This window comes from Manihot esculenta, chromosome 2 (assembly GCF_001659605.2).
Source record: "Manihot esculenta cultivar AM560-2 chromosome 2, M.esculenta_v8, whole genome shotgun sequence".
NCBI lineage: Eukaryota > Viridiplantae > Streptophyta > Magnoliopsida > Malpighiales > Euphorbiaceae > Manihot > Manihot esculenta.
In genome coordinates, this window is record NC_035162.2 from 15,040,115 (window position 1) to 15,160,195 (window position 120,081).

Sequence of the window (120,081 nt, forward strand, 5' to 3'; positions counted from 1 at the left end):
GATCAAAATGTGGCTTTGATGTAGATGATTGATCAGGAAAATCTGTATGAAATGGATTCTCATCACTATCATCGGGGAACTTCTCAATGTTTTTCTTGGTAAGCTCACTAATCCTGGCCTGTGCAAGACTAGCTGCTGAGCGTGCCGCTGCTGCTGCCCGTTCTGCAGTTTCTGCAGCAGCTTCAGCAGCAGCTAAAACATCCTGCAGATCTATTATGGCCTCACTTTTTGTCCTTGAGGTAGGAGGCAAGCTACTTGATCTTATTGAAAGGGGTGTAGGTGCCACTGATAGGGGAGAAATAAATGGCAGAAATTGTTTTTCTTCCTTGGCACCTACCATATAATCAGGCATTTCTTCCTTGGCAGCCCCTGGCTTTTCTTCAATGACATCCTCATTTTCTACATGAGGTCCCTGAGCTAGATTTTCATGGGTTGCATGGTGATTTGATGATTCAGTTTCAATGCTATGCTGTGCAGTCGCTGGAATAGGTTGCATTTCTGGTGCCGAGGCAGAAGTGGCACTTGGCCGTAAAGACACCTTAGGAACTTCAGGAAAATCTAGTTCTTCAAAATCAGAATCAGAATCAGGGTCCTTATCAAGGGAACGATCAGGAGCGGGGTTCAATGCTTCATCATGTCTCTCTTCTGGAAGGGGCAACTTAGACCCACTAACAAATTGTGTTGGGCCATTCTGACAAAATAAGGACAAATGTCAGGCAAGAATGAACACGAGAATCAGGGCTACAAGACATTATCACTTACCAACAAATCTTCATGTGTTTTTAAAAGCTCCGTCTCAGAGGCAGCTGGATCCCAATCTAATTCATGCTCTTCAGCAATTTCCTTCAGAAGTTTCAATTTCACTTCCGGTGATGGAGCACGAACAGAAAAGAGTTCTATCAACTGTAGCATTTTAATTAACAGGGAAAATGTTACAAGAAACATAAATGTCACTTTTATCGTAACTAATCCACAATACAACATGACAGATCATAAAACCTGGCGATTGACCCCACATTCTGGCCTAAGCTCGGTTGTAGCAGCTACAAATTCCTTTCCGTATTTGGAAGTAAATAGCATTTGAACCTGCACCAACTCTGGAAGATCGGCACATCTTGGTGCAGCAAAACAGATGCTAGATATTGCTTCTTTCAAGTCTAAAGGACACTCCCTGAAGTAAAATTTGACCATTCAGACATTCAATTTAAAAAAAATAAAAAGTGAAGTTTTTAACTTCAAGTTATAAGTTAAACAAATTAAGATACAGCTAGGCAACATATTGTGCAAGTCTCACAAGATATAATGTTAAGTGAACATGAAACTATAAGATTGATCCAAATGCATAACATATAAATAAAGATTCCTCCAGTTCCATATTTATTGAAGGCGCAAGGCACACTAAAACGTCATCTTGGAGGTGTGAAAGAATCATGTACTTATCAAATTTTTGTAAAATATTAAGAAATTATTACTCAACCTTTAGGGAAAAAAAATCACAGAAACTAATTCAATCTAAACAACTTGAAAAAAAAAATTGAGATCTGGCAGAGAGAAGAGGTGAGTGCCAGCAGGGAGAAAGAAAAGGAGGAAAAGAAAGCTGGGGGTGGGGCATCAGATGTTCTGGCAAAGGAGAGATAGATATTGCAAGGCACGTGCCTTAGGCACATGGCCTGCCTTTTTCAACTGGAGAACCAAGGCCTGCGCTTGGGGCATCTTGTGCCCAGTGCGCCTATGATAACTAGGCTTAGTCCTACTTCCTGAAGTGCATATGCAATGATTATTTTTCACCTTTCATTCTCTCTCATTTTCAATTTTCCGGTATATGGAGCTGGAACTGAACTAACAACCAAAACTATGCCTTGACCTCAAACTAGTTGGAGCTGGATATATGGATCCTTTTCCACTATTCAGCTTTGATAGACACCAAGTCCACATCAATGCTAAACTGAGCTAAAATAAAGGAAAATAATCCATATATCAGATGCAACATAGACTGGAATTCAGATTGAGTTGAGTTGTCTATGAAATGTATTTTCAAGTAAGCCTGTTCATTGAAAACAATAATGCAGCACTATCTCTATAAACGTTTGATTTCATGGTCACAACATGCAAGTTATGAGCCTCTCTTAACATGCAATTAAAGAGTTTCTTGTTTAGCACACGTCAATATCACTCCATTCTAGACCAAAAAAAAAAAAAAAATTAGAAATTTATACTACAAGACGTCATTGGTATCTTAATTGCATATCATACTAATCAAAACCTTTAATTCATTTATGAATTAAAATATTTTTAAAAATTGATGTGCTTGTTAAGTACCAGTTGCCTTTCATAACAAATCAATTCTTCAAATACAATGGGTCCTAAAACTTGGCATCCTTTTGTATCACATATCCAGACCATTTTCTATGAAAATAATCCTTCATGATCCTTCCTTATTTTTCCACGTTTGTTAGAATAAATCAAACAAATTTTACTACGAAAACCCAGATAGCTAAACATATATCCAATCTCTAGCCCACACTCGCTGAACCTAAAATTAGATAAACTTATAACCTTTGTGCTTCAACGATTGGAAGGCGCACAGAAATAAGCTCACAGAATAGCTCAAGGATCTCTTGAGCAGCCATCATGTTTTCTTCTCTTATTATATGCTCCACCTGAAATGGAGGGAAAAATCAATATGACCATAGACAAAACATTCTCTCCCCACATCAAAAGCCTCTCTAATTGAGAATGTTTTTCATATTAACAGCAAGAAAAGTTGAACAAACAACGATTTAAAGTAAAGTCAGCCATACCCGAATGCGAGCAGTAGCTTCTTGGCCAGTCTCAAGAAGCTTAGCAATATCTCTACGCATTTGCTTTATCTGAATCCCTCTCCTATTCCTCAGCAACTTTATACGTGGTATAGTCAACTTGAGCAGGGTTTTACTGCACACAAGCAATGCAATAGAAAGAGACAAACAAATCTTCAAATCACTAAACCCCAAAATAACTTATCATAACATTAGAAGATAAAAACAATATAAGCAAAACAATACACAGACTTGTCAAAGCTTCAGTTTACTGCCAAATAACAAATATAAAGTAATAAGCAGCGCATGCAATGCCTCATTGTTCATTCAAAAGCGCAAATTATCAAAGAATTTAACGATCATAAATTATGCAAACATATAATTTTTTCAGCAATTCCTTCAAAACAAAACGGAACCCAGAATCAATATTCAAAAACACACCCCTAGAAAACCAGAATCAAAATGATTAAGCAGTAGTCCCAAAAATAATTTAGAAAAAGATTATAAGCGAATTTAATCACCAGAAACGAACTAATTACCATTTCGCAGCTTTGAAGCCCTTGTTGAAGAAGGAATCAAGCATCGACATGACTGACTACTCACAATCAGATCAAAAAGCGGAAATAAAGCTCCAAATTACAAAACCAATATAAATTAAAAAGAAAAAAGAAAAAGAAAAACTCAAATTTTCTGCAATCAGAGGTGTTATTGGTTTTTATTGTGCTATATAAGAATGAAAATTTAAAACAAAAAATCGCAAATTATATTCTTGAATTCAAAAGTAGGAGATAATACAACGAAGAAAGATAAGATATTTTCAATTAATTTTTAAAAATAAATAAATAATAAAAACTAGCTGTAATGTTAGACGAGAGACGCGTAGTTATAAGCCATGCTCTGCGCCGCTGCTTCCTTACGATGGAAGGCTTCATTTTTTGTTAAAAAAAACAAAAGAATATTAATTAATTAATTTATAATTGGCTGTTTGGTTGATGTTGCTAAGGAAACGAGCTAACGCAGAGATTTCTCGGTGTGACTTGGATGTTGTGGGGCCAAAGCCAAACGCTGCATGGATGCCCTCTGTCGACACTGCACCGTCGGTCGACCTAAGCCCACATTCACCGGCTTGCAGGAAAAATTATAAATAACCGGTCATTTCATGTAACATAATCTAATGACACAATTATAGTAATGGACTATATTTATATATATTTATGTGTGGATCAAATATTTTATATATGCAAACCAACACAACCTTAGTCATTCTCTAGTTTTGAATTAGAGAGATTCTCTCTTTTTTTCTCTTTTATTCAAACAGCCTCTCATTTGTCTACCTAGAAAATGGATTTTTGTCTATGCAGAAAATGAATTTTTCCATCTCTAAGTGGTGTTTTTTTTTTTATCTTTTTATTTATTTTATAGAAAATTCAGTATTAAATTTTATGGGCTCTTTAGATCTATTATTCTGATTTTTTATTCTATTTTTTCTTGAGTTGACTTTATCTTCATACAGATTGATAGACCAATCAGGCGATCATCCACAGTTATTATAAAAATTAAGAAGTATTTAGACTAAGTGCTTACTGCTATTTTATTATTTGTCATTTACTGCAATTGTTTTTATTTAAATTACTTAGTCAATTAGTATTCAGCAAATCTTGGCAATAAAATCTCTTTAATGCCGATTGTGGCCAAGAGAATAGGATTAAGTTGTTTGCCCATTTCTTATTTAAATTACGTGTAGCAGCAGCATTTAGCATCAATGAAAAATATCAGAAACTTCTTATTCTCTTTTATTTACCTTGGCTTTGACTGGGACCTATCATTGGTATCAAAGCCATCATTCTTTTCCTTTTCACCTCTAAATGGCTACCAACAAGGAGCGAATTGAAAACGTGGAAGTTGGCATCGGTCAGCTCCAAGATCGCATGACAAAAATGGAAATGGGAATTGGTGATGAGCTGCAGCAACTCAAGGCAGCCATTACTAAACTCACTGAACCCACCCTCTCCAACAACGAAGCTGCCAGCAGCGCTAAAGATCAAGTTGGACCGGCCCGCAAACACCAAGATGAAACTAGAGATGGGGCAAAACCACTTTATTCAGCTAAAATAGCAAAACTGGAATTCCCGAAATATTCAGGAGACGATCCGACGGAGTGGTTTACCAGAGTAGGCCAGTTCTTTGAGTATCAAGGAACCCCCGATTCAGAAAAGGTTTCCTTGGCCTCGTACCACCTACGTGGAGAAGCTAATGAGTGGTGGCAGTGGCTTTGCAGAACGCATACTGAGGCAGGAAAAAGCATTTCGTGGGAAGTATTTTCTGAAGAATTGTGGTCTCGCTTCGGGCCCACCAACTGTGAAGATTTTGATGAGGCACTCTCCAAAATACGACAAACTGGTGATTTGCGAGATTATCAAAGGGAGTTTGAAAAATTGGGGAATAGAGTTCAAGGGTGGACGCAGAAGGCACTAGTCGGTACCTTTATGGGCGGTCTCAAATCCGAAATTGCTGACAGAATCAGAATTTTTAAGCCGAAAATACTAAAAGACGCCATAAGCTTAGCTCGAATGAAGGATGAGCAGTTGCTTCGTCAGAAAAAAGCAATTCGCCCATCTCTCCAGACGAGTTCTTACTCTCCAACAAAAAACAAGCCGACTACCCCAATAAAGCGATTGACATGGGACGAGATGAAGAAACGACGATCGCAATGTAATACCCGGCTAGACTCCGGTATTGGAATTCCTACCGTCCGGTGGAATCTCGGATGTCGGAAGCCTCTAGAAGGGTAAAATCATGTTTTCATGAAATGTTTTAATGTGTTTTATGTTTTAAGCATGAAACAAAATGAGTTTTTACATGAAAACAACCAAGGAGGAAAACCCAGGTTCGGCCGCCGAACATGCATGCGTTGTGGGTGTGCTTTAGGCCCCCGAAAGCATAAGTGAGGGAAGTCCAGGTTCGGCCGCCGAACCTCAAGTTCGGCCGCCAAACATGGCATGCATGCGGAGGCACATTCGGCCCCCGAACGTGGTCTGGCCAGCCACTATAAAAGGGTCCCTTAGCCGAAAACGGGCGAGCTTTTTCCCATTTTCGGCCAAGGTGAGCTCTCCGCCGTCCCTCACCAATCTTTGATGTTCTTCCTCTAAATCTTTCAAGATTTTCATTTGTTTTAACTTGGTTTTGAAGATTTAAGCTTTTGAGCAAAGTTTTGGAGCTTGGAGGTTCAAGAACCCAATCTCTCCCAACTCCGAGTTTTTGGTCGTCTCTCTCGATCTTCAAGAGGTAAGAGCCGATCTTAAGCTCGTTTCATGTTTTAAGTAAGTTTTAAGTAGATCTATGGGTTAGAATGCATGTTTAGGTTATAGTTATGTTTATGGGTATAAATGTGTGTTCTTGAACAATGTGGATGCTTGATGTGTTGTAGATGGGGTTTATGTTGTCTTGAGGCCCCTAGGAACATGTATGCTTGAGTTTGTGTGTTGTAGAATAGGTTTGATGCATGTTTGGAAGGTTTGGAGGCGAAATGTGCAAAAGGGAGCCAAGTTTCTGCCCTTTGGCAGAAACCAGGTTCGGCAGCCGAAGGATTTTCGGCCGCCGAACATGGCTGGGGAGGCAGCCTTTCGGCTGCCGAAGCTTGCCCCCGAAAGGAGACTTTCATCTCTGTCTGGCAGTTTCGGCCGCCGAAAGTGCCGCCGAACATGCATGAGTTTCGTCTCTGTCTGGGAGTTTCGGCCGCCGAAGGTGCCGCCGAACCTGCTTGACTTTCGGCTCTGGAGGGACTTTCGGCCGCCGAACCTGCCGCCGAAAGTGCCCTGTCCAGGCCTCCTTTGCATGTTTTTCTATGGTTGTTCCATGATGTTTTAGGGGGTTTTTGGGGAGTAGTTTATAATTATGTTCAGGTATGTTTGGTCCCTCATTTGAGTCCACCTGTGTAGGTTCGGACCCGAGGAACCGAGGACCCCAGCAGTGAGTCCAGCTGCTTCGGTGTTGTCAGAGTCAGCCAGAGGTGAGTAGAACTAAACTTAATCTTTTAAATTAAGAAATTAAATGTTTTTATCATGTTTCATGCATCATGATTATGCAATAGGATGATTGCATTAGTTTTCACGAATATGCCGCATTGCATCGATTGTTGTTGATGTGGGTGAATGTTGGATGACCCAATTAGTCCATGACAGGAAGACCAGGACCCCATTCTACGGCCTGGCACAGAGTAAGGAAAGACCAGGACCCCATTCTACGGCCTGGCACGGTAATGGGACTCGAAGACCAGGAGCCCAGAGGAGGCCCTGGGATAATGGTAAGTAATGTATGTATGACAGGAAGACCAGGACCCCATGCTACGGCCTGGCACAGAGTTAGCTTGGACTAATTGGTGACAAGTTCACCCAACCCTTATGTGAATTGTCTGTGTTATGATGCATCTCATTGGAGCATAGTGTTATTATGTTTTATAGTTCAACTCACTGGGCTTTTAGCTCACCCCTCTCCCTTTTACCCCCAGGCTTGCAGGTACAGGATAGAAGAGGAGGTCGGTTAGAGTAAAGCTTGTTTGTGTAATAGATAGAATGTGGACATGACAAATCGTAGTACGATGTAATGTAAAAGTACAGTATAGTTATGTAATGATGTTTATGGATATTAGAGGTGTGCTTGACCATAGAATGTTGTTATCCCTTTTAATACATGATCTTGGATATTTTATGTCATTTATGCAAACCAACTCAACATATGTTATGTCACTCATTTGGGGGCACTGATGAGATCCCACAGAGGGATCAATGTTTATGATTTATGTTATATACAGTGCATGCACAGGTTGAGTATGGTTGATGTATATGGAAAGAAAAGTTTTAATTTTTATGTATGTGGTTGATCATGTATGGGATTATACAGGTTTACAGGTTAGATGTCAGGCTTGCTACGGGTCCCGGCGGCCTTAAGCCGATCTGGATCCTAGCGCCGGTAGCGGTCCGATTTTCGGGTCGTTACAGCAAGGTCTATGTTTCAACTGTGATGAAAAGTTCACCCCAGGGCACAGGTGTTCCAAATCACAACTCCTCCTATTGGATGGTGGCTGTAGCTTGGACGAGGATGATGACAATGACATCGAAGCGGAAATTTCCTTACATGCCTTGACTGGATGGTCTTCTACAGGTACCATGAGGGTTGCAATTCATATTTATTCTGTTGAACTGATTGTTCTCATTGATAGTGGCTCCACTCATAATTTTATCAATGAGAAAATCACTGGGTTGCTCAAATTGCCAGTCAAACCAACAAAACTCTTCAATGTCAAGGTGGCTAATGGGACTCCCCTGCAGTGCACCGGCAAATTTACAAATATTCCCTTCTCTCTTCAAGGTATTCCATTTATAGCTATATTCTTTTCTCTTCCACTGATGGGTTTGAATGTTGTATTGGGAGTACAGTGGTTACAACAGCTGGGCACAGTTTCTTATAATTGGAAACATTTAACGATGGATTTCAATTGGAAAGGACAGCAATGGCATCTGCAGGGAATTCTCAGTCGACCAATTGAATCTCTCTCTCCCAAAGCAATGACAAAAGAGTTGAAGCAGAGCAGTGCCGTTTTTGCAATATGTGTGGAATCTTCTCCCACCTCTCTTCCTGAAGGCCTACATCCAGACATGTTACAATTATTAACTCAATTTTCAGACATATGCCAGAAACCAAATCAGCTACCACCACATCGAGAAATTGATCACCACATCAATCTCAAGGAGGGTGCTGATCCAGTGAATGTGCGCCCTTACAGATATGCTTATTTTCAAAAGGAAGAAATAGAGAAGCAAGTCCATGAAATGCTGAAATCAGGACTCATACAGCCTAGCACAAGTCCTTTTTCCTCACCAGTCTTGCTAGTTAAGAAGAAAGATGGTTCCTGGCAATTCTGTACGGATTATCGAGCTCTGAATCAAGTCACCGTTCGAGATCGGTTTCCTATTCCTACAGTGGAGGACATGTTGGATGAACTCTATGGTACGGCTTATTTTACTAAGCTTGATTTTATTGCAGGCTTCCATCAAGTTTGTGTACATCCTGCTGATATTCATAAAACGGCCTTCCGTACTCATAATGGCCATTATGAATATATGGTGATGCCCTTCGGCCTGTGTAATGCGCCATCCACCTTTCAGGCGCTCATGAACACTGTTTTTCGCCCTTACTTGCGAAAATTTGTGCTGGTGTTCTTCGACGATGTGCTCATATATAGTCCTACTTGGGCATCTCATCTGGAACATGTACAGCTGGCCTTTGAGTTGTTGCGGCAGCATCAGTTCTTTATTAAACTCAGCAAGTGTGCCTTCGGTCAAGAACAAATTGAGTATTTGGGGCATGTGGTGTCGAGAGCTGGTGTTCAAGTGGATAAATCCAAAATCAGCGCAATACAAGATTGGCCTCCACCAACGTCAGTCACTGAATTGCGTGGGTTTTTGGGACTTACTGGCTACTACAGAAAATTTGTGCAAAATTATGGTGTAATTGCCCAGCCATTGACAAACTTGTTGAAAAAAGGTCCTTTCTTTTGGACAGCAGAAGCAGAGACCTCTTTTCTATCCTTGAAAAAAGCAATGATTTCCACTCCTATATTGGCAATACCCAATTTCAGTGAGCCATTTTTTGTTACTACTGATGCTTCTAATATAGGTATTGGAGCAGTATTATCTCAGAGGGATCAACCAATTACTTTCATGAGTCGTGCTTTGGGGCCTTCGAAGCAATCATTGTCTACCTATGCTAAAGAGATGCTGGCCATCTTACAGGCTATACGCACATGGCGTCCTTATCTTCTTGACCGCAAATTCTTTATTCAGACAGACCATCGTAGCCTTAAATACATGGTTGAACAGCGGATTGTCACTCCTGAACAATAGAATTGGGTTTCAAAATTATTGGGCTATGATTACGAAATTATTTATAAATCGGGCAAGGAAAACAAAGTCGCAGATGCTTTATCTCGCGTCACTGGAAGTCCCAACCTAAATTCTCTTTTTTTGCCGCAGTCTTCTCTCTGGAGCCGAATTAAAGCCACTCTTTCTACAGATCCTTATATGCTTCGGATAGGACGACTGGCAACTGAACAACCTGGAAATCCTTACTCTTGGAAGAATGGATTATTATTTTATAAAAATCGTGTGGTGGTTCCCCCTAAATCCGATTTGCCTATTCTGCTTCTTCAAGAGTTCCACGACTCTCCCTGCGGCGGCCATTTAGGTGTTTTGCGCACTTTTAAAAGAATTTCACAACAGTTTTACTGGCCTTCTATGCGCACACAGATTCAGGCCTATGTCGCAGCTTGTTTTGTCTGCCAAAAGAATAAATCAGCAACCACTTCTCCAGCTGGTCTCCTTCAGCCGTTGCTAATTCCACATCAGGTTTGGGATGACATAGCCATGGATTTCATTGATAGGCTTCCTATGTCCTGTGGTAAGAATTCTATTCTAGTTGTCATCGACAGATTGAGTAAATATGCACATTTTCTGCCATTATCTCAATCATACTCTGCCAAAGTCATTGCTGAAGTATTTGTGGCTGGAATTGTCAAATATCATGGCTTGCCAAGATCAATTATCAGTGACCGGGACCCCATTTTTATGAGTCACTTTTGGCGAGAATTCTTTAAGCTTTCTGGAACACAGCTGAATATGAGCTCCTCTTATCATCCTCAAACGGATGGTCAATCGGAGGTCACTAACAGATGTTTGGAGCAATATCTACGTTGCTTTACCAGCCAACAACCATGCAAGTGGTGTTCTTTCTTACCATGGGCTAAATATTGGTATAATACAACTTATCACATCTCTATTGGAATGACCCCTTTCTTAGCTTTGTATGGCAGGAATCCTCCTATGGTTCCTCGATATGAATTGGGCTCTTCCTTGGTACATGAAGTGGATAATGCTTTAGCCACTAGAGATGAAATCTTACGTGACTTAAAGATTCATCTCTCAAGGTCTGTTCATCAAATGAAACAACTTGCAGACAAGAAACGCAGAGATATGGAATTCCATCCCGGAGATTTTATTTATCTTAAATTGCAGCCTTATCGGCAACAATCTGTGTCCAAACGTGCTTTTCAGAAGTTAGCCAGTCGTTTTTATGGCCCATTCCTGGTGGAAGAAAAAATTGGAAACTTGGCTTACCGATTACAGCTGCCTTCGGGTTCTAAGATTCACCCAGTTTTTCATGTGTCACTTTTAAAAAAACATATCGGCGATGCTGTTCCTATTTCTTCTGATTTTCCTCAACTTACTGATGATGGTTACTTTATTTTCGAGCCTGCTGAAGTTTTGGATACTAGGTGGGTTCGACTTGGCAACCGTCTCTCAGAAGAAAGTCTGGTTCGTTGGAAGCATTTGCCGCAGGAAGATGCGACTTGGGAATGTACTGCAGATTTGCAAGCCAGGTTTCCTACCTTGAACCTTGAGGACAAGGTTCCTGCCGATGGGGGAGGTACTGATAGACCAATCAGGCGATTATCCAGAGTTATTATAAAAAATAAGAAGTATTTAGACTAAGTGCTTGCTGCTATTTTATTATTTATCATTTACTGCAATTGTTTTTATTTAAATTACTTAGTCAATTAGTATTCAGCAAATCTTGGCAATAAAATCTCTTTAGTGCCGATTGTGGCCAAGAGAATAGGATTAAGTTGTTTGCCCATTTCTTATTTAAATTACGTGTAGCAGCAGCATTTAGCATCAATGAAAAATATCAAAAACTTCTTATTCTCTTTTATTTACCTTGGCTTTGACTGGGACCTATCACAGATGGTGAGAATTCTGTGTATAGTTTTATTATCTAGGAGCCACTAGTGTTTGTGATAAGAAAATGGGATGATTGCTCTGTTGTTTATTACGAGATAGACTCTTGGTGTTTTTCTTATCATTTACTGCTATAATCGAAATGGAGGGTTCTCTTTTTATGAGTGTGTACCGCTTGTGAACATTTCTGGTGGTGTTCCTTCAACTATCTAATCTCTCAAAAAATGACAATATTAAAGGGCTTTGCTTGTTGTTGTTCGCTTTTCCTCTAGCTCGTATCAATTGGCCTATACTCGAAATTCTCCTTATTTTGGCTTTCTTGAAGTCTGCCATTAAGAATCATTTTAAAATTAGTTTAGTTTGATGGTTCTCTAACATCATTGATGGTGTCTTCGATACTATTGTAGAGTAGAGATGTCAGGTTACCTAAAGACAGGTCGGATCTTGTCCAATGCATCACATTCTGAAATATATAGTTAGAAATAGCGATACCATTAGATTCAAGTTAAGCCCTTTCACAATTAAAGCAAATGGCATTAGGGGTAATTTACTCCAAGCCACCTGCTTGGCACACAACTTACCTATAGATAAAGCATTAAAAGTCATACGTAGAGTTTTTTTTGCATTGCATGTAGAATTAAATATATTGAGATAAAGTTAAAGTAAAAATAACTTGTAATAATATTTTAATATTTTCAAGTCCTAATAACCAAACCATAGAAAGTTCAAATAAAGAAAACGGACGTACCTAAAAATAAAATAAACAATGTGATGAGTGAGTTAGAAGTAAGTCACTTTCGAGAGATACTTAGAACTTTTCCGGTGTACTAGTTTGAGATGCTTATTAAATTCAACGTACTTACCTATATGAAATGAACTTATAAAAGCTAAAATCATAATTTTAGCAGGTCAATATTTGAATATTAAAAGTTTAAAAACTAAATTGAAATATGTTATAAAGTTTTAGCTAAAAGTATAAATATGGAAAGTTAAAAAGTGAAATCTAATCCTAACCATTGAAATAAAGTGAAGACACATCTTAGCCATCTATTTGTCTTCCAAATACACCTAATAAGAACGACTAAGCAAAAAAGAAGACTTCATGTTCTTCCATTAGATGTATTGGTTGAACCTTACACCCAAATAAAGGCCAAAACTTGCTTTCTTCCTTCCTTCCAAAATTCCACGCTTTCTCCATGAAATTTGATGGCTCTTTCCATCCAAATCAATCTTAAGTTTAAGAGCAAGTAGAATAGCCATAAAAGAGCAGAAGGTAAAAGGGAAAGCTCAGGTGTTTGAAGAAGTAAGAAGAGAAATGGTGTTTTAAAGAAGATTGAGTTAGGATAATATGAAATTTCATACACTTATTCACTTTTATCAATATCCTAACCTGTGTAATATATAGAAAACACATTTATAATTATACTCTTATTTATCATTTGATGACACATGATCGATTAATTTATCAAGTATTTCAAAATAATAATATCTCTCATTCTTCCATGGTTACCATTATGTCTATATGTTTAGTCTTTTTTGATACATACATGATTACATTATTTCAATTTGCATAACTTTACAACCATCTCTACTTAATATGTACATGCAAAATATAATTGTATAAGGACTTAGAGATTGAACAACTAGCTATGACATTAGCTTTGATCTCTGATATTGATCTTTGGTCACTTCTACAGTGAGTAATTTGTCTACAACCTGCATAATGTAAAAACCAACACGTTGGGCTTATATCCAGTGAGTGATTGCAAACAAATAAAAATATAGAGTAAGTATATTCATGAATACACATATTTAATAAAGATAATTATAAGCATGTAAGATGCATTTAATATAAAACATAGCATACTATATTAGAATTCTAATATTAAGTATAACTACTAGTGTGCAACTTGTGCATATTAAGAATTCTCTCAGAATCAGTAAGCAATTGTCTTTTACCATATTTGTATATGTCATGTCCATAGTAAGTTATCATGGTCAAATATATGCATTAGATACAAATATGTCAACATATATTGTGAAATTCATAAAATCAAGTATTAAGTATTAATTAAATTCTCAACTTTCATAAACACATAGCATGATTAACTAAGTAGATAAAGAATTATAACAATAAGCATAGGGTGCCAAACCGTAGGCTCAAATATTAAAATAGTGATAGCAAGGCTATATGTCGTGCCTATGAGATACTCAATATATAACCTCAAATATAGATCAAGAAACAGTAATGATACTGTAAATTCATTATATGTATATGGTGTATCATACCCTTAAGTTAACCTCGAGTCCTATTGAGTTGATTAGGGGCCAAGTATATTTAATTTTAATATATCATCTTATGCAAGTAAGTCATTTGATGCCATTTCACATCATTTTCCAAATATAAGTATAAAGTATCATAGATAACAACATTACAAATTCATATCCAAAAGTGCACAGTTCCATAGACTTGACATTCTAATTAGTACATAAAATAAATCTAGCTTTTGCATTTCAAGTTATCAATAAGTATAGAAAGACAAGTTTTATTTACTTGACACATAAAAAGTTTGATCAGCAAGTAAGAATGTGCGAAAAATAAGCATGTCAAGCAAGTACGTGCATAATTTCTACCGATTAAAAAAGTATGTCAATTTTTATGCATTCTAGTTCAAGAGAAGTTGCTTCTGCCAAACTTTTGCACCAAATTTTCAGGTACATTTGTGTATAGAATTGTATTTAGATTTCTTCATAAAAAATATATATTTATATCTTAACTTTCTAACAAGGTATAATTCATGCGATTTTGATCATCTTAGCTCAAGTTATAAATTTTTCTTTGCAAGCTGCAAGTATTGAACCAGTCCATTCTAGATTTCTAGTTTTTAAACTCTTCAAAGATTAGATTGTTCACACAAATGCATACGAATTAATTTTTTTGCATCCTTATATAAAGTTTTACCCTTATTTCTCATGGTTAATTTGACATTAATCTTACCTCATTTCATTGAGTATATAATTATTTATGACTATTGTGGATGTACTTGCTTTACATCAGTTTTAATTTTACTCAAATATCGTATCAACTTAAGTTCATAACTATAATTTGGTCTCTTCATTAAAGTTTTAGCATTATGTCTTAACTTTTCTTTGGTTCATACTAGGCCTCATTTGGATAATTACACTTCAAGGTACGGATCACATATCATAAGTTGCTTAAATAGTTCTTCAATTTGCCAAGTTAAGTTTCACACTTCTATGTCTCCTAAACATATTTCAACTCACTCAATCGTCTTTGGAATATGCATACAACACTTCTATATATTCAAAATTGTATTTTCAGTAATCAAATTCAAACTCTAACAAAGTATAAACATAAGAAATTTTAAAAAAAATAGAAAATCAAATAAATACCGAACTTTTTTCACTTAAGTTTTTCAAGAGCTTAGCTTGCACTTTTTTTAAACCTTTTCTTTGCCTTTATCCCTTGAACCATCCTCCTCTTTATAGATTTGATCTTACAAAGATTAAGTAAAACCAAATTTCAATTTTAATTTATATTAAAAAGTAAATAAGTGTATGAAATTTGTTGTTATCCTAACCCAATCTTCCTTAAAATACCATTTCTCTTCTTACCTCTATAAATACCTAAGCTTTCCCTTTTATCTTCTTTTCCTTTATGGCTATTCTACTCGCATTTCAAGTTAGGAATTGATTTGGATGGTCAAAGCTATTCATTTTATGGAGAAAACAGTGAAATTTTGGAAAAATGAAGAAAACAAGTTTTGGCTTTTTCTTTTTTTTATATAAGGTTCGGCCAATACAAGTAATGGAAGAAAATGAAGTCATCTTTTAGCTTATTCATTCTTATTAGGTTTATTTGAAAGACAAATAGATAGCTAGGATGTGTCTTCACTTTACTTCAATGATTAGGATTATATTTCACTTTTTAACTTTCCATATTTACACTTTTAGCTATTAAAATTTATAACATATTTCAATTTAGTTTTTAAACTTTTAATATTCATAAATTGATCTACTGCAATTATGTTTTTAACCTTTAGAAATTCATTTTATATAGATAAGCATGTCAGATTTGATAAGCACCTCAAGCTAGTACGGTGAAAAACCCCTAAGCACCTCACAAAAGTAATTTGCTTCCAACTCGTATTTCATGCTGTTTACTTTACTTTTAGATATATTCATCTTTTTATTTGAGATTTTTATGATTTAATTATTAGAATTTAAAAATATTAAAATATTATTACAGGTAATTTTCACTTCAGCTTTATTTCAATATGTTTAACTCTATATGGAATGCAAAAAAACTTCAAAGCACAACTGTTCTGTAAGTGAATTGTGTATCGAGCAGTTCAAAATAAGCTAACACCTCCTTTAAGTAGTTCAAAGTAAGCCGATACATCTGCTAATACCACTTGTCCTAATTATGAAAGGGTTTAACTTAGACTTAATGGTATCGCTATACAACATAATTTAAAGGCTTATCGGACATTATTGCAAATTCATATTTATATGTTTCACTTTTTTTTTCTTTTGCTAATAAACTCAAAATTAAGATAACTATTCAATTTCAATAAATTAACATTAAATTACAATATATCTTTTAAAATTTTATTTAATTATTAAAATAATTTAAAGAAATTAAAATATAAATACAAATTTGCATAAATGTTTATCAATTTTATTTAGAAAAAATCACATTTTAATTTCTTCTAAGATATGATATTATTAATATATTTATATTTAAATTTTAATTTCATTAAAATTAAATATTTATCCGTAAACAATATCGTTAATGAAAAGAAAAATGATTTTTCATCTTTCCTCTTAATATATTTTCTCTCTTTGTTCTTTTTCCTAATCGGTTGAAGCAATACATAATCAATTATAATTTATAATTCCATTACAATTACAGGGGACAAACTATAATTTAATATTGCATAACAATCCATTACAAGAACCAAAGATCTAATAAAAGGAGTTCCTATTTAGGGTTAAAGAGATAATTAAAATCTTAAATTCAATCTCCATAAATAAATAAAATTACAAATATTATAATTTTTCTTTCTATCAACTCAATAGTAAAAGATTTTTTTGACCTTACTCGGCACCTATTGCAGAAGCAAAAATAGCACTTACAGGGAAAGTAAAAATAGAATTAGTAAAATCATAAAATTTTAAAATTTTTCTTAATTACTATAATTATATATTCAATTCTCTAATTTTATTTAATCAATTCAAGTATCAACATAAATAAATTACCATACAACAATTATATTTAAAAAAAAAAGTTTATTAGCCAACATAAAGAAAATTATACATTAACTATCCTAAAAAAAAATTAAAATTCTACCTTTTATAATGCAGATCTAATTTTCGCTCCGTTGAATTTAGTTCTCCAAAAGTAGAGACTCTAATCCACGTATACAAACCGATCTCGACATGATACACCACCTATGAATAAAATTTTTCATTTTCAAATTTCCTTAAATGCTGAAAATAGGAGAATGAGATTTTTCTCATAGACAAGGAATGAATTGGTAGGTTAGCATTTAACTCTTACAACAATAGAAATAAAATAATTTTTCTCTCAATTAAAAATAAGAAAATGAAGAGGAAGAAGATTATTGATAAGGGTATATTTGAAATTAAATTTTAGTATCTTTCTTTTGACCATTCTTACATCAATAATTTAATAGAATTATTGGACGAAAAAATTTTAGATTTTAACGGAAGTAAAACTTATAAACTAAAACGTTTGATTTTAAAAATTATAGACAAATCTATTAATTATATACTAAAAAGTTACTTGCCTGTTTATCTGGCAGGCTTTTATTAGCCTAGTCTAAATGAGGAGAATATTCGAATAATAGACGGTTACAATTATTGATTCAAAATATTGCTGATTTGGGTTAGTTAACTCAAAGAAAATTTTAAAGTTCCACAAGATTAACATATTCACCTTATTTGATGGATATTTTATTAAAATTTTATAGGAATCATATAGACGCGAGTTATGAAAAGTGGATTTCCGAGTGAGAAGGTAATTTAAACCAATCAAGAGCAACGCTTTCAATTAAAATTCAATTTGCTTCTTGAGATATTAGGCTTGTTAATTTTTTAATCAAGTTAACATATGAACTTGTAAATTACTTCCAATAATAAATTGTTTCTTTTACAATATGAAATTCTTTATTTTATAACATGAACTTGTAATCCAATTCTTTTATTGTACAATACTAAGAGTTACCTGTAAAGCAAGAAAAATTGATACATCAACCCTTCCCAGCTCCAACAAATTTGGTCACCTTACAACAAAAAGACAGAGAAAAAAACACATTTGATAGGATCTGCAATCAAGGAGCATAGGAGGAGGAAACTAGGCTGAGCAGCATAACAATGTCAGGGTAAGTAGCAGCAACATCACAAAGAGACACAAATCATGAATCAAATATGTATTTTGCAGGCTAGTTTAACAACAAGGTTGCACAATCCCTGACCTTTTATCTAAAAATTCTTACAATTCAAAGATCAGAAATTGATGTAAATTGCTTCTGATATTTACTTCAAACCAACATCAATCTATACCCATCTACCTTCTCACTGATACATATTTCTGAATCAATAAAGTATTTATATATTAGCAAAAGCTATTAGTTCAATCTCAACATGCATTAATAAAGAATTGCAAAAATTACATCAAAATCAAACAACATCAAGCTGGGCAGCAATTTCATCCAACTGCTTCTTCACACTCATATCAATCAGCTTAGAACCCCCGCTCCCAAATCTTACAGTGAACCCAGCAACCAAGCTAGGATCAAGTACAGTCTTAATCCTCACGTTCTTAGCTCCAGTGAGTTTCTGAACTTGCTTTGCTATCTGGGCTAAGTGCTGTGACTCCAACTTCACAACAGAAGTCACAACCGCAAGCTCTGTATCCGTTAAACTATTGTACACCAACTCGAATTCCTTCACAATATCTTTCATCAAGTCAATGCGCTTGGCATCAACCAAAATGTTCAAGAAATTTGCGGTGTGGGGCTGGAGTCCCGACGACTCCACAATTTCGTCAAGCAGTTGGCGTTTCTTCTCGGTATCGATTGTTGGGTTGGAGAAAAAGTCGAACACTTGGGGGTCCGAAAAGAGCTTCTCGACTTTTTCCACGTCAGCGGAGGTCGCTTCCAGGGTGTTGTTCCCCTTGGCAACGTCAGCCAGGGCTGTGGCATAACTAGCAGCGGCAGTAGCTGACATTTTCGCTCCCGTAGCACCCCCACCGCCGCCGCCGCGGGCACGGGAGGTGGATGTTAGGTTGATAGATGGGAAAGAGGCGGAGAAAGAGAGGTTGATGGGTCTTTGAGACGAGACGGCTCCTGAGACTCGTGCAGCCGGTGGTATTTTGGACTGAAGGGAAACTGGGGTGTTCAGAAGAGCGGCCATTGCTGGTGGCGAAGAGAGGAGGAGGTGTGGATTGAAAGAGCGTGGTCTGCTATGGTGGAGAAGGGGACTTTTTGATAGGATTGGGCGGAGGAGGAAGTGTGGTTTATCTTGTTGTTGAACCTTAGCCAATCAAGGAGGAGATAAGGAATTTGACCAATAGTTCCTGGCCTCCTTGTAGGTCCGGCCAGGGGATTGTTTGAACCGTGAACTAGATCGGTGTCGGTTCAATTCGAATTCAAGATTAAACCGGGTTAATGGTTTAACGGTCTAGATTGATTCTGAGACGGCTACTAAATGGGCCGGTTAAAGGCTCTTTCAGCCAGTCAGCCCAGCCCTTGAACTGAACTTTACCGTTGAAACATAGGGATGGAGATAGGTGGGTTTTCTTGAATATCCATTATTTTACAAGCAAAAAGTTTAAATAAATATTTATAAAATTATGTATGATTTTAATTTTCATTAAAATAAATATTCACTTCCTTTTTTTAATTTTCTTATTCTAAATAATAAAATTATTAAAAAAATTAATCGAATAAAATTTATATATATGTTGACAATAAATAGTAGATTTCAGCTATTAATTATATATAAAATGAATGAAAATATTTTTTTATTTAAAATTTATTTTGTCCTATAATTAATATTTTCTTAAAATGACGTCAAAAATATTCAATTTATATATATTACATAATAGTAAATTGATTTTAGTAATTGACGTCTTGATATTTGGATAAAACTTAAAAGAAAAAAAAATTATTGACGGAATAAATATATCCAATCATGAGCTTGCGCGTTTATATATGTCAGAAACCCTGGAAAAACCCTTGCAGAAGCAGGCGGACAGAGAATGAATACTCCAAGTTCAATCCACGACGAAGATGATCATGATGACGGCGAGGTTTTCCTCGACGACGCTGATATCATCCACGAAGTTACCGTCGACGACGAAGGTTCTCTCTCTTTTGTTCTGTCTACACATTTTCACATCCATTACTATACCATTTGCTGTTTACAATACATCAATTGCTTTTTTTTTTCCTTGGTACAGATCTTCCCGACGCGGACGATGATGGTGGCTCTGATGATGAAATTGGAGGTATGCAATTTATTATTTTCTTCATTTCAATTTCACAATTTAATATTCCTTGCTCATGCTGCACAATCTGGGTAGTAATAATTAAATAGTTGTTTTCTTTTTGGTATGTTCAGAGGGACCTGATGAGTCTATGCACATATTCACTGGTCATACTGGTAAGTTTGTGGAACTTTTATATCTATTCTGTTAAAGGATTCCTTTTTCTTTTGTTTCTGCATCTGCTCTCTGTAGTAAATTGAATTTTTTTAACATTTTAATTTGAAGATGAGAAATTTTTTGAAATTGTTTATATGGGCAAAGCTCAACTCAAATGCTTGACATGTTCATAAGTTATTTCTTAACCAAGAAGAAAGACTATAACCAAATTTAATAATCACAGCTTAGCCTGCAAGGGAATTTTTTCCTCGATGTTGAGATTGGAAAGTGGACTTAGAGTTAGGGTTATCGGTATTATTGAATGGCACATATTTTAATTTTCTTTGATTTGATTTTTGTATAATTTCATTATGGAAATGGTGTATGATATAGATTCAACTTTCATGCATTATAAGTATTCTCGCTTCCCTTCTCTGCACAGGTGAACTCTATACAGTTGCCTGCAGTCCGACAGATCCTACATTAGTGGCAACTGGAGGCCAGGATGACAAGGGGTTTCTTTGGAAAATTGGTCTGGGAGATTGGGCTTCCGAACTCCAAGGTATATAATTTTTTTTTTTTTTTGCCTCAACAATGCCTTTAATTTAGTCTATATTACTTTCTTCCTCTCATTGCTGTAATACAGAATGTGTAAATAGTGTAAAGTATCATGCAGGATGCATCTTAATCATTTTGAAATTTTTGTACAGGTCATACTGATTCTGTATCTAGTTTAGCCTTTAGTGTTGATGGACAATTACTTGCATCTGGGGGGATGGATGGAGTTGTCCAAATTTGGGATGCTTCATCAGGAAACTTTAAATATAAATTTGAAAATCCTGGAGGGGAAATTGAGGTGAAATTATCAACTGAACTTGGTGGCACTGTTGTCTAACCTAATTATTTTGAAATATAAATTGAGTATCAACTATATGGTCTCTCAGTGGGTCAGATGGCATCCAAGAGGGCATCTTATCTTGGCTGGTTCTGAAGACTCTAATGCCTGGATGTGGAATGCTGATAAAGGTGTCTTTCTTAATATGTTCTCTGGACATGGTAGTAGGGTGACTTGTGGTGATTTTACCCCTGATGGTACAATACTTCTTCTTCTGTTTTTTTACTTATCTGTTCTTATTGTTGATGTTACTGCTAGCTGTAATTTCTTTTTAGCTTAAATTTGGTCAATTCCTCTTGAACTTATTTGCCTTCTACTGCTTGCTTAAGGCAAAACAATCTGCACTGGATCTGATGATGCAACATTGAGGATATGGAATCCAAGGAGTGGAGAAAATGTGCATGTTGTGAGAGGTATCACCTTCCTTTTAGCTTAAATATGTTTTCTGTTTTTTGTTTTTGCCTTTCATATTCTTAATAAAATCATGTCATGGAGATGTGCGTATAATCAAATCTGAGCTCACATGTAAACAAAAACCATTGTTCAACTATTCATTCTTAAATATCTTGCACAGTAGGTTAACATTCTTTTTCTGTACTCATAAGCTTCTTGAACTTAATAAATTCTCCTTTTGTGATAGTTCTGTTGATTTATAGGAAATGCATGTCATAATAATAGATTTAACTTGCTTTATTGGGGTTTTATTCTGAGGCCTGATGTTAATGTTTCTGCTGTTTAGGCCATCCATATCACAGTGCAGGACTTACATGCTTGGCGCTGAGTTCAGATTCTACTCTTGCCATTACTGGTTCACAGGACAATTCTGTCCATGTTGTGAATATAATAACTGGGAAGGTTTGTTATTTTGATGCATTTATTATCTTTTTGGTTTCTTTTATTTTACTTCTGTTGATTTTATATATGTGATGAGGTTACATGTGATGAGTATTTTATTATGGCCATTGCCTTGGGTTCCTATCTTCTAGGTTTTACTCCTTTTGGTGTTTTCATTCCTTTTAAGCTTTGCTTCTGTTTGATTACTCTGTTGTAAATTCTTTTCCAACTGTTAAACTGTTAAAGTGGGAATGTAATGATAAAATAAAAATACAGATTAATTTGCATGATATGAGTTGTGTGGTCAGAGTTGACGGCACTTTGTGCCTTTAGGTTCTTCCATAGTTACCTAATTTGCTTGCCCTCTCCCCTTTCCAATGCTACCACGATGTGGGATGGACACTCCCAGATGCAGTATGGTGGAGTTCCAAAATTCTTCGGTATGAGATCTTATTCTCTGAAACAGGGGTCTCGGTTCTTGATTTTGATATGCTTTTGGAAGTGGTTTTCCATGGAAGAGCAGTGGAGAAACAGCACCCATAAAGAGAAGAAAGAAAGAGGAAAAAAGATTACAAATAACAAGAGGAAGAAAGCCATCCTAGAGAGGAGGAAAAAGAAGCAACACAGAGTGCCAGGGGTCTTTGATTTGTCTTTTAATCCTTAAGTGTGATAAGGTGTCTTTGGGACAGGAAGTATATTTATGGTTTGGTGCCTTTGGAAGAGTGTATATGATTAGGGAAAGTGGAGAGCTATTATGGGATTAAGGCATTCAAATTTAGTTAAATTTTAAAGGAATTAGTTTTCAGTTGTTAATTTACTGAAATTGTTGCATTTTTTAGAACTTTATGGTCTATAAGATGTAAAATGATTCATTTATATTTAGTTGGGTACTTTGGTGCAATATTCTTCTTAGGTGTAAAATTTATGTCATAAAAGCTTCATGAATAATGTTCCAAACAAGTATAATTCACATATAAAGTGTAATTCGTGTATTGTGATCTAAATTGGTATACCAACTAAGCTTACACCCTATGTCCCCGATATCTAGGTAAGTGGCATACCATGTCCCCATACTAAGGGGAACCACATTCCTGGTAATTATGGTTCTTCGTGAAAAGTTTGTCTGAACTGCAAGGATCTAGCTGGTGATGTAGGCTAAAGACAGCACACGATTTAAATATGTCAGCCATTCGTGGGCTGTCGTGTATGATTGTCTAGGTTTTTTCCCTTTCAACATTCTAGTTTAGCAACTATGAGCTTTTGGGATAGCATGATTCTTCTGAAGATATGAGCATGTAAATTTTTAATGTTTCCAAGTTGGTTCTATCACTGTTTGGTTGATTTCCTGTTTTATATTTATTTGAGGCTTCTTGTCATGTTTGAATGTATTATATGGATGCAGTGTTTGCTTCATAATAAACTCAAATAAATCATAGGGGTAAAATTGCTGCTTGCAGCTTGTTTGACTTCATAATTTGATAAATTTGGTGGGATGATCATCTATTACAAACCTTTAATAAATTTGTTTGATTTATTAACAGGTAGTCAGTTCTTTGGTTTCTCACTCAGATTCAGTGGAATGTGTTGGCTTTGCACCAAGGTAGAGTCCAAAACTTGTATCACTTTGTTTTGTGTGCGTGTGTCAGTTTGCGTGTGCACATGGGAAGAGTAAATTATGAAGTGAAAAAATTGGTCTGCACTCTGCTGAAATGATTATTCCCTACTGTTAGCAAATATTATGTGCAGCCAGAAAATCTTCCTTAAGTTACCCCACCTGTGACATTTAGATTTGAATGTCACCCAGGGTTTTGTTGTTTTCATGACAAGTCAGCTATTGTGTATTTGAGTTTATCTGTGTACTTATAGTTTATCATTAAGCTTTGGTAACTTGGTAATTGTAGAACTGATCAAGTTTTATGCAGTTTGAATTAGATGTAAGCTTTTGTCAACTCATTACTATAAAGAGGTGATTTCTGTTGTTTTTTAGTTTCAACCATCTTTGATTCAACCGTAGTTGGTCCATGTAAGGGACATCAACCCTTTCTAGCCATAAGTTAGGGCTATCTACCCTTTCTAGCCATAAGTTAGGGCTATCTTATTTTATCAGCTCCTTCAGTGTAATTTAAAGTGGTATCTTAAACAATAATATTGTTTCTGGATTTTTGTTGAATTGTTAATAATAATCTTATTTATGGCAGTTCCCCTTGGGCTGCAACGGGAAGCTTGGATCACAAGCTTATCATTTGGGATCTACAGCATTCATCACCTCGCTCCATTTGTGATCATGAGGTTTGTTTTATTCTCTTTATGATCTGAAAAACTAAGGGCCTATATATAAATGGTTGGTCTTGCCCAAGAAACATAAGAAGACAAAGGACTATGCACGAGTACAGATCTTTCACATTATAGAAGAAAAGAAAGATGAATGACCACGAACCATACAGAATCTTTCTAAAAGATTTACCTGTCTTTTTTTGGACAGGATGGAGTTGCATGCTTGACATGGCTTGGCACATCTAAATACTTAGCTACAGGATGTTTGGATGGAAAAATAAGAGTATGGGATAGCCTCTCTGGTGACTGCATAAGAACTTTCAGTGGCCACGCAGGTGCCATTCAATCTCTCTCTGCTTCTGCTAATCTGGATTTCCTTGTTTCAGCTTCTATTGATGGAACCGCAAGAGTGTTTGAGATTTCTGAGTTTCGGTAAGCAGTGTTGTTAAATACATGAGATGGAATTCGAATCTCACTACTGTTATAAATTGCCATTTTTATGTACTGGGAAAGAAATTATTGCAATATATGCAGTATTCGATGAGATGAGTGTTATTTGCATCTTATATATGTAGGACTAGACCTCAGACTTTTGTTTTAGCCACCATCCTACTAACCGATGCTTGTATGGTGGATTTAGTGCTTTTGTGGCAAATTTCTACCAGTAACTTTCTTACATTTAAAAAGAGAGGGTTGCCTTTTTGTTATGTAGTTTTGGTCCAACAGTCTCCAACGGTTCCCCGAAAATCAGGATAACAGATGTCAAACATAATTCACAGACGGATAACTGTATAAATGGATTTTATGTCTGTTTTTGCAAATTCGTTTGTATCTATTTAATTTTACAAATAGAGTACAAGATTGTTTGTGAATCTGTTCGTGTTCATTTAATTTTGCAAACTGTTTGTACATCCATGTGCAAATATGTGTCCATTTAATTTTACGAATGATTACATCTTTATTTATAAATTTATTTGTGTCAATTTAATTATATAAATGGATTATACCTCTATTGCATTGTGACGATACAGAACATTCCACTTTCTCTTTGCATTAGGGTTTTGCGTCCCTCTCTTCCTGGCCTCATAGATCCAAGAGTACTAATGTAAAAATATCTTGACAACCTAATATCTCCCTTAGAAAAGACAAAGAAACTTAAACTTGGAAGGCATGCATATTCTTGACAAAGGCTTCACAGGTGAGCTGGGTTACGAGGAGAAAATGGGTATGTATTATGGAATTGTTTGCATGGACAGGTTCCTATATTGCAGTTTTCAATAATTAAATCTTACTCTTCCTCATAAATGGGTTGGTAGTATTCACCTTCTGCTGACACTTGTGTAAAATATAGAAATGAATTTGGGCGTTTTGCAAAATAAAGTGAAAAAAATAATATATTTTTAAAATCTTGGTTTGCGAAAAAATATTTCTTAGAGTGAATTAGGGCTCTATCGAACTAGCTCTTCCGCACTTATAAAAATGCGGTAAAGAGCCGTTAGACCAAAATTAAAATTTTTTTAAATAAAAAAAATTATACCGCACATTTGAATGCTGTAGAATTATATTTAAATTTATTTTAAAAAATTAAAATTCTACTGTAAATAAAATTATATTTAAATTTATTTTAAAAAATTAAAATTTTACCGCAAATTAAAATTGCGATAGAATGTATCAATTTTTCAATTTACGTATCACCGCACTACTTTTAGGTTTGTTTAATTTGTTTAATATATATTATATTAATTTTATTTATTTATTTATATATGAAATTTATAAATAATTATAAAAATTATATTAATATTAATTATTTAATATAATTAAAATTTAATATAATAATGATCATATATAAATTTATTTTAATAATTAAAATTATATATAATATTATAATTATATTTATTTAAATAATATCATAATTATATTTATTTTAAAAATAATATCATATATTTTATATTTATTTATAAAATTTATTATTTTTATTAGAATTATATTTTATATTTATTTATTAGAATTATATTTGTACAGTATATATCGGGCAGCAGTATTTCATTTTTGCATCTGATGACCATCGCATTATACTGAAACACAATATTTGATACAAGTGGTGATCGCCGGCCATATAGAACTTGATATTCAATAAACGAAGGGGACATCAATGTAGTACGGGAGATTATGCACATCAATTTGGTGTGGACTACAATGAAACTTTTTCTCCTATTTTAAGGCAAGACATTATTAGAGTCATTCTAGCCCTGCTCAAAAGTGTTGAAAAGTTTTTCAGCTAGATGTAAAATCAGCATTTCTCAATGTAGTTCTTGAAGAGGAGATATACATCGAGCAGCCACAGGGTTCATTGTCAAAGGACACGAAGATCAGGTGTAAAAGCTAAAAAAGGCCTTATATGGGCTAAAAGCTCCAAGAGCATAATATTCGGGTTTATATTCGGGTTTTTGGCACCCCATGTTCCAAGTGGTTCAAACGCTTAAAGCGGTCAAAGAGGCGCGGTATATTATTTTTATTTTTATTACATTCTATAATTTTAATTATTTATATGTATTTTTTTAAATTTTTATGATTCTTAAATATTTTATTTATTTATTTATAAATATAAAATATAATTCTAATAAAAATAATAAATTCTATAAATAAATATAAAATATATAATATTATTTTTAAAATAAATATAATTATGATATTATATTTAAATAAATATAATTATAATGTTATATATATATAATTTTAATTATTAAAATAAATTTATATATGATCATTATTATATTAAATTTTAATTATATTAAATAATTAATATTAATATAATTTTTATAATTATTTATAAATTTCATAAATTTCATAAATAAAATTAATATAATATATATTAAATAAATTAAACAAACCCTACTAATACGTTTAAAGTGCGGTATTACATAAATTAAGAAATTGATATATTCTCGGTAGAATTTTAATTTTTTAAAATAAATTTAAATATAATTCTACAGCACGAAGTGCGGTAAAAAATTTTTTATTTAAAAAAATTTTAATTTTAATTCAACGGTTTTTTACCACATTTTATAAGTGTGGAAGAGCCCTGATTCACCCTGATCCGGAAAATATTTTTCTGCAAATCAAGATTTAAGAAATATATTATTTTTTTCACTTTATTTTGCAAAAAGCCCAATGAATTAGTGTACTCATGCTTGAAAATAATGAAATAAAAACAGAGCTTTTATGTTGTGTTGATTGTACCAGCGTTAGAGAAAAATGGGAACAGCTTAGGGTCCAACAAAAAAAAAAAGCCAAAGAGAGAAAATTACAGATCTTGCAAATGTTGATAAAAGGTGAAGGTGGTAGGACTCTCGTTTTGGATCTTTTAACTTCCTTACGATATCATTACTAGTTACACAAGACTCTTTTATACCTTTCATCATTTGGCCTTCTCCTAATCGGTGAAAAGAGTTGGCAGAGCTATGCCTTTCACTTAAACCTTGATGACTGAAGCGAGCTAAATCGATTTTCATTAATATTTCCGAAATAGTCAAAGCTCTTCTTCTTCAGATCTACATGCTACAGCAGTAGAAAGAAACGACTGAAAGTCCCTGGAAGATTTTGTGGTTTGTATGAAGGTTCTTTTGATCAAAGTGATTTACCACTTGCAATATTGATTGCAAGATATTCATAAGAAGAATCAACATGCATTTAGAACCACCCATTTGTATGCTTTAACAATGATTTCCCGTTAGTGTCTGTTGCCCTTCCAAGAAGAGAATTCATGTTTGATAATCAGAAAATATATTATTAGAAGAAATTACGAATCCAAAAGAATTATCCTAATAAATAATAATCATCCAAAACAATGATGTCCGACAAATTTCATTAAAGAACAATTAAAATTAAAAATAAAAACTTGTATGCACCTTTTTTCCTCTAAGATAAAACTTGCAGGCACTTTGATTTGGATTTTTTTGTACAACTTTTGGTATCTCCATGATAATTTTCTGTATCAAAATTAAATTTTAAAAATACACTTTCTTACATTTGGAGAAAAAAAAAAAAAAAAGGAAGCTTGAATCCTCATCATAAGATCATGGATTGTTGAATTAATTTCAATCATCTTCACGTAATATTACTCATCTGTATTTAATATTAATAATTTCTCATGTAAAAATAGCAATAAATGACTTTTGACCATAGACTGTAATCTTAATGCTAAAAAAGCACATACTTGCAGTAGATATGTAAAATTCATTGATACCATAAATAAAACTCATTACCAGTGAATGTCCCAAAAACTTGAATTCATCGAAGACTAACTCTTTGCCTAGAAACAAGGCCATATCCCACGCAACAAAGAATCCTAGAGAGACTAAACTGTTGCAAGATAATGCCAAGGTCCCTAAAATATCAAACACCACAAAGTCTACCAATATCAGTATGCATCTTGCAGTGATAACTACCTGCAAGATGTTCCCAAGGCAAATATCTCTTAAAGAAATGAGCATCACAGAGTCTACCAATTTCACTTTTAGCGTCTGCCTATATCAGTTCTGCAATCTGCAGTTTAGATCATTTCAGCTAAGAACCAGTATTCCTTTGAAAATAAAAAGCTTCTCTACCTTTCATATTTGGCAAAAGTTCTTAAGAGATGGGAATATTCACATTATTAATACTTGAGCACATAGCAATATCACATTATCATGCTTCGACTAACACAACATTGCGCAATCTTTGTAATGCATATAATCAGTTAAAACTTAAAAGTTTAAACAAAACAGGCAGCAAGAGTAATGTAAGTTAATATATGTGAAACTCATGTTAGAAACGCAATATGAATATGATTCATTGATGTAAATTAAGAATTATTAAAGGGAAACAGTTCGTTTGTAAAGTACTTCATCATCACTCTCATCTTCCTCATCTGACATAACCTCAAAACCTGGTAGTTCTAACTTCCCTCCCATACAGAATGATGGACCCTGATTTTCTGATTCGATATAATCACCTTGCAATCTTTCCTCAAATCTCTGGTCGCTACAGTTGAGGAACCAATTCAATGAACACCTGATTCCCTTGCTTTGCAGCCTCTGGTATCTTGGCTTGATTCTGGATTCCAGGCTATATGTAAAATATTCAGGGAAATCCACAAGTTCATTGATGGGCCTCCCCATTTCACTCTTGAAAAAGTAAAAGCTGTTCTTCATGAGTGGTACTCGCAATGCAACTAACTGCGGACATTTTACAACCATCTTTGCTACATCCTCAGATGGTATTCCTCGCCCTAAAAGAAACTCTACTGGTTTCATGATCACATGCTGGTTAAGGCTCGTAATCTGTGGCATCTTTTCTATTACTTGTGCAAACCCATCAGGATCAATCTTGAGCTTCAAGTTGAAGAAATACTGCTGTGAAGATAGCTTAGCTTTTAAAGGCAATCCAAGAATCTGAGGGTACTGTGCAATAACTGAAGGTAGTGATTCCCTTCTTACACCAAAACTTATTAAACAATCCACATTTGGCTTAATTGTTTCTTCAAGATCATATCCAAGAACGTATGCTCGCTTCTCCAGCATCCTAGCCACTATTTTCTTTGGCAAACCCAACTCAACCAAAAAGTCAACAAATGGCTTAATTGTAGTCCCTACTCTCATCCCTAAAAAGTATGGAAATTGTGTCACCATTGGCCCAATATCTCTAGGATTAACACCAATGCTTACGAGATAAGCCACAGAAGTACTCATTGTTCCTTCAAGCTTAAAGCCAAGAAGCTCAGGATATTTTTGCAGGACATACCCAAGATCCTGTTTCTCCACGTCTAACCCACGAAGAAACTTAACAACCGGCATAAGCTCAACAACAACACTTGCATGCAACACTTGTGGATAATTCTTAACAAACTCCCCCATTTTAGACCTACTAATGCCATTCTTTTCTAAGTACCCTAACACAGGTATGATGTTTTTCCGGACACTGCATCCTAGCATTAAAGGGTACGCATTAAAATCATCAATGGTTAATCCCAACTTCTGCAAGAACTCAACACGCTCCTTCATCACCTGAACAGTTGACGGCAGTTCTAAGTCTTCCAATTCATCAGGAATTATTCCCAAAGACTTAAGGTAATCACATATTATAACACGATTAACCAGCTTTTCTCTCTTCCCTTGGACAACACCCCAAGTGACCGAAGGCATCTCATACTCGGGGAACTTAGACTGTGTTGAAAATGAGGTACCAAACACTAAAACCCTAAAAGGGCTATCTAATTGAGGGTTTTCGTGACATGGGTCTCGTGGGGTTTTGATTAACAACGATGCTGAAGTGGGTTTTGCACAAAACCGTTGAGGAGCAATAGGATTGGTGAATAACGTTAAAAATTTTCTTCTTCTAAGCAAGTACAAGCTCATCTCTTTAACAAAAATGGAATCCAACTTAAAGATGGACAAAGAGAGGGGAAAAGTGAACTGAATTTAATGAACGAATTTGAAGATTTTGGTATTCAACGGAAGTGGAAGACCAGGATTACCTCATTTTTGCAGTGCGAGGAGCGAACATAGTGCCTGAGCCTGAGGTGTGAAGTGAGAATTCGCCGCCGGCTGGTGGTACGTTGCACTTGGAAGTGAAGTTTTGGGCTCGGGCATCGGAGTGTTTATGTTCTTTCTCCTGAAACCTAAGAGGCGGTTCAAGGCCTCTGTATAGAAGTGGACATGGCTCGCAGCCCAATAGCCAACATGAAGCTTTGTTCTGAAAACTTAAGGAACTATTTGTATTCTTTTTATTATTATTATTATTATTATTTTCCATTGAAAAAACGATATGTATATAATTAAAATTTATTTTTATTTTTTAATTTGAAATATAAAAACAAATTATTGTAGTAACTAACTTGATCATTTATGATCAGATGCATCACTGAAAAATTTTAAATTCGAACTCGTTTAAAATTAATTAAATTTTTTTATATAAAAATTAAATTTCAATTTATTTAATTAAATTTATTTTATTTTATTTTTATATATCAATAAAAAAACAAGTATTATATAGTGACGATAAGTATGTACTTCAAAGTTTGTTAATTTAATTGAATATTAAATTTAACCGTAATGAAACTCATTTTTAGTATAAAGAAATTTATTATAGCTATATTATAAAATTAATTAATATTACGTACTTAATTTAGTTTCAAATATATATGATTTTACAGCAAGGAGAAAGAGAAGAATGAGGAATGAAAGTATATTCAATGGGGTCGAGCTTGCCGGAGCGGTGTCATGGCCGTGGAGGATGGTAATGGTGAACTTTAAGTGTGTCATTGGAGAGTCTTGCCCTCTTGTGCTTGTGTAAAGGAAAATACTACCATATCCCTTCAATTTAATGCATATGTTTGTCCTTGAAGGGTATTTTGGAGATTATGTTGGTAACTAGGTTATCTTTCCTTTTTTTTGTTGGAAAATAAAAGTGATCTATTAAAAAGGTTCAAGCTCACAAGCATACATATTACCGTCCAAATTAAAGCTTTTGAAGCCGAAAGCTTCTAAATATCATGCCTATAACCTATGGCCATGCACAGAAAACCTAAAGTTAGTTGAATTAAGGATTATCGTCGCCTGCATCACAGCCGCAGCCTTTTCTGATCCGCTGTCTCTCCTGAAAGGAGATCAAACCATCTCCAGATTTCAGCTAAAATATAATAACATAGAATACAAAGGGAGTAAAGCCTAGATGAAAATAAAACAACTCCAAACCTCAACAAGATGGAAAGTTCAGAAATATATATCCCAAATGTCTCACCACCTTCTTTATTGTATACAAATAAACTGATAAAGTGACAAAGAAATCCATCATATAGAAAACAAGTCAAAATTGAGTCCCTGGATATACATAATCAAAGCTTAGTAAATGGAGATCATCATGGCCAAGAGAAAAACCAGCAATAGTAGAAACCTTAAGAGTCACTATTGATAGTGTAAAATCCTGATATAAGCCTCCTGTAGGTTTTAAAACAAACCTCAGAACAGAACAAAATAAAACTGTGTTTACTGGTTTTCTTGGGAAGAAAATACAAAGCAAATGATGGAACCCAAAGAGATTATTTTTTGATGGAAAAAGAAAACTCACTTTATTCAACGTGATATACCTCTTAAATAGACAGATTAACTTGACTAATTCAAGTGAAAAATAAAAAACTACACTAAGATTGATCCTAACTTCATGTCATGTCCCTGTATTTTTTATTGCTGTTGTAACCGAATTTAGGTTGAAGTGGACACGTTCTTGGACTGATCTTCAGGCGTGATCTCAGCCTCTCTTTGATGAGATTACATGCAACTCTCTTCCTTAATCTTGTCGCAATGTCTTTACGTTCTTAATTCCAATCATGATGCGCCGCTTCTCGAATTTATCCCATGACAATGGTTTTGTCAGAATGTCTGCACATTGCTCCTCCGTCTTCACATATTCGACTTCGATATCACCATTTTGAACGCAATCTCTTAGGAAATGATACTTGACATCAATGTGTTTACTCCGGCTGTGATGCACCCGATTCTTCGTGAGAGCTATGGCGGATCGGTTGTCGATTCTCAACAGGGTTTTCTTGTCTTGTTGACCTCTCAGCTCACTAAGAAATCTTTCAATCCAGACACCTTGACACGCTCCTGCAGTTGCTGCAACATATTCAGCTTCACACGAAGATAATGCCACGACTTTTTGCTTTTGTGAGAACCACGTAATAGGATTGCTTCCAAGGAAGTAAATTACTCCCGACGTGCTCTTACGATCATCAATGTCCCCTGCCAAATCGCTGTCACAATAGCCAATCAGTCTCAGCTCTTTTCTTTCTTCTTTGACATACCTGCAACCGTAGTTTAAGATTCCTTTGATGTATCTCAGTATTTGTTTTACAGCCCCCAGGTGTTTTGACGTCAAAGACTCCATGAACCGACTTACAATGCCAACAGAGTAAGCTAAATCAGGCCGAGTGCTCACTAAGTACCCCAAGCTCCTGATAGTACTCTTGTATAGCGTAGCATTAACTAAAGGACTTTCATCTTTCTTGCTCAGCTTTGTTCTTGAATCCATCGGGACACGACAAGTTTTGCAGTCCATCATGCCGAACTTTCCAAGTGTCTTTTCTGCATACCCAGCTTGACCGAAAGTAATATACTCGGACCCTTGAGAGACTTCAATCCCTAGATAGTAACTTAAGAGCTCGAGATCACTCATTTCAAAAATGCTCTACATCTGATCCTTTAACCTCTTCACTTCCTCTGGTTCTGATCCCATCACGATTAGGTCATCTACATAGACGCCAACAACTAGTGTACTCTTTCCTAATTGTTTCTTATACATAGCATGTTCAAGAATGCATATGTCGAAACCAAGTTGCTGGAGACACTAATCAAGCTTCGAGTTCCAAACTCTTAGAGCTTGTCTCAAACCATACAGAGCCTTATTTAACTTTAAGACTTTGTTCTCCTGACCTTTCTCAACAAATCCGATCGGTTGTAGCACATAAACCTCCTCCTCTAACTCTCCATTCGAGAATGCAGATTTCACGTCCAAATTATGTACTTTTCACCCTTCTTGTGTCATAATTGCTAGGAGCAATCTTATTGTTTCTAAACGTGCAACAGGGGCAAAGACCTTGTCAAAGTCCAAGCCTTTCTTCTGAATATAGCCTTTCACCACTAATCTTGCCTTGTGTTTGATTATCTCACCTTCTGGATTTTTCTTCAGCTTGAAAACCCATTTCAACCCGATGGCTCTATGCTTCTCTAGTAGGTCAACTAATTCCCAGGTGCCATTTCGCCTTATGGCATCTATTTCCTCAACCATGGCCTGTCTCCAGTTTTCATTCCCTACAGCTTCCTCATAGGACACTGGTTCTTCTACTGACAGAAAAGTATAAACTCATGTCTGGCTCTACCTCATGAGTTGTGTCATAGATATCTTGCAGATATCGAAATCTTCTTGGTCTCATGGGGCTGTCCTCTTCTGTTTCAGTTGCTCGTGATGCAGTTTGAGTGTTCCCATGATTTTCACTTGCAAGGGAATGAGGTGTACTTGGTGACTGCATAGCGTTCTCCCGTTCTGCATTGCGTGAATAGGTGATTGTCAAGGAATTATCTACCCTGTGTCCTAAGCTCATCTTCTGATTCTCCCAGTTCCAACTTTCTCCTTCTTTAAACACCACATCACGGCTTATGATTATTTGGTTTGTCTTTGAATTTACAAGCCTGTAAGCCTTAGAACCCGGTTCATAGCCAAGCATGACTAACTTAATTCTTCTATTATCTAGCTTTTTGAGATGTGTACCAGCAATCTTTGCATATGCAGTGCACCCAAAAATACGTAAATGATGCACTTCCGATGGCTTCCCGTACCATGCTTGATGAGAAGTCATTCCCTTGACACTCTCGGTGACTGAATGATTCAAAATGTATACTGTAATTCGAGCTACTTCACCCCAATAGGCTGCTGGTACGTTCTTACTGCTTAGTAGACACCTGATCATCTCTACCACAGTTTGATTTTTTCTCTCAACAACACCATTTTGTTGAGGTGAGTACAGGGCAGTAAGTTGTTGTGCTATACCATGCTTTTCACATAATTTATTAAATTCATTTGAAGTGAACTCTCCTCCTCAATCCGTTCTAAAGCTTTTAATCCTTCTTTCAGATTGGACCTCTATCTCCATTTTCACCTTCTTAAAGGCTTCTAATACTTCACCTTTGTTTTTCAGCATTTATATCCACATGAACCTACTGTAATCATCAACTAGTAGCAGGAAATATATGTTCCCACCGTGTGTTGTTGGAGAGATTGGCCCGCATATGTCTCCGTGTATAAGTTCCAAAGATTTGTCAACTCGGTATTTTGATGTTTTTGGGAACTTCATGCGATGTTGCTTGCTGATTAAACACCCATCGCATACTTGATTCACCTGATCAAGTTTTGGTAGTCCCATAACCAGGTTCTCTTATGTGAGTTTCTTCAATGCAGAGAAATTCAAATGACCATAACGGGCATGCCAGAGCCAAGCTTCTTCTGTTATGCTTGTCATCGGGCATACGGGATGAACTTGTTTCATCTTCATTGACTACAACCTGTTTAATGCTCTTGGAATCTTTGCTATCACCTTCCCTTTGACATCATAAACTCGCAGGTATCCTCCTTCAACTATGATTTTTGCCCCAGATTCATCCAGCTGATCAAGGCTTATGATGTTGCTCTTTAACTTGGGGATGTAATACACATTTGTTATGGTAAGATGTGTTCGATAATCTAGATATTACTACAACCCAAACACGCAACGAAAAAAATAAAAATCTCTTATTTCCTTCCCGGGATCCATGTGCTTCGTTTAATTCGAAAGGAAAGATAAGCTACTAACCTGTTAGACTTCGACGAAAAGATACAATCTCGGACTCAAGGTGCTACTTTTCAACGAACACCCGCTATGGTATCCACACAAACGTCTTTTATCCTTCAAGAGTGCTAGCTCTTTCAAAGATGGATAAGCTATGTGCTTTTCCAATCTGCAGCTCAAAACGAATTCTCTAAAAAAAACCGTCAACCCCCACAATTCGCAGCAGGAGTTATATATGTTTCAAGTCTTTTAGTTTTCTCACACTTTTTTTCGTAAAATAGTTGTGTGCATGACCCACTATCACAATCCAACAGATACTCAAATATCTTACGTGATAGTTTGTTTTGATAAGGAAAACCGAAGAATCTTTTATCTATAACCGTTATAGATAGACTGCAGATCTTTTTAAATATTATTATCTCATAATAATAAGGGAAAATTACTTTTTATATAGTCCCCGAAATTTAACATAATTAACATTTTTGTCCCTCTATTTTGACGACCCAACACTTAAGTCTCTCACTTTCTCTTCCATCCGAATTTGTAGTCTTTCTGTCAAAAATAGCCGTTTGGTCAAAGAGTCAAAAGTGAGAGGTGAAAATTTTTACCAAAAATACCCTTAATGAAATTGTTAAAACCTTTTTTAAGGTGAAATCCCTCCATCCTTCTTCTCTCTCGTATCTTCTCTATTTCTTTCCTCCATCCTTCTTCTCTATTTCTTCCATCCATCCTTCTTCTCCCTCATATCTTCTTTATTTCTTTTATCCTCTCCGCGCATCTCTCTTTCTTCTCCTTCCTCTCAATCCTCCCCTCTCTCTTCTTTTCTCTTCATTTTTCCAACTTCCTTTACATACCCCACATTTTCAAAGCTCCTCTCTACCTCAACCTTCAGTGTCAAGAGTTTCTGCTGAAAAGCTTTTACTTTGCGAAAGAGTTTCTATTTTGCGATGGTGAATCATCAACATGTGCTTTATTTCAATGCGATGATGAAGAGTCAGTATCAGAGACTGTTGTTTGATCATCAGCAACAACAACATCTTCATCATTAGACAATGTCAACTGTTGGAAATGGCGTTGGTGGAGGGTCTAGAGTGATTCAGACTCATCCTCCGTCGTTGATTTGAACCAACGTGAGATCAACCCACCACGGAGATCTCTTGATTTCAATCTCAATCTACCTCCGAAACCAGAAATCGTCTAATGTTCTTTTGATTTTTGGCAGGAGATGAGCCCATGCCCATCCATTTTCAATAATTCTTTTTAATTTTCTCTTTGAATTTTTTTTCCTATTTTTCTCATATAAGAATTAAATTAGACTAGAAAAAGAAAATCCAAAAAAGCAAGAGCTTTTTCATTGTATATGTAGTGGCTGATCTCCTTTTTTGCAACAGAGTCTCATCATATTGTTGATAACTAGTTACTGTATCAATTTTCTTTCCCGTAAATGCAATTTTAATCAATAAAATGGTCAAATTTTGTACACAAGCTCCAGGACTATCAGTTGAAATTATGCATTATGATCCAAAAGCTGTTGGAGTTGATGCAAAGAAAGTTTTTTCTTTGGAAAAAGAAATTGAGAAAATGCGAGGGAGAGGAAGGATGGAGGGATTTCACGTTGAAATGAGTTTTAATAATTTAAGGGCATTTTTGAAAAAAAAATCTCGCCTCTCACATTTGACTATTTGACTAAACGGCTATTTTTGATGGAAGGACTACGAATTCGGACAGAAGAGAAAGTGAGGGACTTAAGTGTTGGATTGTCAAAATAGAAGGACAGACGTGTTAATTACGTTAAACTTCAGGGACTAAAAAGTAATTTTCTCTAATAATAATTAATATTAACAATAACATCTTTATTATTATTAATTATACTAATGGGCTTTTAGCCCATTAATATAGCACATCAACAACGTTCTTTTGTGTGTGACCCAATAGGCTCATATTAATTGGCAATAGGCCCAATCCCACAAGACCCATAAATCATAAGTGGCCTCTAGCAATACATTATGACTACTCAATTAATATGAGGATCGATAGTCCGATAAAACCTAATAAATAGAACATGTATTAATCACTTTGTCACACGATATCTAGTTTGAACATAAGTCATGGTCAATGTTAAACTTATAATGTTCAAACTTATGATTTCTCGATCTCTAAGTAGACTGATAAAATCAAATGATATTGATCACACTATCAATTCATTTGAGCACGGCCATGCATTTCTCAGTCTCACTTATCGAGGGGCCCAGAAGATATCTCTCTCAAAGAGAGGGACAAATTCTATCTTTTTTGTTCAATATCCTCTATATAATTTCTATTATGCTCAATCATAACTTTTATGATTGTCTGATTAAAGATAATGTTTGGTTATGTCAAAACATAACAGTCATTATGTTGCAAACTATGACAATCTCAAGTCAAAGGATTAAGAGATAACTACTTTGAGATTCACTTATGATAATAACCCATGTAGTGATCTCAATGCGGGTCCATCCAATACTTTGTTCTCTAACAAGTATTTATGATCATTGAATTATATCAACATATACATAATCATCTCATGATTATCAATCAATAATCATAATAGTTATATTTTATTATTATCAACATAATAATAAGTAACCAGAGATGTTAATCATTATTATGTAACATGCAAACAAATAATAATGATAATAAAAACTTCTTTTATTAATAACCAAAACGACATACAAAAAGGTCCAAGATAATGGCCTACGGCAAATACACTAACAAAATGCTTCCCATTCTTACACTGAAATACCACTGATCATCTGCCTTTAACTTCTATAACTGAGCCATCTCCAAAGCGTACTCTTCCTTGTACTCTTTTATCTAAGCTTGTGAGGGCTGAGCTGTTTTCTGTCATATGATTACTTGTCCCGGTATCATAGTACCAGGTCCTGCCTTCTGGCTCGGCTTTAGCTGATCCGAGACTTGGAACAAGTCCCTCTTCACTCAATAGCACTTTGTCTTCATCCATTTCAACTGAATGGACTAGCTCGCATGTCTCCATCATGAGCAATGTTGGTTCCTCATCGACTTGTTCTACGAGATGGGCTCTCTCGTCCTTTTTCTTCTTTGATTTGCAGTCAGATGCAAAGTGACCATAATCATTACAATTATAGCACCTTACTTTGTTAATATCAAACTTCTGGTGTTGGTTTCCATCTCTGTCATAGCCTCTGCCTCCTTCAGATTTACTTCGACCTCTGCCAGAGCCATTTCCATGACCTCTGCCACGTCCTTGTCCACAACCACGACCTCGGTATCCCACTTGATCTTTTGATCGTTTTTCATATATGCCTGAAGTTTCACCACGTGCTTTCCATTCTCCATGCGTGAGTAAGACATGTTCATCACCTTTGAGATCTCGACCTCTTAGCCGTTCTTCGTGAGCTTTCAATGAACCAGTGACTTCTTTGATAGTCTTTGTTGTGAGGTCGTTGAATTCTTCGATTGTCGAGGCTAATTGGATGTATTTTGGAGATACTGTTCGGAGCATCTTCTTGACAACATACACTCGTCAACGGTCTCTCCTAGTCCCCGCAATTTGTTCACAATGGTGGATATCCTGCTAGTGAAATCATCTACAGATTCATTATCCTCCATGCGTAAACCTTCGAGCTCCCATCTGAGTGCCTATGCTCTGACTTCTTTTACTCGGGCTGCACCGAGATTCATCATTTTCAGCTCGTCCCAAGCTTCCTTTGCGGACTTCTTGGCTCCTAATTGCAGTAGTGTCTCCTCACTAATGCCTTGGAATATAGCGGCTAGTGCCATTCGATCCATTCGTGGATCAACAGGGTCTTCAGATTCCACAGCATCCCATACACCTTGAGCCTACATGTATACCTCCATTTTGATTGCCCACACTGAGTAATTCGTCTTTGTTAACAGAGGGTACTACAGTGAAATACTTCCTTCTCTTGTTGGCAATCTCATTTTGGTGTCCACATTTTGATTTCCACTGTCATCTCTAATGGCGCTTGTGGATGAATCATTACTTGACATATTTTTGGCATACAAGAGTGCTCTAGGTTGTGATACCAATTGTAGGTTTTAAAATAAACCTCAGAACAGAGCAAAACAAAACTGTGTTTGCTAGTTTCCTTGGGGAGAAAACACAAAGCAAAGGATGGAGCCTAGAGAGATTATTTTTTGATGAAAAAGAACACCCACTTTATTCAACGTGATACACCTCTTAAATAGAAAGATTAACTTGACTAATTCAAGTGAAAAATAAAAAACTACACTAAGGTTGATCCTAACTTTGCCATGTCCCTGCATTTTCAGTTGCTGCTGTAACCGAATTTAGGTTGAAGTAGACACGTTCTTGGGCTGATCTTCAGGCGTGATCTCCGCCTCTCTTTGATGAGATTACATGCAACAACTCCGAGATATACCTATCTCTAAAGAACACACTTCTTTTATAGATTTATAAAACATCATCTAAAGTTTTTGACAATCTCTCACAGATGGTTGAATAAACATAAGCGATTGCCTTACTCTGTGCATGCAAAAAGTTAAAACTAAAAAAAAAAATAGAGCAAGTGAAAGAAAAGAAAGAACAACAGATTTAATCAAACCCTCAATATATCCACTGGATCTACTGAAAAAATAAAAGAAAAAAATTTGTCGGAAGTAAAGGAGGAGATACCACTCTTTTAAGTAGGTAAAAGGAGGAAGCCCCTTTACTTGGACGAAAGGAAAATAATTGAGATGACAATAGATAGGGACCCAGCTCCCAGAAGGAAAAAAAAAAAAAAAAAAAAAAACCCTAAGAATGAGATATTCTCTCTTTAGTTTGAAACTAGAGAGAGTTGATCCTTTACAAACATATACATACATATTCACATTATATATAATTATTTATGTGCATATACAGTTATTTATAAAAATAATTTATATATGAAAAATATTTTATGGTAAATTTAAAAAATTAATTTTCCATTCTTTAATTATAATTCAACAAATAAAAACTTAATAAATATATATATATATATATATATATAGTATTAATAAAATATTGATAAAATCTTGAAAATGACTTTATCTTTTAAAAAAAGTTATTTTTTAAAAAAATTAATTTTTTTCTTGAAAATATTTTTTTATCAAATTTTGATAAGTAATCTAAACATCAAAAAATTAAAAAAGAAAAATTACTTTATTGAAAATAATTTTCGTAAATCAAACGGAGGCCTAAAAGAGGAAATGTTTGTAAATAGCAGAATGAAAATCAACATTTCAAATTAATTTTACACATTGAATGGTTAAGCTTCTATTGTCATCACCGCGGTGGCGGTCTTAGTGAGCATCAACATTTTTGGCTTAATGTATTGGGATGGCATTGGGTATTATTATTACGGCGGTATATTTCAGTATTTATAAAAATTTAATTAATTTTTTTAAATAAAAAATTTAATAAATCAGTTTTTGATAAAAATTAATTTGAATCCAACTGTTTTAATTTAATTAGATTAGATTTAATTTTTTAAATATTTTTTTTTTATTTTTTATACTTTATTTTTATTATTTTAAAATTTAATTAAAATATTTCAATTTTAATTATAATTTAATCTATTTAAATTATAAAAATAATAATAGTATTATTAATTGGTTTGATTTGATTTTATTAATTTTTCTAAATAAAATCAAACTGGAATAATAAAAATTTTTTAAAATAAAAATTAAACTGAATTTTTAAATTAATTCAATTTGATTGATTTTTTCGATTATGCTCGCTTTTAAATATTTATTTTAATTTATGATTTTATTTAAATATTTTTTTGTCAAAATTACAATTAAAGTTGGAATAATTTAACTTGTAGATGAGTATTTTACAAAACATGATCCAATATTATTTTTTTTAAAAAAAAGTATTCATAAATGCATAGTTCAAGTTTAATACCGTTAATTGATCAACTAATTTTCAAATTCTTGTAATTTTTTTTATTTTTCAAAATAAATCAGTTCAAATTTCAAACATTTAGATAAAAATTACAAATTAACATAAATATTTAGCTTTTTTTCCAATTAATTTATTATTAGTATTACTATTACAATTATTATTATTAGAAACAAATAAAAGTGAAAATTTCATCCATAAAAATTTAACTAAAAAGGTTTTTCTAATATCTGTATAAAATTGTAAGTTAATGAAAATAATAAAAGGCATATTTAGAATAAGCATTCGATTGGTTTATTTTAAAATTAAACCGAATAAATTGAAAATAAAATTGAATCAATTTTGAGTAGAAAGATTTGAATTTAGCTGATACGATTCAATCGATTCAGTTTATTTTGATCAGTTAATTTTTTTAATAAATTTTTTTTTATACTTTATTTTTAATATTTTAAAAATTAATTAAAATATTTTAATTTTAATTATAATATAATCTCTTTATATTATTAAAAATAATATATTATTATCACCGATCGATTTAATTTATTTTTTTAATTGAAATCAAATTAAATTAAAATTATTAAAAAATTTAGAATTTAAAATTATATTAAATTAAAATAAATACAAATTTTAATTTAATTGAATCAATTTTTTTTATTTAAATCAAATACTGAACATACTTTTTATTCCATTTACAGGGAGCTTTAAGTTTTTTAAACGTTACATTTGTCTTTTTTTTCCTTTTTATATCCACAGCAATTATCTCTTTTTGTCCAGTTCTTTTACATTTTTTCAAAAAAAAAAAAATCAATCATTTACTTGTCTTTTTCATTTTCTATTTTTAGGAGAAATGCAATACGATTGTTCAGAGTGTGTTTCAAATAAAGTAGATATTACTATAAAAGGCAATTAAATCATTAATTTGCACCATTATCAAGAAAAATGATTTTATGCCACTATAGGTATTTTTTTCAATTAATTTTTTTTAAAATGAAATATCGAAAATTATGAAAATAAAATTTAAAATTTTTAAAATTTATTTAAATACATTTATCATTGCCTATAAATATAAATTATATATAATTATAATTATTTAATAATTTTATAATCACTTTTTATTTTTTAATATTATTTAACGATTAAATTTATTGTTTTAATAATTTTATGCTATAAATTTAATCTTTATTATTTATATATTACTCAAAATTTAAATTTTTATTAATAATAAATTAAATTAAATAATAAAATTATTATTTAAAAAATTAATTTCAATTATAAAATCACCGTTCACTTATAAATTTAAATATATAGAAATTTTAAATTTTTATTAACATTTAAATAATAAAATTATTATCTACTTAAATTTTAATTATATATTTGTAACTAATTAGATAAATATAGATCACATAATATATATTTATATTAAAATTTTTAAATGTTAAAGTTTATTAAATTTAATAAATTATGTTTAGTATAATAAGTAATTTAGTTTTATTAAATTTAAAATTAATAATATTAAAAACTAAATTCACTTGTATAATATTATAAATATTTTTTACTCTAAATAAAGGTTATAATAAAAAATTGCTATGAATATTAAATAAATTAATTTTATAATTATTAAATATTATATATTATAAAATAAAATATATAAAATTTACAGTAATTATTAATTGTAATTACATTAATATTTATATTATTTTTAATTTAATTATAAAAGTTACTTTTTAATCGATATAATACGAAGAGAACTTAATTAGAGGTTAAAAATATTATCTATTTTGGTTAAATCACAAATGATCATGATCATTATACACATTTTTTTTCAATATTAAAAAAAATTGAATTTCATATAAATTATAATAAAATTATAAATTAAAGTAAAATTTATTTCTCATAAATAAAAATATTATATTTATATTCGTATATATTTTGTAATACAAAAATTACAATTTAATTGATCAACAATTATTGTAATAATTTAATATATTTTTTAAAAATAAAACTAATGATTATATTAATAAAATTTTATCAAATAAAGAGATATATCATTCCAACTAGAGATCATTACGTCTAATAAATTCTCTAATCAAAGCATGAGCTACTAATTATAATAGTATCATGACGAACTCATCTAATAGAAATATCAGAATCTAATAAAAATTTACAATCATTCAAGATCAAATTCCTGTATAAAATAATTTTGGCAAATATACTTCTCAAATGCCTGTCTAAACCTCTGTATAAGATAATTTGACAAAAATACTCCTCATTTTTTCTCATCGAACATAAATCATTAAAATCTCCCCAATAAAAATTTTAATATTTTATTTAAATATTTTTAAATTTAAATCATCTAATTTTTTTTATAGGAAAGAAAGATGTCTTTGAACTTTTTTAATACATTTATTATTTAAAATATACGAAATTAATAGCATCAATTGATAAATCCCCTGGGCTAGATGGTTTCAATCCTGGTTTTTTCCAGCAGTATTGGGATATTATAGGAGATGATGTATCTAGTTTTTGCATTGAGTGTCTGCATTACGGGTCTATTCCTCTGAAGTTGAATGAGACAGCTTTAGTTTTGATTCCAAAGAAGTTTGTGCCTGAGCGAATGAGCGACTTGTGTCCTATAGCCCTCTGCAATGTGGTCTATAAGATCATCACTAAGATGATAGTTAATCGGCTTAAGTCCCTTCTGCCCACCATCATCTCGGAGAGTCAGAGTGCTTTTATTGCTGGTCGAAGTATTCAGGATAATATAATCTTAGCTTTTGAGGCCTTGCATGGTTTTAAAGTGCATCAAAGGAAAAAAGAGTTTTCTGGGGCCCTCAAAATGGATATCAGCAAGGCCTATGATAGACTTGAGTGGGGTTTCATTCGGGATATGCTTCTTCGGCTGGGTTTTGCGCAGCAATGGGTTGCTTTGCTGTTCTCTTGTATCTCCACTGTTCGTTATTGGATCCTGCATGATAGCAAGGAGTTAGGCCCTATTGTTCCTACAAGGGGATTGAGGCAAGGAGACCCCTTATCGCCGTACTTGTTTATTCTTTGTGCTGAGGGGCTTTCCCGTCTCTTGCAAAATTGTATAAGCAGTGGAAGCCTTCATGGGTATAGGGTTTCTCGGGGTGGCCCGCAGATTTCTCACCTTTTTTTCGCAGATGATAGCTTGATCTTCTTCCGAGCAAGTGTCCAGGAGGCTTTGGAACTCAAGCGTATCCTTCGCATGTATGAAAATGCATCTGGACAGGTGATAAACCTTTAGAAATCATCTATCTCCTTTAGTAGGTACACTCCTGTGGCTCTTCGGGACTCTGTATGCTTAGTACTTCAGGTTGAGGAGAAACCAGATTTTGGTAATTATTTAGGACTTCCTTCTCATGTTGGGAATAATAAGAGGGAAGTGTTTAGTTTTGTTAAGGATAGATTGTGGAAAAGGCTGAATTCTTGGAAGCATCGGGCACTGTCTCAAGCAGGTAAGGAGGTTCTCTTGAAAACAGTCCTCCAAGCTTTGCCAAACTATGTGATGAGCTTATTTTTACTTCCTCGGACTCTTTGTGATGAACTGCAACGCATGATGACTAGATATTAGTGGGTAAGGGGGCGGATCAAAATCGGGGTATTCATTGGCTGGGTTGGCACAGAATGGCAAAGCACAAATCTGATGGCGGGCTAGGTTTCAAAATTCTTCATAAGTTTAACTTGGATGCTTGGGAAGCAGGGCTAGCACATTATCAACAGGCCTCAGTCCTTAGTGGCTCGTGTCCTTAAGGCCCGCTATTTTTCGACACAATCTTTCTTTGAAGCTCCTTTGGGAAGTAATCCTAGTTTTTTGTGGCGCAGCATATGGGAAACTCGGGGTCTGATTCGAGCTGGGGCTTACTGGAGGATTGGGAATGGTCAGTCAATTTCAGTCTAGGGGCAACCCTGGTTGAGAGAGCTGCCTGAGTCCCTGGTTTCCACAACCCCTCCTTTGAACTGTGCTAGAGTTGTTGTTTCAGATCTCATAATTAACCACAGATGGAACGAGAGTTTAATTGCACAGATGTTCAACGAAAGAGATAGAAGTTGTATTTTGAACATCCCTCTTAGTCTTTCATCGTGTTCTGATACATGGTGCTGGAAATTCGAGTCCAAAGGTCACTATTCGGTTAAGAGTGCATATAGGTTCCTGGTTGATGGCTTTCAACATAGGGAAGGGAGCGAGATATGAAAAAGGTTCTGGAAAGCTAAAGTTCCTCCAAAAGTGCTCAATTTCTGCTGGCGGGCTCTAGTTAATGTTGTCCCTTGCCTCTCGTCACTTCAGTCCAAGAGAGTCCCAATTGATCCTTCATGCCCGTTGTGTCATGTAGCCCCTGAGAATGTCTTGCATATTCTGATTCAGTGCCCTTTTGCCCGCAGCTGCTGGTTAAGCTCGCCGTTGGGTTGGCCTGCGCCTTCTGCATCTTCTTTAAATGAGTGGTTTTCTTTAACCTTCTCTTATGCTTCTGTGGAAAATGCCTCCCTTATGCTAATGATCTTATGGGCTTTGTGGCAAAATAGGAACAATGTTGTATGGAAGGGCCAGGGTCAGACTGGAGTGGTGTATTCTTCATGGCTTTGAATTTTTTGCAGCAATGGAAAGCAGCCCGGGTCGTGTCCTCAGTAAGCACCATTGTCGACCCGGCTCGCCCGATCTGGTCTCCTCCGCCGCACGGTTGGATCAAGGCGAACATTGACGCCTCTTTAAGCTTGCAGCGAGATTCGGTAGGTTTCGGTTGTGTAATCCGGAAGGATGATGGGAGTTTTGTGGCTGTTAGAGCAGGCTCTTTTTATAGCCAGATGGATGCAAAGTGTGCTGAAACTATAGCATTCCAGGAAGTATTGAGTTGGATTAAAGAGTGTGGATGGGATCGAGTTCTTTTCGAATTGGATGCTCAGGTACTTGTGATGTCAGTTAATTGTATTTTGTTAGATGATTTACCGTCTTTTGGCCTTTTGGTTCAAGATTATAAACTGCTTCTATTTAGTTATGAGGAAGCAAAGTGTGTTTTTGTTCATAGATCTGCGAATGATGTCGCTCATGTCTAGTAACATCGGAATTTGGATTGATATTCCTCCTCCTCATATTATTTCTTTGTTCTCTTTGAATTAATAAAGTTTTCTTATTATTTTAAATATATATATATATATATCCGTAATAAATAATAGAATTAAAATAATTAAGATTATAAAATTTTTCTTTTAAATATTTAGATAATAATAAAATTAAAATTACTATTATTTAAAATTAAAATAATCACTTTACTATTTTTTAATCATTATTTTGTTTGATGATTATTTCACATATTTTATAATTTTAATTTTTTAAATTTAAATTTATTATCTAATATTTTAATATTATGATAATTTTTTTATATTTTTAAATAATATTTAAGTTTGTTATTGTAGTAATCGTATCTAAAAATTTTAATTTTTTAATTATAATATATATGAATAAAACTATAAATTTAATTATAAATATGTTAAAAATAGAGTTAATGATAAAAAAAAATCATATATATTTTTTAAAAATTTTTAGAATTATACTCTATAAACTGTAAACTTCATCTGTTATTTCAAATGTATAATTACTTCTGTAGTTAGCATTTAACAAAATTATCACAAATTTTATGATATAATTAATAAAAATTTAAAAAGTCAAGATATAATTATAATTTTTTTATTATTTTACTTAAAATTAAAATTTACAATATTAAAATTTATATTATTATTATAATATTTTTTTAATTTTATCCATAATTTAGATATACTATTTATTATTAATTTAATTTTAAATTGATATACCTTCTATTTTTTTTTAAATCTACTCTAAATATTATTATAATTTAAAAATACATAATTAATGATATAATTAAAAATTTAAAAATATAGTTAACTATATAAAATAACGGATTTAATTAAATTATTTTTTAAAAAATAACGGATTTAAACCGAGCGGTGGCTAATTAATTTCTACCGACTTAGAGCTGTTCTTGGAATTTGAGTTAATTTTGAGCCCATTTGAAACCCTGGCTTCCCTGTTTTTTTATGTCAATATTACCCATGTTGATAATTATTAATTCCAATTAAAGACTTCAATTTGATTTTAGGTTGAGTTTTCTTCCTTTGAATATTATATTTCTTAGGATTCCTTTTTAGACTTTTTGGGCATTAATCCTATATTACAACGGATATATAAAAAAAATATATTATTAATTAATACCAATTTGATAATAAAATAAATTATTCTTTGTTTTTTCAACTAGGGTTTCCATTTGGGAAATGGAAAGGTTGCTAAGAGTAGGGATCGGCATTCGGTCGGTTTGGTTTAAACCGAACCGAACCGAATAAATCAAAAATCAAAATTTTAGTATTTATAAAAATCGAACCGAACCGATTTTGATCAGAAACCGAATCGAATCGAACCGGTCTGATTCGGTTCGATTCGGTTCGATTTAATCGGTTTCGATTTTTAATAATTTTTTTTATTTTTTACACTTTATTTTTAATATTTTAAAATTTAATTAAAATATTTTAATTTTAATATAATTTAATTTCTCTATATTATTAAAAAAACATATTATTATCACTAATCAGTTCGGTTCGGTTTTTTCTAATTAAAATCAAACCGAATTGAAATAACCAAAATTTCTAAAATTAAAAATCGAACCGAACTAAAATGTATAAAAAACTGAATTAAAATTTTAAATCAGTTCGGTTTGGTCGATTTTTTCGATTTGAACCGAATTCTACTCACCCAAAACCCATATAACCTTCTTATGTGGGAGCCACCATTTCACGAAATAGACCAGAAAGTTGGTAACTGTAATTCAAGTCAATGGAGACGGAATTTCATCTCTGACTTCAAGGTTTTTTTTTTTTAACCAAAATTTAGAATTGACCTAATAGAATATGAAATTTTTAAATTTATTTAAATATATTTATTTAAATTTATTCATATAATTTCTGGGTTAAATACTAATTCAATCGAATTCCCATTATTTTTTGATTTTTTAAAAATATTATAAAAAATATATAATTAAAATAATAACTAATCTGTAACTAACTTATGTTTTCAATGTTGCAAGTTTTTAATGATTTAATTTGATTTTTGCTGTCTCTAATGAAAAACATGGGCAATCTATAATTATCTTTAAAAAAGAATGTCATGATAAAAGCATAATTTTTTTTTTAAAAAAGTTAAATAATATTATCAAAATAAAAAAGACATCAAAAATTATAAAATAAATAGAAAAATACTCATTCATGATAATTTTTATCCATTTTTATTTTTTTATTAATCTAAAATTATTATCTATTTTTTATTATTATAATAACATATAAATTATTATAATTTATTTAATTTTATCTTATTTTTAAAAAAATATCTAAAAACATCTCTTAATATTCAATAAAATTTAATACTTTTAAAATAAATATAATTAAAAAGAGATATTTACTATTTAATTTCTGAGTATTATTACTATAAATAAGTTAAATTCTATATTTTCAAAAATCTATTAAAATATTTTTATTTTTTCTATTCGTTAATAAAATACTTATTCCATATCTATTTCTATAGTAAAAAATTAAATAATCCTTTTTTCTCCGCCTTATCCTCCTTTCTTTAATTTTTTTTCTATAAGAACTAGGTGTTTATTATTATTATTATTATTAAGAGGAGAAAAGTCGATTTTTATTCATTAAAATAAAAAATAAAATTTTTTTAATAGATTTTAAAAAAATAAAGATATTTTAATAGATTTTTAAAAATATAAAAAATTAATTTGTTAATAATAATAATATTGAGAGATTAAATATGAAATTTTATTTAAGAGTAAAATTAAATTTTAAAATTTTTTTTAAATTTTTTATATATTTTTAACGAAAAAAAAAAGAATGAAAGTATTATTTCATTAACGAAAAAAAATGTTTAATATATTTTTAAAAAATTCAGAAATTGATTTGTAAATAACAACAATATTCAAGAATTAAATAATACTAAAAATTAAATAATAAAATTTTCTTAAAAAATTGATAAAAGATATTATATTTTAAAATGCAGGAAATCAAAGCAAGAATGGCATAATTAATCTTCATGATTAGAAACTAAAAAAATAAAAATAATTAGCATGCGGACCAATTTCAGAAATTAAATTTTGGAACAATCCATACATCTATGGAAGCTGAATGAGAAGTTTTTGTCCTTTGCATCAAATGGAGGGAATTTTTGAATTGAACTTAGCAGTTGGCTGTGCTTCATTATTAATTTATGGTTAGATTTTGTACAATTTACTATTTTAATTTTAATAAATAATTTATTAAAAAATATATTATAATATATAATAAAAATAAATTTTTTAATAATAATTTTAAATTATTATTAAATTATTATTCTAGTAGTATTAAAATTATAATTGTAAATATTGAGTTTTTTTTTTAAATGTATAGATTTTTTTATGTGAGATTTAAATTTTTTTTTTGGATTGAGAATCGAGAGATTGAGAGAATAAAATCTGAAATCTCTTAAATTTATTCAAATATACTTACTATCAGATTAAGCATTTGAGTGCAGGAAGATTTGAATTTATCAATAGCAATCTTACTTTCTCAATATTAAAAGTCATTGGTTTTGTTAATTAAATAATAATTAGAGAATTCTAATTTGAAATAGCTTTAAAATTTATATCATAAAATTAAGATTTGTTAATTTTATGAAATAATTTAATGTAGTAGTTAAAGTGTAAAAATTGATAGATTCGATTCAAATTAAAAAAATTGATTATATTTTTATTTTATTTAATTTAATTTTAATTAAAAAATAAATAATATCAAATTAAATTCACTAGTGAGATTTTTTTTATCAATTATCTATTAATAAATGATATTATATATATTTTATAATTTTCTATTAATGTATTAAAACTCAAAAGAAGAAAGTGGGAAAACAATTAGAAACTTTCTCCATTGGTGTAACTTTAGTCAAATTTTAGAGCCATTTTGTGGGCCCTTTTGATTTGACTAATTAGAAATGCCATCTTAAAGTGGAACACAATATCTAAAAAAATATATTAATTTTTTTAAAAAAAATTAAAAGGAATTTTTTAATTTAGCACTTTAATTTTGTTAATTAAACTATTTATTCATTTAATTTTATTTTCACCACACACTTAAGTTTTTTATTAATTTTTATAATTTAAAATAATTACTATTTAATCTTTAAATATTAAAATTATTTTTTCTATTTTATCTCAAATGAAAAAAGAGTGGTTAAGAGTATATTAATTGATAAGATTGTAATTTATTGTAAAATTGAGGGATAAAAAGATAAATAATTGTAATATCTAGTCATTAAAATTTGATTATTTTCAACTATTAATAGAAAAATGAAAAAAAACTTAAGTGTATGATAAAAGAATATAATTAAAAGGATTAAATAATTTAATATTTAAAATAAAATATAGTGTCGTCTTAAAAAATCTCTTTCACTATTTTATTTTTATTTAATTTGTTGGAATTTTTTTAATTAAAAAAAGGAATTTTAGTTTGAAATTTAAGTGAAAATTACTATTGAGGATCCCCATTATTGCTTTACGTTTAATACACGGACCCAGTAATGATCTCTACTCTCTATCCAATCACCGACCGCCGAATCATAGTCACAAAATGTTTCCTTCACTCCACGGAACAAGGGTATTTTGGGTACTTTAATATTATTTTCAATCAAAGATCAGCCCTCTTCTTGCCACGTGGATTGCTACCTCAACATTGCTCCAATGATCGTATGTGCACCTCCAATAATGGCCCTCTTACCCATTCATGTTCTCACATGTGGCATTAGAAGATTAATTTGACAGGTGGATTTATGCGAGTGGTTGAACTACAAAGGCATGGGCTGCAGTAGATTGTACTATTTCTATTTCACGATATCTATTTTTTAAAATTTATATATTGTTTTATAATATCTATCATTTAAAATTTAAAATTTTTAAAATAAAAAATTATTATTTTCAATTTTGAAAATATTAAATAATTTAAAATAATAAAAATTTTTCAAAATTATAATTATTATGGGATGTACGTAATAATTATTTTTTATACGAGTAATTTTTATTTATTTTTTATTAGAAAGATAATTAAACCTCGTAAATGGGCCTATCACATGTCATTACCAAAGTCATAATAGACAAGCCGTCTTTTGAACCAACACAATTGTCATTGCTTTGCTAAACTGCCCCTATGCTTCATTGTATTTTTCTTATTGCACCCTTTTCAAATGTAAATGGAAAAATTACTTTGTAGTCCCTGAGGTTTAACGTAATTAACACTTTTGTCCCTCTATTTTGGCGACCCAACACTTAAGTCCCTCACTTTCTTTTCTGTCCAAATTCGTAGTCCTCCCGTCCAAAATAGCCGTTTGGGACACGTGAATTGACAAAATTAACCATCTTCTTCTTCTTCTTCTTCCTACTCTTTCTGTAGCAGCTTCTTCTTCTTCTTCTTCCTCCCCTTTCTTTAACTTCTTCTTCTTTTTCTTCTTCTTCTTTTTCTTCTTTTTCTTCTGGAATTTCACATTGAAAGAAGGGTATTTTTGGAAAAAAATTATCACATCTCACATTTGACTCTTTGACCAAACGGTTTAAATGGACGGAAGGACTACGAATTTGGACGGAAGAGAAAGTGAGAGACTTAAGTGTTGGGTCGCCAAAATAGAATGACAGAAGTATTAATTACGTTAAACCTCAGGGATTACAAAGTAATTTTTCCAATATAAATTTATATATTTAATATTCACTCCATTTTATCATTTTTATTTATATATTTTTAATTATTTTAAAATTATTATTTATTTTTTTAATTATAATAATATATAAATAAATTATTATAATTTTATTTTGTTTTTTAATAATCTCTTAAAATATCAGTCAATATTTAATAACTCTTCCATTTTATGAATATTAATGAGTCTTAGTTTTTTATAATTTTATTTTATTTTTATTAAACGCAATAATTATTTCTACAATTCACTAAATTACGAAAAAATTTGTTTCAATTTATATGATTTAATTCCTTTACTAAAAATAGTATAAAAACCTTAAATATCCTATAAAATGGACAAATATAGTAGTTAATATAGTTATAATAATAAATTTTACTTTAGTCCTTGATAAATATAATAATTAAATATTTAATTCTTTATAAATTTCAAAACGATAACATTTTAATTCTTTTTATATGAAACTAATAAATCGATTTCAAAAACAATTACAAATTTCTAACAACACTCACATTAATTTGAATAAAATTACTAATTTGATCTAAAAATATTTTTTATTTTAAGAATTAATTTGAATAAAATTACATTTTGTAATATTTGCTAGTCACTCCCTCAAATTTTTTTTATTAATTTGGAAGTTTTTTTACAATAAGTTTGCTTTATGATTTTAATACTTTATTAAATATTTTCCTTCTAAATTTATCATTCAAAGTATTAATTAGATTCATATTATTCATATGGTAAGATAATTTTTTTATATTTATTTTTATTAAAAATTTAATTTATTTTTTATTTTTTTATTTGTATATAAAATCTTAAACCACTGATGATTAGAAAAAAGATAAGAGTATTTAATTAAGTATTAAATACTCCTTAGATATTTGTGCTTCCTAAATTAATGCCTTTAATTAATCCTAAAATTTTGAAATGAAAGCTGTCATTGGTGCATGGATGCATATATTATCAGCCAAGATGCAAATCACCTATTTTTAATTAATTAATTAATTAATTATGGTTAAAAAAATAAATAATTAATTAATTCAATGAAGACAAAACAGATAAGATTCATAAATATAAATATGCATAAGGGCATAATAGCAAAATCTTTAAAAAATCCATAAATCCAGCTCGGGCCGTAGTTATACTGTATAAATATCCCTTTCACATGTTTAAAAAATAAAAATTCCAAATTTAAAAATAAATAATAATTATTTTTTTAAAAAAAGATTATTTTACAGTGTGGAACTAGGTGTTAGTGGAGCCTACTTTATAACCTTTCATCCCATTTCTTGGCTTGAGGCTTCTCTCTCCTTCTCCATTCTTCCCTCTACTTACTGTCATTAAGACTTCAAAAAAATGATTTTTTTGCTTATACGGATCAAAAAAATTTGAAAAAAAGCAGAGATTTCTTAGTTCTGCAATGTTACTTTTGTTAATGAAAGATTGAGATTTGATGGGTAGGTAGCAATTTGCTTAGCCCAATCAAAAATATCAAATCTTTGTTGCTTTGGATTGCTTTTACAGTAAGTCATATTCTTTTCTTTACTTAATTAGTTCTTGATTTTGTTATTGGGGCTATTCTTTTTATTTTGACTTTTTAAGCTTAAAAAATTGGTAACTTGTGTTTGAAATCTCGGCTTTCTGATGGATGATCATTATACTTATCAGGAATATTTATCTATTGGCCATTTTGGAGTTTACAAGATTGATTTGCTGAGGTTTACCCAAGTTGTGGATCAGTGTTGGCTATTTAAATATTTTAGATTTGTTTTCTTGTCTGTTGCTTTGGGTTTGAAATTAATTGGATTTTCTTTGGACTTTTTCTTGAGTTTTTCTTGACTTGTTGATTGATTCGAGATTTGGGTATTGTTTCTTCTGTGTTTAATTTGTTGTTGTTTTTTTTATTGATCTTGATATTTGCAAGATGGGTATTCAAACTCAATTGGTATTGAAGATTCTGGGCTAATTCCACTGTTTCTATAAAACTCACTTTTTAAATTATTGTTGTTGTTATTATTATTTCGGGGAACTTTCTTCCTGTACTTTCTGTTCAATTGATCATGGTCGACAATGATTTTTTCTTTTTTAATCGCTGGGGTTGGAGAATCTAACGAAATAAACACCTTATGCTGGAACTTTCCAACTGTTTGATAAACAAATTAACCATAAGTGATCAATAATGAATTCAAGGGTAATGCTGTTTGTTTAACGTTAAATCTGGGTTTACCATGTGATTATTATCTTTCCTTCTCTTCATTTCCCTTTCCAGTGTGTTATATTTGAGAAGTTTTTCTCATATAAAACTGAAATTTGGATGAAGTGATCGTTGTTCGGTTGCTGTTTGTTTTCAGTGAAGTAATTGATAGTTGCTGTCTTTATTTTGGGATCTGTTTTTACATATCAAATGGGTAGAAAAACGAAATTATGTTATTTTAACTTGTGAATTTCTTTTTTTTTTTTCGTCTTAATTTTCTTAAAATTCTGAGGCTTAATAATATCTAACATGTTGAACTTTTGAATTCCGAAGTGGATAGAAATGTGGATGAGGAAACATTATTCATTTTTTCGTTTCTAAATTTTGGTATTATTTGCACCCTGGAAGTATCTTATGGCAGAGTAACATTAATTGGCATGTTCATTAATGAATTGATCTCCGTGCTTGAACCAAACAGGTGATCTAGAGCAAGTTGCTTTACAGTTTTCTGCTTTGGATGTATAGCATGTGTCACTATTGTGGTGCGCAACTACCAAAATCAGAGGATGAAAAGAGAAAACCAGTTAATGCAAATTCTTTAAAATTAAATGGTGATGGGCACAATTGGTCTTGTAGATTTTGTCGGGAGAAGCAAGAACAAGGATATCTAAAGGGGGATGGTTGGAGTCTTGCATCACCAATGATCAGTCCAACAACTTCATTGTCTAGTACTGACAGATCTGTCTCAAGCTGCAGTAAATTTCTGCCTCTTGTAATTCATCAATTATATATATATATATATAATATTAGATTAATGGCTTTGTAATGTGTAGTTATGTTCTTATGCTTTGTTTTTCTCCTTGTTCAGGTGATTTGTCAGTTGATATAAACTCATATGACCGGTATGCATCAGACCATTGAATTGTGGGTCTGAATAGATTTCTGTTGGGTTCTTTTATGTAGTAACTAAAATTTCTTCCATTCATGTTGTTAGGGGGAGTCATGAGGAAGGTGGACTACACAGAGTTCAGGAGGATGTAAGTTTTGGGCTCAGTGGCCAACTGCATAAACCAAGATTGGAAGCTCCAGTAAATGGATTACACAGATCATATGAAATGACAGAAAACAATTTGGTGGAAAGCCATAATGGTAGAGACAGGGAGATTGTGAGAGACATTGATATAATGCAAACTGCTAACGGACAAGAAACACAAGAACCAAAAGATAATTCCTTGCAGAATCCTGTTGAATCCTTTGATGAAGGAAGTGGGGCTTCCTGTTCTGGTGGTGATGAAATCAATGCCCAGGTTTGGGACCCTCCAGAAGCAGAGGACCCAGAAGATGACCTGGAGGATAGTGTGGCTCGTAATGATGATGATGATGATGAATGTGGTGATGGCACAAAATGGGGCAAGCCAAGTTCTTTGAGTTGCTGCAGGGATGAAGAGAGTGGGAGCTTCAGGTTCAAAGAAGACAAACAAAAAACAATGGAGGAGGTTGCAAATGGGAAGTTTAAGGCCATTGTCAGACAACTTCTTAAGAATGCAAATGTTGCCACTATGGTGAAAGATTTTGAAAGTTGGGTGGATATAGTTAGCGTTTTATCATGGGAAGCTGCTTCATTTTTGAAGCCTGATGCAATTGATGGAAAAAGAATGGATCCAGATGGCTATGTGAAAGTGAAATGCATTGCAACAGGCTCTCGTAATGAAAGGTGATCCCTTTGTTACATTATCTTCCCAAGATTAGTTTTGTTCTTGTTAATGAAACACACGTGCCTTCACCCTTTTGGCACAAATTCTGTTGCTTGAGGAAGATGAACTTGTCTTTTTCTTTTCAAAGTAAAAACTCTAATGCAGCTTTTAGTTTTTGAAATCTGTTTCACTTTTCAGTAATATTCTTTTTCCTATTATTTGCAATCTACACCTTTACTGAAAGGTGGATATAAGAATCTATGTCATTTGGCGTTGATAGTTGCATTATACTGTATATAAATCGGAAAAAATGATAAAATCATAACACAATTATCAAAGAAAGGTATACATTTCTATATTAGTAGAAATTGATGCTTTATTTTATACAGTTTTTAAACCTGGAAATTATTTCTTATATTTGGGTTCTTCACTTTTTGTAGTCAACTAGTCAAGGGCTTAGTCTTCAAAAAGCGCGCTGCTCACAAGCACATGCCAACTAATTACAAGAATCCAAGGTTGTTGCTAATCCGGGGAGTGCTTGGTCAGTCTTCAAGTGGGTTATCATCATTTAAATCAATGGATCTGGTATGTTGATCAGAATCCTGTAGTCTTCATCATGGAATTGAACTGCTACTTCTGATCATTTGCTTTTGAAAACAGGAAAAGGACAATCTGAAATCACTTATGGACATGATAGAAATGTGCCATCCAAATGTGGTTTTAGTAGAAAAGTCTGTCTCTCGTGATCTCCAAGAGTCGATACTTGCAAAGGGAATCACATTAGTTTATGATATGAAGCTCCATCGCCTAGAAAGAGTTGCTCGTTGTACTGGTTCACCAATTTTATCATCTGAGACTTTGGCGGGTCAAAAGTTAAAGCAATGTGATTCCTTTCATATTGAAAAGTTTGTGGAGGAACATGCTGGGTTAGGTGAAGGGGGAAAGAAACCAAGTAAGACATTGATGTTCATTGAGGGTTGTCCTACACGTCTGGGTTGCACAGTGAGTATGGGAGAACTTTGTATCTTCATTTTCTTTATGTAATTCTAGGTAGCAGAGTGTTCTCAATTGCACGTGCACACATGGGCATCATCCGCATCGTCACATAAATGCTCATGCCTGTATATGGAGATGAAAATGCATGTTCGACGTGCTTGCCCTTTTTGTAAACTTTCATTCTGGCATGGGTAGTTGAATATGTATATATTTGCTTAATTTTTAGAGATACTTCATCCGTAGTTGAGTAAAAAAGGATTATGCTGCATTCTGTTGCTCTGGTCTGTATACATTTTGGTTTTCGGTTGCATCTGAAGTATTATTGCTTTCTTGGCCCCAGAAAGAGGACTCTCTCTTTTTTTTTTTTTCTAAAATAATTAAATATTAAGCTGTTATTACCTCATGCTTTCCAAAATAACAGCTCACAAGAAAATGGAAAGTTTGGCCTGAAACAGAATAGGATGAAGGAAAAAAAAATGTGTATAACTGTTCTGTTTTTCAAGATTTTATTTTTGGAAAAGGGATGTGCATCACTTCATCTCTAACTGGCTGTAAAATGTAATCTGATCTTGCAGATTTTGTTGAAAGGAAGTAATAGTGACGAATTGAAGGGGATCAAATATGTGGTGCAGATTGCAGTCATCATGGCATATCATTTAATTCTCGAGACTTCATTTCTTTTTGACTGGAAAAAAATGTTGTCAGCTGTTATGTTACCTGGGGCAAGGGATCACTACTCATCTGTTTTAGAAAATGCAGATTCAAGAATTTCTTCTCCAAAGGAGTCTGTTGCTGAAACTGGGCCCGTTACTGTTGATATTCCCATTTCTAATGGATACCACGTGGAAGATTCCCACAATTTAGACATGGGATTAGTAGGAAATTCCATGTCTTATGTACCATACAATCCTGTAATTTTTTCTGGGTTCTCATCTCTTTCAGCCTCTCTTAAGAAAGTTATAGGGGACAGTTTCCCTCTTGCCTCCTCTACGCCATATCAGTCCCTCGCTAGTTACTTTGGTTTGAATGGAAAAGAAGCTAATGATCAAAGTATAGAAGAGGTTCCGGTTATTGAAACTTTGGAAGCTTCCAACCATTGTGATATGGAATCTAAGGATGGTTTGGATGAAGTGAAACCACTTGATGATGGAGAACGTCAGTCATTGAGTTGTTCTAAACCTGTTGACGGAGGAAATGATGTTGATGTTGACAATAAATACCGAGGTCAGAATAAGGATGATGTCAATGTTGTGTCTGATTCTCAAAGTATTTTGGTTTTGATATCAAGCCGGAATGCTTTAAGAGGGACTATATGTGAGCAAAGCCATTTTTCTCATATCATGTTCTACAGGCATTTTGACTTTCCTCTTGGCAAGTTTCTTTGGGATAATTTACTCAATCAGGTTATTCACATCTTCATTTATTAGGCAATATTATATTTATAATTTATTTAGTTCTTTCTTCAGGATAATTTGATCAATCAGGTTTCTCATTTCTGCATTCATTAGGTAGTAGTATATTTATGTAGTTATTTCTTTGGGATAATTTACTCAATTCAGGTTTTCAACATCTCAATTTATTAGGGCATAGTATATTTTATCTGATTATTACTTTACATGTGGTTTTAGAGTGCTCAAAATATTTTGGGGTCTTACTACATATACGCATTTGGGAACAAACAGTTCTTACTATCTTTTAATTGTTGAAGATTAATCTTGTGATCTTTTAGAGACATGATCTATGCTTTTTGTTTAATAGATTTTGATTGCACTATTTGAAGTTTCCTTTCATCAAAATCTGCTGCTTCCTGCAGAGATGCCAGTGCACCACTTGTGGTGAATTGCCAGAAGCTCACTTCTACTATTATGCACACCACAATAAGCAGCTTACAATACGAGTTAAACGGCTTTTGAAGCCTTTGCCTGGAGAAGCAGAAGGAAAACTTTGGATGTGGAGCCGCTGTGGTAAATGTAAACATCAGAATGGAGTAAGCAAATGTACAAAAAGAGTCTTGATTTCCACTGCTGCACGTTGTCTGTCTTTTGGAAAATTCTTGGAGCTCAGCTTTTCTCAGCACACTTCATTTGGTAGATCTGCCTGTGGCCATTCTCTGGAGAGAGACTTCCTATACTTCTTTGGGTATTGATTATAAGATCATCTCCTCCCTTTTTGAGCTTCCTTTCATTGTGCCAATGTTGTACTTACAAACTTACATAGAGTGCATGCACAAAAAATTTTGCTTAAAAAAATAATTTTAGGAACTAAAATTATCCAAAACTAGCATCAGGGACCAAATATATGTAGTTCTACAAATTCAAAAAGAAAGTCATGTGGTAGTTTAGCTAAAAAAGTCATGTGGTAGTTTAGCTTAAAAGAATTTTGAGGAATATTTTCAATAGAAAAATACTAAGAATTAGAATTAACGAGTCTGAATTTTTCTTTACAGTTAAAAAAACATGTTTGGCAATATAATATATAGAAGGTGGAAAGGATGTTGATGAATTACTATCCTGATCTCTACTGTAGTTTAAATTATTATTACAATATACTATTATAATTTTCATTTGTTTTGTTATTTCAATTATTCTCCCATATATTCTGGCTTTCTTCCATGTTCTGATGTAAAATCAGGGCCAAAAAAAGGACTAAGGGATTTACTTTTAATTTGAGGATAATATTAGGTTTTGAGTATTTACAGTTTTCTAACTAGAAAATATAATTAAGGGGGGTCAATTGGTCCAAAAATCATAAGGTGGTTTTTGCCACTGTTCCTGGTACGCAGTAACACAGATTAGCAAGGAACATTGTGCATGCATGATACTTGGATGCATGTATAATTAGTTCTTTTGAGAGAAATTTGGGCACATTCTTTTTAATCCAGAAATGTTGTGTTCTAGTTTTTGTCTCTTTATTCATGGCACTTTCACATTTTGCAGATTGGGCCAACTGGCAGCAATGTTCAAATACTCTCCAGTTACAACTTACACTGTGTCTCTTCCACCTCAGAAGCTGGAGTTCAGCCATTCAATTAGATATGAAGGGCTCATGAGAGAATTTGAAAATGTACTTGGCTTCTCTGGTTATACATGCTTCCTTAATTTGTTATTGTGCTCAATTCCCTCCTGTTAAGAATGATCTTCCTTTTATGGCGAATTTGAAATTATATTGAAATGAAATTTATATAAGTTCTTCCGTTTTCTGAAGGTGTATACGAAGGGGAGATTACTTTTTAGTGGTATTACAGACACTTTGAACAAGTTAAGATCTCAATTTGAAGGCTCTAATCTTAACCTTCGAGGGCCATCAAAAGAATTCTCTGATATTGAAGACATGCTAAAGCAGGAAATTTATGAGTTCGAGGTTTGTTCTTTTTCAATAAACGTTTCATTTACCTTGAGAGAAATATCCAAGTTGCCTTTTCTATGTGTGGATTTTGTAGTTGGTGATTATTGTTGATCAAAATTTGTCTAGTGCCTTATAAATAAATACAGCACCAAAAACTCTCACTAGGGTAGGTAGGTTTCCACTTGAGTATACCTGAATTTGCCACACTCTGATGCTCTAATATTTTGTTTGTGATTGAGGAACTCTTTTTATTTTCTCCTAAATTTAAGTGATTTTTTTCTTAGAATTGCTTGGTCACAGATTTGACTTGCATATTTCTTTCAAAGATCAAATGCAATCAGAACTACTTTTCATTTTATGCTCACTACTACAATCTGTTTGTTTGTCTGCATAACATGGGGAAAAAACCAGGCTACCGTTAACAACGCTTTTGATAAGAATGGGAATACAAATAAGGATAATTACCAGTTCCTTAGCATAAACCGATTGTTATGGGAACTTCTTCTGGAATCATGGGTTTGGGAACAGCGGCTGCACTCACTACTCTCACCTGATCATTCTTTGGTTCGTGCTGGTGCTATTGAGAAAACAGTGGACAACCAAGTGAAGTCAAATATGGGTGGCGCCACTCATGAAAGAAATGAAGGGGATGAAACTGTTCTGGAAAACAGTAGTCATGAGTCGAAAGATATGTTGGGTAATTCTGTTGAAGCAAATGGATTTATAATAAAAGAAAATTCACTTGATGGTGCTCGTGCTGAAGATCATCTACCTAGCTCATCTCCTCCTACTGAAGATGTTGAGAGGTCAAACATGGATGATTTACACCAGGCGGAAAATATAGCTTTGTCCAGGGACTTAGAAGTGGAAAGGACCATTCCAATTGCCTCGGATGTTGGAAACAGTAACTCTGTAATTGATTCAGATGAATCTAGAAAGGGTACATCTCTGCACTCAGTAGTATCCAGTTTAGAAAACTCTAACGGATGGTTCTGGATGCCATTTTCAGAAATCCGACAGATTTACATGGAGGATCTTGAGAGAGGTTTCATGCCTAAATTTCAGTCAGTTAGTAGCTATGTACAGGAACACATATCTGTAGCCTACAAACTAATCAGTGAGGAAGGACCACGGCTGCACATCCCTCTTGGACCTGATAATTATATTGTGAGAGACTATGATGGTGAACTATCTAGCATAATTGCTTGTGCTCTGGCAGTTCTGAAAGACGCACCTCTTTCATTGGAGTTCTTTAGTGACGATGGTCAGAAAGAGGGTGGGATCTCTGCTAAATCAACTGATAGCTTATATATCTCATCTGTATTTCCCAACAAAGTTTCCTCACATTGGTCTTCAAATAGTTCTTCTGATTCAGATTCTTTCCAGCCTACATTAAGTGTTTCTCCAGAAGAGTCACGCTTGTCCAGCTTTGATGGGTTCAATTTGTTGGAGTCTCTGATTCCTCCTGAGAATGTTAGCCCCGAAGTCTCACTTGGGATTACGAAGTCACTTGGAAAGGGTAAATATTCAGTAATATGTTTATATGCAAAACAGTTCCGTGATCTTCGGAGTTGTTGCTGCCGATCTGAGGTAGATTATATTGCTTCTCTTAGCCGCTGTAGAAACTGGGATGCTAAAGGTGGAAAGAGCAAATCCTTTTTCGCTAAAACACTTGATGAGAGGTTCATTATTAAGGAAATCAAGAAGACAGAATTCGAGTCATTTGTTAAGTTTGCTCCTGATTACTTCAAGTACATGAAGGAGTCATTTGAGTTGGGGAACCAAACTTGTCTAGCTAAAGTGCTTGGGATCTATCAGGTTTGTCATTTTGATAATTCATAGCCTTGTTATTTCGTTTTCCTTAAAGCCTAATGTTTCAATATAATTTTGTAGGTGATCATTAGACAGACAAAAAATGGGAAAGAGATGAGGCATGATCTGATGGTCATGGAGAATCTTTCCTTCGGTCGAAATATTACTCGTCAATATGATCTTAAAGGTGCTCTGTATGCTAGATACAATTCAGCTGGTGATGGTTTGGGAGATGTTCTATTAGATCAAAACTTCGTCAACGATATGAATTCCTCTCCACTATATGTTAGTAATAAAGCAAAGCGCCTTCTGCAACGCGCAGTTTGGAATGACACGACTTTCCTTAATGTGAGTGTCTCCTTGCTTCTTTCTACGAATTTGTCTATAAAATCCATCTTCAAGTTCGAAGCATGTTATTTAAAAATCATTAAATAGCAGATTATATATTGAACATTTTTTAATCAACATTGCTTCTTTCCCTTTTCATTGTATATATTGAATATTAATAATGAAGTAAAGAAAAAGTTGATGTTACTCTATTATTCATTGCATCACAGGAAAGGAAAAGCTTTCTCTCAAGAATGCATTTGATTCCTGTCTTTCTTTCTTGAGCTGATAATTAAATTATGTTGCTGCTGCTGTGTTTTGGCTGATAGATTTCTCGTTTATCCTTGCAGTCGATCAATGTAATGGATTATTCTTTACTTGTTGGGGTAGACACCGAGCGACGAGAACTTGTATGTGGGATAATTGATTATCTTAGGCAGTATACCTGGGACAAGCAACTGGAAACGTGGGTGAAATCTTCCCTTGTTGTTCCGAAGAATGTGTTGCCGACGGTCATCTCTCCAAAAGAGTACAAGAAGAGGTTCAGAAAGTTTATGTCTAAACATTTCATGTGTGTTCCAGACGACTGGTGCTTGCAGAGATCCTGCGACGCTTGTCAACTTTGCGGCGTCAGTGAAACTGGTTCTTCTCAAACAAAGCCTCAAAGCAAGGATGATTAAATGGGTTTTTCTTTTTCTTCAGTAGTTGATGTTTGCATGGTGCATGATTTTTACTGTAAATAGAACTGCGTTATAGTTCTAATTATATAGTTAGGCCCCATTATTTAGCGATTTTTAGCAGATTTATGGGGATAGTTTTGCACGTTTAGGCCTGTGTTTGATCAGCCTGAAATGCTTGTGAATTTTGTAAATCACATTGAGAAAGTGTAGAGAGCCGCCAACTGGCTATTTATATCGACCAAAATATGCAGCTACTTTATAATATTGGACTTGGTTTCTTCTGATCCTTACTGCCTGTTCACTCCTGTCAATTAGGGTAATTTTCTGAAAAGTAAAAGAAAAAATTGTGTGCATGTGTTGATTTTCTTCATGGGATTTTTTTCTTAAATTTAATTAAGACTTGGATAATAATTTCCTCAAGTTTTTCTTTGTATAAAAAACTCATTTTCATGTTTTTTCCTTATTTTTAATTAAAAAAAAAAAGAAACAAAGAATTATATTTCCCAAACCCTTGATGACTGGAGTATCGTACAAACATCAAATAAAAATTTTACGGCTATAAGAACTTTTCTCACAAATACATAGCTTATAAAGAAACTTTCCTACTAAGTTTAGTATAATCCAGTGGTGAAGCATCAAAAACTCAATCTGGCTGAGTCAGTTACGAGTCCTCAAATCCCCCATTGTCGTATGTAACTTTTAAGTGGAAAAAACATGTTGAAATTAATAAATAATAATAACAAAAGTGGGAAAAGCATACTCATTTCTCCGATACAAAGCAAATGCAAATATTCACCAACTTCCTTGGGCAAAAGGTAAGAATTGCTTGCCTCTCCCCACTTCAACAAGGAATCTCTCCTTACACGCCCTTTATAACTTCCTCTTCCACAGCAAATTTCTTCTGCACACAAGCTACTAATCGGAGATGGACAATACTAACAGGCAAGACCTCATTGAAAGGTCCGAGGATAGTGATGATTATTACTATCTCAAAGATGATGATCCTGATGAATCCTATTACCTATATTTAGTCAATGCAATCCTCAGTGGCACTGCTAGGCTTAATGTTCTCTTGCCAACTGCTACAATCCTTGCTTTCACCATTTTTGCTCCTCTTCTAACCAATGACGGCCAATGCACTCGTTTGAACCGCTGGCTGATGGGCATGTTCTGGGCTCTTCTGGCAGCCTCCTGTGTCTTTTTTACATTCACGGATAGCTTCCGAACATCAAGCAGTAGGTTGTTCTATGGGGTGGCAACATTCAGAGGGATATGGACTTTCAATGGAGGAAGGAAGAAACCAAACGTACCTTCAGATTATAGGTTGAGATGGGCTGATCTCTTTCATGCATCACTTTCCTTGATTGCATTTCTGGCTTTTGCTGGTTTACATACTGATGTTGTGAGATGCTACTATCCAGCAATGCCCAGGAAGGTGATCAACATTGTTCCTTTAATTACTGGGTTTGTGATTAGTGGTCTGTTTGTTTTGTTTCCCTCCAAGAGAAGAGGGATCGGATACCCTTTCTTGCTGCAGAGGAATGCTTTCTACTCTAGATAAGTTATGTTTTTCCTGCCACAAATCCAAGAAGACAATGCATATACAATTTTTTTTTTCAAATATTTCCTATAGAACGTAAGATGAAACTAATCACGCATATTTTATATGATAGAAAATGAATACATATCATTGCATGCCATCGACATGCAATTTCATTCTGAAAATTTTGAGGAAGAGTGAGGGAGATGAAGAATGTGCAAAATTTTTCAGTTCTGTGCACTACTGATAATCCCTCAACCATTGTTATTAAGGGCCTTAAAATTGCTGTAAAATGAGGAGAAGACATAGAAGATGTGAATAAAATAGTGATACAATATGAAATTGATTGGCTTTCTGAAACAACAAATTGTGTACAAAACTATAGCAATAAAAGGGAAATTTAAAATAATTGAAGAAAATGTGTTACTGATTCAGGTACAATGGCATCGCAAGGGAATTGATACACCTGCTGGTTTTCTCTTCTCTCTAACAATCGTTTCCTTAATCATGGGCAATTTTTGCTGGACCTTTTTCCATATGTGATTCACTGCACCATCTGGAGGAATTGGTCCAATACCACCAGGATGGCCATTATCATATATGAACAATGGCTGAACCTTGGCCATTTTTTGGCGATATTCATTCCTCTGCTTTTCAGAAATGCTTTTAAGATGATTCACAAGCCAACTTGGTTTTAAGGCATCATTAACTGCCACGAAAACTGAGAATTCAGAGTAATCCACCATCCCCTCGAATGGGAGTTCAATGTTGTCACTGACAATAACAGGTATACAGAGACTTTGGATTGCATCAAACAGACGACAAGAGGTGGGGGTGTCCCCAGCTGGGTGCAAACAGAACTCTGATGTTCTCATCCCTCTAATTGATTGCTCTCTCCCAGTGGCATTGGGAAAGCCTTCTTCCATAATAACCCCAGGCTCATTAACCAACAAGTCCCACATATTTTCTCGTACTACACCTCCCTGTTGACAGAAGGGGAAAAAATCTAACTACAATAAACACATAATGAAACAAAAACGGAATGCATTTAAATGTTTTTATTATTGTGAGATGAAAACTATTCTCCCATAGGTTTATCTTTGAGCTTAGAAACAGAGCTCTTATTGCCCCTTAATAGCAACACGCCATAATTACCCCAAATTATACAAAATAGAGTATGACAAAAAAACGAAGCTTTTTAAATGTTATATTGACAGGGATATCTTTCATAATGAGGTTCAGGGAGTCCAATCAGCAATGCTAAAATTGCAGCAGCAACTAAGTCACAGAACATGAAGTAAAAGTGGCATTTTGGATTAAACTAATTCAAAAGACAAGGGAGATTGTGATTCACCTTCACAAGAGGATGATAACTCAAATTTAATTTCCATTGATTTAGTATGAAAACTGCCCTGTTACTCAGAGTATATTGCGGAAAAGGGGAGGGGGACGAAAACATGGTGAACAGAATCCATATCTAAAAGATAGAATCATAAATATGAATGCAATTACAAATAATACCCCAAAAGTAAGATATTCACTATGGTGTTACTATGCTAGAAGACCCTAAAATAGCAACTGCAACTGCAAACACATAAGAGAATCACAACAGATCAAACTAAATTCCAAGGGAAGAAAAATTATATCATATTCTTGAACAAGAAAAAATATATTCTATATATATATATATATATATATATATATATATAATATGCTGCTAATCTCTAAAAGGATTTAGGAAATAGATACTGACCCGGTGCCTATGCTTGGCTCCTTTAAAATAAAGTAGCGTCTTGCGTCTCTCATTCTCTGCTAAGTGCAATCTAGGAAGCAAATGTGTGTATGGAACAATTATATCTTTCAGCAATGAAACCTGAGTGTGTTGTATCATATTTGAAGAACTACCATTGGATGATTTCGAGTCAAGCCTATACCATCCACCAAAATCCACCACTAGAAGAATCGAAGGTGCTATCTCAGCTCTCACATGCCACATTGCAACTGGGTCTGCCAAAGAATGCTTCAAGGTTTAAGATAACCTGACAATCCAGATGCTAAATCATAAGCTGCTAAAGTATGCAGAACATTTTACTTTTGTTGCTTATCAACAAAGAAGTGATAGCATCAGTGAATATGTTATTAACGAATTCAGACAGCACAGGCATACGTGAGGCATGGGAAAAAAAGCCATAAACGTCACCAAGCTTGATATGAGGCTCATTTTAGGTAGCAAACCTTCAATATTTCAGACCACTTTTCCAGTTGTAATGCTGAATCCACAAATTAACAAGCTTAGTTTATAATCTCACTAATCAATTACATTGAGTAGAAAAAGAAAAACATAAAGAGAAAGCAAGCTCACTGCTAAATTATACAATAAAAAGACACTATCATATACAATTATGATATCCCATAGATCAGAAATCCTTGTAGAAGTTTTAACAGGAAGATCCTTGCAAGCTCACTTCTAAATGTAGATATATTATTCATACAAAAATCAAACACCAAAATGGACTAAATTAAGAACACAAAAAATACCATGAAACAGGCAAACCTGTTTCATTCAATACAATGATCATAACACCCACAATCACCATAGTTTTAAAGATCTAAAAGCACTAAATAAAGTTAATTGCAATCTTACAGCAATGGCCATGATTGTATTAGATTTGAACAAACTAAAAGCATCAGCTACAATTGCTTCAAACTCGTTAAGCAACAAAGATCCAATTGGAAATTTAAAAAAAAAAAAAACAGCTGAAGATCAAATCAATGCTAAAAATAAATTCAAGAAAGGAAACTCAACTTAACAAAGCGATTAAAAGCATTACCTGTGAGAACAAAAACATGATCTCTACCGCCAGAACGCTTCCAGGCATCGGAATTCTTCACAAGCTCAATCACCTCCTTCTGCCTTTTGTAATCCTCATTGCCTTCCTTCCTCCGAAACGTACCCTTCCCTCTCCCAAGCTCCATCTCCGCACTCAGTGTCGCGAAAAAAGGTACAAAAACGACATCGGCCTGATCAACATCAACTACCCTTTTAGCAAATGATTGAATCCTCAAATGTTCGGGGGTCATCAGGTCCCCCATCAACCAGTACTCCGCACTGTACTGCTTGATCAATGGGTTCTCGGGATATGGAGGGAATTTGGAGCTTTTGTACCCATAAATCTGGGAGTGATCCGGGTCGTAGCTAATGCGGGAGTCGGGTACAGAGGAGGACCAGTACTGGTCAAGGAGGCCGTAGTTGAAGGATCTGGGAAGGTCTGCTAAGTAGACTTTGATGGGATTTTGGGGAGCTTGAAGAGTGTTCTGAAGATTTGGAATAGATGGATTTGGGTTGGAGAATAGCAGGAAAAAAGAAAGGGTGATAAAGGAAAAGACAGTAAAGGTGAGAAACAGAGAAGGGATTGAGCATGGAAGAGTGGTTGTTTTAGTTGCGGCGGAGATGGAGTCGACTGTGTTCTTCGGCGGCATTTCCGGCCTAACGGGACTTGTGCATCAGATTTGCTCCACCGGTTTCGAAATTTTCGTTTTCTCGACTTTTTGTAGTTTTTAGGGTAAATTATTATGTCCTGAACCTGTCTGATTAAGACATTCATGTTCATTAGATATTAAATTAAAATATCATCGTGGATTTTTTCGTTAATTATTAAATATATCTGTCTAAATTTTTATTAACACTAAAAACTGATGTTAATAAAATTTTGTAAATTAGAAAATAATTGTAGAATAGAAATGAAAGGGTGTGAATAGGGTCACTCGGAGAGAAATTCAATGGGAAAATATTTAGGAGAGGTAGGTCTTATTTTATTAGGGTTTAGGGTAATTTTACTATTACTCCTTAAAAAATTTATAAAATTTCAAGGGCCCCTTGGTCCCCCTTTTCCCTTCGCCAGTGCCGAGGGCCAACCCTCTTCTGGCGGCAATGGCACGTTTGAACTCTGGGTTCCTATCCTGGATGATTAGTTTTTATTTGGTTGATGGTTTGGATGAGGCGATGGTTGCTTGTTTTAGGATTCAACGTTTTGGCTTGATCCGGTGGTGATTATGCTTGCATGCAATCTGTTGCCGTTTAGGTAGTGGGTCGTTTTTCTCCTGCTTCACTGCACATGGCACGATTGGTGATAGTGGATATTGGCTTTATCGTCTGTTTCTCTCACTGGTGGTGTGATTTTCATGTTATGGATCAGATTTTGTGTGGGTTTAGACCTCTAGTTTCTCATGCTATATATAGGTTGCAACTTTCAAGAAGGAAACAATATCTAGTAATTTCAACGAGCACCAGTGGTCTAGTGGTAGAATAGTACCCTGCCACGGTACAGACCCGGGTTCGATTCCCGGCTGGTGCACTATAGTTGCGAGAGCAATGACGACGGCTGTGCTCTTGTGACGGTTGGGTCTGTCACGATCATCTGACTTGATGATATAATAAATCGCACTCCTGAGCTCTAACTTCTTTTTTCCTTTTTCACAAATCACTTATTTTTTTTTTATTAATAAAATAAAATCCATCACCCCACCAGTAAAGAATTGATAATAAATAGTACCTCTAGAAATTTTAAATATATTAGTGAAAAGATAGTAAAAATTTATGTAAAGTTAAATTTATATATTTTAATTAAATTAATTCTGAAATAATAAAACAATTTTATTCTTTTTTTTTTAAAAAAAATTATTGTTTAAAAATTGTTTTCAGCCATCCAACCTCAAACTAGTTTGAGCTACTGAGAACGTCGAGTGCAATGGAAAGATAAGAGCCATTGACATTTTCTCATATCTTCCCATGTAATTTGGTATCAAATGTGCAGTACATTCTTCAAATACTTAAAAGAACAAAACAGTAAATTATTATTACCTTATCTTTATTATTTTGTTTTTATTTTCAAATTTAATTAAAATATTTATGTATTTATAAAATTAACTTCTTTAATTTTTTATTTACTTGCTTTAACTTTAAATATTTATATTTATAATCTTCATAATTTTAATTATTTATGTTATTTGTTATATATCATTTTAACTAAAAAAAATTATTTAATTTCTCAAATTTAATAAAACATATTAGTTAATAATTAAACTAATTAGTCCTTCAAACATATAGTATTTTAGATTTTTTTTAATATTTTAAAAATATTTTAACATATTTTTCAAAATTAAAGAGCTAATTAAAAAATTCTTGATACTATAAAAACTAAATAATAATTCCCTCTTTTACCTGTTCATAATATTTATATTTGTGATAACTTATATAAATATTTTTCATAAAAAATATTTTTTATGAAAAATTATTTTTATGAAAAATATATCTAATAAATTAATTTAATTTATATTATTTTATTTTATTTTATTTTAAAAAATAAAATATATTAACAAAAATTATGAGACGCATAATTATAAAAAAGAGGATAATCTGTACTGAAACATAACAAGATAGAAATAATTTCAGACATAATTACTATAACCACTTTGATCATCATAGGATTTAGACAAAGCATTACACCACCATACTTGAAAGAACCCTTAATGGCAGGAAGCACCATGGATGTTAGATCAAATACAGGAATGAACCCATTTCCTGCTGCTTCAGGAGAAGCAGGCAAACCCAAGAAAATCTCGGTGGCCGGAATATCAGAATTCCATTGTTTCCGGGCATCTTCAAGACTGCTAAAATTACTGGACTTGAATTGGCAAAGTGGATTATTGTAGAATTGGACACAAACGTTGTAAAAAAAAAAAGGCTTGTTTTCAAGGCGTTTCCGACAGATGCATCAAGGAATGGACACTGTGGTGCTGCTGTGAGATACACCTTCTTGCCTTTCTTGCTATATCCTGAGAGGTACCTTGCAAGATCATCCCAGTAAAGGTCTGAAACTCCTTCGATATTGAAGTCGATTCCATCCAATCATCATGTTCTATTCGAGACTCGGTATTCTTTAAAAATTAGAGAAATAAGAACCAAATCAGATTAACCATTTTTTTTGTACCAAAGATCTTACCATTTCAAAAGAAACCGGCGGATCCTAGAAGGACGAGATGAAGATTCAGATTGTCCTACCAAGAAGTTATCCCACAGGTGGTCTGCAACTTGCCTGGCATCATCAGAAGAGGCAAGTGAGTAGCTACCAGCACCACCTCCAATGGAGAGCATTACTTTTATGCCTTTGGATGGACAGGATCATATATCGGAGCTTAGACCAGTGCAACCGTTGCTGTATGGATCGCAATGGCCTGCAAGGTTTATCATTGAAGTCCTGCCATTGCCGAAAGTCCACAGAAAAGCTATGTTCACAAAGTCATAGTTTCTTGTGGCACAAGTTTCTGCTGGTATTCCCTCGTTTCCATTCTGACCCCAGTAAATGGCAATCCTGCCAACATTTGAACAACTTGATAGCACTAGCACTACCAGAATTAGGAATGGCATTGAAAATGCTATTTTTTCCGGCCATTTTGGAGGTGGAAGCTATGGTGATATGTGTTAAAGATATTTAAGATTATATATATATATAATTTTAATAATATATTTTATATCTCATATAGTTCTAATAGAATTTTATCTGTTTCCATTATTTATCAGTGACGTGTAACGGCCTGACTTCCATTGGGCCACTTGTTTCTGCTATACTGATACGATCGTACGAAAATATCAGATCCATATCCCATGCGTAACGGCCTCTGATCCCCGGGCGTCTATGCGGATGGACCCACAAGACAGATGGGTCGATCCCCTTTCTGATTCCGAGTTGGGCCTGAAGATAGGATTAAAGCTAAGTCCAGATAGGACATGTTTAATGGGCCGTATGTACTGGGTCGGCCTGATTGAGGAAGCTAACTGGAGCCCGATCTTAAAGTTAAGCAGACCAGACTTGGTTCATGCGGGAGGCTTGAAGGCCTCCAAATAATAAACTGGTATCATGGGTCGGGTCCTAGACCAGACGAAAAAATCTAGCAGTCATAAATAAAATTAAAGTTAATTAAAGTTAAAAAAATGAAAATAAAAACTGAAATTAATCAGAATCGCACTAAAATTATTTAGAACTTTATTAAAACTGTATTGAAATTTAATTTCTAAGTATGATTCTTAAAATCAAAAAATAAAAAATTTAATTACGATTCTAATTCTTAACCAAAATCATACTAGAATTAGAATCCAACAATCCTATTTTCGTGTTGTGCTAAATGAGTAGAATATCATAAAAATTATTTAATTCAAATATGAATAAGATTAATATTATCAACGTCCACCCATCTAAATTTGATTAAAAATTATTTTAAATTACTTAAATTCGTCTTTGATTATTGGTATTTGAATAAAATTTAAATTTATTTAATTTTATATATTTTAATTAATAAGTTACATAAAAGATTTTTTATTAATAATTTTCATTTAAAAATTATAGTATTTTTTTTAAATTTAAATTTAAAATTTTAAATATATAAAAATTATATATTTTATATTAAATTAATTATTTATATAATTAAACTCGAATAATATATACTCGCCACTACAAGTATTAATTTTTAAATTCAAAATACGTACTAAATACAATTATAACTAATCATATTTGTGTTTGATAGAATCAAATATCTAAAAATATTTGATCCTGGATAACAGCTATTTTTGTCTGTACTGTCACGTCCAGGGGTGAGCAGTATTCGGTTCAAACCGAAAAAACCGATCGAATCGAATTGATTTAAAAGTTTGGTTTGATTTTTTATACATTTCGATTCGGTTCGATTTTTAATTTCAAAAATTTCGATTATTTCGGTTCGGTTCGATTTTGATCAGAAAAAAACTAAAAAAGTCGAACCGAACCGATTAGTGATAATAATATATTTTTTCAATAATTAGAGAAATTAAATCATATTAAGATTAAAATATTTTAATTAAATTTTAAAATATTAAAAATAAAGTGTAAAAAATAAAAAAAATTATTAAAAATCGAAACCTATCAAACCGAACCGAATCGGACCGGTTCGGTTCGGTTCGATTTCTGATCAAAATCGGTTCGGTTCGGTTTTCATAAACACTAAAATTTCGGTTTTTGGTTTATTCGGTTCAGTTCGGTTTTGAACCGAACCGACCGAATGCTCACCCCTAACCACGTCTTGAATTTTCAAAGGAAGGTTTTGCCATCACCTAATTTGTCTCTTTGCATTTGTCCACTGCCTTCATTTCTAAAATTGAAACAACTGCTTCACAAGTAAAAGACAATTTATGAATCTTGGAAGAAATAACCAATCAAAACCCATTTGGATTAGGATTCCACAATTGCAAGAATTGAGTTTCTTTTTACTGGACAAAAGCTAAGAGACACTTCAACTTTCAGAATTAAGATGGGTTTAGCTTCAAACATTTCGTCTACCTGTAATCTACACTTCTTTTTATGAGACAAAGTAATTGTTCAGGCAAGCAATCATCAGCATATAAACATTTTATTCGATTCAATTCGGATTTTAATCCACCTTTTCTACTATAAAAGCCTTGCTTCTCCAACCCATTATTGTGCAAGTAAGAAAATCTAGTTCTAAATTGATATTTAGTGTTCCTGTCTTCAAATGGCTCTCCAAAAATTGTTCATTCTCACACTAGTATTGCTAGTGTTGGCAGCCTGTTCTGATGCTGGTGGAATAGCTATCTACTGGGGTCAGAATGGAAATGAAGGGACCTTGGCAGAGACTTGTGCCACAGGAAAATATGATTATGTGAACATAGCTTTTCTATCATCTTTTGGCAATGGTCAGACGCCCACAATAAACCTTGCTGGTCATTGCGATCCGAACAGTAATGGCTGCACAAGCTTGAGTTCTGATATAAAATCATGTCAGTCTAAAGGTGTCAAAGTGATACTTTCTATTGGAGGAGGTGCCGGCGGTTACTCTCTAGCTTCTGCTGCTGATGCTAGGCAAGTCGCCACATATCTCTGGAACAACTTCTTGGGTGGAAAATCTTCATCTCGTCCGCTAGGCCCTGCTGTTCTCGATGGAATTGACTTCGACATTGAAGGAGGAACAAATCTATACTGGGATGATCTCGCAAGGTACCTTTCAGCATATAGCAAAAAGGGAAAGAAAGTGTACTTAACTGCAGCTCCTCAGTGTCCATTCCCTGATGCTTGGATAGGAAATGCACTGAAGACAGGTCTTTTCGATTACGTTTGGGTTCAATTCTACAACAATCCTCCTTGCCAGTACTCTGGTGATGCTACCAATCTTGAAGATGCATGGAAGCAATGGACTTCAGATATTCCTGCCAACAAGATTTTCTTAGGTTTACCTGCATCTCCTGCAGCAGCAGGAAGTGGATTCATTCCTGTGCCTGATCTAGTTTCCAATGTGCTTCCAGCAATCAAGGGATCTGGTAAATATGGAGGAGTGATGCTATGGTCAAAGTACTATGATGACCAAAGCGGATATAGTTCTTCCATCAAGAGCCACGTCTAGAATCTTTATTGGTCCTTCATGGGAAGATATGCTCTAATATCACTTCCATATATGTAATCTTTATACTTGTTTGAATAAATATTATATTTGCAGATCTCCTGTGCTCTCAAAAAACATTTGCTTTTTGTTGGCTAACATGACATATGCGAGGCTAACATGCCTTGAAAATTTTCATGAATGGCTGTTTCCATCAGTCGCATGTTCGCTCCTGATGAATCAAAATTTCACGAATTCAGAGTGCAAAATTTGGTCATAGTTGTTAGAAGTAGGATTTGCTTGGTCACAGTTCTTTGCTCAATCTGTGTGAAGACTGTGCAAGTCTGCAACTGATATTGTTCCAACACGATCAAAATCTGCCCAAAATTCATCGACTGAAACTCAACTTCGCAATGAAAGATGATTAGAAATGGTAATGAAAAGAGGAGAATATGAACAATGTTTTCATATTGAATTTTCCTACAATGGTCACAAATGCTCCAACTCTCCAAGACGAAAAGCGAGTTCAGTTGCACCCATAATAGAACGATCTAAAGAAACAACTAAATAAAGCTATAATACTGTCACACTAAAGGATAACCCTGCACTGTTTCCAAGGGAACTAATGCTCCAATACTACCCCATCAAAATTCCAATCTCTCACCAGGTCCCTTCTCACGGCGCAGCTTCGGACTAGTCTTGGGGGTCCTGTCATGTCGTGACTTGTATTGGTTGGTTGTGGGGTTACTTTGGATGTCGATGCGATGGTGGCCCTTGGAGGAGGAAGAGATAGCTTCCTGGTAATGCAGTTTGCAATAGCAGAACATCTTCCTTCATTGTCAGAACTTGAGACCGAATAGCTTCTAAAAGAGTGTGATGGACTTTCTACACTATGGCATACAAGACATGCTAAGCTCATATTTGGTCCCCAGCAATTTAGAGATGAAGTATGTATGCCCTGCTGCAAGGTACATATCAATATCAAAAATAAATATCAGTATTACACAATAGAATGTACCATGTAGCGAAAAGGGGAATTTATGAATGTGCTACAAGCATAAGAATGTTTGCCTTGTGCAAAGTATAAGTCACATCTCTCAAGAACAAATGTGCTCTCCTCATTATAACAACAGTTCCCTTCTTGTTTAGAACTCCTCTTCCCTCCCCCCCACCCCAGCGCATAAATAAAGAAAGGAAACAAAAAAAGAACATAGAAATTCCATGTTAGCTACTTTTTTGAAGTTCTGTGTCGGGTTTGATCAATTACCATTATCAATTCATAGAAAATACAGTTTCACCTAAAAATAACAAATTTTTGCACTCTCCTGTTATGTTTTTTACTCTGTAATTAGGAGCATCAGCAGGCTTCTAAAGTTTGTAACTTACTTGCACTCTCTCTTGTAGGATAACTCAACTGTGGCTTCATACTGGCCAAACCCTCCCCAATCATCACTGATGATACTTGTATAATGAATTACGGTTCATCTATTTACCCCAATATTTAAACTACAAATCCACTGTCCTTTGGTGTCAATGAACTGACAACATTCTGTAACATCCATCATGTAGCAAGAAATCCAATCACTTTGCTGATTGCAATCAAAGAACTACCATAATCCTGCCATAAAGTCTTATTCACACAATGAAATCCTAGTTTCATTCGACTCCACGGACTGTCACTCGTCTTTTAACCTTCTCATGTTTTCAATCAAGATTACTGAACAATCACATCAAATTGAAGCCTCTAAATAAACAATTATTTTATTGAACAGCCATCATGTACATCTATGAAACAGTTACTCCACTAACAGATGAGCCGGTGAAATAACATAGTCATATGGTTTATTTAAGATCACATCATGTATTTATATACATATGAACTTGGCACAGATGATGTATTAGTACATGCATGCTGGATAACCTTATTTGCCATCAAGTTAATCCTCTTTTTTGTTTCAGTTTCTCAACATCAGATGCAAAAATTGTACATCTATCACACAAGAGTTATGAATCAAATGTCAACAATTAAACCTAAGTCTAATCTTGTCCATTCGTTACCATTTGAGCTGCAACCCAAAAGATTTTGTTGTTTATTTCTCCTATTTCAAGTATATTTCCCCAAAATTTGAAAGTGGGCTTATATCTTGTTAAATGGAAAAAACTGCAGTATGAAGGCAGAAGTTCCTTCTAAGAAAGATTACTAAAGTACTGCAACGCTTCACATTTATCACACACATGCACTCTTGAAGATCAGAACACAACAAAGACTAATTGTGCCAGGAAATGAAAAATACCAGGACTGATGTTCTATACAAATATTCCAATATTCATAGGAAGGGAAACATCTTCAGAGTTCTGTATATTGAAACAGAGAAAGGTTAAGTGTTACAAGGTGCCTAACCCTGCAATTCGCTGAAAGGGAATCATGGAATATAATAATAATTTTAACCATGAATTTGAAGCTGTTGCTGTTCATCCACAAATTAAACTAGTTATTACGCTTTCAATGATGATTCTCTTCTGAAGCCTTTATAAAATAGTGGATATCATTTTCTGGTGTTCTCATTGTGACTGGATTAGTTCCAAGATTCAGAATGCCAAAACTCATAATTAATTGCTAGCAAGAAATCATATAGTATTTTCTTTTTTTCACACTTGATAAATTGCAATAAAATGCTCATAATCCATTATCCATCAGAACATAATCTAGAACTAAATGAAACAGGACTTCCAAGTAACACATTTTCTATATCTTCATCTTTCAAACAGATCTCCATAACAAGAGGGATATCTACATATAGCTCTACTTTTATAATTTCTAACTAAATGTGCAGTGAAGTTAAAATCAGTTTTGCTACTATGGTGTGCACAAGTCGGTTGTGCACAACCCAAAGTATATAAGAGGCTGTTCAAGAAAGTATAAGCAAACCAACAAATTCACCTAAGCTATATGTTAATTTAGCACAGATAAAAGAATAGATTAAATTGTCATGATAATCATGACCTTTAAGCTTACCCTTTGATTTACTGATAAATTAAATTATACATTTATACTTAAACATGCGCAATATTTCCATGGGATGAATTATTCATTGCACTTGAGGCTAGACAAATTTACAACTTTGGAAAGCATACTGAAGAACATGCAACAAAAAATCTAATTACGGAGAGGGGTAAAAAATGTCCTTCATAAGCAAAACTTCCAATCATTTCTGAAGAATAGACCACAATCCTTACTTACTGGTCAGACACACGCACAAGTGCACGAGTATCTAGTTGCATTCCTCTGGAACCAATGTATTTCACCGACACTCATAACTTTTCTAGGTGTTCAAGTAACAACTGCCTAAATTTGAGATATCCATGGTTCAGAAGAACAGGAGAAAAACATAGTAGCAGGCATCAGACAATGCCAAACTTAAAGACCCATTTGCCCAAATTTCCCAATTCAAAACTGTCCACAAACTACCCAACCCTAAAACCCCAGCTAAACTAAGATATCTCTTGCACATTAAAAATCTTTAATCAAAACAAAGAGAACCCATAAACAAGTGAGAACCAATTCAATACAAATTTCGGGGAAACTGAAAAGATTGCGCCAATAGAATAAAATAAGGATTCAAAAAGTTCATTTCTCGTGAAAGCCCAGAAGAGCAACCAAAATAGGGAGACACGCAAATGCATAGATAAGAAGCAAAGACAAGAGATCTAACAATACACCTGTATAAGAATGGAAGAGATAGAAAAATGATCAAGATCAAGAAACAAACCTTAAATGTTGTAACTTTGGTGGTGACAGTTTCTGTTTTGAGATTCCTAAGAGGTTAAACAAGAAAAGGGGATGCGAGAGAGACCAGACAGTTGCAGTTAAATATCTGAGTAAAGAAGTGGGGATCAGATTCTGCAAATCATAAAAGAAGAGCGTCAATGACACGAACTCAGCTGCGCGTATAGATGGATTCTACAAGAACTACAAATCATGAACCTCCACGTTAGCAAAGAAAGATGAGTAGGACCCATGAAATTTTGCTGCTTGAGCTTGCTGTAATCTGTAAGTCAACCCCCTGAGTCGGTGTAAAATTTCAAGCGTAGCCTTCAACAGAAGAAATTAATTAGTCCAGGTCTCTGCATTTTAGAAATTCAGTTATTTAATCCCTAATTTTTTACTTTTGTACAAATTTAAAATTCCTCAGTTTAAATTTCTGTTTGTTAAATGTGAAAAGATTATAATATCCTTTATTTTAATTAAATTCTTATATTCTTCTTCAAACAGCTAATTACTACAACATTGGTTTTCAACGTTATCCCAATCTTCAAACAGATTCAAAATTGAGAATCAGTTCTACCACCTTCCCCAAAAGCAAGAATCAATACTATAAAATCAAAGCATTGATAAATTATCAATATTACCATAGCAACAAGTAATCATTAATAAACCAGAGCATTGATCAACCTCCAATCCCAACTCCCACACCGTTCCTTTGTCATAAATTTTTAAGACCAACAGAAATAATTTGTATTTAGTTTAAATTAAAATAATCGATTAAATTGATTAATTTTAAAAAAAATAATAATTTATAATTAATTTTATTTTTATTCAATTCGATTAAATTTATAATTTTTAAAAGTTAATAATTTTAGTTCGATTTTAATCAAAATACTTATAGTTGAATTAAATTAAAATAATATTGTATTATTTATTGAAGACACTAATATGTAGTCCGCAAGGCGTTTTATCCCTCAATATCGTGAGTCACATTAAAAATTAAAATTCATTTTCTCCATACGCTTATGTACGCAGTCGTATTCAGTGGATCAACATTGTCCTTAGTCGCTTTTTAGCCTCCCGTAAAGTGTCCCTCTTCAATTTTTTCTTTTTCTTTTCGAGTCACGCTATTTTCGATTACTCTCCGAAAATATTGTTTTTAGTCGCTTATTAGCCTCCCATAGGGCTGAGCAGAATTCGGTTTAAACCGAAATAACCGACCGAACCGAACCGATTTGAAATTTTGGTTCGGTTTTATTTTTTTTTCGGTTCGGTTCGGTTTGAAATTTTAAAAAAATCGGTGATTTCGGTTCGGTTCGGTTTTAGACGTAAAAATTTCGATTAGACCGAACCGAACCGAAATCACTTATACTACGTCGTTTGAGTAGTTTCCTAATTCCCTATTTCCCTTCCCTTCCCTTCCTTTGCCTAAATTTAAAACAAATTTCTCTCTCCGTGCGTGCATCTCTATCTCTGTGCTCACCCACCCCTAAACCTAACGCCCTCACCTCTCAACGTGCCTCGCCTCTGAGTTCCATCCAAGTTCCAGCGGCAGTTCCACCATCCACCGTCCACCGTCCACCGTCCAGCCTCCGGTCTCTTTCTGAGTAGTAGAGCCACGCACGCATCTCGTCGCGAGATTCTCGCGCATGTGATGTGCCTCCACTCTCCTCTCGACTGGACTGATTCACCATCGTCGATCTTCACCGATCTTTAGTCTCTCTTTCCACGCAATCATCGGCGTCGGCCGTTGCTCTCTATTGGCTCTCCACGCATCATCGGGCAGTCGGCAATTTGGTCGTGCTTATTCCACAGCCCTCAGTCCTCTCCGAGTCTCTGTGTCGCGCTTCCAGCCTTGAGCCTTTCACAGTTCGTGGACCAGACTCCGGGACCAAGAGTGCCACTCGCGCCTCCAGCCCTCGGTTGTGTCGGACATGGTTGCCTGCCAGTGCCACGGCGTGCTGTTGAACTTGAGTCAACCGTAGAAGCTAAGTAAATATTTGTGATTTGCTGTTGATTGTTGAATTTATGTACTCTTGGTTGAATTTGTGTACTATTGATTGTTGAATTTGTGTTATTGATTGTTCAAGTGTGTGCTCTGCTCTTGATTGTTGATGTAAACTCATGGCCGTGAAGTATTCTATTCTAGATTATGTTAACTGTTATTATTTTTTTTTTAAAAATCGGTTCAATCGATTGAACCGACCGAACCGAACCGAACCGAATCAAATCGGTTCGATTCGGTTATCCCTCTTATTCGGTTCGGTTCGGTTTATGTAAAATACTGCAATTCGGTTTTCGGTTATTTCGGTTCGGTTCGGTTTTGAACCGAACCGACCGAATGCTCAGCCCTAGCCTCCCATAAAGTGACTCTCTTCGGTCTCTTCTTTTTCTTTTCGAGTCACGCCATCATCGATTTCTCTCCGAAAAGATTGAGAGTTTTATTTCATTGTGCCTTCTATCGTTGATCGTTGCTCCTTTTTTATTAGTTGAGCTCGTCGTTGTCCACTATTTGTTGCATCGTTTACTCCTCCATTGCTAATCAGAATTTAGTCGGATAATCTTTAAATTTTTGTCTTACGGTGATATAATATTAAATCTGTATATCCATTATGTGATATTGAACTGATCAAACTGAATTAAATTATATTGATTTAGTTCGATTTAATATTTTTATTTAATAAATTGTGTTTAATTTTAAAAATACTTTTAATTCAATTTTTAGTTATTTTAATTTGATTTAATTTTAAATATGACTGAATGCTGAGCGCACCGATCTCCTACCGCTCTATCAGTGCCTGTTTTTGCGCAATACAAAGCCCAACTTCACATAGAATAAAATTCACCTAAACCAGACTGGATTCCCTCTCCGTCCATCTCTACCATCGGCAACCCAACATTCATAAACAGAACAACATCGCCATTTTCTTCCCTTCTCCCTATGATTTTAAGCCCTATCTCCTACGCCAACTCTATTTCCTCAAACTAGAGAGACTCATTCCAATTGCCAAAACAACAACCCATTAATTCCAGCTCCTCACGCTGTTTTGCATTCCAGCTCCAAAGAGATCAAATCATCTCCTTAATTCTATGCGGACCTCGAAGCTTATGGAATCTTTAATGTCCACTGATCGACTCACCTTCCACTCTTTGCTTTACATATAAAATTAAATAAACTAATTAAACTTTTAAATTATAATAATAATATTTTGATAATCTCATAATATTGTCATTATTAATAAATCAGTCTCTACATTTTCAGAAATCTATTAAAACGTTCTTATTTTTTCTTTCTGTCAACAAAATATTCTTTTTATCTATTTTTGCCCTTAAAAATATAGCAAAAAACTAAGTTACTCCATTCTTTTTCTCCTCCTACTTTTTCTTTATTGATTTTTCCTCCTCCTCTTTTTCTTCTATGGTTCTTATTTTTCTTCTTCTTTTTTTTTTTTTCTTCATCTTCTTCTTTTTTTGTTTTTTTAAGGAGGAAGATGGACTATGTTTTTTGACGAAAATAAATAATAAAAACGTTTTAATAGTATGAAAAAAGATAAAAATATTTTAATAAATTTTTAAAAATATAAATACTGACTTGTTAATAATAGCAATATTTAAAGACTAAATAATGAGTTTTATTTGAGAGCAAAATTGAATTTTAAAAATTTTTTTTTATTCTTTATCTATTTTTAATGAAAAAAATAAGAGAGAAACTATTTTATCCTTTATTTATTTTTAATGATAAAAATAACAGAATGAATATTTTATTAACAGAGAGAAAAATTAAAAACGTTTTAATATATTTCTAAAAATGCAGGAACTGACTTGTTACTTGTTAATAATAACAATATCCAGAAATTAAAATCTAAATTTTTCTAATATTTTTAATGCATTAAATATAAATTGAGGAATGTTATTCTAATTTTTTTATGGAAAATCTTACACTATTCCTAACGATTTCAAAGGTAGGAAATTAATTTAATTTTTTTTTATAAATTTATTTTCAAAGATAGAATTCTCTTTACTGCTGGGGTCCAATTTAAATTAAGATTTTTGTTATCCAATGCATAGCTCAATTTGATGGACTGGACCTTGTTGGGTGTGGTTCCCCACATAGGCCCAGCCTATCAATTTGGCATTTATTTACTTTTTTGAGTTTAACTCTGAATTTTAAAAATTTTAAACTAATTTATTAAAATTTTTTCGATTTCCAAATAAACTTAAGTCTAATAACAATAAGTTTATTTTTTGCTTATTGTAAACATGAATCGAGTTAAAACCTTTTTCTACTGAGCTAAATATATATATATAGTAATTTAATAAAAATTTTAAAATTAAAAAAAATTATAGTATAAAATATATAATATTTTATTTTATTTTATTTAATATAATTAATATGAAATACCATTTTTTATTAGATCCATCAATAAATTAATATTTATATAAATAAATAAAATAAAAATATTAAATATCTCAAATAATTTATAAAAGACGTGATTAATATATTTAAATTTTTATAAAAATTATAAAAGAATTACTCTGCATATTAAAATATATAATATTTTATTTTATTTAATATTATTGACATAAAATATAATTTTTATATATTAAAAATATTTACATAAGAGTGAATATAAACTTTTAATAAAATATTTTAATATATAATACTTATATGTAATATTTTATATAGTAAAAATTTATTTGTAATAATTATTTATTTAATATTATAAATAATAAATATAAAATAAATATACTTTCGATATAAAATTTAAATTAAAAGATTATATATTATTAAAATAAAAATTTTAAGGACTATATTATAATTTATCATTAATTTTTTAAATTCAATTTAATTCTCTCGTGATAAATTAAAAAAAAAAGTTTTCCTATCCAAAATTTAAAATTTTTTATATAAATATATATTAACTTAAACTTTTAAATTTTTTATTCAATAAATTTTTAAAAAATAATTCTAGTGGCATAACATTAGATCAAATTTAATTTTCTAAAACTAACTCAAATAGAGGAGTGTCTAAAATTTTTATAAGGGTACATTTATCTCTCTCTCAAACCACCTAACTATTTTTAAAAATTAAGGGTAAACTATAATTTAGTCCCTTTGATTTAGTGAAATACAACTTTTTGTCCCTCTGTTTTAAAAAACCTTTAATTTAGTTACTGTGATTTTTAAAAACTATACCATTGGTCCCTCCCGTTAGATTTTCAGTTAAATCACCGTTAATTTTAATTAAAAGACTAAAATACCAATAACAGCTGCTTCTACTCCTGACCTCACCTGCTTCCTCCCAAATGGCCACTTGCAGGTCCACTACTAAAATACAACCTTTCTACTCCTGACCTCACTCGCTTTATAACTTGCAGGTCCACCACTAAGCGAACCCCCATTGCGAAATCCTCTGCTTCGTCCGCTGATGACTCCTCTTCTTCCAATCGGAGCTCCTCTGTTTCGTCCACCACAGCTTCTTCTCTAATACTTTCCACACTCTCTTGACATCAATGGCTTCCATATCTCTTTTATAGCTTCTGTTTCTAATCCCAAAATCCATCTGAAATGACGACACAACATTGTTTAGCGATGACATTGCTACTCCTTCCGCCTCCTCCGCTGATAATCTGTTCACATCAAACCCTCTGCCTGATCCAACCCGATTCAGACACTATTATAACGTTAAGAACAAAAAGTACCCGCAAGTTATAAAGCGAAACATGCAAAACTCATATCTTCAACACCATAGCAAAGCTGTGATGCGTTAAAAATCACAGAATAAAAAGAAGAAAAGAATTTCACCTCAAAATCACTAATTTGATATCGGACAACAGATACAGAGCGTCACCTCCTTGAATTATTATCGGAATTAACCCGTCCCCCGACATAGCCATTTCGACCACTAGCTTTCCCTTCACCAACTCACGAACCGTGCCTCTCGACATGGACCTCCCTCTTCTCTGCGACACACTGACTTTATCCCTAGAGCTGACATCATCAATTCTCGAATAAGAACGGCCTCGATCAGCAGAACCGAAGAACTGAATAGCGAGATCATCGAGAGTAACATTCGGGAAACCCGATCCCTTAATAGTGTTGACGAACCTCCCTCTTGGAAGGAGCACGACGCCAGATAAGTCATCCCCTGCCGGAGGCAAAGGCCGGGAGAAATAGCTGAGGCTCTGAGAGCGGCGGTGAGCCGAGGATCTCCGATTGGAAGAAGAGGAGTCATCAGTGGACGAAGCAGAGGATTTTGCAATGGGGGTTCGCTTGGTGGTGGACCTGCAAGTGACCATTTGGGAGGAAGCAGGTGAGGTCAGTAGAAGAAGCTGTTATGGGTATTTTAGTCTTTTAATTAAAATTAACGGTGATTTAACTGAAAATCTAACATGAGGGACCAATGATATAGTTTTTACAAATCACAGTGACTAAATTGAAAGTTTTTTAAAATAGAGGGATAAAATGTTGTATTTTACTAAATTAGAGAAACTAAATTGCAGTTTAACAAAAAATTAATTAGGGAGAAATGTTTAAAATTTTTATAAGGGACACATTACTCATATATATTTAAAGTGAAATTCAACACGTCCCTATAAAGGATATATTATTTTTATCTCAACTTGATGTGAGATTTAATAGAAATGAACTAAAAATTTTTTAATTAAAATTAATTAAATTAAATGATTAAAATTGAAATAAATGTGAAAATATTAATTTTTTTTTGAAGTCAGTGAAAATATTAATTTTATTATCTAAGATTTTAAAGTTAAAATATAAATATTAAAAATAAAAATATATACATTTAATTTTTTTATTTAATAAAATTATAAATTATTATTATTTTATAGTAATTTTGCAGCATTATTGTCCACTGTCCCCTCATGCAGACCTCATGCAATTAACTGAGGTAGATGTAGCTACCATCTACCTGTTCCCTCCCACATTTATTTCTCTAATTTTACTAGAATACCTGAACTAGGTAAATGAATTTACATTAAATTTAAATTAAATTTTGAACTCCCATCTGTTTAAAACAAAATAATAAAATTATTATTTTTACTATTAATATTATTTAATATTAAATATTTAAAATATATCATTAATTAAAATTATCACGATATAGTTGATTCAACCGAAAATGAATTGAAATGTTAATAGTAAATCTGTAAAAGAGAAAAAGTGAGGTAGTTTATGTTTATAAATAGTCATTTCGATTACTCAAATAAATAATTTTTTATAAAGAACGAGTTTATTAGATATTTTAAATTAAAAATGAGTATGTAAAAATATATATATTGAATTTTATATATGTTTCGCCTATATAATATAAAAATATAGAGTTAGTTATTAAATTCCCTAAATCTTACTGATATCGACTAATAGATAAATTATTTCACGATTATAAACATAATAGAGATCTTTTAAATTTTATCATTTAACGGTCACTCGTGTAATAAGAAATTCATTTATTTAAAAATGGACGAGTCTTGTGTTCCTACGATATATTTTGAATGAATATTAGGTATCATCAACATTGTTATAAGTATTTTTTTACTGAAAATTATTCAATTCTTGACAATATGACCAAATTCTGAAAATAAAAGTCAAAATTTTTTTAATTGATTAAAAACCCTCCATTTAAATTAATAATTTCAAAAAATTTTAATTCAATTACTTTATTTTCAAACAATTCTCATATTTATAATAAAAAAATTTATTTCATATTCAACGCCAAGAATAAACAAATCAATTATACTCTAATTTCAAATTGAAGGCACATGCAAAAAATCAAACTTGGAGGCGTTTGTGATTCACTTAAATATTTATGAAGGAAATTGCGTGTATTTATTATTTCCAATAATTTTATTCGCTCATTAATTATTATCATTATTGAGTTGTATATTAATAATATAAAAATAAAAAATTATTCAGTATATAATATCCTCACATACATTTAGGTAAAATTAAATCTGAATTAAATTTATTAAACTCAATTTATATTTATTATTATTATTATTTTATTATTTTTGAAATAGTATTATTATAATTCTATTTAATTTTATTTTATTTTTAAAAAATCTCTAAAAATATTTTTATATTTAATAAAATTTAATATTTTAAAAATAAATTATTTTTTAATATAAAAAATAAAATAAATAAAAATTATAAAACAGAAAAATTACGCATTAATTTAAAGTTTGAAGATCCAATACAGTACTCAAAATTGGAGGCGTTTCTGATACACTTAAATATGAGAGAAAACTGTATGCATTTATTGTCTCCAATAATTTTTATGTTATTTTATTTTATTTGTCTTATCAATACTATTATTATTATTATTATTATTATTGAGTCCTTCTTAACATTCGTTCAGTTTATTTTAAAATCGAATTGAATTGAATTAATTAAAAATTAAAATTTTAATATTTATAAAATTAAATCGAATTGATTTTGATCAGAAATTAAATTGAATCAAATCAGTCTGATTCAGTTTGATTCGATTCGATTTGATCGATTTTGACTTTTAATAAATTTTTTATATTTTACACTATATTTTTAGTATTTTAAAATTTAATTAAAATTTTTTAATCTTGATATAATTTAATTTCTCTATATTATTGAAAATAATATATTATTATCACTAATATGTTCGGTTCGGTTTTTTCAATTTTTTTCTGATTAAAATCGAACCAAACCAAAATAACTGAAATTTCTAAAATTAAAAATTGAATCGAACTAAATTGAATAAAAAATCGAATCAAATTTTTAAATTAATTCGATTCAGTTAATTTTTTCAATTTGAACCGAAAACGGCTCACCCCTAATCCTATTTGCTCCACTGATCTTAAAACCTCACTTTCCTTGTGATCTTTCTTCAATCTGGTCGGGTTGGTTAACCAATATTTTTTAAAATTGTTACTAAATAAAGGCTTAATAAAATCTTAAATTTGAGATCTTGAGATAGAACAAATTAATGTCATCTCAACTCTTACAAGATATTTCTGAGAAAAAAAAATTGTATGAAATATTAATGTTATTATTAATTATTTATTTATAAAATTATTTAAGATAATAATTCTAAAACAATTTTTTTTAATATTATGAATTACAGTTTATTGAAAATAATAATTATTAAATATAATATAATATTATAGCTAATGTAAGCTTGCACAAAGTTTATATTTCCCTATTATCAAAACAAAATAAATTCCCTTCATCTGTTTTTCTGACTTTTTTAATTCATTATAAGCAAAATAATTAATTTCTTTGCTTTTGGCATGGAACTAAAAAATTTCTTAGATTGCCCTTTTCTTTAAATGATATGTAGTTGATAGAATGGCTTTCCTTTAAAAAAATTCCCATAAAAGAAAAAATTACAATCAAGTAATTGTACCGTAAAAAAAAAAATACTCTCCTCTCACAAATTTAATTTGGTGGTAAATATATATGAGTAAATATGAGAGATTTTATATTCTACTCCTCCAATTCGCAATTTTTATTTTATTTTAAAAAAAAATTATCCTCTAAATATTTCATATAATATTTGAATATTTCCATAGTTGTTAATTTGTATTGAATTTTATATCAGTTTGAGATAGATGTAATGTGACTCTTATAAATTAAATCCGACTTAAATTTAATATAATATCATAACCTTTTATTGAATGTTGGATCTTTCTTAAATATTTTAAAATCTAGTGAAATTTTCGACGTGAGAGAGTGTATTAAATTTCATATCGATTTAAATTTAATTCAAATTTAATAATTTGTGTGAGAATAATTACATTAATAGCTATTCCATCAAAATATATAAATGAAGATGTGACAATCAATTAAATCTGAAGTTGATGTTGCAAATATTTTGTGCATATTAATAGAAGACTTGACATGTTCATTTAATTAAATCTTTCTAGTTGTGTCAAGCTGATTCTTGACATCAATCAAACACTATAAGGTTAGTAGATGCTCATTCAATGTTCAGCCATTTTAGCATTATTCTGCTTTATCAAATTATCTGCATAATATTTAGTATTTTAATTTAATTAATATATTAATATTTAGAAATTAAAAGAGTAAATTAAAAATGTTACTCTTTTTATTTTTTAATTAATAACAACTATTAATTACATAGCAAAACTAATATTACTCAAACAATGCTTATAATTTAAGAGAAAAATATATAAAAAATACTATATGATTTTACTCATTTTTATATTTTACGTAACTCTATCATCTTAATAAATTTATTCGGCGCGAATTTTATTCGGACCAGTAAATTAAAAAAGAAAAATCATAGTTGTTCTTCTTTGAATTTTTTTTTAACTCTTCCCATTATAAATACAGCTATATGTGGCTCTCAATTCTACACAAACCATTGCCTTCAAACTTGAGCAACCTATCAAAATGCAAAAGCCAAAGCAAAACTCAAAGCTTCTCTTCTTCTACCTCCCAATACTTGCCTGTTTCTTCCCATGCATTTGCAATTCTTCAGAGCAAAATGGAGGAGTTGATGATGAGAATATTCATGGGATGTTTGTTTTTGGAAGCTCTCTGGTTGACAATGGCAATAACAACTTCCTCCAAAACTCAAGGGCTAAAGCTAACTATTTGCCTTATGGAATAGACTTCCCTTTTGGTCCTTCTGGTAGATTCACAAATGGAAAGAATGTGATTGATCTTCTTTGTGATCAGCTTCATCTTCCTTTAATCCCAGCTTTTGCTGATCCTTCAACCAGGGGAAGGAGAATTATTCATGGTGTCAACTTTGCTTCTGGTGCTTCTGGGATACTTGATGACACTGGCTCACTTGCTGTAACTCTCCACTCCTTCTGTGATACTTTGTTGTTACTAATTCTATTAACCATATACATGGTTTTAGTTAATATTGATGAATATATGCAGGGAGAAGTGATCAGCTTGAATCAGCAGATGAGGAACTTTGAGGAGGTGACATTGCCAGAATTAGAAATTGAAATGGGTATGCAAACTAGGAAATTACTTAGAAAATATTTGTTTGTGGTAGGAACTGGAGGCAATGATTACTCTTTCAACTACTTCCTGAGGCCTTTCAATGAAACTGTCAGTCTTCAAGTCTTCACTGCTAACCTCACTGACTCATTATCTAAGCAGCTTGAGGTGCTTTCATTTCCTCTCCCTCTCTTCCCAATATATATATATATTGAAAAATATTTAACAATTTTGCCAATTTAATGTTTTCTGCAGAAATTGTACAATTTAGGTGGTAGAAAATTTGTGTTGATGTCAGTCAATCCAATTGGGTGCTATCCAATGGTCAAGGCCATCCAAGGGGCTAGAAATGGCAGCTGCAACGAAGCTCTGAACAGCGCAGCCCACCTCTTCAATGCTCATCTCAAATCACTAGTGGATGCCACCAAGCCTAAATTGCCTGGTTCTGATCTTGTCTTCATCAATTCATACAAGATCATTGAAGACATTATTAAAAACCCTGTCTCCAGAGGTATAATTGGATCCTCCTATGTTAAAAGATCCGCTCCATTCGCAAACTTTTAAACTAGTATTTGGGTTTTTCGGTGTGGAACAGGATTTAAAGACACAAGCAATGCTTGCTGTGAAGTGGAATCTTTAAGCAAAGGTGGGAATGGCATGTTATGCAAAAAAGATGGCAACTTGTGTGAAGATAGAAGTAATCATGTGTTCTTTGATGGGTTGCATCCGACAGAAGCTGTGAATGTTCTATTAGCAACTAAGGCTTTTAGTTCTACTACAAAATCTGAAGCTTATCCTATGAATGTCAAACAACTTGTCATGTATTAGCTAGGTTTATAGGTTACTGGGTTTTTCTCCTATTGTATTCAATAATAATAAACTCGTTATATTGTATTCAGTAATTTATTATTATTATTATTATAGCTAAATATTTTTAAAATAATTATTTGGTAATTTTGATTATAAAAGTTAGGGGAGGGCATATTTCGGTCTAAATCGAAAAATCGAACCGAATCGGTTGATTTCAATTTTTCAGTTCGATTTTTTAAAATAATCAGTTTGATTCGATTATTATATTTAAAATTATTCGGTTTTCGGTTCGGTTCGGTTTAAATATATTAAATAACCGATCAAACCGAAAAATCGATTTAGTGGCTAGGCCCAAGCCCAAGCCCAAGCCCGAGCCCTCCCTCTCCTCTCATATCCAACCCAGCACCCCAACCTCTCCATCCCTTTCGGCCCCAAACCCAACCCAGCAGATTTCGGTTTGAATCGAATTGAACTGAACCGAACTGATTTTTATCGGTTCGATTCAATTTAATTATATCTTCATAATCGATTTTTTTGATTTTTAAAATTTTAACATTTCGATTTTCGATTTTATCGGTTCGGTTCGGTTCAAAACTGAACCGACCGATTACACAGCCCTAATAAAAGTTATAATAAAATTTTGGTGATAAAGAATCCATCACGATGTTTCACTAATATCAGTTAGTTAATATTATATAAAAAAAATCGGTGGAAAGATAAATAATTTTATTAAAATTATTTAAAAATTATAAAATAAATTTTTTAATGACGAGAAAAAAGAGATTTTTTATAATAAAAATAAAATTTTAATATATAAAATATTTAAAATACTTAAAAAAATAATTAAAATGTAAAATTGAGTTACGATAAAATTTATATATCTAATTTTATAACAAAATTTATAGTTCTCATCACACTTTAAAATAGTACGTTTTAAAATTTTTATTTCAAAAATTTTTTATGAATTTTTATGAAACGGTGATAATAAAAATTAGATTCGATTCAAATTTTCAATAAAATTTAAAATTAATTGTTAGGGTAGAAATAACAATGTTTTTCATTTGGAAAACAATTAAAAAATAAAATTTATTATAGAAGAAAACGGTTTAGCTCATTTGGCTACCAAAGTCATTTGACCATTTCGCCCGGTTCAACCGGCAGAAACATGTTAAAGCACAATCAAAATAAGAAGATGCATCTCCACAGTCGAGCAGAAGAGCCGACAGCTAGAGCTCTAACAACAATGAAGGTAAGAGTTCAGTAACCATGCAGAAGTGGCAAAAGCAACAACCCAGAAGATGGTTGCTCTTACGGCCTAAATAGACCGCATCCCCCTTGCAGCCGGACACCTTTCAAACCTAGTTTGCATCGTCGATTGTTCCTAGAATCAATCCGGAGACGAAACCACCAATGAGCTTATTAGAACCAATATATATGATTGATAGCCATTAACCAAGAAAACTTGAACTCCCCATTGATGAAGGAATTCCTAATCGGGAAATCAAGATGAAATATTAAATTTGAGTTAAGCTTAACTAACCCAAATACCGCATATTGTTGCCGACTAAAATGAAAAAACTTACTCCGGTAAAAAAGAACAAATGCAACCATGGATCTGAGCAAAATGGATCAGGTCCATCTCCAAAGCCATATTTGACTAAGAAAAAAAAAACTGAAATCTAAATAGACACCACTGGTTGTCGTCCGAGGGGAGCATGTTGGGACAAAGGAAAGCTCAAGGTCTTGAATCAAGAATGATGAAGACACAAGGAGGCTTGTTTCTACTACAAACTCAAATTAAATCCTACTTTCAGGGGTTATAATAAGAGAGACGGTGAATTTCGGCCGACGAAAAACTCTTGGGTTAGCTGCTTAAAGCATAAAAGGTTACCAGAAAATTAGCCTTCTCTCGTACTAGCTAACTAAAACTCTCTCCAAATAAGATAAATATAACTAACAATAGATCTTTACAAAAAAACCTCTCTCAACAAAAGCTCCCTTCGCCCTCTAAGGCGGGATTAGCCTGTTCTTGTATGGCTAGCAGGGATAGCTTCTCCTCAGTTGTCTCCTGGTTAGTTTGTATATATCGAGTAGATATTTTGCAGGTCCAAGGTTTGATTGGAGAGGTTACTTTTCTCAATTTGTTCGTTTGGTATTTTGGTTGTTCGCCTGTAGATCCTTTTGTTGGCAATGGGTGGTTGTAGATGGCACATGGAATAGGCGTCAAGCTTAGATGAGTGCTGATTCGACCTCTCTTATTGCAATGGAGACTACGACGCCATGGTGCTAATTTTTTCACCCATTGTCGATGTTGATGGCATGATTCATGCCCCTGTGGTAACTCTTGGTTCAGGTTTCCAAAAGATCCTCAAGTGGGCTGGATTTGTTTTTGGGTTGGACTTTTGTTTGACTTATGGATGTACTAATACTTGTCGAGCCAGTCTGAACAGGAAACAACACTCAAGTCTCAAAAAGTGGAAGAAGTAGAAGAAGAAGAAGAGCAGCAGCTGAAAACTGTAATTAGCTCTTCTCTCCTTCTCTTGATTCAGTCAAAGTCTTCCCTTTCACATTCTTCTTCTTCTTCTTCTTCTTCTTCCTCAAAAACTCATTTAAATACCCCATCACACACCCACCTCTCTTTACCTGCAACCCACAAGGCAATGAATCTCCAAATTCTGTTTTTCCCTCTTTTCTTTTCCTTTCTCTTCTCCATTTCCTCAGCTCAAATTTCGCCGGGTTCTTCTCTATCCGCTTCTAATCTAAACCAGACCTGGCGTTCCCCCAATAGTACATTTTTTCTGGGTTTTCTCCAGGTGGGTTCCGGCTATGTCGCCGCCATCAACTACTTTGGCGGTGTCCCCATCTGGACGGCTGGTAACCCTTCTGTCGTCGTTGATGTTGGTGGAGCCTTCCATTTCCGCGCTAGTGGCACTTTCCAGCTAGTCAACAGCTCTGGTTCTGTTGTATGGGACTCTAATACTGGCCATCTCGGTGTTACCTCCGCCTCGCTGGATGATTCTGGCAATTTAGTGCTGCGAAATAGCTCTGGGGTTACGGTCTGGTCCAGCTTTCAGAATCCTACGGATACCATTGTCCCCAATCAGAATTTCACGGTAAATCAAGTTATTAAATCTGGGTTATACTCTTTTCAGCTTCTTAATTCTGGTAATCTCACGCTCAGATGGAATGATAGCATAATTTACTGGAATCAAGGTTTGAATTCATCTATTGATTCTAATTTGAGTTCACCAGTTTTGGGATTGCAGCCAATTGGGATTTTATCCATAACTGATGTTACTTCAACTAGTGCATATATAATGGCTTATAGTAATGATTATGCAGAAGGTAGTGACATATTGAGGTTTTTGAAGCTGGACAGTGATGGGAATTTGAGGATTTATAGTTCTGCTTTAGGTAGTGGAACTACAACTATGAGATGGGCAGCTTTGACTGATCAGTGTCAGGTTTTTGGATATTGTGGGAACTTAGGGATTTGTAGTTATAATGATTCCAGTTCAAATCCGATTTGTGGATGCCCGTCTGAGAATTTTGAGCCTGTTGATGTGAATGATAGCAGAAAAGGGTGTAAAAGAAAGGTGGAGATTGAGAATTGTCCTGGCAGTGCTACAATGTTGGAGATGGATCATGCCAAGTTCTTGACTTACCAGCCTGAGCTATCGTCTCAGGTTTTCTTTGTAGGAATATCAGCATGTAGGTTGAATTGTCTTGTGAGTGGTTCTTGTGTTGCTTCAACATCTTTATCCGATGGAACTGGGTTGTGTTACTTGAAAACACCAGACTTTGTTAGTGGTTATCAAAATCCATCACTTCCTAGCACTTCATATGTCAAGGTTTGTGGACCGGTGCAACCAAACCCTTCTGCTAATTTGCAAATTGGTGGGAACAGAAAAAGTAGACTGCATGTGTGGCTTGTTCTTGTTGTTGTTGTGGTTACCCTTGTTGGTTTGGTTGCTATCGAGAGTGGTCTGTGGTGGTGGTGCTGTAGAAATAGTCCCAAATTTGCAAGTTTGTCCGCACAGTATGCACTCCTTGAGTATGCGTCTGGTGCACCAGTGCAGTTCTCTTATAACGACCTGAATCGTGCAACAAAGGGATTTAAGGAGAAGCTTGGAGCGGGAGGATTTGGAGCTGTTTATAAAGGGATTCTTGCTAATAAAACAGTAGTTGCAGTAAAGCGACTTGAAGGAATTGAACAGGGTGAGAAGCAGTTCAGGATGGAGGTTGCAACTATAAGCAGTACTCACCATCTGAATTTGGTTAGATTGATTGGATTTTGCTCTGAGGGACGGCATAGGCTTTTGGTTTATGAGTTCATGAAAAATGGTTCACTTGATAATTTCCTTTTCACGACAAATGAGCACTCAGAGAAATTGTTGAACTGGGAGCATAGATTTAACATTGCCCTAGGGACTGCTAGAGGAATTACGTATCTTCACGAGGAATGTCGAGATTGCATTGTTCATTGTGATATCAAGCCAGAAAACATCCTCTTAGATGAGAACTACAATGCCAAGGTGTCAGATTTTGGTCTTGCAAAGCTCATAAATCCTAAAGATCATCGGTATAGAACCCTTAGAAGTGTTAGAGGGACAAGAGGATATTTGGCGCCAGAGTGGCTTGCAAATCTTCCTGTAACTTCCAAATCTGATGTTTACAGTTATGGTATGGTTTTGTTGGAGCTAGTGAGTGGAAGAAGGAATTTTGAGGTCTTGGATGAAACTAATCGAAAAAGGTTCTCTTTGTGGGCTTATGAAGAATTTGAGAAGGGTAATGTGAATGCGATTCTTGACAAAAGGCTTTTTGATCAAGATGTGGATATTGAGCAAGCAACAAGGGCAATTCAGGTGAGCTTTTGGTGTATCCAAGAGCAACCATCTCAAAGGCCAATGATGGGAAGAGTTGTGCAAATGCTAGAAGGAATCACAACGATCGAGAAGCCTCCAGCTCCAAAGGCAATAACCGAAAGTTCAGCTGGTGGCACAAGCATCAACATGAGCAGCAATGGCAGTGCTTTCTCAACTTTTGCTGCTTCAGCTTCTGCCCCAGCTCCCTCATCATTTTCCTCATATCAGACCACTGGAGTTTCGCCTTTGCTTTCAGGGAGGAACATTGAAAACAAGGTACCTTCGTCACAACTAGGCTCTGATCGCAACTGAAACACGTTTTCACACCTTGTAATTCAACCACATTACGTGATCATTGAGCGTGATATAATCTTGTAAAAAAGTTGTTCTTATTCTTAGATATGTCATATATATTTGTCATTCATACTCATCTTGTATCTTGAATTCATGATAGACCGAGTCTAGGTCATTGCTGAGATTCTATAGCATGCTAATAGATCCGCAGAAAACATTGTACTCTTCCCTTTTCTTCTGGGCATGAATAATCTCAAAAAATGCTCAAATGATTTGAGTTAAAGGCTTACTCAACTTCCTTGGATGAGATTTCTTTGTCCAATTATCTGACCAAAGTTTTGCTATTGTTTCAAGTTTCTTAGCATCAATTAAATATTTTGCCTTGTGTTAGATGACATCCCAACTCAATAATTGATCCACATTTGCCTTAATGATACAGATAGTCAATGACTAGCTTCCAATAACCTCCTTTGTGGGTGGTTGATGTTTAAGAAAATATTATATTGGCAGATAAGGATTGGCAAATCCAATCCTCGTTGAAGCAGCAAAATAAATGGTGGGAAAAGGGTGTGATTCTCTGATATTTGTTGAAGTATCATTTTCAAAGATTGGATTTTTTTTTTTTTTTTTTTTGAGATAAAGAAAATACAAGTATGTGATGCCTCTTTCCAAGTCATAACAAGCAATAAACAAATGGGAAACTCCATTGTTGACTGACCAACAATTTCTCAACTGCCAATTGCTTTGAAATTTTATTTTCACATAAATTAAGAAAATATAATTAATACAGCAAAAACATATTTTTATTTTGTTTTTTTCTGATATGTTATGCATTCATATGGCTAAAATACATTTGAAAACAATGAACTTCATTTTCTCAAATATATTAAACAAGATATATTATCAGTAAATTAATAAATAAATTACTTTTTAAAAGAAATGGTAATAAAGAAATAAAACAAATGAGAATGTCAAGAAACAAAGACTTGACATAAGATAATATATGAATAAAATTTAGGAGACGTCCATGGATTTGCAGGCTGTAGGGCCTCTGCTAATTTTCCTTTGCATTTTCAACTTGACAAAACTTTCCAAGAAAATTGGCCAATTTTCATGTGGCCTTCACGAGTAGTTTGATAATTTTTGTCTTTAAGCGTTGTGAAATCCCACTTCCTCCATTGTGAAAGGGACACTTGCTTTGTCCTCAGCTTCAATTTGGAGATTGCTGGGTGAGAGGAATTAGTTTTTTAATTTCGTTCAGTTTTATTTTTTTATTTAAATTAATTAAAAAATTTTATTAAAATTCAATTGAATTAAAAAAGTTTTAAAAAAATTATGCATCTCTACGCTACTATAAAAACAGGTTTAAAACAGTGAGAGTAAATTATTCTTTTATATATTTTAACTGTAATATTTTTATTTAAATTAATTAAATTTTTTTATTAAAATTCAATTTAATTAAAAAAATTTTAAAAAAAATTATGCATATCGACACTACTATAAAAATAAGTTTAAAACAATGACAGTAAATTATTACTTTATATACTTTAACTGTAATTATAAGTTAAAATCTACTATATTTATTTTTATTGTTAAGTATAAAATAATAATTTAATTATTTTTTTGTAACGAATAAGAAATAGCTAAAATTATAATTTTATTCTACATAAAATCTAATTTATTTTAGATAATTATCTATATTTATTTTATTTTTATCTATTTTTTTCTCTAAATTTCAATTAATTAGGATTTTATTTAGTTTTATTTATATTAATAAAAAGGCTATTTAACTTAGAAAGTCAATTTCATATTTAATCAAAACTTTCAACTTTATATCCAAAATTTTTAAATTTTTTATAATTATAATCGATCCTTAAAATAATTTAAATAATTTAAAATTAGTACAGGTATATGTCATATTATTTATTTACCATTTTTAATCTTTAATTCTTATTAATCATATACCTTAGAAATATTTAATTTTTAATATTCTAATCTCTAATTTAAAACTAGCTAATTTAAAAATTCATTTAAAATATAAATTTCAGATTTTAATTAAGAATTAAAATAATAATAATAGTCAAGTGCTTTTGGATATATAATTAATTAGAGTTAGAAGATTACTTATATAACTTTAACTAATATTTAAAAAAAACACATGATATTGACAAATACACAAAATTAAAATTAATTAAAATTAATTTAAAAGGGCTATAATTATAAAAAAATTAAGAAATTTAATTATAATAGTAATTAAATTTAAAGTTTAAAACATTTATATTTAATTGGATAAATTATTTATTATAATTACAATAAATTTAAAACTTAAAGTTTTATCATTTAAAAAATTTTAGTTAAAATTCTAATTAAATATAAAGTTTTATAAACAAATTAAATCCAATAAGACTAATGAAAATAAGTAAAACCCCAATAAAATTTAAAGTAAAACTCCAATAAAAATAAAAATAATAAAATTCAATTCATTTCTATTTAGTTGATGTAATTGAATTTAATTGATGAACACCATTATAAAAACCTTTGTCTTCCTTAAAAGTAAAATTTCCATTTTGCCTTCTTCAACCTCATAAATTTCTCAACAACTTCTTAAACTTAAACCCTTCAAACATCCTAAATATTTAAACTCCAGAACACCTCATACTTTCATGGAAGTATTATTCAATGAAGAAGAAGAAGTTTCATTCAAGGCCTTTGCACTGATAGTGGTGTGAGCAATGAGGACAACATTATACTTACTAAACCGGTGGAGGAAGAAGAGGTTAGACAAGCAGTTTTCTCTATGGCACCATTAAAGACCTCTAGTGAGGATGGCCTAACACCACTGTTCTTCCAAAAGTATTAAGATATAGTGAAAGTGGATGTGTGTGGAGCTATCTCGCAATTTCTGGAGGGTTCCAAAGTCAAAGCAAGTGTCTTCCATGCGTGATCTAAGACCAATAAGCCTTTGCAATGTATTTTACAAGATCATTGTAAAAATCTTGGCGAATCCTCTCAGACCTATAATGAATAAAATCACTGACATAGAGCAGAATGCCTTTATCAGAGATAGACTTATTTGGGATAATATTCTTATTAGTCATGAACTGATACACAATCTCGGATAATATTCTTATTAGCCATCAACTGATATAGAGTCTTAAGCTTAGAAGGAGAGGGCACAGCTACGGAATGGCTGTCAAGCTTGACATAAGCAAAGCTTATGAATGTGTGGAGTGGGATTTCCTAAAACATATGCTGAATTGCATGGGCTTTGAACAGAAATGGATCTTCTGGATTCTCTAATGTGTCACCATAGTTACTTATTCTACTAGAATTAACGGACATTGGTCAAGCTTCATCTCACCTTCAAGGGGTCTTCGTCAAGGTGGTCCTTTGTCACCATACCTTTTCCTTATTTGTGATGGACTATCTTATGCCATAAAGAGATCTGGTCTTCAAGGGTTGTCTGTTTCTCGATATTGCCCTCCCATCATACAATTGCTTTTCGCCGATGACTCAGTGTTATTCTCTTCAGCATCTGTGGTTGAAGACTTGAAGCTAGAAAAATTGTCAATATTCTTCAATCATACTCCGTTGCCAGTGGCCAATCGATCAATTTGAAGAAATCAGCTATTGTTTTTAGTCCAAACACTCCTGCTTCTGTTAAACAGCAGATTGCCACTATCTTGCAAATTGATAATATTGATTCTCAATATCCTTTTTCAGCTCTTCCTTCAGATATTTCAAGATCCAAACAACAAGCTTTTGCCTTCTTACAAGAAAGAGTGGATCGAAAAAATTAAGGGTTAGAAGGAGAAGCTCCTATCGAAGGTGGGAAAGGAAGTCCTAATCAAATCTATCTTTAACAGCCATCCCTAGCTATGCAATATCTTGTTTTAAGCTCCTAACCTTGTTCTGCCAAAATTTTAATAGCAAGATTGCCAATTTTTTCTAGGGACAACAAAAAGATGAAAGGAAGATGCACATGGTTTCTTGGACACAATTGTGTGAACCTAAAGGTTATGGTGGACTTGGATTCAAAGACCTAAAAAGCTTCAATAAAGCCTTAATAGCCAAACAAGGATGGCGAATCCTTTCTAACCCGGATTTCCTTCTTGTTAGAGTTCTTAAAGGGAAGTATTTTCTCTTCACATCCTTTCTACAAGCTAATCAAAGGAGCATACCCTCATAGGCATGGCAAAGCATCTTGTGGGGACGTGGGTTATTGTGCTCCGGGCTTAGACGACATATTGGTGATGGGCTCTCTACCTTCTGTAAAGTTGACGCTTGGGTACCTACTCTCTTTCCTCATGCACCAAGAATAATTCGTGACCACCAACCTTTTGTTACAAGAGTTTCATAATTAATGAATTCTCAAGCCAGTTCATGGAACATTCATGCATTGAAAGCCAACTTTATTCCAGAGGACATAGAACATATTTTGGCTATCCCACTCAGTTTGTTTCCAAGGGAGGATAAATTGATTTGGCACCTTAATAAATTTGGATCTTACTCGGTAAAGACTGCCTATAAGCTAGCATGCCAACTCAAACTAGCAGATCACTCATCCCAAAATGGGGATCCGGGTCCTTTGTCGCAACAGCAGCTAGCTAAGTTATGGAATTCCTTTTGGAAGTTGAATTTCTCGAGTTAGATAAAAAATTTTCTTTAGAAGCTTTGCATTGAGAAACTCCCAAGCAAGAGTAATCTCCAAAGATGTCTATGTTGGACTCCCACAGAGTGTGGTTTTTGCGGTACAATAGAAACATTGCATCATTTATTTTTTGCTTGTCCACATGCAGTTGCTGTATGGCTAAATTCACCACTCAGGCTTCGCTCCTCCTTTCTATCGAGCCACAATATGATAGACTGTTGGCCGTCCTTACGCTCATCCTTACTACCTCATCCCAATGAAAACAACCTTGTCCAATTAGCTAGCTTCTTATCGTGGCATATATGGAAGAATCGTAATGCCCAAATCTTTAATAATGATGCGGAGTTACACACTGAGATGGGGCCGAGTCTCTGAAAAAAAATACAGACTCAAAATTCATCAGGCCACATTCAAGTAGACCGATTCAACATCGCACAATTCAGTTCGAAGACGTGAAGTAGGTCGGGCTGATTACGTGTACAGGTCCACTAAGAAATAACCTAATCCGGTGACGTGACAAAAAATAAAAGAGAGTAAGTCCAATCACTTCGCAGTCCTGTCAATAGATGTGTCGTGTCGGAAGGAATTAAAATTTTTTTTTATAGAAAATAATTTTTAAAAAAAAATTAATTTCTGAATTTCAAGAATTTTTAACAATACCATTATATTTAAATTTATTGATATCTTTTATTTTTTTAACATCACGATTAAATGGTGAATAATAAGTTATATTTTTGTAAATATTTTCTAAATACAAAATATTTTTCAAATAAATAAAACCTATATAAAATGAAATCCCAAAATCTCCACCAATTCAAACCGGAGCAAGACAAGGTGCATTAGTAAGATTCCTAGTCTATTGACTGTCATTGAACCTTTTCTTACATTCTTTGATTGACTGTAAAATTTCCAGTATTTTTGGAGAGATGTGAATTTCATAGACCAGAATCCTTTATATTTTACCAATGGACTTGAATTAATAATATTGAAATTTGACCTCCTTCTTTCTTAGAAAAAAAAAAACCCTTAATTAGTTAATTAATTTTAATTTTATCAAAAAATTAAATATTTAAATAATACATATAATTAAAATTATAAATTAGAAATTTTATTAGTTTAATTTTTATTAAATATTTTATTATCTAAAATTTTATTAAATTTATGGTCATATAATTATATTATAAATTAAGAATACAATACCAATAATTTAAATAATATAGTGATTATAAATACTGAAACAATAACAATATAAAAAAATTATTAAATTATATAAAATTAAATGTAATATTAAGTAATTTTATATTAATTACTAAAATTATTCTCACAAATTTTTAATAATATAAATACTTGATAAGTTATTATGTATAAAAGTTAACAATAAATATATAAATTAATTAAATTATAAATTAAATGACAAATATAAATAACGTGTAAAAAAATAATAAAATATAAAAACATTGAAATTGAATAACTTTAAAATAAAAATAAATTAATAAATTTATTAAAAATTTAGACACTTAATAGCAATTGACGGGATAACTAATCTCAAGCTAGCCTGTGTTCAATGTGAACATGAATCAGAACCAAGGCAGACAAAAGTCCGCCTACCTTGTCCATACCCAGTTTCCACATTTTCTTTCTCCCCTCAGAATATCTGTTAAAACAGCTCTGCCTACAGAAACGAAACAGCCAAAAAGCCAATGCCATTCACCACAAAAACGCCATTTCCATTTGCTTCCACAAAATTGAAGCAATGGGAATGCGATTCTCAGCAATTAAAATAAGCTTCACAAAGACATTCAAAGTTGCAATTACTTACTGGCTAAAGAGAAGCCAATCCAATCTTCTTGATGAAGCAGCCCCACCCAGTTCTTCACTGGAGACAACTGCAAGAAAATCACACGCTTGAGAAGTTATAAAGTCCTTAACAAAATGGAAATGGCAGCTGCCCAAAACGCAGAAACCAGAAAGAAAAACGAAAAAGGACAACATATTATCAGTTTTCAGCCGCCATCCAGTCAAACCCACAAGTTTTGACCAGAAAAGTTTTGGTTTTTTTCCAACACTCCACACACGTAGGGTACGTATCAACATACCCCACCAGGCGTCACCACCAGGCCGCCACCCCCACGACCCTTAAGTATTTTCCACGGTCAAACTCCCTTTGTAAGCTTCCTGGAAACCTCTAATCTAATGACAAAGCAAATCTTGCTCCATACTTGACTATCTTCTCTCTGCTTCTTGAATCACAATTCACAATCCAATCTTTCTTCTTCATCCAGCTTTCTTATTTCTCTCTGAAATACTGAAAGCTCTCAGCTTTTTTTTATTCTCTCTTCTTGTTTGTATTTACATCTGCAAATTCCCATCCATGACTTCTTCTTCGGGGAGCTTAGACACATCTGCAAATTCCCATCCATTGGGTTTCAGTTTCTCTACACATTCCTTCATGACCACCTCCTTCTCTGACCTTCTTGCATCCGGTGCCGATGATGAACCTGTTAATACAAAGACTCAGAATCATCGGCGTGGGCTTTCGGATCGAATTGCTGAGAGAACAGGGTCAGGTGTGCCTAAGTTCAAGTCTATTCCGCCTCCTTCTTTGCCCCTCTCTCCTCCTGCTGTTTCTCCTTCTTCTTACTTTGCTATTCCTCCTGGTTTAAGCCCCACTGAGCTTCTGGATTCTCCAGTATTGTTGAACACTTCCAACGTGAGTCTATGTATATTCTTTGAAGATGGTCAGAGAATTTCAGAAACATGTTTGGCTTTGCTTGGTGGAGTTTTTAGGCTGATGAGTTTCTCTTCTTATTGTTTCTCTTTCAGATTTTGCCATCTCCAACTACTGGGACATTCCCAGCTCTGCCTGCAATCTGGAAGACAAATTCTGATAGAAACCAGCAAAATGTCAAGCAGGAAGACCCAAATTATTATGATTTCTCTTTCCAACCACAGACAAGGCCTTCCACAAACTCATCTACGATGTTTCAATCTTCAAACACTACAATTCAATCTGTAAGAAGCTATTATAGATCTCTGCCAATAAAATTTTGTCTGTTTCTGCTGTTTTAATGGTTCTTAAAGATTTAGTTGCTGATACTCTCAGGCACAGCAACAAGGGTGGAGTTTTCAAGAATCTGTCAAGCAAGATGATTTGGCCATGGGGAAGAATGTTCGGAGCTTCTCCCCAGAGATTGCTGCGATCCAAACCCTCAGAGAACAGCAGCAAAATCAGTCGGTGAGAGACCAGAAAAGATCAGAAGACGGATACAATTGGAGAAAATATGGACAAAAACAAGTTAAAGGAAGTGAAAATCCAAGAAGTTATTACAAGTGCACGTACCCCAATTGCCTAACAAAGAAGAAAGTAGAGAGATCTTTGGATGGACAAATAACTGAGATAGTTTACAAAGGAACCCACAATCATCCTAAGCCTCAATCTACCAGGAGATCATCTTCTTCATTCTCATCAGCTTCCAATCAGGCAATGATAGCTTCTAATCTTGCATCAAGTGAGATGCAAGCTCAGTCACTTATCACCCATGGCAGTAGACAAATGGACTCTGTTCCAACCCCTGAGAACTCTTCAATATCAATGGAGGATGATGATTTTGATTCACAGAAGAGTAGATCCAGGAGTGATGAATTGGATGAAGATGAACCAGTGGCCAAAAGATGGTAAGTTCTGATCACCCATAAAAACACAACTCTAATTTGTTTATTGAGAGAGGTTATAAAAGATCTTGATTTGTGATTATTTCAGGAAAGCAGAAGGTGAAAATGAAGGAATTTCAGCACCTGGAAGTAGAACAGTGAGAGAACCTAGAGTTGTGGTTCAAACCACAAGTGATATTGACATTCTTGATGATGGATATAGATGGAGGAAATATGGACAGAAAGTGGTCAAGGGAAATCCAAATCCTAGGTAAGAAAAACATCAGTTACTACTTTCTTCAAACAGCAAGCGAGCGAGCGAACTTGTCAGAAAATATCTTACTTTTATTATTTACTTGCAGGAGCTACTACAAGTGTACAAGTCCAGGATGTCCTGTAAGAAAACATGTTGAAAGAGCATCACATGATCTCAGGGCAGTGATCACAACTTATGAAGGGAAACACAACCATGACATTCCTGCTGCTCGCGGCAGCAACTCTGTGAATAGGCCATTGCCTGAGAACTACAATGGCAGAAGCAACAGCAACAACAATGCAGCAGCTATGGCCACAAGGCCATCGTCTGTGAACCATCCCCAAGCACCATTTTCATTAGAGATGTTTCAGAATCCAGAAAATTTTGCATTCTCAGGATTTGGTGATCCTGTGGGTTCTTACACTAATCAATCATTGTCAGAGCATGTTTTTTCCAGAGCCAAGGAAGAACCAAGGGATGACATTTTCCTGGAATCATTGCTGTGCTGAAAATTATCAGAAAGAATATGAGAAGAAAGATCAATTTCATTTGATTGTTTTGGGGCTCTTATCCCTTAGTATTATGAGCCTTGATTCAATTTTTGTAATCTCTCTATTACATAAAAATATTTTTTTTTACTTTTACCTTATTTAAGAAAATGTAATTAATTTAATATTTTTTTAATAAGTTCTTTCCTCATTATTTTATTAAAATTAAATTGAAACTATTTATTTTGTTATATACATCTCTTATATTATGAGACATTTTAATTTATTTTATCATTTTATACAAATTTATTAAAGATGAATTAGTTTATCTTTAATTATTATAATTTTAAATATTTAATATATTACTGATAACCTCATGATCTTTCCTAGTCTAGGAATAAGGTCGGATCCAAAAGAAGACCATAGGTCCAAAATCCATCAGATCATACGCTCGAGAGGCAGCTCGACTTCACGAACTTGGGCCGGCAACCCAGGATGATCCGGATCAGATATGAGCACAAGCCCCATAAGGGAGTAGGCCCAATCACTCACCAGCCCTACCCGCATGCGCTCTGGAGAGCATTAAATGGCCGTTACGCATGGCGCAGGTGCCTGACACGCTCGTACGTACGTACGGGCCTGAGTGACAAGGACAGGAAGCACTATATACCGGGGGGTCTTCTCTTGCAAGGGGATATCTTCTTCTTTTTCTTCTCCTGCCTGGACTCCATTTTTATATTCTCTGCAGCTCTTGTCTAAAGACACTATTCTTATTCATGAAACCTGACTTGAACGTCGGAGGGTCTCCGCCGGGCATCCCAGGTGGACCCCTGACCCCTTTTCCCTTGTTTTGCAGGTCCTTTTCTCAAATGAAACATGGAGAGACCCATTTGACAGACCATCAGAGAGCCCAAAAAAGGAATCAGATTCATATAATAGAGGACGACGGAGAATCAAATCCATATAATAGGGGACGAGGGAGAACCAGATCTATCGGATATGGAGTCCAGGGAGATTGAGAGTTATCAATTACAATTTTTAATTCAGATATTTAATAAGTTAATAGAAAATTTAAATATACATTTAGCCTATATTAAAAAGTTAATAAATAAGCGATGAAAATAAACAAAATACATATTTTTTTTAATTTTACTTTTAGATAAATAATTATCACGCCATAAAATGAAATATAATATATAATTTAAGATAAATAAATAAAAAATTATTTATTTTAATAGTAGATAAATTTAGTCTTACATAAGTAATTAAGAAAAATCTATAACTGATATATTATTTTAATTATTTTCTATATATTTTTATTTTGAATTAATAATATATTTATTATAAAGTATTCGTAATTATTATTATAAAATAAAATCTATAGTTATTGAATGTTTTAACTACATATTTAATAATTAAATTATTTATTTTTATTTTTAATTTTAAAAATTAATTAAAATTACATTAAATATAAATACTAAATTAATTTATTCAAAATTTAAAATTTTAAATTAAAATACAAAATAACACAAACATTAACTTTTCTCAACCAATTGGCCTGTATTTTTATAGAAAATTGACAAGATATTTATAGTTAATTTCAGCAGGAAATTATATTATAATGTAATATATAAAATTTCTTTTTTTTTAAACAAAATTACTCGTATTAATAAAATTTCATCAAATAAAAATTAATATCATCTCAAACAGAGACGATCATACTTAATAGATTCTCTAGTCAAAATATAAACAGCTAAAGTGGCGTGATGATGAACACCTTTAACAGAAATATCAGGAGTCTAACAAATATCTACAAATCAAATCTAGTTAAGAAATGTTTAAATATGAAAACTGAAGAGTTTGATTCATCTGCAAACAGTCCATAAAAATATAGCCATTAAAAAGCAAAAATTTTATCGCAAAAAACAAACAGTGATGGATAGCTAAAACTTCAAATAATTATCGGTATACTATTACCTTCCGATAAATCAAAAACACCACGTTAAAATATACTATCAGAGTTTTTCATAATAAAATCGTAACTAATAAAATCTTGAGTTTGAAACAAAATCCTATTAATTTGACAAGACCAATTGAAATTGCCTAAATTTAAAGATGACCTATGAATTTAAAGAGAAATGACTTCAAAATCACAAACAAGATTGGAGGAATAAAACAAGTTTATGCTATAATATAAAGTAATAGTGATATTTTCATACAAAATACCAGCACGTTGAGCAGCTTTCCAATTTAAAATATTATGCATGACGTCTTCCACAAAATGAACCGTTGAATTTTACATCTGATTTTATAATAATGAGTTCCTTGCTAACTATAGTCTCCATACACATATTATTATAAAAACTTTTTAAATATTATCTTGAAATTTCAAAATCTACTATAAAAAATTAAAGAACATTAAATCCCCTTTCCTCTATCATCCAAACTTCTTTTGGATCAAACAGTTCCCTTCTCCTTTTAAATTCTCTCAATGAAATGATTTCATTATAACGTTTTTTAATATACAAATATAGTTTAACCATAGAACATTTGATATAATTTATATTAATATTTAATATTATATTAGTTTTGAACTCTGTCTGCCATTACCAACTTTAACGCAATTGAATTTGTATGGTCAAAAAAATTAATGATTTTCTAAATTATATATTATTATTATTATTTATTTTTTTCATTTAAATATAATAAAAAAAATTATTATATATTTTTATATTACAAAAATTTAATAATTAATTTTTTAATTTTAAAAAATATATTAAAATAATTATAATATTTTAAAAAATTTACTAATTAATTTTTCTCTTAATTTTAATTGCTATTTAAAAAAATTATTAATTTATTTTTTATATTTATAAAAATTCTACCGAAAATATTTTAAATCTTTTCATAATATTTAATAATTAAAATAAATAAAAATTAATTAATAAATTTTTTATTTATTTTTGAAAAAATCAAAACTAAATAATAAATTTTCAAAAAAATTCCACCACTCAATGCTAGAGGGACGTTAATATGGGCATACATAATACAAGAAAAACTTTCCAGAAGCAGGGGATATGGCGTGGAGGGTGACGTTGAAAGTTGCATACGTCACTGGTAACAGCTAGCAATTTGTGATTTCATATCTGAATGGGTCAAATCAGAGGGCTTGGGACCAAGTTGCTCCAACTCGATTTTTTATTTATATAATTAAAATATATAATAACTACAAATTTTAATTTAACAACGTCCAATTTATAATAAAAGCTGATTCATGCATATGGAGATTTAATGGATTTATACATTTTTTAATTAGATTTTTTTGATAGTTTTTATTTTTTTAATTATTTTTTTAATTTTTAATAGATTTAAAAATAATACGTCATTCAGTCAGCTCCTAGATTTGTGTTTTCTCGACTGGTGAAAGATGGTCTAGTGGTCTAGTAGTTGCTCGTGGATCATCTCGAAGGCACAAGTGAGTTGCCGAAGGACGAGCCCCTCCACCTTGATCGGCGTCTTTGATTTGTGTAAACTGTCCTTCATCCGGATGGAGATGGTTAGATTGGGTTCTCCCAGTATTCATGTTTGGAGCCTAGTCTTTCACTTGTATTTGCAATCGATTTGCCTTCAATTCACTATAATTTTTCTTTTGGCTCCTCAAGGTTTTTAGTGCTTTAGAATAAAAGTGATTAATATTCTAGTAGAAAAAATTAATTAAATTGAATTAATTTAAAATTTTACTTCGATTTGATTTTTAATTTTAAAAATTTTATTTATTTCAATTTAATTCTAATTTGATTTTTAATTTTAAAAATTTTATTTATTTCAATTTAATTCTATTTTGATTAGGAAAAAATCGAATCGAATCAATTAGCAATAATAATATATTATTTTTAATAATATAAAAAAAATTAGATTATATTAATATTAAAATATTTTAATTAAATTTTAAAATATATAAAAAATAAAAAATTTATTAAAAATTAAAACCGATCAAATCAAATTAAAACAGATCGGTTCAATTCAATTCAATTTTTTATTAAAATCAATTCGATTCGATTTTTATAAATACTAAAAATTTAATTTTTGATTTATTCAATTCGGTTTGATTTTAAATCAATCCAACTGAATGTTCATTTTTAATTGAAAACTCACGTTATTAATTTTACATAATATTTATTAAAGAAGTATTTAATTAAATTTATTATTTAAAATTAGTATAATAATTTTAATGTATTTGTTAATTTAACTCAAAACTATTGAACTTCTTAAACTTTAGACTAAAAAAATTGATAAATTTAGTTAAAAATAAAAAAAAGCTGATTAATGTTTGATTTAAATTAATAATTCGAGAAATTTAGTTAATTTTTTTAATTTTTCAGTTAAAAGAAGTTTAAATTGAAATATTTAAATAATTTAAATACAAAATTAAATAAACTAAATTAATTCCTTTTTATATTGAATGAATTTATCGATTTTTTTTAAATGTCGAGTTGTGATGAGAGAGAAAAATAGACATCAACTTGAAGCGCAGGGTACATTTAAACTGATCCAATGGATAATTGGGTCCCACATCTCATCCTCCTGCCTGTCCGAATAGCTACGCCCCCCAAGTTTCAATTTAAAATAGGGAAATTTTTTATTTAATCCCTGACTTTTCATCTAAATATGATATGGTCCCTGTATTTTGAATTTTCTTTTTTGTCTGCAGATTGAAGAAGGGAGTTTATAGTGAGGGATTTTAATTTTAACAGAATTAAAATTAAAGTAGTAAATGATCTAATTTCCATAATGTAGGGACCATATCATAATTTGGATTAAAAGTTAGTTTCCTTTTATTGTATTTAAAAAATATTTTTTATAAAAAATATTTTCTGTATAGAATTATTTTTATTTTTTTTATTAAAAGAAAGGCCCAAAAGGCCAACGTCAGGGTTTTGTTGCTGTTGAATCCAAGGGTGTAAAATTCAGTGAAAATCACAAAGCCCAACAAAAATCCCATATAAGAAGCCTGTGGGCTGTGGCCTTGGAAGCCTGTATATAAAAACTATATTTAATTAATTTATCACCCATAAAAATATCCAAAATTTAAATATAAATATCAAATATTTTTCAACATTTATAAATGAACAAATATATTAATATTTATGAAATATTTTTACTACATCTAAATTAAAAAATAAATTCCATTTCAAAAAAAAATAAAAAACAAATAAGACAACAATAGTAATTTAACTATATTTTCTATTTAAAATTTAGTCCCTATGTTTTATATATTTTAACAATTTAGCCTACGAACTTTAAATATATATAATAAATTAATTTAAAAAAAATAATATAACAATAGTAATTTAACTATATTTTCTATGGAAGAGAGTACTTTATATGTTTTTTAAATTATAAAAATTAAAATTTAATTTTTAAAAATATAGAAATTAATACATAAATTTCATAAAACTACAGAAATTAAATTACAGTTTACATAAAAATTAATTTAAACTGATTCGAATTTCTATCTTTATAATAGATATAAAGAGAAAGAGAGAAAGAAAGAAAAATAGTAATAATCTATTCAAAATCGATATGGATTCAACACATTCTTTCACGTTCAAAACTGTATTAGACCGTAAAATATTTACGGAAGACCTAACATCGGTGGAAGGTTACGATATCATATTAAGTTTGGACTAAATTTAATTTATTTTAAAAATTAGTTTAAGGAAAGTGTCTAAACCCTCTTAGAAAAATACATATTATCTCTATTTACAAATTTATTTTATTTTTTAATGGGTTGATATAGTATGAAAGAGATTTAGATTTACTTTAATAGATTGAAAATATATATTTTTTAAAAAATTATATAACTAATAGAAAAGATATTAGAAGAATTTATATATATACATATATATCAAAATTTACTTAGATAAATTATTTTGACCTGGGTAGGTCAGTAACATTTGTGGGTTAAATAAATAAATAAATAAAAATTAAGAGTTGGGTTACCATCAAATCAAAAATATTGTATTGAAAATGAAAAGCATTATTGGCAATGTATGCCCTAATGTGGATCTATATGTAGTTGGTTTTTCAGGCTGGCAAGAAAGCTTGAAACCCATTGGATATTGGATGTACCTTCACTACAAAATTCTATGAAAATAGCCTAAAGCTGTCTGAGTGCACAATCTCATTAGCATCATAAGCTTTGTTCAATGTAATGCCTTTGACAATGAAAAGCATTTAGTACTTGTCTTTTCATGTGTGTCTTAAATTCTTCCAAAATCCCACTTAACAGCTTCTGCTCATTTGTAATGCTTTAATGGCTTGAGAAATAATGAATGATGCCTTTGTTGCTTGCTATGCTAGTGCTCCAAATTATATCAATCTTCAAATTATAATCAATTTTATAATAATTTATTTAATTTTTTTAAAAAAATAAATTATTATAAATGAAGTGATTATCTTAAATTATTTTATTTTTCATAAGTTGATAGGAATAGTTTGATCATATAATTAATATTGACATTAATTATAATTAGAGAAAATAAAATTTTCTAATTTTTCCATTGATTAACAATGTAGGTCATTGCAATCCATGGATTAAAAAAATAAATATTAAAACAATATCATGGTATCCATAATTGAAGTTGGTTATTTATAAAAATATGTGGGGATATGTTTAGGTAAATAGTATTTGGTTTAAATTGAAAAAATTGATCGAATTAAATTAATTTGAAAATTTAGTTTAGATTTTTATTCATTTTGGTTCGGTTTGATTTTTAATTTTAAAAAATTCAATTATTTCGATTTAGTTCGATTTTAATGAGAAAAAATTAAAAAGATTAAATTAAATCGAGTAGTGAAAAAATAATATAGAGAGATTAGATCGTGAAAATATTCTAATTAAATTTTAAAATATTAAACATAAAATATAAAAAATAAAAAATTTATTAAAAATTCAAATCGATTAAATCGAATCGAATCAAATTGAAACGAATCAAATCGATTCGATTTAATTTTATTTCTTATCAAAATCAATTCGGTTAAATTTTCATAAATACTAAAATTTTTTGTTTGAGTGCTCATCCCTAGATATGGCATTGGGGTTAATTAAATTATGAGGATTAGAGAGGAATTTTCCCTTGATTCCACATCCCCATGACATCGATTTGCAATGTTGCACCCCTCGGGGACAAAATTTAAAACTACGAGATGATCTTTTTTTTAATTATTTTTACTTTATTTTTGTGAATACATATGCATATTTATTCATTATACATCCACGATTATTTTAAAATAAATTAAGAAATTAAATTATATTTTAATTTTTTTCAATAATTAATTGTTTAAATAATGGCTAAATTATTCTCACATTGAGGAATTATTAATTTAATAATAGAGCACCTTATAATGGGATTAATTATGAATTTGTTACTGTAAGATCTCGACAATGAGGATAAAGTTTGTCTCTTTAGTTCTTTTCATGTCCTAATCTTTAGTAAATCTACCTTTTATTTTATTTCATTAGATGCCCTTTTGGATTTTTTTAGCATAAGTTCCATTTCCATACCTAACTAGTCATTACTCTTTGTCAAAAAAGAAACAACATCTATGAATTTATAATTACTCAACTTTTGTTTCATATTATTAATTTATTATATATAATTTTAATAATTTAAGTAATAAGAAGCTTAATTACATTATGAAAGATTTATATTTAGTTTCTAAATATTGACATTATTAACAAATCAGTTCTTATATTTTTAGAAATTTATTAAAATATACTTATTTTAATAAAATAGTCATTCCGTTCTTTTTTTCATTAAAAATAAATAAATGATGAGGGAGAAAATTTTTAAAATTAAATTTGCCCTCAAATAAAACTTCTTATTTAATCATTGAATAATACTATAATTAACAAGTCAGTCCCTATATTTTCAGAAATCTATTAAAATATCATCTTTTCTCATATTTATTAAAACGTCTTTATCATTTCTTTTCGTTAATGAATAGTCCCTCCTCCTCAAAGAAGAAGAAGAAGAATCGCCTCCTTCTCCGCTTTAAAGAAGAAGAATAAAAAGAAAAATCGAAAAAAAAAAGAAAAAGAAGAACCAAAGAAAAAGAATAAGAGGAAGAATCGATGAAGAAGAAAAAGGAGGAAGAGGAGGAAAAGAAGGATGGTAATTTGATCTTTTGCTATATTTTTAACGGCAAAAATAGACGAAATGACTATTTTGTTGACGTAGAGAAAAGATAAGGACATTTTAATAAGTTTCTGAAAATGGAGAGACTGACTTATTGATAATGGCAATATCTAGAAACTAAATTATAAATCTCTCTTACATTATTTAGTGTGATTTAAATGAGTAATTAAAAGATATAGATTTATTAATTCGATTTAATTTTAAACTGAACTGATTCAATTCTCAATCCTAATTTTATAACTTAATTGCTACTTTAAGGAATATATTTATATGAAAACCTTGCAAAAGTGTTTCGACGAAAAAGTTTGCTCGACCATTTCCACAATTGTCAGATATTCTTCCTGATGGATTCGGTTTGCAGAATTTGAAGCCCATGCTGGTTTATTGGAAAAAACCAGCAACTGGTTTTTTGAAACTTAATATCGATGCTTCCTTCACTCCATCTTTCTCGTCAAGAGGTGCAATTATAAGAGATGAATTTGGTTCCTTTGTTGCAGCTATCTCCTTTCCTTTAGAGGCAACTAACGCTCTTGCTGCAGAGATGTGTGCTTTGAAAGTTAGTTTGGAGTGGTGTCATAGCCAACAATTATTTAATTTGCAAGTGGAAACGGACTCAATGGCCTTAATATCAACTCTGAACTGCTCATCCTCAACAACGAACAAGACGATTGAAGATATTAGACTGCTTATTAATTCTTCTTCGGTCCATCATAATTTCAGAGAGGGCAACAAGGCGGCTCATTATTTGGCTCTTTTGAGCAGATTATTAAGGAGATCTATTTGTTTTTTTTCCTTTAAATCTCTGCCTCAGTTGTTGAAAGGCATTGTACTTTCTGACTGTATGGGTACGCCCTACATTCATTTCAAATAAATAAAAAATAATGGTGGTCTGCCCACCTTCACAAAAAAAAAGAGAATATATTTATATATATAATACATAATCAAGAAAGTTTGTTAGGATGTTATTCCTCTAAAGAATTAATTACATGTTCAAAAGTTTCCTTCTAGAAACTTTATTCATAATCTTAATATTCTCACTTTAATTTTCAAATAAGGTATTAGATTTTAAATTTTCCACAAGAATATTCTTATTGCCACTTTTTTCACCTATATATATAATGATCCTAAAATTTAAATTTTTATTTAATCTCATTTTACTTCAAAATTACCAATTTCTACATAATTATTTTATAAAATATTGTTGAATTGAAATTAGTAAAATTTTAATTGTTAATTTTAGATGAAAAAATCCATAATAATTATAGAGTATGAGATATATATTACCTCCCCATAATATCTATAATTTAAAATTTATATGTTGATTTTTATAGGTTTAATTAAGTAAAAATTTAATGAGTTTAAACATAATAAATTAAAATTATATTTTTATTAAAATTTAATTATAATTAGTTTAATATAATTATATTAAAATTAGTATAATTTATTCCTTTTGAATGTAAATATAGCATTAGTAAATACATTAGTCATCTAAGAGTAAATTATGAGTTATTTTCTCTAAATAAAAATAAAGAGATAAAGTATTCACGAAAATTAAATTACTGAACTCGATTTATATTAATAATATCTGAATTAATTTTAAATTTGATTATTATTATTTAAATAAAATATGAATGAATTTAGTTTCGCATATTTCAATTAATAATTTATGTAAAAAATATATTTCATTAATAATTTTCATTTTAAAAATTTAATATTTCTAAAAAAGTAGTTAAATTTTAATTTTGAATAAAAGCATATAAAAATTTTTATAAATATTATTATGAAATATATATTTTTTAAAATTAAAGTAATTATTTATATAAATTGATTTCGATAGTGAATACCTTATAAATAAAATCTTCGGTCACGAGCATTATTTTTTAAATTCGAACACATTTCAAATATGATTATAACTATTCAAATCTATTTTATTGAAATTCAGTCGAATTAAATATTTAAAAATATCCGATCCATTACCGCTCAATTTTATCTCAAAATATTACTATGCAAAGTTATAAAATAACTTTGCAAGGTGGAGAGTGGAGGAAATTCTCCTTTAACTAAATAACATTCTAGATATTATACAAAATAATAAAATTAAATAATTTTAGTCTTATATAAATACTTTTACATATATATACATTTATTTATTTGAACCTTTAATTAATAAAAATCGTTGTCATTATTGTGAGTGTGAATGTATAAAAACAACTAACTCACAGTTATGGATCGGCTCAATTCTTTTTTCAAAAGAGTTTTTTTTTCAAGTGCTTCTTAACCTTTTAATTGATACATACCACGGTGCTAATATTTCACTTTCCCCTTCTAACTATGTTACTATTTTTAAAGTGGTTTTTTTTGTTACTTAGAAGGAAATAGTCTACTTTTACTAACCAAAATTCACTATTTCATCTCATTTGATGTCTTGAAATTCAGTAAAGGGTAGGTTTAAGGTGTATTTTGATAAGTTTTGTTTGATTTGTCCTCTCATACTTCCTTTATTCCCTTTCTTTTTTATCCTATAGTGACGTGTAACCGTCGTCCTGCATTTGTACCCTCTTATCATAGTCACGCTTGGCCGTACGTACAGACGTAATGCATCATTTCCCATCGTCAGACGACCATTTAATTCTATCCGAAGCCATATGGACACGATCACGGACATGATGGGGTCTGTTGTCCCATCCAACAGGTTAATCGAGTCATGCCTCCCATATGTAGGCTCGAGTTCGGTCTGGTTCGTCAAAGTAAGTCCTGGATTTGTATGTGAAGTAGCCTATGTATTGGGTCTTAATAGAGTTAAGGCCTAGCCTTTCCAATACAGGCTCAATCTGGGCCAGCGTGTCTAGGGTCCAGTTATCATCAAGTACCCTTTTACCTGCTCATTAATTATTATATGATTTATAAAGGGGTAAATTTCGAAACTCCAATTATTATTGTGCGACTCTAGAAGAGTTCTTATCAAAACGTCTCCTGTTCGCCTTTACTCATTTCAAATTTACGCTCTTGATTTTACTTGCTGCTCTATCTCTTGTGCTGCTTTTGCTATCTTGCCCTTTCTCTTCTCTGTAATTCTTGTCCTTCCAATCTGAGGTACGTCCTACTCTTCTCATGGCTTCTGCTAGGATTCTCGATGTAGTAAGCCTAGTGTCCTCCATCATCCCTTCCTCTTTCTCTCACTACTTTTACAGCGACTACTCTGACATTGCCATCTATAGAATTAGGGCTTCTTTACCTAATAAGCGAATTATTCTCCCTTACCCATAGCTGGTGGGCTTGATAGACGCCTGGTAAGGTGCGCAACTTAGTATTTTTCATCAAACAGCGCGATTTCAGATTGACCTTCCCTTTTACCCCTTTCTTTATTGAGGTCTTCCATCACTTTAGGGCAACTCCTCGGATGTTGTCCCCTAATTCTATCTTTTTCATGTGCTATTTTGAGTCCGTTTGTCTATGTTAGGGTTTTGCCCCTTGTATTGAGTTGTTATGCACTTTCTTCTATTTTGTTCGGTCTACCCATGGGATCTATTACTTTGGTCCCCTTGCTGGGCTGCCCATTTTTACTGGGTATAAGGATTCAGTAAAAGGTTGGACAAAAAATTTTGTTGTTGTCGAGCTAAAAGAGAGCTCAGGGATCAACTAGGATATCGACCTCTCATGGGGAGAGGTCCCTCAGGGCTGTAATAACTTCCCTAAGTTAAGCCTAGTGGACCAAATTTGCCTTTTCCGACTGACCTCTGTAAAGATGAAATATAACGCCGAGAAATGCATGTTTATGTCTAACCTGCAAGACTGCCAGGAAGCTGGTATTCTTTTTTGGTTTTATATCTTTTTATGTTTGTCTTTCATTGTTTCGAGCTCTAACTGGTTTGATATTTTATTTTCAACTTTCACTGTGTTAATGGGTACCATCAAGCTTCCCAAGAATTTCATCTTGTTTTGGGAGAGCATGAAGGTGACTCTAGCCGCTTTTAAGGCCAACAAAACCATAGCCGATGTGACGCGAGAAGTTTTTTAGGCTGCCGACCCCGCATCCTCAACTCGTTGCTCTGCCTTTGCCTCTGCGCCTTCCCTGGCATCGTCATGAGGCATCTGCACTCCTTATGCATCCTCTGAGAAAAAAGAGATGGTTACTGGAGAGTGTTCAGCAACCTGGATCACTTCTACGCTACTTTCGTCTTCATTTCTACCTCTCTTCTTCCCTTTCCGACTCATACGGCCTCTAGTTCCTCCCGCAATTATATTGATTATTCTGCTGGAGCCATCATTAATTGGAGCTTTGATATGTCTCATGGGCCTTTCCCAGCTGCATTTTGTTGTTGCCTCTGGCCCTTTGGCTTCTTCATGAAATTTCGGAGATGGCCTCTCTTGCTTAGCCTTTCTATCTCGTTTATTAACTGGTAACAGTCATTTGTGTCATGGCCATGAGTTTTGTGGTATTGACAGTACTTATCTGAGTCCCTTCTGCTCGCTTCTGCTTTCAGGGGCTTGGACTATAGCATGAAAACTTTATCTTGGACTGCCATGAGCACTTTGTCTCTAAACACGTTCAAGGTAGTTCAAAGCATAATTCCGGCTGAGCTCGGTGACGGATTAAACAATATAGGTAGTTGGTTTAATGGGGTAGTTGAGTTAGAGAATGAGAACTATGGTCCTTAGTGAGTTGAACTTAGGTCACTTGGGGTATTTTCAGTATGGTTTTCGCCATGATTGGATATGTGGATCTTAGTGGGTGAAATGAGGATGAGAACTCTGGTGATAAAAAGATCTCCTTCATTCACACAGATGACGCCAATTAATGTCTTGAGATCCAGTAAAGGGTAGGCTCAAGGTGTATTTTGATAAAGTTTGGTTTAGTTTGTCTTCCCTTGCTTCCTTTATTCCCTTTCCTTTTTGTCATCTAGTGATATGTAACTGTCGTCCTGCATTTGTACCCTCTAGTCATAGTCATACTTGGCTGTATGTGCGGATGTACTACGTTCTTTCCATTGTCAGGCGGTTATTTAATTCCATTCGCCACCATGTGGACACGATCCCAGACGTTACGAAATTTGTTGTCTCATCCAGCAGGTTAATTGAGTCAGGCCTCCTATATGTAGGCTCAAGACCGGTCCGATTTGTCAAAATAAGTCCTGAACTTATATATGAAGTAGACTTATGTATTAGACCTTAATATAGTTAAGACCTGATCTTTCCAGTACGAATTCAACGTGAGCCAGGATCTACAGGCCAGTTACCATCACCATTAAAGTAAACAAGTCCAATTTTGTCAAATGATTCCAAAATTGGCCAATTTCAATATTAAAAATTGACTCAAGCCTACTTGATGCTAACTCATTATGCTCAAAGCTTATACCTATTAGAAGACTTTTTAAGCTTGTGTTTATTTTTAAGCAACTTTTTATTGAGACCGAGATGTATACAGCCATTTAATACATAATTGATAAATCATTAAAAGTGACAGTAAACTCTATACGAAATTCGGTGGATCCCTATCCTTATATATTGCTCCTCAATTTTTTTTTTTTTATCAATATAAACATTTCTCCACTCTACTCTTGATTAGGTTAACATTTAATTAATTTGATTTAGAATTGATTCGAACTGAATAAATTAAAAATTAAAATTTTGATATTTATAAAAATTGAATCGAATATATTTTGATTACAAATCAAATCGAATCGAATCGAATCGATCTGACGGTTTGATCGATTTAAATTTTTAATAAATTTTTTATTTTTTACACTTTATTTTTAATATTTTAAAATTTAATTAAAATATTTTAATCTTAATTATGATATAATATTTATATTTATTAAAAATAATATATTATTATCACTTATCGATTCAGTATAATTTTTTTAATTAAAATCAAACCAAATCGAAATAACTAATATTTTTGAAATAAAATTAAATAAAACTGAAATAAATAAAAAATTGAATCGAATTTTTAAATTAATTCAATTCAATCGATTTTTTCAATTTAAACCGAATATTACTCTATCTATTTCCGATCTTTCTTTTTTTTATATTATTACCGCTAATATTGATATTCTGACATTATTATATAATTGATAGAATTTGGCCTAAGAATTAATGATTAAAAAGAGATACGAATAGCGTGGAGAAACTTATTATCGCTAATATTGATGCTGTAGTATTATTATACAAGTGATAGAATTTGGTCTAAGAATTAATGATTAAAAAGAGATGAGAAGAGCGTGGAGAAATAGGAGAAGACATACTTTATTATCTATTTATGTTCTTACTACTTTATTAAGATTAAATTTTTTACTCACTGAACTTTATTAAGATAATGGTAATTAATTATTTTTTATATTCATTTAACTTTATTAGAATTAATTTATAATTTTAAATATAACTTTTAATATAATTGTCTAAAAAATTATTAGGTACAACAAAAAAATTTTTCTCTTGAATTGTTTTTTTTTCTACTTGGTATATTGCTTTGTCCCTCTCAAAACCGTCGAGAAAATTCTTAAAGATAGGAGAAGATCTTTTTCGTATGTAGAAAGCGTTGATTTTGTCTTTCTAACTAGGGTTTGTCCGGTTAATTTGTGGTTGAAGCTTTAAATATGGTATGGGTTTTGAGGTTTTTAATCAATAATACATGAGTCCTTTTAAGTGTTTTGGTTGGTGGAACAACTCTAAAACGAATTTTTATTGTGTTTGGAGAATCTGTTAACGATTTAGATTCTGTAAATACTCGAGCAACATCCTTTATTTATAGAACTACACCTGCCTTAATAAATTTATTAATAAATATTAATAAATAAGATTAATAAATAACAAATAAAATTAATAGCATGTCTATAATAATGATAGCTCCAAAAGGCGAAAAATTTTACGGTCTATAATTTGACTTTTTTCCGACCATAAGAGAGTAAAACATCAACTAGCTTGACCCCTCAATCTATTGAGGTTGCTTCTAACCATGGTATAGCAAGTTATATAATCATTAGGAAAGCAAATTTGAAATGAAATTAAGAATTCATTCACTCTTTTCTTTGCTATGAAACTCTATTTTTTTAAATAAAAATAAAAAAAAGCAGTCGCATGTGTACAGTGTTTCAGTGAGTGATGATTTGGATTTCCTTTATTGGTATTTGAGGTAAATGGGGTTTGATGGGGTGGAGCTCCCCCTTTTTCTTTTTTTTTTTTTTTTTTTTCATATATTCACACATTATCACCAAAGTTAATTCCAGCTAGCTGCCAAGTGTTGATTGCCTATGAGCCAATGATGGGAAAGATATTGTATAGTATACGTGTACTTTTTTTAGAAAAATGGAAAATTCCTCATAAAACCCTTATTTTGAAAAAAAAAAAAAATCATTTACGGCAAAGAGAGGAGCATATCAAAATTTTCAAAATTTTTAAAAAATATAATAAACTTTTCACTATGTTTGAATAAATAATAAGAAAGAAAATAAAATAGAAAAGGGAATTTTTTTTTTGTTTTCATTTTCTCTTTTCTTTCTTTGTATTTGGACAAAAGAGGGAAATTATTTGTGCTTTGCAAAATATTTTATTTCTTATTCTTATATTTTAATATACACTTTTTTTTTAAAAAAGGGACATAAGAATTTGCCTTTTTTTTAAAAAAAAATAATTTCTATTTAGCTTTAATATTATTAGTGTGTAAAAGATACGCATACTCTAATCATAAATTTATTATTATCTTAAAAAATTTATTAATTTACAATTATTTAATATTTATTAAAAATCTA

General features: G+C 32.4%; 14 protein-coding genes, 2 non-coding genes and 1 pseudogene across 20 annotated transcripts in view; 9 read left to right on the forward strand and 8 right to left on the reverse strand.

The window, feature by feature from the left end:
* The window catches only part of LOC110609629 (IST1 homolog), a 4,322-nt gene extending 584 nt beyond the window's left edge, over window positions 1-3,738 (reverse strand). Inside the window, exons 1-6 of the mRNA XM_021749360.2 lie at window positions 3,338-3,738; window positions 2,802-2,934; window positions 2,557-2,660; window positions 1,000-1,171; window positions 763-903; window positions 1-691 (exon numbers count right to left, since the gene is read on the reverse strand). The exon at window positions 1-691 is cut by the window's left edge and continues 584 nt beyond it. Of these exons, the coding sequence (XP_021605052.1) occupies window positions 1-691; window positions 763-903; window positions 1,000-1,171; window positions 2,557-2,660; window positions 2,802-2,934; window positions 3,338-3,387 (1,291 nt within the window). The 5' untranslated portion in view covers window positions 3,388-3,738. The remainder of the gene's footprint in view (window positions 692-762; window positions 904-999; window positions 1,172-2,556; window positions 2,661-2,801; window positions 2,935-3,337) is intronic.
* Window positions 3,739-18,222: 14,484 nt separating this feature from the next.
* LOC110609980 (ATP synthase subunit delta, chloroplastic) lies at window positions 18,223-19,174 on the reverse strand. Its single transcript, XM_021749831.2, has one exon. It carries the CDS (start codon window positions 19,049-19,051, stop codon window positions 18,317-18,319), a length of 735 nt encoding a protein of 244 aa, XP_021605523.1. The 5' UTR covers window positions 19,052-19,174; the 3' UTR covers window positions 18,223-18,316.
* Window positions 19,175-19,830: 656 nt separating this feature from the next.
* On the forward strand, window positions 19,831-24,829 carry LOC110609872 (angio-associated migratory cell protein). The gene is made up of 11 exons (XM_021749696.2): window positions 19,831-20,001; window positions 20,100-20,147; window positions 20,261-20,302; window positions 20,725-20,844; window positions 20,993-21,138; window positions 21,227-21,374; window positions 21,507-21,590; window positions 21,917-22,032; window positions 23,553-23,611; window positions 24,210-24,300; window positions 24,494-24,829. The coding sequence occupies exons 1-11, from the start codon at window positions 19,899-19,901 to the stop codon at window positions 24,719-24,721; spliced, it is 1,185 nt and encodes a 394-aa protein (XP_021605388.1). The 5' UTR covers window positions 19,831-19,898; the 3' UTR covers window positions 24,722-24,829.
* Window positions 24,830-29,091: 4,262 nt separating this feature from the next.
* On the reverse strand, window positions 29,092-30,989 carry LOC110609909 (transcription termination factor MTERF4, chloroplastic). The gene has a single exon (XM_021749745.1). The coding sequence runs from the start codon at window positions 30,678-30,680 to the stop codon at window positions 29,139-29,141; it is 1,542 nt and encodes a 513-aa protein (XP_021605437.1). The 5' UTR covers window positions 30,681-30,989; the 3' UTR covers window positions 29,092-29,138.
* A 1,621-nt stretch (window positions 30,990-32,610) lies between these two features.
* LOC122723059 (secreted RxLR effector protein 161-like) lies at window positions 32,611-33,354 on the reverse strand. Its single transcript, XM_043953800.1, has one exon. The coding sequence runs from the start codon at window positions 33,352-33,354 to the stop codon at window positions 32,611-32,613; it is 744 nt and encodes a 247-aa protein (XP_043809735.1).
* Window positions 33,355-53,665: 20,311 nt separating this feature from the next.
* LOC110608535 (putative 1-phosphatidylinositol-3-phosphate 5-kinase FAB1D) lies at window positions 53,666-63,680 on the forward strand. 3 transcript variants are annotated; one of them, XM_021747782.2, is made up of 13 exons: window positions 53,666-53,891; window positions 55,041-55,317; window positions 55,431-55,464; window positions 55,557-56,276; window positions 56,697-56,841; window positions 56,917-57,258; window positions 57,828-58,655; window positions 59,066-59,391; window positions 60,189-60,315; window positions 60,457-60,612; window positions 61,009-62,415; window positions 62,491-62,757; window positions 63,087-63,680. In XM_021747782.2, the coding sequence occupies exons 2-13, from the start codon at window positions 55,080-55,082 to the stop codon at window positions 63,414-63,416; spliced, it is 4,920 nt and encodes a 1,639-aa protein (XP_021603474.1). In that variant the 5' UTR covers window positions 53,666-53,891; window positions 55,041-55,079; the 3' UTR covers window positions 63,417-63,680. The 3 variants fall into 3 exon arrangements, with proteins under 3 accessions (XP_021603474.1, XP_021603476.1, XP_043810268.1); XM_021747784.2 differs by having other exon boundaries at window positions 53,667-53,891; window positions 55,199-55,317; XM_043954333.1 differs by having other exon boundaries at window positions 53,670-53,825.
* A 151-nt stretch (window positions 63,681-63,831) lies between these two features.
* On the forward strand, window positions 63,832-65,138 carry LOC110608849 (protein DMP2). Its single transcript, XM_021748136.2, has one exon. It carries the CDS (start codon window positions 64,342-64,344, stop codon window positions 64,975-64,977), a length of 636 nt encoding a protein of 211 aa, XP_021603828.1. The 5' UTR covers window positions 63,832-64,341; the 3' UTR covers window positions 64,978-65,138.
* A 133-nt stretch (window positions 65,139-65,271) lies between these two features.
* On the reverse strand, window positions 65,272-68,541 carry LOC110609542 (probable arabinosyltransferase ARAD1). Its single transcript, XM_021749179.2, has 3 exons — window positions 67,788-68,541; window positions 66,710-66,963; window positions 65,272-65,939 (listed from the first exon to the last, which is right to left on the reverse strand). Exons 1-3 carry the CDS (start codon window positions 68,434-68,436, stop codon window positions 65,388-65,390), a joined length of 1,455 nt encoding a protein of 484 aa, XP_021604871.1. The 5' UTR covers window positions 68,437-68,541; the 3' UTR covers window positions 65,272-65,387.
* A 699-nt stretch (window positions 68,542-69,240) lies between these two features.
* On the forward strand, window positions 69,241-69,311 carry TRNAG-GCC. Its single transcript has one exon. It is a non-coding gene; the product is annotated as a tRNA-Gly (tRNA).
* A 12-nt stretch (window positions 69,312-69,323) lies between these two features.
* LOC122723164 lies at window positions 69,324-69,411 on the forward strand. The gene has a single exon (XR_006350103.1). It is a non-coding gene; the product is annotated as a small nucleolar RNA snoR114 (small nucleolar RNA).
* Window positions 69,412-69,654: 243 nt separating this feature from the next.
* On the reverse strand, window positions 69,655-71,110 carry LOC110608850 (annotated as a pseudogene).
* Window positions 71,111-73,316: 2,206 nt separating this feature from the next.
* Window positions 73,317-74,619, forward strand: LOC110605976 (hevamine-A). Its single transcript, XM_021744676.2, has one exon. It carries the CDS (start codon window positions 73,519-73,521, stop codon window positions 74,401-74,403), a length of 885 nt encoding a protein of 294 aa, XP_021600368.1. The 5' UTR covers window positions 73,317-73,518; the 3' UTR covers window positions 74,404-74,619.
* Window positions 74,620-74,786: 167 nt separating this feature from the next.
* Window positions 74,787-78,316, reverse strand: LOC110605984. 3 transcript variants are annotated; one of them, XR_002486470.2, is made up of 2 exons: window positions 78,150-78,316; window positions 74,787-75,340 (listed from the first exon to the last, which is right to left on the reverse strand). XR_002486470.2 is itself a non-coding variant. In XM_043951147.1 (2 exons), the coding sequence occupies exon 2, from the start codon at window positions 75,296-75,298 to the stop codon at window positions 75,002-75,004; it is 297 nt and encodes a 98-aa protein (XP_043807082.1). In that variant the 5' UTR covers window positions 75,299-75,340; window positions 75,766-76,105; the 3' UTR covers window positions 74,787-75,001. The 3 variants fall into 3 exon arrangements, 1 of the variants encoding a protein (XP_043807082.1); XM_043951147.1 differs by lacking the exon at window positions 78,150-78,316 and adding an exon at window positions 75,766-76,105; XR_006348742.1 differs by having other exon boundaries at window positions 74,931-75,337.
* Window positions 78,317-83,356: 5,040 nt separating this feature from the next.
* Window positions 83,357-84,445, reverse strand: LOC122723060. Its single transcript, XM_043953801.1, has 2 exons — window positions 83,952-84,445; window positions 83,357-83,798 (listed from the first exon to the last, which is right to left on the reverse strand). The coding sequence occupies exons 1-2, from the start codon at window positions 84,443-84,445 to the stop codon at window positions 83,786-83,788; spliced, it is 507 nt and encodes a 168-aa protein (XP_043809736.1). The 3' UTR covers window positions 83,357-83,785.
* Window positions 84,446-88,505: 4,060 nt separating this feature from the next.
* On the forward strand, window positions 88,506-90,015 carry LOC110609918 (GDSL esterase/lipase At1g29670). Its single transcript, XM_021749757.2, has 4 exons — window positions 88,506-88,961; window positions 89,052-89,285; window positions 89,373-89,628; window positions 89,713-90,015. The coding sequence occupies exons 1-4, from the start codon at window positions 88,554-88,556 to the stop codon at window positions 89,943-89,945; spliced, it is 1,131 nt and encodes a 376-aa protein (XP_021605449.1). The 5' UTR covers window positions 88,506-88,553; the 3' UTR covers window positions 89,946-90,015.
* Window positions 90,016-91,801: 1,786 nt separating this feature from the next.
* LOC110609361 (G-type lectin S-receptor-like serine/threonine-protein kinase At1g34300) lies at window positions 91,802-95,369 on the forward strand. The gene has a single exon (XM_021748890.2). The coding sequence runs from the start codon at window positions 92,588-92,590 to the stop codon at window positions 95,102-95,104; it is 2,517 nt and encodes an 838-aa protein (XP_021604582.1). The 5' UTR covers window positions 91,802-92,587; the 3' UTR covers window positions 95,105-95,369.
* Window positions 95,370-102,080: 6,711 nt separating this feature from the next.
* On the forward strand, window positions 102,081-104,288 carry LOC110609837 (probable WRKY transcription factor 26). The gene is made up of 5 exons (XM_021749661.2): window positions 102,081-102,447; window positions 102,561-102,749; window positions 102,841-103,412; window positions 103,498-103,659; window positions 103,751-104,288. Exons 1-5 carry the CDS (start codon window positions 102,109-102,111, stop codon window positions 104,151-104,153), a joined length of 1,665 nt encoding a protein of 554 aa, XP_021605353.1. The 5' UTR covers window positions 102,081-102,108; the 3' UTR covers window positions 104,154-104,288.
* Window positions 104,289-120,081: the final 15,793 nt, after the last annotated feature.

Excerpts from the sequence above, each read along its gene's own strand:
- LOC110609361 (XM_021748890.2), top strand. The coding sequence starts at position 92,588 with ATGAATCTCCAAATTCTGTTTTTCCCTCTTTTCTTTTCCTTTCTCTTC.
- LOC110609542 (XM_021749179.2), bottom strand. The coding sequence starts at position 68,436 with ATGCCGCCGAAGAACACAGTCGACTCCATCTCCGCCGCAACTAAAACA. Across the intron at positions 66,964-67,787 it reads TCATGTTTTTGTTCTCACAG|ACCCAGTTGCAATGTGGCAT; the intron begins GTAATGCTTTTA and ends ATTCTTTGGCAG. Across the intron at positions 65,940-66,709 it reads GAGCCAAGCATAGGCACCGG|GGAGGTGTAGTACGAGAAAA; the intron begins GTCAGTATCTAT and ends TTCTGTCAACAG.
- LOC110609872 (XM_021749696.2), top strand. The coding sequence starts at position 19,899 with ATGAATACTCCAAGTTCAATCCACGACGAAGATGATCATGATGACGGC. Across the intron at positions 21,375-21,506 it reads TGGTGATTTTACCCCTGATG|GCAAAACAATCTGCACTGGA; the intron begins GTACAATACTTC and ends TGCTTGCTTAAG. Across the intron at positions 21,591-21,916 it reads AAATGTGCATGTTGTGAGAG|GCCATCCATATCACAGTGCA; the intron begins GTATCACCTTCC and ends TCTGCTGTTTAG.
- LOC110609918 (XM_021749757.2), top strand. The coding sequence starts at position 88,554 with ATGCAAAAGCCAAAGCAAAACTCAAAGCTTCTCTTCTTCTACCTCCCA. Across the intron at positions 88,962-89,051 it reads ATGACACTGGCTCACTTGCT|GGAGAAGTGATCAGCTTGAA; the intron begins GTAACTCTCCAC and ends GAATATATGCAG. Across the intron at positions 89,286-89,372 it reads CATTATCTAAGCAGCTTGAG|AAATTGTACAATTTAGGTGG; the intron begins GTGCTTTCATTT and ends TGTTTTCTGCAG.
- LOC122723059 (XM_043953800.1), bottom strand. The coding sequence starts at position 33,354 with ATGGATTCAAGAACAAAGCTGAGCAAGAAAGATGAAAGTCCTTTAGTT.
- LOC110609837 (XM_021749661.2), top strand. The coding sequence starts at position 102,109 with ATGACTTCTTCTTCGGGGAGCTTAGACACATCTGCAAATTCCCATCCA. Across the intron at positions 102,448-102,560 it reads TATTGTTGAACACTTCCAAC|ATTTTGCCATCTCCAACTAC; the intron begins GTGAGTCTATGT and ends TTTCTCTTTCAG. Across the intron at positions 103,413-103,497 it reads GAACCAGTGGCCAAAAGATG|GAAAGCAGAAGGTGAAAATG; the intron begins GTAAGTTCTGAT and ends TGATTATTTCAG.
- LOC110608849 (XM_021748136.2), top strand. The coding sequence starts at position 64,342 with ATGGACAATACTAACAGGCAAGACCTCATTGAAAGGTCCGAGGATAGT.
- LOC122723060 (XM_043953801.1), bottom strand. The coding sequence starts at position 84,445 with ATGGTCACTTGCAGGTCCACCACCAAGCGAACCCCCATTGCAAAATCC.
- LOC110609980 (XM_021749831.2), bottom strand. The coding sequence starts at position 19,051 with ATGGCCGCTCTTCTGAACACCCCAGTTTCCCTTCAGTCCAAAATACCA.
- LOC110609909 (XM_021749745.1), bottom strand. The coding sequence starts at position 30,680 with ATGAGCTTGTACTTGCTTAGAAGAAGAAAATTTTTAACGTTATTCACC.
- LOC110608535 (XM_021747782.2), top strand. The coding sequence starts at position 55,080 with ATGTATAGCATGTGTCACTATTGTGGTGCGCAACTACCAAAATCAGAG. Across the intron at positions 55,318-55,430 it reads CAGATCTGTCTCAAGCTGCA|GTGATTTGTCAGTTGATATA; the intron begins GTAAATTTCTGC and ends CTCCTTGTTCAG. Across the intron at positions 60,613-61,008 it reads AGGAAATTTATGAGTTCGAG|GCTACCGTTAACAACGCTTT; the intron begins GTTTGTTCTTTT and ends GGAAAAAACCAG.
- LOC110605984 (XM_043951147.1), bottom strand. The coding sequence starts at position 75,298 with ATGAGCTTAGCATGTCTTGTATGCCATAGTGTAGAAAGTCCATCACAC.
- LOC110605976 (XM_021744676.2), top strand. The coding sequence starts at position 73,519 with ATGGCTCTCCAAAAATTGTTCATTCTCACACTAGTATTGCTAGTGTTG.